This window comes from Misgurnus anguillicaudatus, chromosome 1 (genome assembly GCF_027580225.2).
Source record: "Misgurnus anguillicaudatus chromosome 1, ASM2758022v2, whole genome shotgun sequence".
Lineage (NCBI taxonomy): Eukaryota > Metazoa > Chordata > Actinopteri > Cypriniformes > Cobitidae > Misgurnus > Misgurnus anguillicaudatus.
Window position 1 is genome coordinate 20,571,960 of NC_073337.2, and position 109,353 is coordinate 20,681,312.

General features: G+C 36.9%; 4 protein-coding genes and 1 long non-coding RNA gene across 8 annotated transcripts; 3 read left to right on the top strand and 2 right to left on the bottom strand.

Moving 5' to 3' along the window:
- Positions 1–1,210: 1,210 nt before the first annotated feature.
- slc26a4 (solute carrier family 26 member 4) lies at positions 1,211–15,913 on the bottom strand. Of its 3 annotated transcripts, none has more exons than XM_055190666.2 (22): positions 15,238–15,913; positions 14,787–14,980; positions 13,773–13,971; positions 13,556–13,695; positions 13,355–13,465; positions 11,015–11,214; positions 10,764–10,928; positions 10,511–10,663; positions 10,191–10,273; positions 9,860–10,007; positions 8,796–8,909; positions 8,627–8,704; positions 7,411–7,506; positions 7,015–7,121; positions 6,673–6,742; positions 5,953–6,045; positions 5,600–5,695; positions 5,216–5,446; positions 4,269–4,323; positions 4,051–4,196; positions 3,717–3,800; positions 1,211–1,854 (listed from the first exon to the last, which is right to left on the bottom strand). In XM_055190666.2, the coding sequence occupies exons 3-22, from the start codon at positions 13,895–13,897 to the stop codon at positions 1,831–1,833; spliced, it is 2,319 nt and encodes a 772-aa protein (XP_055046641.2). In that variant the 5' UTR covers positions 13,898–13,971; positions 14,787–14,980; positions 15,238–15,913; the 3' UTR covers positions 1,211–1,830. The 3 variants fall into 3 exon arrangements, with proteins under 3 accessions (XP_055046641.2, XP_055046640.2, XP_055046642.2); XM_055190665.2 differs by having other exon boundaries at positions 14,787–15,011; XM_055190667.2 differs by lacking the exon at positions 14,787–14,980.
- Positions 15,914–18,586: 2,673 nt separating this feature from the next.
- Positions 18,587–31,343, top strand: def6c (DEF6 guanine nucleotide exchange factor c). 2 transcript variants are annotated; one of them, XM_055190670.2, is made up of 13 exons: positions 18,587–19,095; positions 21,264–21,404; positions 21,484–21,666; positions 22,617–22,844; positions 23,053–23,199; positions 23,291–23,399; positions 26,447–26,661; positions 27,848–27,955; positions 28,176–28,342; positions 28,417–28,612; positions 30,111–30,200; positions 30,682–30,772; positions 30,860–31,343. In XM_055190670.2, exons 1-13 carry the CDS (start codon positions 19,000–19,002, stop codon positions 31,009–31,011), a joined length of 1,923 nt encoding a protein of 640 aa, XP_055046645.2. In that variant the 5' UTR covers positions 18,587–18,999; the 3' UTR covers positions 31,012–31,343. The 2 variants fall into 2 exon arrangements, with proteins under 2 accessions (XP_055046645.2, XP_055046646.2); XM_055190671.2 differs by having other exon boundaries at positions 30,685–30,772.
- A 3,789-nt stretch (positions 31,344–35,132) lies between these two features.
- On the top strand, positions 35,133–57,185 carry atxn10 (ataxin 10). Its single transcript, XM_055190375.2, has 11 exons — positions 35,133–35,302; positions 35,653–35,847; positions 42,032–42,117; positions 42,209–42,305; positions 42,436–42,603; positions 42,770–42,850; positions 49,383–49,542; positions 49,624–49,732; positions 50,185–50,369; positions 53,407–53,470; positions 55,719–57,185. Exons 1-11 carry the CDS (start codon positions 35,190–35,192, stop codon positions 55,901–55,903), a joined length of 1,443 nt encoding a protein of 480 aa, XP_055046350.2. The 5' UTR covers positions 35,133–35,189; the 3' UTR covers positions 55,904–57,185.
- Positions 57,186–58,759: 1,574 nt separating this feature from the next.
- wnt7ba (wingless-type MMTV integration site family, member 7Ba) lies at positions 58,760–76,443 on the bottom strand. The gene is made up of 4 exons (XM_055190378.2): positions 65,922–76,443; positions 64,427–64,653; positions 62,132–62,403; positions 58,760–59,679 (listed from the first exon to the last, which is right to left on the bottom strand). Exons 1-4 carry the CDS (start codon positions 66,002–66,004, stop codon positions 59,200–59,202), a joined length of 1,062 nt encoding a protein of 353 aa, XP_055046353.2. The 5' UTR covers positions 66,005–76,443; the 3' UTR covers positions 58,760–59,199.
- Positions 76,444–76,683: 240 nt separating this feature from the next.
- On the top strand, positions 76,684–94,765 carry LOC141363973 (uncharacterized). Its single transcript, XR_012369693.1, has 4 exons — positions 76,684–77,455; positions 78,345–78,416; positions 81,290–81,355; positions 93,282–94,765. It is a non-coding gene; the product is annotated as an uncharacterized lncRNA (long non-coding RNA).
- Positions 94,766–109,353: the final 14,588 nt, after the last annotated feature.

The window sequence follows — 109,353 nt, forward strand, 5'->3', positions numbered from 1 at the left end:
CCTGCAGCTTCTATCATCGAATTAGTTTATGCTTCTGTTTTCTCCGGCTCTTTGATATTTGTGGCACTCAGAAGCATCTGATACGTTGTAAATAGATGAGCTGAGTCCATTATCACAAATGGTTGGTGGGAGAAGATGATACAGTTTCTTGGAATCAACTAGAAGATGATAATAGTTGATATCTCAGGTTATATTGGTGACCTGCTTTCATTTGCATTTAAATAGATAATAAATGAAAATATTGTCATCATTTACTCACCCTCATGTTGTTTTAAACCTGTATGAGTTTCTTTATTTGTTGAACACAAAACTTATATTTTGATAAATGATGATACGCACACAGTTGATGGTACCCACCAACTTAGTTTGCCATAGTTTGTTTTTCCTACTCATACAGGTTAACAACAACATGAGGATGAGTAAATAAAGACAGAAGTTTCATTTTTTGGTGAACTGTCCCTTTAAGGGACTTAGACAAATAACTAGCTAATCAAATAAAACGCGTTCAGTGTTTTTTCTAGTAACCTTGTATGTCTTTAACATTTTTGGAGGAATTAGATTTAAAGTTCCTAGATTTTAAGATCCTAGAGGAAAGACTTAATACTACCTACCTTTGAAAGCCGGAGTCACGCAGTGCATGAGAGGTCAGTGGCGAGTCTATGAATCAGGCACACATTTTCTTGTGTGTTTAATGAACTCAGTTACTGTTGCTAAATGTGTTAAGTACACAAAAGACCTCCAGATAGAGCAACGCAGGAATGTCAACAAAAATTAAACAAGAGCTTTATTGTTTGAGCTCGTAATTTGTTTCATCTTAAGAGAAGGGTCTCTATGTCACATTCTGAAATGTGTGTGTACAGGTTTGGCTATATTTGGGAGTGCCAGATGTTTCCAACAAATATGATGAAAGATGTCAAAAACTGTGACAACATTTTAGGTGGTCTTCGTTATTATAGGGAATGGAAATATTTAATGGGGTCATATGATGCGATTTCGTGTTTTCCTTTGTCTTTGGAGTGTTAAAAGCTGTTTGTGCGTATAGAAGATCCATAAGGTCTTACAAATTAAAGTCTCAAAATCAAAGAGATATTCTTTTTCAAAACGAAGGTTCATCCACGCCTCCCTAAAATGCCTCATTCAAACACGTAAAGTTAAAATTGGCCACCACAATAATAATATGATGGTCTACATGTAATTCATTCATCATGTTTTATAAAAGTATTTGTGTTCTGCTTCTGTTTTATTAAGTTTTCACTTTCTAGTGTTTTCGTTAGGTTTGAGTCACTCAGTTAGCATTTACTTATAATGTGTCACTAACTGAAAATGAGATAACATCCGTTCTGAGTTAGGGTCAGCCAACTCTTAAAAAACAGCAAAAACACTACAACACGTAACTCACATAATTTATTTCCAGATACAAAGACTCCAGTTCCTCATTCATTGAACAGTTTTTCATAAGAAATGTTGTCTCCACCATTGGATTCATCGAAGAGGTCCTCCTTTTAATCCTCATAAAGTATACAGCAAACAAAACTCTCTGTTTGTGGGTCTACTGCTGAACAAACCTCCAGAAGATATCAAATATCCTTGATTTCCTGTAGTGCCTCAAAAATTAGGCTGTACATTTTTTTTAAAATTTATTAAGGATTATTTATTACTGTAAAACGGCTGGATTTTGAGGTTGTGTTAAAATTCTGAACTGGTTTCTTTCTTGTCTCTTTGCTCCACAGTTTAAATTCCTCCGGGACAAAGGTATAGCAACATCGGAAGATGAATAGGAAGTTTTCCAGTGAGTCCAAACTAAAGAAAGAGCATGATTCAAGTTCATCCTCAGTTTGAAAGTCCATGAATAGCCTGGAGATAAACAAAATACTCGTTTGATGGGTTGTTGATTTAAGTTATCTGCTGTCTGATAAGACAGATTACATTCATTAAAGGTGCCATAGAATGGAAAACATAGATAAATAATATGAGTTCTACATGACACAATGACATATCGTGAGCCTCAAACACAATTGTTTCCTCCTTCCTACCTAAACCTTGTGCATGCAAAAGGTGGCTGGAAAACAAACCAATCTCAACATAACACTGACTGTGAAATTACATTCGTGATGTACGCCCCAAAACTTAATTTCACATTAAATTAATTACAATGTTGTTACAGTGCTAAAAACAAAGTTGTGACTGCCGAGTTAGTGTTATATGCTAGTTAATGCTATATGCTAGCGTTTAGGCTGAAGTTCTGCTGTTGATGTAACAGTTAAGTTTTGCAGGTCCATACTGAAAAAACATAAACTTATTACTTAGAAACATCCATTAACAATTTTCAAACAATTGATTATTCCTCATCTTCGTCTGATACAGACTCAAACATCATGGGCTCTATCATACACCCGGCGCAATGAGCGACGCAGGTGTCTTTTGCTAGTTTCAATGCGGCGTAATTATCATTTACTTGTTTAGCGCCATCTTGTTTAAATAGCAAATGCGTTTGCGCCCAATTTTGCGCCCATGGGCGTTCTGGTCTGAAAACGAGGTGTGTTCAGGCGCATTGTTGACATGTTGCTATTTTGAGGCAACTAAAATAGACTGCGCCATTGACCAACTAAAACCTGGTCTAAAGTCTATGGCGCAATATTGTTTTTGTTATTTAATAAGCGCGTTTGAAATATGCACCTATAAACGGGATGACAACGCACATTTGCTTATCACACACGTGGATGCGCAGCAGCACAGAAACGCTTTTAAGTACGAAAAATTAAACGATTAAAATGTAAACGATTATTATTGTGTGTCTTTGACATAAATGAGGACCGATTATTAGACGTTAAAAGGCGTAAAGAGCTGCGTCACCTGTAGCCTGGTAAGTATATAAATGCTTTGCTTTAAACAAATGCATCTATTTTTAAATGTTTTTTTTTTAAATGCTACCTCACAGATTTATTGTATATGATGACTCTGTACCTGTGGATATGGTGAGATGAGAAACATTTTTAAGTAATACTTAAAAAAAAAACAGTGCTTTCTAAGTTCTGAAATGACTCTCCACACATTTGTAAATTCTTTATCTCCTGTTTGTTACAAATAAAGTATTTTTAGAGTACAAACCTTTTGTTGCATATTTGCAAATTATTTTATGAGATTACGATGATTATGTAGGATATCAATACATTTACAGCTATTAAAAGCCTGCTAATTTTACTTCCATGACTGAAAGAAAACGGCTGTAATCTTAAACTGGTGGTCTTCTTCTTCCGCTTAGTTTTTCAGTTTACAAATTCTGCTTTCTAAATAGGGAATAGGCATGGCGCCATGCACAACATGCTTTTAAAGGGGATACGAGCTGAGACTCTCATTGGTTTATTGCACGTTACGCCCAAAACACACCCATTACTCATTATAAGAATAGGAACAACCCTTTTAGACTGTGAGCTTGGCGCACAAACCATTTTTCCTGTCGTTAAATTAGCAAAAGTGGGTTCGGACACACCCATTTAGACCATGCACCATGCGTTTTAGACAATGCACTTAGATTAGGGCCCAAGGTCTATTTACACACACACAAGCTACAGAAAGGAGCAGCTCTGTGAAACAGCCAATCAGTGCAGAGCTCAACATTATTATTCATGTAGATATCAGAGAACAATTTAAGATACTATTTCAATGCATTCTTTGGCATCTTTAATGCAATGAAACAACAGATAATGGGAGCTCACCAAGTGCTGGTTGTCATAGGTCTCAATCAAGTCATCGTCTTCAGTAAATGGAGGTGGTACTTTGTCATCTTGCATCTGGGAAATCTAAACAGAGTAACAATAGGGTATTTTCAGAATGACGTGGTAGCATACTACAATATTTTGCATTAATATGTATAAAGTATTACTTAAGCAAAAGTTTCCATGTGTTATCTATTTAATCTCGTTTAAGTTTAGGAGAAGTTAAAGAGGTCTCATCTGTGATTTTTCCTTCTTATGGGTAGAGATACAATGGATAACATTAATTGTTATGTATTGTCAATTCAAAGGGCGATTAACAAAATCCTATTTTTACCTTGTCAGCTAAATGATCATATGCATTTCCACTGGAGGTTTCCAGCTGGATGAAGAGAATGGCGTCATGGATGGTGATAAAGAGCAGATCTCTGGTGACCTCTTCATCAAAGAAGGACAGGGCTTCCATTCTCCTGACAAGCTCAGCTGTAACATGAGGAGAGTTACCAGAGTTGGGTTGTCCTGAGCACAGTTTATAACATCATAACCAGATCTTACCATCACAGCCTGCGATGTAGACACTAACGCCAATTCGTATAAACTCCTTGATGAGCTATAAAGATGAGAGACAATGGCATGCGTGTTACAACACTTATACAGGACTATTACAATACACAAATAGGACACACAAAACTGATGTAAGACACTGTATTTGTATTTTTACCAAATAAGTGTTAATGAATACACTCTCTGAACCCCTCATCCACCTACCATTGGTCTGATAATGAAGTTGTCCCACCCCAAAATTCTTTCCACTGGGTGAGCCAGCGTTGGTTGATCTCAGCTGTCACTCCATAAGGCAGTACTCTTTAAAAAGTTCCTAATATGTACCATTTAGGTACATATACGCACAAGGGCGTAGGAACCGGGGGGGGACGGAGTCACATTTGCCCCCCCCCCCCAAAAAAAAATTATACTGCGGAGGAGAAAAATATTTGACTCGCATGCTTTTATTTTGAAAGCACATTTTCTTGCGGGGGAGCATGCCCCCAGACCCCCCTAGAGGGGTATCCTTCTCACCATTTTCACACCTAACCCATTTTCATGCCTGAATAAAGTATGTTGGTGAATGTTTTGCACTGTAGTTCATTTATGACATATTTCTGTTCAAGCCATTAATGGATCTGTCAGGTTTCCGATATGTGTCCCCCCCCAATGTTAAACTAATTCCTACGCCCCTGTATATGCATACATTTGACACGATTCGAATATGTACCTTAGAAGTTTTAATATGCAATCTTTGGTACCAATATGTACCTCTGAGGTACTACTATGAACTGTTTAGCTGCAAAGATGTACTTTTTGAAAGGGTACCGCCCCAGTGACAGCTATTATTTTTTCACCATTTTTTCTGACAGTGTAGGTATGCGAATGTTGAAAAATGCTTAGGAGTGACAATTTAATATCTTTGAATGTTCTTCTTAGGTGCAATAAAGATAACTCACCAGCTTAAGGGACTTTGCAGCTACCACATCTATAAATGAGACAGCAGAGAAATCCACCACAAGGCTGTGGATGTGGACCCTCGGTACCGACACTTTAACAGGCAGCTCTGATGTCCAATCTACTTGGACCTTTACATCTGGCTGTATTGTCCCATCTACCAGCTCAGGACCCTGTTCGCTTTCAAAGGCTTTGTTATCTACTCCCATTGAGGCTACCGGTACCAAACCATCCTGTGAAGATATTTGGTGTCAGGTTAGTGATCTAGCAGATATTATGCCATGTGTCAAAGTATTAGTTTTATTTCCGAGAAAAAACGTATACGTAATGCAAACATTTGCATACGCAAATTATAAATACAGCAGTGAATTGTTCAGCATCTCTACCTCTGTAACCTTTAGTTTTCCTTTTTGAATCAGTTTATGGATCTTCTTCAGTGCTTTGTTTCTTTTCTTGAACACACGTACTGCATCAAAACCCACCTGAAAAATTCATTTTATAGTTGTAATTTTGTTAATATTACATATTAATGGGTTGTATATGATGAAACCCTTATATTATCATTATTAATAGTATGTATTGTTACTTGGCAATAAATATTGTTTGTATGTTTACACTGTATACAGTAATACTGCATAATAATATATATTAGTGTTATGTTTTATATATTAACATTTTAGCATTTCAGACTTCATTATTTGATATTTAAAAAATGAGATTTAAAAAAACATAAACTCACCTCATCTCTTAATTTATCTTTGAAGTAGTCAATGTTTGCAAAGTAAATAGGTGAGTTGCATTTGAAAATCTTTATCCCAGGAATTTCTGAAATCTGAAAATAAAAATAGGTCAAGGCAGAGGACTAAATAAACAAATATTGCACATAAATTAGTATATTTAAAATAATTTATGATATACAGTACTGTGCAAAAGTCGTAGGCCACCACCACTTGTTTTAGAAGTTTTAATCCATATTTATTTTTCAATCTATTTTATTAAGATACAAACAGAAAATACAGGAAAAAATAAAAATTTCAGGACTAAATGTCTTCTTTAGGCATTGTCAGTGTTTAATGTGACCTCTCTTGGCACTAAACACATCTTGAGTGTTTTTGAGCAGAATGAAGTAAAAATACTAATTTCTTTAAAATTAGAAATTAGGATTTCCTTTTATTTAGGTTTAAGAGATCCTGCAGTTTCCTGCTATTGCTAAAGTGGAAGGGGAGTTTACCCTTAAAACTTGACACATCAGTTTACATTTTTATACAGTTTTTATTACTATATACACATTTCCTGTATTTTCTGGATGTATTCTATTAAATAGACCGAGAAACAATTATATATGATCACTATAACATTACAAAAACAACTAATCTAAATTTGGCATGATGGCCTAAGACTTTTGCACAGTACTGTTTAAAAGTAATACAATGTAATCAACATTAAGTGCACATCTTACATTTTTGTAGTCTTTCATGTTTTTGTAGATATCCGTGTCTGGCATATTTCCCAGGGTAGAACAGGAAGGGCTGAATGAAATAAAAGGAAACCTTTTGCTATTAAAATGGCCACTAGTTAAGTTATATGATTAGATAGTCACTAATTTATGGTTTCATCATTTTAAAGGCAGAGATAACCGAATAATTGACTGTTATTACACCTTAGTTGACTTAATGGTCATTGAACCCTGTGTGTTTCCGCAAGAAACATCACCACCAGGCCTGCAGCTCGCAAAATCAGGCGACCAAAATGCCAAAATTCTGTCAATTAAAAATAAATCTAATATTCCACTGATACTTACAATTGCGTTCGGACCACCACTGTGCCCATCTCAAATACCAGGCCTGCCAGCAGGCCCACATCTAAACCCAGTACGATAGATGCCAGGCATGTAGCTATCCAGATGAGCTGTAGAAAGAAATGTTTCATAGGTGAACTATCCCTTTAAACCTAACTTGGTATATTTTATTAAACGCAGTGACATTTATTAATAAAGTTTTAGTTGTATTACATTTTTTAATGGCCAAGTATTTTAGATTCATTTTTTTATTTATTACTGCAATGATCTCAAAACAGGTAGCCTACATATTATTACACAATAAGATCACAAACTGTATGTTACATTATTTTCAGTGTTTCTTTTAAATATCTCCTTCATCTCATGTTTGTTGTTTATCAGTCTTTTTATGATACTTACACAGTCTGTCCTATTCTGTTTCCAGAGTACAGCCACATCAGACATCTGCATGAACATTCCCTTCAGGTTAGCTATAACAATACCGGCCAACACTGACTGTGGGACAGCGAAGGAGAATATGAAGATAAGTCTCTGTTCTTTAAAGGAGACATTTCACAAGACTTTGAAGATGTAAAATAAATCGTTGGTGTCCCTAGAGTACGTAAAGTATGTGAAGTTTTAGCTCAAAATACCATATAGATAATGTATTATAACATGTTAAAATTGCCACTTTGTAGGTGTGAGCAAAAATGTTCAGTTTTGGGTGTGTCCTTTTAAATGCAAATGAGCTGATCTCTGCTCTAAATGGCAGTGCTTTGGTTGGATAGTGCAGATTAAGGGGCGGTATTATCCTCTTGTGACATCACAAGGGGAGCCAAATTTCAATGAACTATTTTTTCACATACTTGCAGTTACTGGGTTGATCTTTTTCACATTTTCTAGGTTGATAGAAGCACTGGGGACCCAATTATAGCACGTAACCATGGAAAAAGTCCCCTTTAATGCACAATGAATAGTGACTGTATTTCTGATACATTTTTGCTGTATTAAACCATAATTTTGACCTGTCATCCTGCTGTTATTGACCTAACATGACACAATATTCGTAATTAGAAATAAAGAGGATTTTACCAAATAATAAATAAATGTTTAATAAAGCCCTATTAAACACATAAGGAGGTAATCAGACCTCTGAACTATTAAAGGGATCGTTCACCCAAAAATAAAAAATCTTTCATAATGTACTCACTCTCATGTTGTTACAAACCTGTATAAATGTCTTCTGATGAACACAACAGAAGATATTTTGAGGAATGTTTGTATCCAACCGATCAGAAGTCCCATTGACATCCATAGTAGGAAAAAAGAATACTATGGAAGTCAATGGCGCTTCTGGTCGGTTTTGTTACAAACATTCCTAAAAATGTCTTCCTTTGTGTTCATCAGAACAAATAAATGTATACAGGGTTGTAACAAGAAGAGAATGAGTACATGATGATTTTTTTATGTGGGTGAACAATCCCTTTAAGACCCCCTTTTAAATGCACTGTTCAAATCTTTGCTATTTATACTGCTAAATCAAAATGATGTACCTGCCGAACTATTGTATGGCTATATGCAAAGATTTTACAGATATTTCAATATACATTAATACTCAAGGTTTTTCCTCTCATACCTTCTGCAGAGGCTGAAGATAGGGCCCAAGAGCCAAGATCACTATCAAGACCATCAAAGCCGAGATTATACTAGCAACCTGCAATGATGAAAAAATAACACAGTTAAATATAATTTGTATAAACACAGATGGATGTGAAATAGTTGAAAATGAATACAATGCTTTTCACCTGACTCCGCCCCCCTGTGCTTTCCTGTATCGCGGTCCGTGATAGTGCGGTACTGGCCACAAAGCTCGAGAAACATCCTCCAAAAATGTTGCTGACACCGAAAGCTATCAGCTCCTGATATAAATATAAAAGTGTAGGTAAGATCATTTTTTAATCAGAAATTTTATGATAAATATGTAGCTTATTGTCTTCTATTTACTAGAATCAAACAACATAATTCAGATTTTTGTTGCATATAATCTGCAAATATTTTAAGATTCGTGTAGTTGCATGCAGTTGGTGAATGTGCGCCCCCTGGAGGAAGCAGCTGTGATGTGAATTAATAATTACATAAACACATAGTGTAGAATTCTTTTTATTTTAACATTTGTGATCCTAAAATGCCTGTCAAAACCTGCCTAGATCACATTTTTAAAAAAATATGAACAAAAATATTTAATTGAAGCTCATTTTTGTTCCAGTACATTTTTTTGATATTGTGACATTTTACTACTTTTATGCTTATTCAAATAAAAACGTTTTGCAGTAATAAGAATATAATGAGAATTTTCATAAAATGTCATTATGAATTTTCATTTAAATTAGATTTTTGTGTGAATTATGTTGTTCTGTGCTTTTTTCATAATCTAATTGTTTTTAAAGGAACTACATATTAGATTAATGCACCCAAAGGCCATAGCTCAGACAGTAAACTGGTTGCTGTGGTAAACTCTACAATTTGCTTTGATTTGGCCGGTGAAAGTGACTTCAAAAGGTTACAGAGCTCTTTTAGTATCTCCCTCATGTTTGAGTTATTTTTCCATCTGTGGGAGAGGTTTAGTTTGACCTTTATTTCTCAAAAAGTACTTCACGTGCCCTCAAGCAAGCTTCCTAATTCACCACACATTTTTAAACGGTAGTTACTGATGCTCATACGAAAATGTATGTTACGTTTATGTATTTGGGAGACACTTCGATCTAAAGCAACCTACAGTGCATTCAATCTATAAATTTTTATCAGTACTTAATTGTTTCCTGGGATCAAACCCACAACCTTTGCATTGCTATGCTCTGCCAACACATACCTGGTTGCCATCAAGTGTGTAGTCATGTTTTGCAGCATAGACTTTCGCTACCGAAACTGCAACCGCATAACCAACGACTGCTGTGGAAAAGCTTGAACCCAGAATATTCCCAATTATCGCTAAATTCGGTGGCTGGGGAGGCGCAAACCTGTGGGACACAAATACAAATACTGTGAGTATTAACATTATTGTAGACATGATAACTTTGAAACAGTCTGTCAATATTATGTTTCAGAAATAACAGCTACTCTCTTGTTGTCTTTTCAGTAACTTTACAATGAGAATAATAATACTGTAGTTACTTTTCAGGAAGCAGGAGAAGTGATCTTACCCTCTTGGGATGCTGTGCACAATGCTGGCGCCATATTGGGAATTCAGAACCATGACATGAGAGATTGCAGAAGCAAGCACTGTCTGTCAGAACAGAAAAGTGATGGTAATTTTATAGTATTTTTATTTCCTACTATGGAAGTCAATGGTGCTTCTGTTTCCTGCTTGATTACAAATATGTCTAGCAAAACAAAGAAATGTATACAGGTTTGTAACAACTTCAGGATAAGCAAATAATGAGAGAATTTTCATTTTTGGGTGAACTGTCTTTTAAAGTGAGTAGAATAACACAGGCTTTTTATAAAAAACTAAAGCCCATACCACAATCACTTCAATAGGGATTGCCACTGGGATCTTGTTCTGATATTTTGTGTTGACCTCTTTCACGGTCATAATTACGAAGATTGTTAGTAATCCAGCAACCAGGTCTGCAACATTTGTCTGGTTAATGTTCTTACCCACATCGATGAGAGTCTAGATCATGGGAGAAACAATATATGCATGAAGATTTAATCCAACCATATAATCAGTAAGGAAAAACATGGCGAAGATGCTAAAAATTTAGGATACTTACATAAACAATAGAAAAGAATCCACTATGATTGTGTGTAGGAATAGATAGGATGGTTTTAATCTGGGATATTAAGACATGAATGGCAGCAGCACTCGTGAAACCTCCTACGAGGGGATCTGATAGATACCGTACTAGAAACCCCACTTGCATGAAACCCATGGCCACCTGGAATAAAGTAAAGTTGAAATATTGTAGTTATGAAATATAACATTGATCTATGATGGTTTAAGTTCTGTGTCCTATAGCATTACTTGAAATAATCCAATCAGTACGGTCATGGTGCAAGCCAGCGTGACTCTCTGTGCCTCTCTTGCCTCCACGTCCACCTCCATCAACATGTCTGTCAAGGTCTCGTTCGCACCTGTCACGTTCGCCGGCCGCAGAAAGTGCTCGTCGGGGGCAAAAGTCAAAACTACAGAGCCCACCATCAAACAGGTGACTGGAAATGGACCTTAAAGGAACAGTATGTAAGAAATGTATATCAATTAATCATAAAATGGCCCTGATATGTCACTAAACATTAAGAAATCATTTTCATTTCAAATACTTTTGTCACTGACAACAGTGGTCCGGCCAGGCTATTGTCATTTAAAAAGTGGAGTTGCAGCCCTCAACTGATGTTTATGTTGTCATGTTGTGTATTGGCCACCAGTTGTGTGATTGCAGTACCAGTTTTAGCCACAAGTTTTGTGATTGCAGTACCAGTTTTGGCCACAATCCTACATACATTTCCTTTAAGTGAATAAGGTAAATAAGTCATGCCAGATTATTTTAATCTTGAAAGTTTAGAATTACATTTTTAAACAGGATCACTTATTTAAATAGAGATTTTTAATGGAAATATTAATATTGTTTTTTACTGACAATTTTTTTTATTAGAGTCCTTGTATAAGGTTATTAGTTTACTAAAGCTTAAAAATGTAATGTGTCATTTCTTTTCAATATTACTCTTTAATAAATGCCTTTGTACAATAGAGTGCCGCAGGGATTTTTGTAGGCAAACTCCGGAAGTTAGCGAGACACTGGTTCACTTGCTTTAAAGCCCATTCATTTTTCCCAAAAAGATTTATGGATTATCGCAAAAAAATAAGCTTTAAAGGGGACATATCATGAAAATCTGACTTTTTCTATGTTTAAGTGCTGTAATTGGATCCCCAGTGCTTCTATCAACCTAGACAATGTGGAAAAGGATCAACCCAGTAACTTAGTTTTGGTAAACCATTCTCTGCAAGCGTGTGAAAAAATAGGTCATTGAAATTTGTCTCCCCTTGTGATGTCAGAAGGGGATAATACCGCCCCTTAATCTGCACTATCCAACCACAGCACTGCTTTTTAGTACAGAGATCATAGTAGAGAGACTCATTTGCATTTTAAAGGACACCCCGAAAAACTGCACATTTTTGCTCACACCTACAAAGTGGCAATTTTAACATGCTATAATAAATTATCTATATGGTATTTTGAGCTAAAACTTCACATAATTACTCTGGGGACACCAAATATTTATTTAACATCTTAAAAAAGTCTTGTGAAATGTCCCCTTTAACAAAAGTTAAAAACACTTACACATTTTTTCAAACATGTTAATCTTCACAGATGAATACAAATTTTATTAATATTGTGTAAATGCATTTACTAAAAATATAAAAAGGCAAATTTTGACTTCACAAATCGTGGAAACCAGTGTCCCGCTAACTTCCGGGTTAACCTACAAAAATATGTCATCCTTCGGCACGCTATAAGTTGTTTTTTTCTGAGAATTGTAAACACTGTGACAACAGCCAATTAAACAAGCTTGGGGTGGGACTACTTGTTTTGTGAGACCAATGACAGAGACATAAAACATTAAAAGGACACCCCGTTTTGGAGTCCATTTTGCGATCTCCGGGTCTGGCGGTAACACTTTTAGCATAGCTTAGCATAATCCATTGAATCTGATTAGACCATTAGCATCGCGCTAAAAAATAACCAAAGAGTTTTGATATTTTTCTATTTAAAACTTGACTCTTCTGTAGTTACATCGTGTACTAAGACCGACGGAAAAGTAAAAGTTGTGATTTTCTATGCAGATATGGCTCTCATTCTGGTGTAAATAATCAAGGACTTTGCTGCCGTAACATGGCTGTAGCAGGCGCAATGATATTACGCAGCAGTCGAAAATAGTCCCCTTAGTAACTTTCAATAGCAGGGGACTATTTTCGGGCACTGCGTAATATCATTACACCTCCTGCAGCCATGTTACGGCAGTAAAGTCCTTGATTAGTATGCCAGAATAAGAGTACAGTTCCTCTTTGGTTATTTTTTAGCGTAATGCTAATAGTCTAATCAATTCAATGGATTGTGCTAAGCTATGCTAAAAGTTGTAGTGCCTGACCCGGAGATCGGCTGAATGGATTCTAAAACGGTAAAAATCAAATGTTTAACTCTGGGGGAGCTGAAAAATTAGGATATTTTCAAAAAAATTTGATTGTCCCTTTAAAACTGTTGTTTTTGCAATTTTGTTTAGTACCTCAAAAATCCCACTTTAATGTTCACTCACCTTACAAGAACTAATGTAAGTTTGTGATCAGGTGTGCGTTATAGGGACATACCAACAGAGATGTGTCTCGAGGTGCCCAACACAAAATAAGAAAGAATAGGAAAGAACGCCGAGTAGAGACCATAGACAGGTGCTACAGACACCAGAAGTGCATAGGCCACACCTGTAACACAGCAAAACCATAACAACGTTAAAATGCGATGACACCATAGCGACACTGCTATTATGAGGTGTCATTTACAGTGAATCTTACCTTGTAAAGCGCATACCAGACCTGTGGTGACCCCAGACACGACATCACTGGGTAACCACTGCTTGACTGGGTATTTAGGAAGCCAATCCACAATCGGCAAAAGCCCCTTGATTTTCCGAACGGCCCATTTATCGTTGCATCTATAGCAGTTTCATATCAGAATGCTGAAGTATAAATTCACACTTGATGATATAAAGTCGAGTCTGATCAAACTCACCTGCAGGTTTCGCTTAGTCGTTCTTGTAAGCTTCTTGTCTCTTGGGCTTTTCTCTCATGGACCTCATCGAAGACACGGTTTGAGTAGATGGGTCGCGATATATGATATTGGCACTCATCCATCATGATGAAAATCTCTTTTCCTGATGAAAGTCTGAATCTCAATATCTTAAAATCTCAATGAGTGTGTCGTTGTTTATCTGTAGAATAAAGAAAAGAAAATATATATTTACCCAGATTTTAGACATTAGAATTGAGTGTAATTTTAGATTTCAATGTATAGACGGGTTCATCATACGCACGTGCGGTGACGCGATACGCGTCTGGTCCAAACTTAACTTCCGGTTTCAGTTTTTTTAATGGTCTGACTAGTTGCTAAACTGTACTCTTGAACAATACCTTATCGAAAATAACAAATGTTTTGGTTTCCTATGTAATCTATTTGTTGTTTATTTTGCTTGTTATATAAATAAACTACGTTTAAAGTACTTTGTTGTTATTTGTTCTTAGCGGAGTTTACCGAAAGTTACGTGTTGTTACTGCTAAAACCGTCTATAAGTACCAGCCTGATCTTATGCGAATTTGATCATTTGTATAAATTCGTACGAAGTGAATTAAACGAAAAGGTATGATTATTTAAAAAAACAATAATGAAACCCTGCCTCTAACCCCAAAGTCGCAGGGGTGAAAAACAAGTTGTACAAAAATTTACGAGTGTGGTCGAACAAATGAATACAAATTATTTAACTCGTAAAATGTGTATTCGAATTCAAATGAAATTGCGTTGCAGGTACTAAAGTATTGCTATTGCAATTACTATGCTTTTTTTCCGAAGAGATTTATTTCTTTTTCTTTTTTAATTGTTATATTTTGTTTATATTTAATCTTAAAACACAAACATTTCAAATTTGTATAGATTTTTAGATAGAAAACACCCAAAATAATTAAAAAAATTAATCTTTTAACAGAGTCTGTAAGCATGCAGTGCAAAATAGTACTTAGTAAAAACCGTCACCTTTTCATTCCCCCTCTTTCTTTCTCTATGATGACTGGTCCAGATACACTAAACAAATACTTCAAGGTTCTTGCCTCCCCTGTGTCAGAACAATCTGGTCGACCAGACCAAAAGAGCCCTTCTCCCTTTCTTTGGCAGTACCTCCCTGTTCAATAGACCGGCAATCTCCCAGGTATCCACTAAGATCACTGACCCTATTGACATTAAAAACCCCTCAGAGATCAACTGGAGGTGGGGTGGGCACAAAGTCACACAGTTAATAAGGGAGCTTGTGTCTCCAGCAAAGAGAGGTTTCTGCCTCACAGTTGAACCAGAAAAAGGCCATTAGATCATTATCCTAAATTCTGAGAGCGCAAAGTACCCACAAATGAAATCCTTACAATTAATTAGTGATACTATACTATATAATATATATCTAAAATACTAATTGGCATAAGTTAATAAGTCTTACCTAACAATTTCCGATTTGTGCTCTCTGTCCAATCCCAAAATGTAAATTCAGATTTGAGAAAAGTTGCGCAGATGCATATTGTCCGTTTCAAGGTTGCAGATGGGCCATCACCCGTTTCCTCTTTTCTTAATGGGACCGGCATCCTTCTGTTGTATTTATAAGCAGAGTTGGGATGTGGGAGGACTATCAGTGTTAGGCACCTAAAGGAAGCAGAAGGGAATTACATCAGTGGCCCACCAGCATTCATCCCACAAGGGCCGACCGTCCCTCCCTAGTTATGTTAAAAAGAATTTGTATCTATTTGTCAGTAACAGTGTGTGTGTTGCATGCGAGTGAGTTTGTAAAAGAAAAGGAGGTATGTGGGGGGTTGATAAAATATTCTGTTTCCGTCAAAAGTGGACCGCGTTTGTATCCGTGTCTGAGTGCGTGCTTGCGTATGTACATGTTGACTAGTTCAGGTCCGATTGAACACTCTAGACAGAACAATATGATCTGTGCACTACGTGACCTTATCGTGTCAGTACAGAATGTCTAGATATGGCCAGATTTTTTCCTCAGAACATGAGCCAGCTCTTTAACACAGGAGTAAGCATGAATTGACTCAGACTGATCCGTATGAAATGAGATGGGTGCTTGGTTATGATATTTTTAGCATTATTTTTAAAAAATTGTAAGGTGTTGGCGTAGATAAATTGTTAAAGGCGGGGGGTACATGATCTCTGAAAGCCAATGTTGACATTTGAAATCAGGTAAACAAACACACATCTACCCCACTAGAATCTGGATCTTCTTTTGATAGACCCGCCCCACACATACGCAACCCAGGCAACAATTTCGGTTAGTAGGCACGCACCTTACTGCTGATTGGCTACAAGTGTGTTTTGGTACTCGGCCCCACTCCCTTTTCCAAAGTGTTTTTCAAAAAATCATGCCTTTAAAGTCCTCTGAGACTTCCATTGTGCCCATTTCACAAAGAGTTTACTTTTACTTTTGGTAGATGCTTTTATCTGAAGTGACTTGCGGTGCATTTATGGTAGCCTATACGTTTTTTGTCAGTATGTGCACAACCCACAACCTTTGCATTATTAACACAATGCTATACCAATTGTTTTACAGTAACAGCACACATTTCTTCACAAACAGTATCGAGCTAGGTCAGGTGTCGCAAAAACTAAACAGTCTGCCATTTGTTTAACGCAAATTGGTGGTGTGGTAACTTAAGGGTGAGGTTTGTGTGTGTATTTCGGTCACATAATATTAAATAAGGATGGTCATCTTTGTGTTTTTACTGAGAGTTTTAAAGTGTTTGATTATAAGAAGGAGTTTATGATCAAAGTACTTACTTCTGATCTCAGTACATTTGTTCTACACATTAAGATTTGTTCTTGTAGTCTTTTAAAATTGCTTATTTAAATCTTCAGTTTTGCTGTTTACAAGAATTAACCATTCAATTCAATTCGCCTGCCAGTCGAATTTTCATTTTTGAGGTGAACTATCTCTTTAACTAGCCTGGGTTTCCCCATGCTGCCTTGCGCGCAAATTCATTCAAGCTGCAAGTCTAGCATGGAAACTATGGACCATTTTCCCCCTAAAAGGGAACCAATCACAGAATGGGGTGGGGGCAGCAAGACGATGACGACGTCTTTGCAACACACCGAAGCAGTTTTGTTTATCCAACACGGCAGCAGACGCGAAGTTACTTTTTAATGCAGCCTTAGATAGTGTTCTTCTAAGTAGTTTTTAAACGCAAGTTTATTTAAAAAAAGAGCAACTTTTGGCGTTAAACAATTTCATATCTAAGAAGGATGTTTGGATATGACAAGACATGATTGCCACAGAGTAGGACCTAAGTTGCCACTAAGTTGTGTTGCTTTTCAATATCAATATACAGCTACCGGTTTAGTTCGTTTCAGCTGTGTGCACACGTACCCGATAAAAGTTGTTTATGTCTGAATTTATGTCGCTCTATATAAGTCATCTTGTATAATTGAAACAATTGGCTATGAGCAGACGAATTTGATAGACATTCGTAGCGCCCAATAAACAGCTCTGGGCATTCGTAAACCACGCCTCAAATACGAGAAAATGAGCATGTGGTTCCCTGACCACATATATCTATGCCCAGACTACGTCTCATTCTCTATGAGACTGGTCTGGTGTTAGCCAGTCTACACTTTAACAGCAAAAAGTTATCATTTTAAATGTATTTAAATAAATTAATTTAATGTAAATTTTTTTTTGCTGTTATCGTCATGAAAAAATACAGTAGGCCTAGTATTTTTACACTATACAATAAGATATTGTAGTGTTTACTGTAGTAAACTCTAATACAATTCCTAGATACTGCCGTGTTTTTTAACTATGTTATAGTAAATATCAAAGTACTACACTATTTACTACAGTTTATCAGTTCACTATAGTAATACAAGGTGTAAGAATTACTATCCCTACTGAAGAATCCAGACCAGCATAAGCCTGTAGCTGGTTTTAACCCTTACGAAAATAAACCTAGTTTTAACCAAAAAAAAAAAAAAACATGGTTACTGTAGTGAAACCATGGTAACCACAAAATAACCATGGTTTTGACAATCATGGTTTTCAAAACCATAGTTAAACCATGGTTAGTGTAGTAAAATACACCAACAAAAAAAACCATGCTTAACTTTTATTACAATAAAACCATGGTTAATTTTCGTAAGGGAAGGTAGCTGGTTTAAGTTGGTCCTCCCAACCTGGCAAAGCTGGTGGGTCGTTTGGTCTTCCATCCTGACCAGCTAGACAAACTTAAAAAGTGACCAAAACAAAGCTAGACCAGCTTGCTACACCAGCAAAACCAGTTAAAACTAAGCGGGGAGACCAGCTAAGGCCAGCTTATGCTGTCTTAATTAGCTGTATTTTTCAGTATAATATAGTTTACTATACTATAAATATATACTTATACACACATAACAACATTGTCGTCCAGCATATTATTGTTGTTCAATGTTTTTGGCTAGAATATTCAACTTTTTTTTCTTTTCTTTTTTATTTAACTCTCTCGCTGTCGTTATCAGATGACTGACGTCACGGATGTCATCGTCACCTATGTGACATCAGAGAAAGATTTAACGTCGATTATGCAATTTCTATGTTGTCGTAGCTGATCGTAAAATAGTTTTGTACTTTTTCCTTTCTTTGTCGTGTTCGCTAGGTGTATCAAGAACAATGTGAATATGTATAAAACATAAGGTACATCGCAAGCTGCTAAACAAACATGCATTTAATTACAACCGAGTCTCACTCCCACCTGAGTTGAACCTTGACCAAAGATAAAAGCCTTCCTATTGACAATTTTAACGCCTACAAGTTACCACGCGAGAGCGTTCATGACGCGTCGCGCTGCGTGACGCTTTTGTGGTCCTACTTATCATAATTGCATGGACAAAAGTGTAAACGTGGTCATAAATTGTACTCGTTTTGTTGAAGTGAAAAACGCTGTATTTAAGCTTTACATGCAAGATTTATCTCGATTGGTGTTTACCTTTCTGGCTTTTACTCGACAGTCGGGTTGTGTGTTAAAACACGAGGGGGCGTCCTATCTAGACAGCATTTTGGGCATAGTAGTATAGTAGATTTGTTTCTAAGCTCACATGACTAAAACGGTGTCCTAAAATGCTGTCTAGGTAGGCGGCTCAGGGTTTGAGGCGCTGCCTACATCTCAGTTCCGCAATTTGAAGCTTTATATGTGTAAGTATGTGAGCAGTTTGTGTCATTATTGGCGATATGGATCTAAAAAGCGAGCTGCTGAAGTCCATCTGGTACGCGTTTACATCTCTGGAAGTGGAGCAGTGTGGAAAAGTGTCCAAATCTCAACTTAAGGTCAGATCATTTGTATACAGGTCACGATTTGAATTATGTTATCAGAAGTTTTCTCAGATGTAGATATTGTAACGGTTTCTTTGACAGTCTTTCATTTTATTTTATACACTGAAACTGTGCTTGTGCTTGTTATTGTGTGTCAGATCTGTTCTCAGAGATAAACTGTGAATGTTACTAAGGAACAATATTGTTACAAAAGTCATATAATTACAAATCAATCATTAATTTTGACCATGCAGTCATAAATGATCTGAGATCTGTTTGCATGTGCCAGTGTTGTTTATTAGGTACTGATGGGGGGGGGGGGGGTGTAATGGTTTAAAGGTAAATACCAGAGGACACAGTCGGCATGCAGAAATCTTTGACAATCTTTCTCATGTATAAACTTGTCCCACATCAGCCCTTTGCTTAAATACCCATGCATACACAGACATGGGTCCAGACATGTTAGGTGTAATAAGAATATTTCGCTTTTCTCCAGGGGTTACATGTTTTTATAATCAGTGTGTAAATGGGGGGTTATAATTGCTAGTTTTGATTATTGGAGGGATTTCCTTCCCCCCATGCCTCCCTGAAACTACACCCCTGCACACTGCATTATTTAGGTCAGTCTAAATGCCCACTGCATAACAAAAAACAAAGTCTTGTGATAGCATCCAAAAACCAGCATTTAAATCCGGTTTATGATTGGATTAACAGATGAGGATTAATTTATCATGTGTGTGTGTTATGCATATGCTGTTGCCAAAATGCATCAGCTTTCATGAAAAAAGTTCACTACTTGATGTATGATAACTGGTAGCTTTAACATTTCTGACACAATATGCAACACTTTCTACTTTTACATAGCAAGTTTCACTATAGTTTCATGTAGTTTCATTACACTTTTAAAACGGTTAGCACATTCTGTGTCTAGTTAGCGGCAACACATTTAATGACACATAACGTGTTAAATAGCATAACAAAAATGTTGTAAAAATTAACACATCCTTTCTTGTAGTCCCTTAGTTAGTTAAGGACATTTAAGTAGTTTAAACATACCTTACAAAAAAACAATCTGTGGATCTTGAGACAAAACAATGGCACTGATTTATGTTAAAGGGATACTTCACTTTAAAAAAAAAAAACAAATTTTCCAGCTCCCCTAGAGTTAAACGTTTGATTTGTACAATTTTGGAATCTATTCAGCTGATCTCCGGGTCTGGCGTTACCACTTTTAGCATAGCTTAGCATAATCCATTGAATCTGATTAGACCATTAGCATCGCGCTCAAAAATCACCAAAGAATTTCGACATTTTCCTATTTAAAACTTAAATCTTCTGTAGTTGCATCGTGTACTAAGACAGACAGAAAATTTAAAGATGCGATTTTCTAGGCCGATATGGCTAGGAACTATACTCTCATTCTGGTGTAATAATCAAAGACTTTGCTGCCGTAACATGTGGCTGCAGGAGGCACAATGATATTACGCAGTGCCTGAAAATAGTCCCCTGCTATTGAAAGTTACTAAGGGGACTATTTTTGGCTGCTGTGTATATCAGTGCACCTCCTGCAGCCATGATACAAAAATATCGAAACTCTTTGGTTATTTTTAGCACGATGCTAATGGTCTAATCAGATTCAATGAATTATGCTAAGCTATGCTAAAAGTGGTACCGCCAGATCGGCGATCGGCTGAATGGATTCCAAGAAGGTAGAATTTAGATGTTGAACTCTAGGGGAGCTGAAAAATGTCCCTTTAAGATACCGTACAAGATGTTTTTAAATGAATGCAGCTTAAACATGCATTTTAGTCTGAGACTTGGATAGTAGGAGCCCTAACTGGGAAACCGTCCCATAGACTTTCGTTTTAACCCTTACATTAACTTGGCCAGTTTATGAGCATTTTTCACGTGACTAGCTAAAAAACAGTAGCAATTACTGGAAGGTCCTCAGATATAGTATGACACACATCATGTTCACTTGAATTAAATCACTAAACTAGAAATTAACCACAACTATAACCAATATCTAATCTCTAAGTAGAGAATAAAAAGCATATTTGACATCTAGCTCCTTTCAGTGCTAAATGTTAATATGCTATCAGTAACTGTATTTCTATACAGTACATATATTACACAACCTTCTTGTAGCTTATTGCTTAAATGCATGCGTTTTTCTCCTACAGGTTCTCTCACACAATCTCTATACAGCTCTGAATATTCCTCATGATCCTGTGGCATTGGAGGAGCACTTTAAAGACAATAACAATGGGCCGGTGTCCAGCCAAGGCTACATGCCTTACCTCAACCAATATATTGTGGCAAAGGTGCAAAACGTCTCCAGAATTGCTCATAAATGAATTAAAGTGATCCAAGTAACATTTTTGAAATTTGGATGTTTTTTAGGCCACAGAGGGGACGTTTAACAAGGAAATCTTTGATGAGCTCTGCTGGACGATGACTTCAAAGAAAAACTGCAAACCTAGCAGTTATCAGGGCTTGTGTTCACAGAGAGACTGCTTCAAGTTATTCTGCCTGTTCAACCTGCTTTCTGAAGACCGCTACCCATTAGTCATCATTCAACCGGAGGTGAGTGACAGAAAACGAGAGAGATGAACAGTTAAAAAATAACCGTAACTATATTGTACATACAGCCAGACTCCAGCCGACCCTGATAAACAAAACAATATAGGTACTTTTAAACAAATTAAAGCATTTAGAAGGTTTAATGTGGTTCATGTGTTGAAAACACATCACACGGGTGTAGTTTCCGGAGGGGGTGGGGGGTAACCCCCCAATAATCAAAACTAGGAATTACTATACTGTACAACCCAATGTATGTTTAAACCAAACCCTTAACACCACAAAACACTGGTTAACCTTTATTCAGATTTCTCTTTTGTATGAAAAGGTGCAAGAATCTTATAGTTTATTATTGAAATAGTGTTAGTGTAAAGCAATGATGTTGCTTTTTCACATGCAGTTGTCTTAAGGAAGGAAGTGACATGGCAATTGGAACGTTCCTAAGATAACATCTACCAAAGACAGTTTTTAATCAAGCAGCACATTTGGGGGGTATTTTGTAACTCGCATATTTTTGCTTTTCTACTGTATGTACTGTAATAAGTTTATGTTCTCTCACCAACCAATCTTCACGCAATGCCGTTTTCTTCAACATAAAGCTAGCAACGCTATGATTTAAAATTTGACTTTTGAAAATACATGAGATATTGTGGAAAATGTATGCTGCATCTTTGTATTTGTTGTGTTTGTTGTGCTCTCTAAAAACATGATCAGTAGGTTGAATTGACTTACATAACCAGTTTGATTAGACGTTTCTTACAGCTTTGCAGCTTTTTTCAGCGATAATAACAAATATTTGAAAATATTGCTTGGATGCACAATAAAAATTGTTAAAAAAAGTGGTGGTCCTTAAAATTTCCAATAACATGTGCTTTTCATGAGATTCATCTGCGTGTTGTAACAAAGCTTATTTTTGTATCTGATGTGAAAACTAAATTAATTGTTTTTTAATTTAGTTGGAATACCTGCTGAAGAAAATCCTTTGTGCAATGAACCAAGAGTGGGATGGGACGTTACTAGATGACCTTCTGTCCCAGAATGCAGCTCTTCAGGACGGAATGTCTATATGGGAATTCCTGGAACATCTGAGTGCAGGCCGGCTTTTGCATGTTGAGAATAAAGAGGCTTTCAGTTTGGCTGTGGATGATGTTTTTATGGAGATGTATCACAACATCATCAAAAAGGTGATTATACATTTTCATTCAGCAGTTCAAATGTGTGTATTTCTGTATTCCTGTATCTATTAATCGATTTGTCTGTTGAACGGTGTGACATTCACTTCCTGTATTGTCACAGAAACATTTTATGTCACAATCATTGATAATGTTTTTTTTTTTAAGTTATGTTTTACTCAAGATCTCCCCACTTCAACTTATTTGCCCTGCCTTCCAGGGTTACCTGTTAAAGAAGGGGCACGTTCGCAGGAACTGGCAGGAGCGCTGGTTTGTTTTAAAACCCGGTAGCCTGACATACTATGTCAGTGAGGACCTGAAGGAAAAGAAAGGAGAGATTCCACTGGAGGAGGGCAGTGTTGTGGAGGTAGGTTACAGTAGATCTGCGTTGTCTTAACTACACTCTGAAGTTACATACTGTGTCTCATAACACCAATTTTTTTTCTTTCTGTAATCAGAATCTCCCTGATAAGGAAGGCCGGCGCTGTCTGTTCTGCGTAAAAACTGCATTGAGGACGTACGAGATGAGCGCTTCAAACCTAAAGCAAAGAGTAGACTGGATGCAGGGTGAGTGTAGTACACCTAAAAATGAAAATTCAGTTGTTATGAAAACATGTATGACTTTTATTTCCATGTGGAACACAAAAGGTATATTTTTAAACAATATTATGCAAGGTGTTTCCCCTGTTGTAGTAGTGAATGACTGGGGCTGCCAAGTTGAAAAATTACTTAAAGGTCACCTAATATAAAAAAGTTAACTTTTATATGTTGTTTGAACATTATTTTGTGTCGCCTGTGTATGTACACAACCACTCTGCCCAAAAATCGACCCACTTTTTTATTTAAATCCCAATAAATAAGCTGTTTTTGGGACATGAGTTTTCTAAGCAAACTGTGCAGGCCCCGCCCACAACCGCCCAAAAACTAAAGTTAGGTCATCATTTCTATTTTAAATCTTCTTTACATAATTCATTACTGTACATTCATTATAAACAATGAAGGTAACTGTTTTATTAAAATCAGTGTATATTTTCGGTATAAATAACAGTACACAGGGAGGAAGGCAGCAGCTTTTTAGCATTTAAAGAGACACACACAAAAAAACTGGCCTTTTTTAAAGGAACACACCCACATTTTGGGAATTTAGCTTATTCACTGTATAGAGACAGAGCGCAGCGCGTCATAACCTGAAAACCACGCCCACCGGGGGGGAAAGCAATCCAACAGTCTCCATTGACTTTGTATTGCGAGAAGCCGCCTTCTTGTCATTTCTGGCTTATAACAAAAAACTGAATAATGCCTAAAAGCTGCTGTGTGACAATATGTACAGCTAACAAGCCAAAGAACCCAGAAATAAGTTTTTATAAGCTGTCGAGCCGTAAAACCCAGCTTTTAAGGAGAATAAAGTGGATCGCCGACTACGCTTCCACCTATTGGACGCAGTTTTACTAATAGGAGTACTATGAAAAGTTGCCTGTTTCCATTTCTGTGTCTTTAAACGCTCGTTTTTTTGAAGTTGAAAGCTTATAAAAACGTATTTGGTTTGTTTGGGTTGTTAGATGAACACCTTGTCACACAGCAGCTTTTAGGTATTAATCTGTTTTTAAGTTTAATCTGTAAATAAGTTTTTATTAGCTGTCGACCCCAAACAACGAGCGTTTAAAGACACAGAAATGGATACAGGCAACTTTTCATAGTAATACTATTAGTAGAACTGCGTCCACTAGGGGGAAACGTAATCGGCGATCCACTTTATTCTTCTTAAAGACTGGGTTTTACGGCTCGACAGCTTATAAAAACTTATTTCTGGGTTATTTGGCTTGTTAGCTGTACATATTGTCACACAGCAGCTTTTAGGCATTATAAAGTTTTTTGTTATAAGCCAGAAATGACAAGGAGGCGGCTTCTCGCAATACAAAGTCAATGGAGACTGTTGGATCGCTTTCCCCCCCGGTGGGCGTGGTTTTCAAATTTGCATAACTGCGCTCTGTCTCTATCCCCCAGAGTTAGATAAGTCCAACATACCTTTCTCATCTTCGTGCTACTGTAAATCTGTCTGATGCAGCCCCTGCTAGCTTAGCTTAGCACAAAGACTGAAAGTGAAAGGCTCCAGCCAGCATACTACTCCCAATGTATAAGTGACAAAATAATGCATTTCCTACATTTTCCTGTTTATGTGTTGTGAATTGTATAGTCAAACCGTGTACAAATAACAAGGTCATATGAGACACAGCCATCTTTTAACAGTATACATACTGGGAACTATATTCTCAGGAGGTGAAGCACTGCTACTTGGGCGGAGTGATTTGCTTGCTGAACCGAGAAGCCCCTGGTGAGGAGCAGAGAGTTCGGTCAGAGTTGTGCAAAACCACTCCGCCTAAGTAGCATCACAACACATAAATAGGAAAATGTTCAAGTTATTTTGTCACTTATTGGGAGCAGTATGCTAGCTGGAGCCATTCACTTCCAGTCTTTGTGCTAAGCTAAGCTAGCTGGGGCTGCGTCAGACAGAGTTACAGCACGCACGGAGATGAGAAAGGTATAGAGACAGAGCGCAGTTATGCTAATTTGAAAACCACGCCCACCGGGGGGAAAACAATCCAACTGTGTCCATTGACTTTTTAATGCCAGAGGCCTACTCCTTGTCATTTCTGGCTTGTAACAAAAAACAGAATAATGCCTTAAAGCTGATGTGTGACAAGGTGTACAGCTAACAAGCCAAAAAACCCAGAAATAGGTTTTTATAAGCTGACAAGGAGGCAGCCTCTCGCAATACAAAGTCAATGGAGGCGGATGGATTGTTTTCCCCCCGGTGGGCGTGGTTTTCAGGTTATGATGCGTTGCACTCTGTCTCTATGTATGGACTTATCTAACTCTGGGGGATATGATGAATAAGCTAAATTCCCAAAATGTGGGCATGTTCTTTAACATGGTATAATAAAGGACCTATAGGATATTTGGACCTGAAACTTCACTCTCACATTCTGGGGACACCCAAGACTAATATTACATCTTAAAGGTGCAGTGTGTAATTTTTAGAAGGATCTCTTGACAGAAATGCTAAATAATATACAAAACAATATTATCAGGGGTGTATGAAGACCTTTTTATAATGAACTGTTATGTTTTTACTACCTAAGAATTTGACATTTTTATCTACATCCACAGAGGGTCCCCTTACGTGGAAGTCGCCATTTTGTGCCACCATGTTTCTACAGACGCCCTTAATGACAAAGTTTTTACTAAGTTTTCTCCGTCAATTACATGTTTTTGCAATGGCGGCTACCATAGCTTCTCTATGCGTTTCAAAACGAGGGGTAAGCAGTGGACTGAGCCGTTGGTTGCAATTCGCAACCTCACCACTGGATGCCGCTAAAATGTACACACTGCACCTTTAAAAAATAGCCATTTTAGGTGACCTTTAAAAGCACTAAAAGTGCTCTATACACTTTCTGAATTTCTTTCCAATCATTCTGAAAGTTTATGTGTGGAACAGTCGCTTTTTGTCGGTAATGAGAAAAGTAGTATCTTATTGTAAAGTGTGAGCAGAACCGTCTTTGTAAAATTCATCTTTATTTATTCCTTAAAGACTGATGTCTTGGTCTGTTTTGCAGCTATACAGACGGTTTTCAGACTGAGAGCTGAAAGGAAGAGCTCTCTGCATTATGACTTGAAATTGAACAGACGCAAGCAGAGGGAGACCTTTCAAAGAAGCCAAAGCAACCAGAGCAGCAACAACGAACCAATAGCAGATGAGAAGCAACACTCTGCTCCAGAACATCAGGTGGATACAGAGAGTTTGGATCAGCACATTGAAAGCATCATTCAAGTAAGTTAAAGGGGTACAGGGCGAAGTGATTATGGCTGTGTTGGATGTTCAGAATTGCCTAATTACTATATATGCAAATATAGTTTGTCGATTGTCGATTTGTCACATACTAGAATGACCTAATACATTTGAAATGATATGCTATATGCAACAGATCACACTGCATGTGATATCCCACAATGCAATGCACTTAACTCCATTACCGGTATGATGAATGAACCACAATAATATAAAAATAATATAAGACAAAAATGAATGCTGCATATAAGGGATCATTTCTACCAAAGCTACCTAGCCGGTTGTTATTGCAGAAATAAAATAAATAAAATGGGGAGGGTCTTGTATCACACTGAAGGGGCTTATTTTGCAATAACATTATTAAAATATAATGTTTTATAATTTGTAAATATAATGTCATATATGTTATTAAAAGACATATTTATATTTAATATTTGTGTAATACTAAACTGTACCTGTCAAAATGATTTGCAGCATCCAGGTTGCCGTGTGTTATTAGTTTTGAGTGGTTGTTATCTTGGAATAACAAACCTGGAAATGTCGTGACTGGCCAATCAGAATCAAGGATTTCAACGAGCCGTGTAATAAGCAGTGTTACGCACTTTATAATGTGTTTTAAATTAGTAGGTAATATACAGTATATGACGAGTTTGGTTCCAAAACGCAATAAATCCATTTTGACTAATTTCGGTAAAATTCGTGTTTTCTATACCAAGAAAGTGTCAAGATGAAAACCATTATTTTCTGTTACAAACTTTCACATAGCATCTTTAATACCATTAAAAATTCTAATCCATAATTTGATTTTCAAAGATTTATTATAAAACTAATTATTTTTTCCGCCAAATGCGATAAAAGTTTTTTCTTTTCAAAATGGGATATATAGATGTTGTCGCGTTTCGGGAAGAAAGGGAAAAAAGATAACAAAATAACATTGCAGATATCGGATTTTGCGTAATATTAAGAATTTACTTTTTGATACTGACCTGATACAATACTGATTTTGCTGGTAACAATTTTTTTTAATGGCTTTTATCGCGTTTTTGAACCAAACTCTTCATATACTTCACACTTAGTATGTAAAGTAGAATAACAGTTCGAACACAGCTTGTGTTGTTATATTAGAAAGTGTAAGAATAAGAGCATGTGCGTTTGTTTGTTTGTCCAGAAACAGAGGGAGGTAGAGGCAAAACGTAAAGAGGAAGAAAAGCACGAACGAGAGCAACTTCAAGCAGTACAGAATGATCTGAGGAAACAACTAGAAGAAGCCAATGAGGTGAGAGACATCATCCCCTGTCACCGGTTTACACTTCATCACATAAACTGATTTAATACACATCCACTCATCTATTCCAGGTAAACTCACCCCTAAATGGCACGCAAAAAATTTAACTTTGATATCAGTCAATGCTGTACTGCTGTGAATCATCTTTATGCTGGTTGGTAAAAAGTGGGCACCAGCTGTCACCCGTCATTAACTGTTTGTGATTCTGTAGGCCAGGGAACAAATGGCGGTTACCTTGACTGAGATGGAGAAGGAAGTCCAGCAGCAGAAGAAAAAGATCTCTGAGTTAGAGCTCACGCAAAAAAAACTGGAAGAAGCTCTAGACACTCAGATTCACGCCCGGATGGAGGAAGACAAAGTCCGACATGAACTGGAGAGGTAAAACCTGACTCCTTACTTTTGGGTTAGGACAGTAAATGCGGTCTTATTGCAGTGCTCAATTATACCTGCAGGCAACTCGCAGAAGAGCAAAAGAAACTTGCTGAGCTTTTGCTACTTCAAGGCCAGATGGTTACTCCAGCTGTGAGGATTCAGGAGGAGGTACCACCCCAGGACTCTGCTTCAACCTTAATACCACCTACCAATCAGAAACCAGTGGAGAGTAGCCGATGCGATGCAGGGGTGAAAGGCAATGAAGGAGTGGAGCAGGTTTGTATTTTTATGAATTTTGATTATTTATTTTTTTGATTTTTTCATTATTTAGTTTTACTATATTAGTTTACACTAAAATGAACATTTTCCCATAATTGTCTCCAACAAGTATTAATACAATGTGATAATGGTAGTTATTACAGGTCTTCTTAATCTATACAATACCTCTGTGACAAACAGAGATGTTTGCGTGTGTCATGATGCAATTTAGCAAATCCAGATTTTCAAAAAGTAGAAAATAACTGACAACAAGAAAATGTTTGGTGTTTAGGCTACTGTCAGTATCCTTCAGCTGATTCAAGTTACGCGTTCGTCTCCTGCTGCATCATGGGAAATATGAGTGAACGAGTGTACATCGAATGTACCCTCAAAATCAGAGTGGATTGTGGGTAAAAAGTAGTTAGTGAATGTAGGGAATGAAGTTGTTCACTCAGGTTTCGGACACCACTACAAAATGCCCGACACCCGATATAGTGCACTATATAGTGGATAGGGAGCGGTTTCAGACACAGCTCTTGTCTCAGGCGGCGACATGTTTGTCCTGTGGCGGCTACCTTAGCTTCTCTATGCGTTTCAAAAGGGTGGGGTGAGCTATGGGCTGAGCCATTGTTTGCAATTTGCGATCTCACCGCTAGAGGTCGCTGAAATCTACACAGTGGACCTTTAAAAGAGTATATTCATAAATGTGACCATGGACCACAAAACTAGTCGTAAGCATTGATTTTTTTTAAATTGAAATTTATAGATCATCTGTAAGTTAAATAAATAAGCTTTCCATGGATGTATGGTTTGTTAGGATAGCACAAAACAAACAGAATACTGAGAAAATCAGATTTAAAGTTCAAGTCCAAAATTAAGTCCTTTTAACATATATTAGTGAATATATGAAAAGTTTCGTTGCAAAACGAGATAAATCCATTTTTTTACATTTTTGTCAAAACATGTTTATTATTATGTTATCATGTTATTATTTTGTTTTATGGTGCTACTTAGCTGTATTTTTTAAGTTATGAAGGTTTAAATCAAAACAAACCAACTGCAGTTGCATTGAAATGAATTGGAATACAGAACCAAAAAACGCGATTTCATTAACGAATTAACAAAACGGTGGTTATCTCGTTTTGCAACGAAACTCTTCATATCTTAACATATATCTTAATGGAACTTGATCTTTACATAATATATACTAATGATTTTTGCCATAAAAGAAAATCTATAATTTTGACCCATGAAACGTATTTTTGTCTTTTCTATAAATATACCAGTGCAACCTATGACGCAGGGTCACAAATATTCTGCACAATAAATGTTTATTTAGTTTCACCAATTTTCTGTTTGTCTTACATTTACTATAATTACATTTGTGTTATATCAGTCTCTTATTGGCCAGTGTGCCACATTGCTTTTTTAATTATCAGCCATAAAAAACATATCAGTCGACCACTACTATGTAAGTCATTGTATTTAAATAACAATCACCCATTTGTTGTTAAAGGCACTACCTACCCATGACCCACCCACCACTTTTTCCCCAACACAACCCAACAACCAGCCAGCAGAGGAGAGCAGTCAACAAAGCACAGAGGTGAGAGTTAAGAAAATCGCCTTGGTATGAAAATGTACAGAGGAAAATGTCAGGCTGTTATGCTGCGTTCACACCAGCCGCGATAGAGGCGGCAAAAACGCGCTATTTGCGCGTAGTTAGATGCTTGAACATTTGAGTTTCCTCGAACTAGACGCGCAAATTAGACGGAATCGCGTCTACCGCGCCACGCTAAACGCCTCATTTTCGCCGCGAGACCTCCAGACGCGCGTCAACGCGTCTTCACATTGACTTAACATTGAAATCACTCGCGCTTGACGCATCTACCGCGGCTGGTGTGAACGCAGCATAAAACTCATGGTTGTGACATTATAACCCATTTTTGCAGGATGTTTTTCATTGGTGTGGGTGGACTTGCACAATGTCTAAACAGCACATCCATCGGCACCACAATGTTCACTTTAAATACAGAGTCACATTCTCATAGTGGATCTTAATCTCTTTTCTATCTGTTTTTACAAAGAAGGATCTGGGGACTCAATCTACTGCCACACTGATGCTGAAACAATGGAAAATACAGCTCAACCGTCTCATGAAACCTATCACGCCAGGAGGTGACACCAACACAGTATCTTTATTTCATTTGATCATACTGTATCTACAAAATCATAAACAGCTTTGTTTATGTATTTATTCCTCAGACAAAGTTGAGCATCTTCCAGTGAAGCCCACTTGTCCCAGGCAGGGTCAGGCGCTTACCAGCACAGAGTTCATCACTAAGGTTCAAACAGGCATCACTCAGGAAAAGGGAAATAGTTATAACCCATCACAGCTCCAAGAAGAGGAAGGATAAGGTTTCTATATCTGCCCAGAGCTCACGGAAAGTGCCTATTTTGTACAGCTGGATTTCTTTGCGTTTGATGTTGGCCTACACTGCAGTAGAGCCTTTATATATATGTACAGTACATCTTTCCAGATACATTTCTTTTTATTATATAATAAGTGTTATACATAATACAAACATTAAGAATTATTTTGGGAGACATTGTGCTGTTGATGCCAGCAAGCATAAGTCATGCACAGTAATGCTTTACATGCTCTAAATAATGTATGTGTTTGTATGTAGTGTATTTTTTATTGTGTGTAATTTTATGTACAGTCAATAGAGGGGGCACTTGTTCTGGCTGCAGTTTCACATTTTTGGGTCAAAACTTATTGCATATGTGACCAATGGACAACAAAACTAGTCGTAAGTGGCACGGGTATATTTGTAGCAATAGCCAACAATACATTGTATGGGTCAAAATTATTTAAAAAAATTAAATGCCAAAAATCATTAGGATATTAAGTAAAGATCATGTAAGATATTTTGTAAATGTCCTATACCGTAAATATATCAATAATGTATTAATCATTAGTAATTTGTGTTGCTAATGACTTCATTTGGACAACTTTAAATGAGATTTTTAAAACATTTTCCACCAAATATTATCCTATCCTAAGAAACTATACATCAATGGATGGATGGAAAGCTCATTTATACAGCAAGTTACAGATGATGTATAAATCTCAATTTTAAAAAATTGACCCTTATGACTGGTTTTGTGGTCCAGGGTTGCATATATATTACTGTATTATTTCTTAGGTTTTGTGATTCCTAACACTATGTATCACAGGTGTCCAGGGAATCTGAAAACATGCAATCAACATATTTTTTTCATTTTGCTAAAAATGCATTGACTAATGTAAGTAGCAGAAAAAGTGATGCCCCTTTTTAATGCTAATAAGTGAAAATAATCATACAGGCTATATTTAGATCAGTGGAGACCAGCTAGAAAGCACAGTTCAGTTTGTGGTTTTGAGGCTTCTATTCAGAATGAATAATGATTCGCTCTGTTAGTTTTGGGTGGTAATCAACAGACTGACTGTAAATGATATTTTTAAAGAAAAGTTGTGGCAGTGATTTTCCAGATACAAATCTTTTCTCCTTATGGTTTGGAGTGTTTCTACCTGCGTGTCTAGGGATTCAAGTTTGTGGCAAGAGGAAGTGCATTGCCGGGTCCAGACATCAAATGTGATACATAATAATAAATAAATATATTACAATTTATCTAATAACATATACATGCATATTTTTCCGGCATATTGCTATGTAATCTGCACGTGCACCCATCTAAAGGCATTTTGTGATCTTATATAATGTAAAGAATATTCTGTGGAAAAATAACCTTGATATCTTTAATATACTGAGTACGGCCATGAAAATCAGTAAGAAAAATCAAACTTTGATGCCCTTAATTTCATAAATAGATTGTAAGACTTTACCCTGGATTTCACAGACAGTCACATATTATGTGTTTCATTTACATTTTTTTTTTTTTTTTAAGAAAATATGAATAGCTGAACTAAAGGTCAGTCCATATTAGACAAGCATCACTCCCCATCATACACTGCCAAAAATAAAGGTCAGGGTTCCCACGGGTCCTTGAAATTCTTGAAAGTTTGTGAATCTGGGGGGAAAAAATCCAAGGCCCTGTGAAGTTTTTGAAAATATACATACATAGATACAGGTCATTGTAAGTGCTTGAATCTATTTTATGAAAGAAGTTTTCTGGGAAAAAAATCCATATTATTCCCTGTGTAGTGTAGGATCATAAAAATGTGAGACTTTTTAACCACATGTGCTAAACTGTTCGCTTTAAATGTTTATCTCTTCTGTATGCGTATGATTCATACCAAAATGCTTTTTTGCAGTTGTGTTTGACACATGAAAACGTCTCGGGTTACATATGTAACTGTTGTTTCCTGAGAAGGGAACGAGACGCTGCGTCTCCCTTGCCATACTTCCTGCGTCCATATAACGCCGTCTTTGGCAATATATTTTAGATAGCGATATACTTTCTGGCTCCTGCGTCACCCTGTCTTTGTTGTTAAGCCTCACCATTGGTTGAATTTGATATACACATTCAGACGCACTTGGAGGCGTCCCCAAAGTGTCACCGCAGTGACGCAGCGCGAGTTCCCTCAAAAGGGAACTGTAACAATGAATCTTAAAAGTTAACACGATGTAACCTTGCTCTCACTTGAAATGTGTCTCCACATTTAGTCCTTGAATTTGAGGGTATTGGAGCTGGAAAGTCCATTAAAGGTCCTTGAATTTGAAGTTAACTAAGGTGTGGGAACCCTGAAAGGTACAAAAGCTGTCACTGGGACAGTACCCTTTAAAAAAGGTCCTAATATTTGTGATGCTATTTCTATGTAAAGCGATCTTGGGTTTGAGAAAGGCCCTATATAAAATAAACTTATTATTATTATTTGGGTACAAATATGTGTCTTTGAACTACCAATAAGTACCTTTGAAGTACTAATATGCACTTTGGTACAAAGGAGTACCTTTTTGGAAGGGTACTGTCCCAGTGACAACATTTGTAAATTTATTTCTGCTCTTGCTTGTTTTATGTCAGACTGTCTATATGGAGAATAAAATTGTTACATTAGAAATGTTGTGATCGGTCTAAACGGCTTTGTATATATATACAATACATTTGACAAATATTGTATATTTCTTGTTCGTGCATTATTTTGAACAAAATTTAACACTCAAATAATTTCAGACTTGTAGGAAACCATTGTCTCATCCATAGCCTGATATCCCTTCCTTAGATGGTAACCATAGTGGCGGGATAATATATGCTCTCCTAGATTGTCAGTGTGAAAGCAGTACTTTTTTGTACTCGGTTGCTTCCCATGAGAAAGTATTTAATGAGAACCATATTACAGAAACACATTTACACTTTTTTTGCGAACATTTAACTGCCGTGCAGAAGCGATCATTGATTTAGCACTTATTTATTCCCTTAATCTGGTCAAGGACACCAGATATATTTGGAGCGGAAAGGGGAGTATTTTCAGCCGGCCTTGTAAGCCATGAAGTACACTAGATGCTTTCATTTGGCTTCTGTGTCTCATGATCAATGACTGTTTTTAGGGTTTAGTATAGCAGCATGGCCCCATTTATGTATTAACAGTGGGTCCACCCTTAGCCCGAGGATATATGTCTGATACGAAACCACCTGTAATTATGTTCTGCATGCACAACCAACTTCCTTTAGTGCATTTCCTAGGCCAGAAGAAACACGAGATGAACCACAAAATGGAAAGCCAGCGACCCAAAATACTCATGCATTTATAAGGATTCAAAGGGGAACTCGGGCCTTTTGTTGTTTCAGCTGGAACACTTGTCCCCGCAGCTTGCTTGTTTATGAAAAAATTGCAACGATTGATGTTGAAGTCCTTTGAACGTTTGATTCAGATGAATGGGTGTCAGATGGCCTGGTTTATAATGGTCCGGATGATCTCATTCTCCAACAAGGACATCAGGTTACATCATGTAATGTTTAAGCATTATCACAAACATTTGGTCTGTCCTTAAAGATCTGATTCAGTCAGTGTAACCTTAAAAGTGTCTTTGAGGTGAGAAAAAAATCCCCCTTATTTATTGATATTACGTGCCACAAATGCCTCAGTGAATATTTAATTATGCTGTTTGTTAACACAGCGACAAAGTAAATTTAACAAAGCAGACTGCAATATGTATTACCGTAACTAGTAACTGTAACCAGTTTAATTAGAAAAAAAAAAATATATATATATATATATATATATAATTGTATTTTTGTATTATACAAACAGCACAGCTTTATTTTTCATAAGGCTATATTGAAAACTAACCATAATGTTAGAGATGTTTTTTTTACTGCAATTCCAATAATAAAAAAAAAAAAACATGAACATCAATCACATGAAATCATTTACTGTTGTTACATCACTGCAACAAATATGTTGAAGTTAGGATTATGATTTATATTTAAATATGTTTTTACATACATAGATATTAGGATATGTCTATGTTTACGTGGTTTACATAGTTGGGTTTTTACGGGCTTTTATTTTGAAATCGCGTGTTGCCGATTACCGGAAGTCTGTTGAGCTTTAAGTTGCGCGCGTGTGTTGACAGCGTACTGCGGTGAGATGATGCAGAGCATAAACTCCGCGTTGACTGAAATATCTCGGGAAAAACTAACAAACACGCATCTTACAACTTTACAGGATTTGACAAAAGCTTTGAGGGATGACCAGTTTAGGTACGAAAACGTTTTAAGTCTTAAAGGAAATAAAAGTGGCGCTGTCGTGTGAGTCTGTTTATGCGAGGCACGTGTGAAGATGACAGGAGGATGTGTGTGTGTTTAAAGTGCATTAATGCTCTTGCTAAAGTGATATGCGGTTGCTTATTGCCAACCATTTTTGTCTTATAATAAACAAACATAAAACCCTTCACTCGAGTCCAACACTTAACATTAGTTGTTCCTTTTTTATTTATATTCACGATGGTTTTTAATGCAGTTACTTGCATATGAACTGACACATCCTGACAGAGCGTGCGTGGACTACCATAACAATTCTTCTAACTGAAATGGATTTTGATTTGTTACAGAGCCAGTGCCCATGAAGATGTTATTAAAAATCTTCATTCAGTGCTTTCAAGACTGTCTGTGGAGATTCAGAGCTTGAATGATGTTGTGGATCCACAGGAGGAAAGTGTGTCACTCCTCCTAAAGCTCACCACAGAGTGTTTCAGAGCACAAAGAAATGCCTGTGTGCAGTGCACTCCAATTCAGTGCACACTAAGGTAGTATACAGTGTTACCACATACATAAAACACAGAATAAGTGTCCCATTATGAACATTTCTTCCATAATTTACTCACCCTCATGCTATCCCTGATGTAAATGACTATGTTAAATTGCTGTTATCTTCTTGCGTGGTGAAAGTTGAAAAAGCACGTACATGTATATACAATTGTGGACAAAAATATTGGGCCCCTTGGTAAATGATATGACCAAAGAAAGCTGTGAAAATAAATCTGCATTGTTGTTCAGCTTAGAGTTTTTTTTTATAATGTCTGATGAGGTTGAAGAATTCATGGCAAGTGATCTTCGATTATTCCACCACACAGAATTTCTCCAGACCCTTAATATGTTGCCCATATTTTTTGTTGATTTTGATGTTGGTTTTGAACCAATGTCTTGATGAAATATTTAACCACGGCCCATTATAAGATTTCTAGAAGAGTAAGAAATTGGTATATTTAACTGTAGACATGGAGCACTTTTTAATCCCCTGTGTGCTCAAAATCCATCTTGTGTTCTTGTTGCAAAAAATAATTTTTCGTTTCATATGACCGCAGAACTCAGTCCTGTTTAAAGTTCCAGAATGGCAACTGAATATGCTGGACTTTGTCTTTGGCCATTCAAATGATTCTCCTTGCTGAGTATAGACCCCTTCAAAGTTTGTAAACATTGAATGACTATCGGGTGCGCGCGCAGCATGGGGTCAAACTGTTCATACCATCCAGGCTTTATAATGTAATATAACAGGGCTGAAAAATTATGACTTACCTCAAATGAAGTGAACACAACAAACACAAGCCTCTTTGATACTTGCATTGTCCCAGTCTGCACGTTAATTGCTTGCAGCTGCAGATGTTGTATTTTTTTGTTTTTGAGATTCTGCATGAATCGCGAAAACTTAACGAAAGACCTGGTGCGATTTTCACAGCCCACGACGTAAGTAGGCATTTTTGACGATACCGAATAATACGCAACTCTATCTGCTGTAATGGCTTTTCTGACCCTGACATGCGCAGTGGAAACTGCCTGTGACGTGAACCGTGAAGGGGTCTATTAGGATGATACACGTCCTCTTTCAGCGAGATTTGCAACATCTCCAGTCGATTAAATCGTCTTTATTATTGTGGATATAGATGTGTATATGGTTTAACTATTTCATTAAAGCCACTTTTTATTTTGTACGATTTGTACAACAATCTTTTGCTGCACATCAGAACGATAGTCTTTGGTTTTATCCACTGTGGTGAATGGTTAAGGGGATTTGGGCGTTGTCCTGTGAAACTGGAAGTTATGACTGGGCAACTTCATGTTTCTAGTCACCTTGGTGTGCTAAGAAAATGTTGTAACACTTTACAGTAAGGTTCATTAGTTAACTACATTAGTTAACATGAACTAATAATGAACTGCACTTACACAGCATTTATTAAATGTTAATTTCAACAATAACTAATACTTTATTAAACTCTTGTTAACGTTAGTTAATGCACAGTGAACTAACACAAAATAACAATTATATGCTTCATTTCTATTAATTAACATTAACAAATAATAACAAATACTATAACAAATGTATTGCTCATGGTTTGTTCATTTTAGTTAATTCATTAACTAATGTTAACTAATGAACCTTATTGTAAAGTGTTACTGAAAAAGTTAATATCAATGCTAATATACTTCAGAGATACAGTACTGTGCAAAAGTCTTGCCAGAATTAGAATTGTTATAGTGATCATATATAATTGTTTCGCAGTCTCTAATAGAATATATCCTAATTAAATCCTATTTTTTTTACTTCATTCTGCTCAAAAACGCTCAAGTTGTGTTTAGTGCCAAAAGAGGTCACACTGACACAGACGATGCTTGGGTGATTCTCACGAAAACTTGGTTTTAAAAATGTCAAGCATGAAAATGTAAAAATTGGTTAAATTTACTTTTTTTCCCACCAGACATTGAAAAACAAAGTTTGGAGTAAATGGGAACATTAATTTAAAAACTTTTACTTATCATTTAACACTTTTTGTAACATAATTTAAAAAATTAGTCCTAAAAAAATCTCATTACCGCAACAGTCAGAAAACATCAACACTGACATATTTTCAAAATGACATGACAAACTTGAAAGAACATAATTTGGAGATTCTGCACATGCATTTAAAATCAAAGTATTATGCTTCTATTAATTAAATTAACATTTAATAAGCATCTGTTGCGGTAATGATAATCAAAATGTCGTGTAAGCATTTTGACAAGACAATATTTCAAATTAACTGTAAAAAAATGATCTTACCTGGTAGCCATCTTGAAGTAACTGGTCCATGTGCTTGGTCACTCAAAATCAAACTTTATTAAAATTTTGTATGTGTTTATTAAAATATTCTCAAAAAGTGTTGCGGAGGATGAGAACATCAGGCATGGACACATAATTTTCCTAATTTTTCTTCATTATTATTATACATGAATATTCAGTAAATACTTTTTCTGTCATCTAAAGTAGTCTAGCAAAACATCCATTTATTTTTTTTCTTAATATTTTTGTGTTAATTTGATTAAATTACAACACAACGCATGTTCAAACACAGCCGGACACATTGCGGTAATGAGAATTTCAGCAGAAAATGAGATAAAATTTACAATGATAAATTCTTATGTTGAAATCACACATTGTGCAAGGTAGAACACAGTATTGTGTTAATTCTGATGCTTTTTAATGTTACTATATTATACATTTTAAAGCTAAAATCATTAGTGCCGTGGTGTTTCAATGGTTTCGTGAGAATCACCCGCTTAAAGAAGACATTTAGTCCTGAAATTTTATGTTTTTGTACATATTTCCTGTATTTTCTCTTAAGTTTGTCTCTTAATAAAATAGGTTGAAAAATAAATATTGATGGACATTAAAACTTCTAACACAACAAGTCTGGTTGTGGTGGCCTAAGACTTTTGCACAGTACTGTATTTTACTCATAAACATTTATTGGGGGGGCGGCAATAATTGTGTCCAGTGTGTATTAGAGGAAAAACATTTATTTTATAGTTTAATTACCCCCACACTTTGAATTGTTTTACTTCAATGAAACATCATATTTTTGTGGTGTTTTATTTATTATGTTTTTAAATTTTTTTATTAGGCTCCAAATGAGAAACATTGTGGATTTATTTATTTTCACAGCTTTTTTACTCCTATTTACCAAAGGCGCTAATACATTTGTCCACAAAGGTAATTGAAGAGTTTAAAATGAATAATAAAATCGTGTTTTTTGATTGTGCATTCTAACAATTAATATGAACCAAACTGCAATTGGTTTGTTTTGATTTATAATAAATAAAAAAATACAGCTAAGTAGCACAAAAACCCAATTAAAAACATGTTATCATGTTTTGGAACGAAACTCTTCATATATATCCTATCATCAGGGTCTTACTGTTTAGGTAATGGCAATGAAAATGTTATTAGTCAGTAATTGAAATGCCTTCTTTTTGCAAATGTCACTTTAGTAATTTCTAGGGATGCACGATATATCGGCCGACATATCGTTATCGGCCGATAACTGCTTATTTTTAATATTATCGGTTATCGGTCTGATAGCAAAATTAGACCGATAAATGAAAGCCGATAAATGATGGATTATTTTGGTTTGTTGAACCACTTCACTTGCTCATTGCTGGCCATGTGGAGTTTTAATTGGTGCTTTCTGTGACATAGCACGAAGATGACACGTGTTGCGGGCTTAAGAAGAGTATGCTAGTCTAGTGCAAAGACAAGATGTCCGCTGTCTGGGAGTTTTTCCATTGTGAAAATAATATGAATATTTATCGGCCTATATATATATCGGTTATCGGCCCCCAAATATAAAGAGTTATCGGTATCGGCCAAAATTTCCATATCGGTGCATCCCTAGTCATTTCATTGGTATTTAACACATTTGACTGTCTTGCTGCAAAACCCATGCATGATGCATGCAAGTCGCTCTTCACAGTAAACCTCCTTGAACCGGATAATAAAATTCATTCATGTCTTCTGAATCGAAACAATGTTTGTGAAAGAAAACTATAAATATTTTATGCTTATTTAGTGTGTGATAAACTTTCTTTAGATACATACAGATCAGCTTGGTAAGTTAAAGGAATAGTCTACTCATTTTCAATATTAAAATATGTTATTACCTTAACTAAGAAGAGTTGATACATCCCTCTATCATCTGTGTGCGTGCACGTAAGCGCTGGAGCGCGCTGCGACACTTCGATAGCATTTAGCTTAGCCCCATTCATTCAATGGTACCAATCCGAGATAAAGTTAGAAGTGACCAAACACATCAACATTTTTCCTATTTAAGACGAGTAGTTATATGAGCAAGTTTGATGGTACAAAATAAAACGTAGCGCTTTTCTAAGCGGATTTAAAAGAGGAACTATATTTTATGGCGTAATAGCACTTTTGGGAGTACTTCGACTCGCCTGAAAAGTCTGCTCCCCTTCTCACTCTCATAATGGGAGAGGGAGGGTGTTACTGCGCCGAGTCAAAGTACTCCCAAAAGTGCTATTGTCACACTAGTATTTCTTTTATTTTTTTAACTTCTTCCACCCTGAAGCTATTTTGGGGATTTTCGCCTGGATTTGGCCTACCCAATTTCAAAAGCTTCCCATACCCACATGCAGAGGTTTACATACAAATGTTTGGTATCATTTTACAGGAAACCCTTTGAAATTACATAAAACACTGTTGAAAGTGCTAAACATGGTTGTATGTGATGTCAGTCCTCTAATAAACACAAAAAAATAGGCGCTTTTTGATGTTTTTTTTCTAAAGTCTGTATTTAAAAGTGTATAACTCTGGCCTTGAGTGCCTCAGCTCCCTGCAGACAGTTTTGTTTGATTCCAGCAATTGCCAGCTTACAGAGGAAAAAAGATTTTTTTCTCTATCATAATGTATGCAAAAGTTATTTTACTCCAACTGATTGGAGGAATAATACCCTTTTTGTATACAATTTCTGCCTAAAAACATTTGAAGTGCTCCCATAACCACATACAGTGGAATAAATGCAATTGCTTTATATCATTTTAAAGAAAACCCTTTGAAGTTACATAAAAAGCTGCTGTTTGTGACAAATAGTGTTATTTATGTTGTTTTTCATATGATGAAACACCAAATTTTCTTTTTTTATGTTGTAAATACTGCCTCTGATAGTGTATAACTCTGGTTCTGTGTGCTCTAGCAGACTGCAGACAGTTCTGGTTGTTACCAGCAGCAGACAGTAAACACCCAAAAAAAGAATGATCTCTTTATCATGTCGCATTCAAAAGTTATTTTCATTTTACTGAAGTGTCCGAAAATACATTTTTCATATAAATATTAATTTTTTGTTTTGGACATATAATAAATAACAAGGGATTATTCATGCACACAACCTAAGAAAATGCTGTGAATGGACTCATTTTTTAGAGTAGGACCTAAGAGAAAAGATGGTGTATCATTTGTGGCTATATGTGCTATCTGAGGCAGTCCACACTCAATTTTCCCATATGTTTACAAAAGACGATTTTTTACCTTATTATTCATTCAACTATTGTTGGATATGTGTTGATAATAGAACAAAAGTAACGCTGTAGCCTTATTCCTGAGAATGAGAGCTTTCATTTGATATAAGACTTGCCCATGTTTGTCATACTTGAAAAATATGAAATATGTGAATATTAAATCATATAAAAAATTATGGGGGGGGTGATAGTGTAAATTAAGTGTAAATTACTTTCTTACAGTAAAAGATTTCTCAAAGTGATGCATATCTGGAGAAAGTAGAGAGTCTAAGCTTTCAAACAGTATCTCATATGTGTTACTGGGGTCCATGATGGACCAGTAAAGATTAAAAGAATATTTTATTTGAGTCAAAATACGAAATTTTGTCCCCGGGACTGGGTCCTCAGGGTTTAAGAGGTTAACTTCTCTCTTTATCCAAAATCTTGCTCTCCTAAGAACTGTCATCAACCCTAAACGACCAAAAAGATTGAAAGAATGTTTCTAATTGGTTACAAAAAATGTTGTACTTTTTTATATTTACAGAATCTAGTGCTCTCACAGAGACGGGTGTGAATTCTCAGGACGCTTCTCAGTGATCTCTTTCATAAAAGGAAGGTTTCATGTGTGGTGGTCAAAAAAATTTAAGTTATCTTTTTTTGTCTTAACAGAGATCAAGGATCTATCAAGTTGTCTTTTGAGATTTTGTGTAAACTCATTAAGCTTTCATCAGGAGGGTCAAATAACGTTTATGATGGTGAGTTCCAGAAGTTTCTGTTGAAGGGCACAGCTCCATTAGAGGAATATTCATGTCATATAAATCAGTGCGCTGCTTTCTGAATTGGCAGCCATCCGATGTGGTATTCAGTTTCTTGGTAACATCGCTGTTGGAAACCAGCTCTGTAAAGATGACATCTGGAAGCTCGGTTTTCCGCACATCTTTTGGTGAGCGAATTTATGGTCGGATGACCACAAGTGCATTTTTCATTGTGTCAGTCAAAAATCTGTTCACTTTTTCCTCATTGTGATTTTACAAAAGCTATCGCTCTCTTAAGTATTTCCTTTTTTCTTAAAGGAACCTGTTGGACCTCCCAGATGAGAAAGTTGTCTCGTACACATGCATGGTGCTTCACACTTGTCTCGATGAACACAAGACAGAACGGCTCGCTCAAGATCCCCAGCAGCTTAAAGTGTCTCGGAAGATCATGGACTTGTGCAAGAGTTTGCCTGATGTGGACTGGACGTAAGTCAGTTTTGAAAAAGGGATATGGATCTCTGTTTTGGACCCAAATGTGCAACTGCAATCAGAGCTATATTGATTTAGTTGCTTCCAATGAAACACAGTTTAATGGAGAATATGTCTTTTTTTTAAATCCCAATGAGTCTCAAACACATTACATGTTTTACAGGGTCCTGATTGCCACACAACATTTTCTCAAGTCATCACCGCTCATTATCAAGATGTACACTGAAATGACCAATGAAGAAAGGTAAAGCTAACTCCATAATTTTACTGTTATCCAAGGTATGCAAGGCATATTTCAGCCTGTAGCACAAGCTGTCTAGAGCTAGTAGTGTTGTAACAAATGTTTGATTGAAGTCAGTGTGAATTAGTGATCAAAGTGCCTTATTGACTTCCATAGTATTCTTTTTTCCTACTATGGAAGTCAATGGGGCCTCTGATCGGTTTGGTTACAAACATTCCTCAAAATATTTTCATTTGTGGTCATCAGAACAAAGAAATTTATACAGGTTTGTAACAACATGAGAGTGAGTACATGATGACAGAATTTTAATTTCTGGATAAACTATTTCTTTAAATCTCTGTTGCAAATTCTACCCAAACAGCATTTTAAGGCATCACAGGCGTGCTTTTACTATGAATGATGTTACCCTTTGAAAGGAACCCTAAGCACTTACAAGACTTGATTTTGACCAGATTTTTAGAGAGAAGAACTTTAACTCCCAGCATGCATTACAACAAGCTCATTGAAAATTGAAAAAGTACTAATAAGTATTCATTTATAAACAAGTTGACTTGAAGTTAAACTTAAAAATGTAAAAAAAAAATATTTTTCAAGTTATTAGCATATTTTTAGCAATCTCGACTTGTTCGTCTAGCCTGTCAGTCATAATTGAAATCAGTTGGAGTCTGACCACAAAAATCTACAAGATTTATGCAGAACTAAAATGCTAAAACTCTGGAGATGTTGTCTGGTTGCATTTTGGTTAGGATCCAGACTTAGAATGTAAATAATAAACCTTAGACAAGTAGACAGCTAGCCATGATTTGTACTGTAACGGCACCTTACAGGTCTTTGATAGTAAAACGTTGACACATAAAAATCACTATTACAGTTGCGATCAAAAGTTTACATTAAAAATTCTGAAAGTTTTGGAAAATTAAGGTTTGTTTTTAATTTAGTCTTGCCTTGAACAAGTTAATTCATTTCTAGACTCTATACGCAACTGTTAAAATAGATATTCAATGATGCTCAAGAAGTCACGATTCATGATTATTTTGTCTTCTGGGAAACATGCATGTATTTTTTATAGCTTCTGTAGGACATTACTAAATGAAAAAATAAGATATTTAAATAAAATTTAACAATTTGTCACCCTGTCTAAAAGTTTACATGCACCTGACATTTGGTATGGTATATGTATGGTATTGCCTTCTTGAGCATCACTGAATGTTTGTCTATTGTAATAGTTGCATATGAGTCTCTTGATTGTCTTCATTATGAAAAGATGAATTTAAAACATACAGTCACTGGTGAACAGGGTTCAGATATGCAGAAGATGATGAAAAGCAAAGATTCTGAAGGAGCTTGAGGACTTTTCTGAAGATCAATGAACAGTTTAATGGCTCAGGACATCCAAGAAACCCATAAACAACCATCACAAAAAAATAAAAACTGATTATACAGGTAACATTGTGTAGTATTAAGAATCAGGTGTGTGTAAACTTTTGATTTGGGTTATTTTTAGAAATTATGTTATTCTGTGTCGGTAACTTTCTGTTAACCTTGTGTGAAATAACTTGTCCAGGCAGGACTAAATAAAATAAAAACCTTAATTTTCAAAATGGTGCCACGTTTTTCCCAAACTTTCCCAATATTCCCCAAAGTTTCCCAAACTTTTTCCAAAATTTTCAGCATTTTCCAGATTCTGCAATGTGTATGAAAACACTAGATATGGGTTATTTTTTTTAGAAATTCTGTATGATTCTGTGTCGCAAAAGTTCTGCAAACATTTCTTATGTAAAAATAAATAGTCCAGGACAGGACTAAATCAAAAACAAACCTTAATTTTCTTTTTTTTCAAACCTTAATTTTTAAAATGTTCCCACATTTTCCCCCAAATTCCCAAACTTTTCCAATATTCCCCAAAGTTTCCCAAACTTTTTAAAAAAGTTTCAGCATTTTCCAGATTCTGCAAGGTTTATGTAAACTTTTAATTTGAATTATTTTTAGAAATTCTGTATGATTCTGTGTCGCAAAAGTTCTGCAAACATTTCTTATGTAAAAATAAATAGTCCAGTACAGGACTAAATCAAAAACCTTAATTTTCTTTTTTTCAAACCTTAATTTTTAAAATGTTCCCACATTTTCCCCAAAATTCCCAAACTTTTCCAATATTCCCCAAAGTTTCCCAAACTTTTTAAAAAAGTTTCAGCATTTTCCAGATTCTGCAAGGTTTATGTAAACTTTTAATATGAATTATTTGTAGAAATTCTGTATGATTCTGTGTCGCAAACTTTCTGTAAACATGTCTTGTGTAAAATACATTGTCCAGGGCAGGACTAAATCAAAAACAAACCTTATTTTTCAAAATTCTCCCAATTTTTTCCCAAAATTCCCAACTTTCCCAATATTCCCAAAAGTTTCCCAAAATTTTCAGCATTTTCCAGATTCTGCAATGTGTATGAAAACACTTGATATGGGTTATTTTTTTTAGAAATTCTGTATGATTCTGTGTCGCAAAAGTTCTGCAAACATTTCTTATGTAAAAATAAATAGTCCAGTACAGGACTAAATCAAAAACCTTAATTTTCTTTTTTTCAAACCTTAATTTTTAAAATGTTCCCACATTTTCCCCAAAATTCCCAAACTTTTCCAATATTCCCCAAAGTTTCCCAAACTTTTTAAAAAAGTTTCAGCATTTTCCAGATTCTGCAAGGTTTATGTAAACTTTTAATATGAATTATTTGTAGAAATTCTGTATGATTCTGTGTCGCAAACTTTCTGTAAGCATGTCTTGTGTAAAATACATTGTCCAGGGCAGGACTAAATCAAAAACAAACCTTATTTTTCAAAATTCTCCCAAGTTTTTCCCAAAATTCCCAACTTTCCCAATATTCCCAAAAGTTTCCCAAAATTTTCAGCATTTTCCAGATTCTGCAATGTGTATGAAAACACTTGATATGGGTTATTTTTTTTAGAAATTCTGTATGATTCTGTGTCGCAAAAGTTCTGCAAACATTTCTTATGTAAAAATAAATAGTCCAGTACAGGACTAAATCAAAAACCTTAATTTTCTTTTTTTTCAAACCTTAATTTTTAAAATGTTCCCACATTTTCCCCAAAATTCCCAAACTTTTCCAATATTCCCCAAAGTTTCCCAAACTTTTTAAAAAAGTTTCAGCATTTTCCAGATTCTGCAAGGTTTATGTAAACTTTTAATATGAATTATTTGTAGAAATTCTGTATGATTCTGTGTCGCAAACTTTCTGTAAGCATGTCTTGTGTAAAATACATTGTCCAGGGCAGGACTAAATCAAAAACAAACCTTATTTTTCAAAATTCTCCCAAGTTTTTCCCAAAATTCCCAACTTTCCCAATATTCCCAAAAGTTTCCCAAAATTTTCAGCATTTTCCAGATTCTGCAATGTGTATGAAAACACTTGATATGGGTTATTTTTTTTAGAAATTCTGTATGATTCTGTGTCGCAAAAGTTCTGCAAACATTTCTTATGTAAAAATAAATAGTCCAGTACAGGACTAAAATCAAAAACCTTAATTTTCTTTTTTTTCAAACCTTAATTTTTAAAATGTTCCCACATTTTCCCCAAAATTCCCAAACTTTTCCAATATTCCCCAAAGTTTCCCAAACTTTTTAAAAAAGTTTCAGCATTTTCCAGATTCTGCAAGGTTTATGTAAACTTTTAATATGAATTATTTGTAGAAATTCTGTATGATTCTGTGTCGCAAACTTTCTGTAAACATGTCTTGTGTAAAATACATTGTCCAGGGCAGGACTAAATCAAAAACAAACCTTATTTTTCAAAATTCTCCCAAGTTTTTCCCAAAATTCCCAACTTTCCCAATATTCCCAAAAGTTTCCCAAAATTTTCAGCATTTTCCAGATTCTGCAATGTGTATGAAAACACTTGATATGGGTTATTTTTTTTAGAAATTCTGTATGATTCTGTGTCGCAAAAGTTCTGCAAACATTTCTTATGTAAAAATAAATAGTCCAGTACAGGACTAAATCAAAAACCTTAATTTTCTTTTTTTTCAAACCTTAATTTTTAAAATGTTCCCACATTTTCCCCAAAATTCCCAAACTTTTCCAATATTCCCCAAAGTTTCCCAAACTTTTTAAAAAAGTTTCAGCATTTTCCAGATTCTGCAAGGTTTATGTAAACTTTTAATATGAATTATTTGTAGAAATTCTGTATGATTCTGTGTCGCAAACTTTCTGTAAACATGTCTTGTGTAAAATACATTGTCCAGGGCAGGACTAAATCAAAAACAAACCTTATTTTTCAAAATTCTCCCAAGTTTTTCCCAAAATTCCCAACTTTCCCAATATTCCCAAAAGTTTCCCAAAATTTTCAGCATTTTCCAGATTCTGCAATGTGTATGAAAACACTTGATATGGGTTATTTTTTTTAGAAATTCTGTATGATTCTGTGTCGCAAAAGTTCTGCAAACATTTCTTATGTAAAAATAAATAGTCCAGTACAGGACTAAAATCAAAAACCTTAATTTTCTTTTTTTTCAAACCTTAATTTTTAAAATGTTCCCACATTTTCCCCAAAATTCCCAAACTTTTCCAATATTCCCCAAAGTTTCCCAAACTTTTTAAAAAAGTTTCAGCATTTTCCAGATTCTGCAAGGTTTATGTAAACTTTTAATATGAATTATTTGTAGAAATTCTGTATGATTCTGTGTCGCAAACTTTCTGTAAACATGTCTTGTGTAAAATACATTGTCCAGGGCAGGACTAAATCAAAAACAAACCTTATTTTTCAAAATTCTCCCAAGTTTTTCCCAAAATTCCCAACTTTCCCAATATTCCCAAAAGTTTCCCAAAATTTTCAGCATTTTCCAGATTCTGCAATGTGTATGAAAACACTTGATATGGGTTATTTTTTTTAGAAATTCTGTATGATTCTGTGTCGCAAAAGTTCTGCAAACATTTCTTATGTAAAAATAAATAGTCCAGTACAGGACTAAATCAAAAACCTTAATTTTCTTTTTTTTCAAACCTTAATTTTTAAAATGTTCCCACATTTTCCCCAAAATTCCCAAACTTTTCCAATATTCCCCAAAGTTTCCCAAACTTTTTAAAAAAGTTTCAGCATTTTCCAGATTCTGCAAGGTTTATGTAAACTTTTAATATGAATTATTTGTAGAAATTCTGTATGATTCTGTGTCGCAAACTTTCTGTAAACATGTCTTGTGTAAAATACATTGTCCAGGGCAGGACTAAATCAAAAACAAACCTTATTTTTCAAAATTCTCCCAAGTTTTTCCCAAAATTCCCAACTTTCCCAATATTCCCAAAAGTTTCCCAAAATTTTCAGCATTTTCCAGATTCTGCAATGTGTATGAAAACACTTGATATGGGTTATTTTTTTTAGAAATTCTGTATGATTCTGTGTCGCAAAAGTTCTGCAAACATTTCTTATGTAAAAATAAATAGTCCAGTACAGGACTAAAATCAAAAACCTTAATTTTCTTTTTTTTCAAACCTTAATTTTTAAAATGTTCCCACATTTTCCCCAAAATTCCCAAACTTTTCCAATATTCCCCAAAGTTTCCCAAACTTTTTTAAAAAGTTTCAGCATTTTCCAGATTCTGCAAGGTTTATGTTAACTTTTAATATGAATTATTTGTAGAAATTCTGTATGATTCTGTGTCGCAAACTTTCTGTAAACATGTCTTGTGTAAAATACATTGTCCAGGGCAGGACTAAATCAAAAACAAACCTTATTTTTCAAAATTCTCCCAAATTTTTCCCAAAATTCCCAACTTTCCCAATATTCCCAAAAGTTTCCCAAAATTTTCAGCATTTTCCAGATTCTGCAAGGTGTATGAAAACACTTGATATGGGTTATTTTTTTAGAAATTCTGTATGATTCTGTGTCCCAAAAGTTTTGCAAACATTTCTTATGTAAAAAAAATGGTCCAGGGCAGGACTAAATAAAAAACAAACCTTAATTTTCAAAATGTTCCCACATTTTCCCCAAAATTCCCAAACTTTTCCAATATTCCCCAAAGTTTCCCAAATGTTTTAAAGTTTCAGCATTTTCCAGATTCTGCAAGGTTTATGTAAACTTTTGATCTGGGTTATTTTTAAAAATTCTGTATGATTCTGTATCACAAACTTTCTACATGTCTTATGTATAATAACTTGTCCAGGCAGAACTAAATCAAAAACAAACCTTAATTTTCAAAATTCTCCCAATATTTTCCCCAAATTCTCAAACTTTCCCAATATTCCCAAAGTTTCCCAAAATTTTCAGCATTTTCTAGATTCTGCAAGGTGTATGTAAACTTTTGATCTGTGTTGTTTTTAGAAGTTCTTATTATTCTGTGAACATTTCTTATGTGAAATAACTGTGCAGGGATCAATTAAAAGCAAACCTTAGTTTTTAGAGTTTTTCCTAAAATGTATCCCAAATTTTCAGCATTTTCCAGATTCTGCAAGGTATATGTAAACCTTTAGTTGCGACTGTAGCCAATTCAGATACTTTAATAGAGATTTTATGTGTTTGATTTTTATGAACAGGCTTACACTATTGGAGCTGATGTTAGCACATCTTGATGTGGGTGAGGAGGAGAAAGACTCTTTAATTCCTCTAAGTCTAGCTGAGTTCCTGGCCTCCTGCTTTACTGATCACTGTAAAACTGTTCTTAGCCTGACCTCTGAATCTTCAGCCGATGACCAGGTTTGTTTGCAATATCCGTATGAGACCTCTTATAAAGAGAACATGCTGCTGACCACCTAATCATTTGTATGGCATTTTAAGGCTGTCATGGTCGTGATCAGACTCTTGGACATCCTTTGTGAGATGACCTCGGACCAAAAGAAGTTCATGGCCCTACAGGATCGCTCTGACCTTCTGAGCACAACAGTCGGTAAATGTAGTACATTGGAGTATAATGCTTTTGCTTTTATTGGAGGTAAAAATCTTAATGTGTTCTTAATGTGAATACACAAAAGCCACGGGAAACCATCAAGCCTTTGCCACGAGTTCGAGATGCAAAATATTTGTTTTGGTACAAATGCACGCTCACTCTGTAAAAATTCAACTCATCATCCCTCATACTCTATTTTGCAGACGATTAACCAAACCAAAAAATTTATCACAGGCCCCTATAGCGTTCCCATTTAAGACACAAAGCAGCCGCTCCAATGGGGCGCTGTGTGAAACTGACACCCCAACAGGTCACAGCTCACTGCATAGAGACACCATCTACATTCTTTAAAGACTGTTCTGTCATCTCCCACCGTGATGTCACACCTTAAACACGGTTGTAATGCATATGTTGTAATGTGCAAATTCATGTGTTTTTTCTCTCACCACCAGATCTCTTAAAAGAGGTCCATTTACTGGGCAAAACAAGTAAAAATGTGTTCACAGCAGCACACGATTTCTCCTTGACGAGGACAGAGGGCGCCGAAACCAACACCAACCCTTACCTCAGTTTCAAATCTCATCTCATTCGACTCATCGGGAATCTCTGCCACGGCCACAGTTTCAACCAGGACAAGGTAGTGCACGCGAAAATGCTCACATAAAATGAAGGGCTTAGCATAATTGTGCCTTGGGGGAAAAAATCTCCAATAAAATAGTTGATTGATCGGTAAGTGACACTAAAATAGTCCGTATGTTTGCCAAGGGAAGGAAGTATTTTGTGAATTCCTTGGAATGCCTTGGAAATTTTCCCTTTAATGTGAAGGAATTTTTGGCAATGAATGATGAAACGGACACCATCGAGTTTGCAGCCAACTCTAAATATCTACCGATCGGCAGATGGCACAAACCACCAGTAGTGCTAAACGCATTAACAAGTCTGCGGTTTAGAGTCCTGCTTGCTTGTCTGTCAATCCAGTTCTGGGCTTTTTTGTTTGTGCGAGCTGCCTCCTTGAAAACTAATCAGGGGATTAACAGTGGTCTGACTGTCATGCTTGTATCATCTCATTTCTTGCCCGAATCTTTGTTCCCCTTTAATGAATTCCCTTGTAAGCAGCCTCCTGCGATGGAGGGATTTTCAGCCTTTCAGGTTGGTCCCTTCAATCAGCGGAGAAGAAAATCCAGTAGCAGGTTTCTTAAATAGGGTCAAGGCATGCAACTAAGAGGTCAAAAACAATAGCCAGTCTTCAACAGCCTACAGTCTCACTTAATATAGGCTGTATCTCATACATGTGCAGATGCCTTTAAAGTCAGCATTGTATCTGTTGTATGTGGGACTTTTAGAAGGGTCTCTTGACAGAAATGCAATATAATATAGGGGTGCGCGGGGGAAAAACTAACGCGGGGTTAGTTGTAACACGGACTGTTTACATTGTTGCATAAGGTTGAACATTTTGGTTTTTCGGTATTTTTTTCACACTGCCAAAAGACACTCTCCCACAAATTATTGGAAATGTATAATGTTTTTCCAGAGAGTTATTGATGAACGAGTGTTTATCCATTTTTTATCATATGTTGTTTTCGGTTTCTAAGTTGGGTGTTTAAGATATCAAATCCAATGCTATGTCATAGTAATCAGTGTCTTGTTGACTAAAACATAGCATTGTTTTGAAATATGTCTGCAGCACTTAGCAACTTTTTTGGTGGGCTTGAAAATATTTTCACCCAGCGGGGTTAATTGTAACACTGTGTTACAACTAACCCCTCAGCACTTACGATATGAAAACCGCTAACTTTAGCATAATTCTTGCCGTTGTTTTAAGTAGCCTACACACGAATGATTGCTTGCTGCTAACAAAATAAATGTGCCTGTCTTATCAAAAATTGTGTGTCAAATGTATTTTTGTTCATATCTTTAATATTGATTGAATAAGGTCACGTCAAAGATTGAAATCATAATGAAATGAATGGCTAAAATCAGACTTTAATGCTCATTATCTCCGAATTTGATTTTGAAACTGTAGTATGATTTTTACAGACTGGGTCAGATATAAAAAAAGTTTGTCATAATTGTGCTGCTTTTTCTCTCATAGTTAGTCATTTGTATCCATTTATAATTGAACTATTGTTAGAAAAGGGCTGGATGAATGAATACAGTGTGGATACCTGTCTATTATAGACAGATATATAAACAATATCCACTTCAAGTATATAGACAAAATGGTATTGAAATATTTGCCTGCAAACTCAATTTTTAGCAAGTGTTACAACTAACCCCCTGCCTGTTACAATTAACCCCACCTATGGGGTAAGTTGTAACATTTGCACTTCTGTCACGTTTGGTGTAATTGTCCAAGTACTAGAAACAAACTTCAAATGTTGATTTGTAGCAGAGATGTGTGTGTTGCTTGTGTAAAAATATAAATAATCAAACTCAAATATTTTATAAATGATTGAACCAAAACCAAAAAGCGTTAGGTTGTGCCCCGCTCTCCCCCACCTAACTATATTATCAGTGGTGTGTAAAGACCTTACATAATGAACTGTATTGTTTTTATTAAGTTAGAATGAACCGGTTCTACCCCGCTGGTCCCCGTACATGGAAGTCGCCGACAAACTGTTCTACAGAGCGCACCTCGTCCCTATGTTGTCTCAGACAATAATGTGTTTGTCCTTTTGACGTTACCGTAGCCTCTTAGTGCGCTTCGAAATTAAGGTTGGTTGCAATTTGCAATCTCACCACTAGCTGCCGCTAAAAAACTCACACTGGACCTTAAGATTGGTCGGTAGTTTGTGCAAACCAAAAAGTTTGAGAACCACTGTGCTTTAGCAATAACATCAGTATGTTATTTTAGGAGGCAACATTTTAAATAGCCTTTTCTTAGGAGCATTAAAGGTGCAGTGTGTAAATTTTAGCAGCATCTAGTGGTGAGGTTGCTAATTGCAACCAACGGCTCAGTCCACTGCTCCCCCCTTGCTTTTGAAAGGTATAGAGAAGCTACGGTAGCTGCCACCGGAAAACATGTCATCGTCAGAGACAACTTAGTAAAAAAGTTTGTCCGTTAAGGGCTTCTGTAGAAACATGGCGTCACAAAATGGCGACTTCCATGTAAGGGGACCCTCTCGTTGTATTTAGATATAAACGTCTTATTCTAAGGTAATAAACACATAACGGTTCATTATGTACCCTGATAATTTAGGTTTGTATATTATTTTGCATTTCTGTCAAGAGATCCTTTCAAAAAATTACACACTGCACCTTTAAGATGCACTACAGTTCCCTGGGTTTTAAAGGATGCCAGTTGTCATGCATCTGGCCGTAGCGTGCAGTTACATAAGTCTCCCGTTATATTGCTAGAATGCCGTTTTCAATCAAACTGCATGCTCAAAACTGTCAAGACTCTAAATTGTGGCATGTGTCTTCTTTTTAATATAGTGCTTTAGTACTTAACCAACAGGATTAATGGCTAACCGACACATACTTGGGAAAATGCATAGTTGTTGTGTATGTGACAAAAACCAGTGCAAACCTATGACTGATCCAAACCAAAGCTTAACCACATGGACATGGCTCAATGGAAAGAAATAGTGTTTTTTTTACCAAATTGTCCAGCATATGATTTCTTTCCCTATTTGCTTTGTTTCTCATAATTTTTCTCCATATGTCTCCTATAGGTTCGAGAACTGGATGGTATAGCGCTTATTCTGGACAACTGTAGCATTGATAGCAACAACCCTTGTATCCTTGGCCCGCAGTGCTTTTGCGGCATTCATAATTGCCGCTTTCTGGTACCAGCATGAAATGCAAAGATATTGCTGTTTAAAGTGAGAGTAGCATTGTAATATCATCCATTACTAATCGAGGGTTTACCGCACTTTTGATGTTTATATTATTGGTGGCTTATTCGGAGTTGAAAACTCATTATTAGAGCAAAACCAACATTTCATGTCCGCCCACTTAATAAGGCCATGGCCAAATGAAAGACGTCCCAAGCTGAGCGAAGGGTCCTCTGGGATGACTCGAGATCATTTTCTAACCCTGAGCTATCGGTCTTATTGTGTAAAATATTTTGCTGTAGTCGTTTATAAAACTAAATGTAGGGATCGCTCAAATGAGTAATTATGTGGTTCATTTTATAAATGTATAACAAAGCGTGATTTGAAATACTGGGTGGGAAATTACCACTTCAATGAAATCGAGTGACATTTCGCATTTTTACAGTGTTGTGCAGCCTGCCAAGTCAATTCTGTGCGAAATGGTTCATTGATAATGCGACATTCTGATATTTCAACTATGTTGCCAAAGTGCCCTTAATTGATGCTGGAACTGTTTGATTTAAAAAAAAAAAAATTTCCCCGTTCTCTAGCTAGCAATGCCGGTCTGTATTAGAGGGGGGGGGGGGGTGTTGCCAGCTTCTCTTTCACCAGCGGATGAGCCACTAAGCTGAGCTTGTGTCCACCCGGACGTTGCTTCCTGACCGGTTCAAGGGGCTTTGGTGATCATATGGGAAATATTTTTTTTATAAACTGTCATGTAATTTAGTCACAAAATATACATTTTCGAATTTTTCATAGACTTAGTAGTGATTAGTGTATTGCATGAATTGCATCCCAAATTGTATGAGGTCTTAAACGGGCACTTAACTTTTTTTTTTGAAAATGTGCTCATTTTCCAGCTCCTCTAGAATGAAACATTTGATTTTTACCTTTTTAGAATCCATTCATTCTTCGGGTCTGGCGGTAGCACTTTTAGCATAGCTTAGCATAATCCATTTAATCTGATTAGACCATTAGCATCGCGCTAAAAAATAACCAAAATTTGACTATTCTGTAGTTACATCGTGTACTAAGACAGACAGAAAATTTAAAGTTGTGATTTTCTACGCAGATATGGCTAGGAACTATACTTTCATTCTGGCGTAATAATCAAGGACTTTGCTGCCGTAACATGGCTGCAGCAGGCGCAATGATATTACGCAGTGTCAGAATGAGAGTATAGTTCCTTGCCATATCTGCCTAGAAAATCGCAACTTTTTATTTTCTGTCGGTCTTCGTACACAATGTAACTACAGAAGAGTCAGGTTTTAAATAGGAAAAATATTGAAACTTTGGTTATTTTTTAGCGTAATGCTAATGGTCTAGTCAGATTCAATGGATTATGCTAAGCTATGCAAAAAGTGGTACCGCCAGACCCGGAGATCAGCTGAATAGATTCCAAAACGGTAAAAATCAAATGTTTAACTCTAGGGGAGCTGGAGGGGATTCTGAAAATGAGCATTTTTTTTTTTAAAGTGGAGTGTCCTTTTAAAGAGATATTTCACAAAAAAAAAGAAAATTCTGCTATCCCTTTAAGGGGAGGTGAGCTGTAAATGTTTAAGTCAGGGTTTCTCAAAGTGGGGTCTGGGACCCCTAGTGGTCCCCTAATTTGCTATATATTAATGTGCTGTATTATTACAAAAGGGGGGCATGTGATGATATGTCCATCTGTCTGAAACGTTGTTTCTCAACTTTCAATAAGGCCTTTCAAACAAGTAATCGTATACAAAATAAAATGTGTTTGTGTGCTGTGTAATTATTATGTATATATAAATACACGCATACATGTACACATTTAAGAAAAATATTATTATAATGTGTGTATATATACATTTGTTTTATTTATATATAATATATTAAAATATATACACATACATATACATACATACATACAAACAAACATATCAATTTTTCTTAAATATATACATGAATGTATGTGTATTTTTATATACATAATAATTACACAGCACACACACACATATATATTATGCAAACACAACTTTTATTTTGTATGCGATTAATCGTTTGGCAGCCCTAATTGAAAGTCGAGAAACAATGTTTCCGACAGACGGTGAGAATTTAAAAGTCACACTTAGTTGACAGCCCCACTATGAAAGTAAGTCACATTTGGCTTTTTTTCTCTCAAGACTTTTCCTCAACATTTGCTCCAGTCATAAGCCAATGGGCCGTGTTTGCCATCCGGAACATTTTGGAAAATAACCCCGAGAATCAGAAGCTGATTCAAGGCCTTCGAAGACAAGGTGTGGCAGATGACACAATACTCAGAGAGATGGGCTTCAGAGTGGAGGAAAGGGATGGCAGTCTTCTACTCAGGCCTTTAAAGAAAGACCCATAGTTCCCCATCCCCACGCTCCTCTTTACTGTGTTATAGATGCTACGGAGATGGCTTAAAAACACTCGCAGAACAACACCGGGGTCATTTTAATTATCCAATCAGTGATTGGGAGCACAAGGGGCTGGTCTGAGCTTTTGTGTTGGTCCACGCCAAGAGAAGCTTATCTTAGGAGGAACCATGCTGATATCTGTGATGCATTTAGGGGTCTTTGATTGCAGCCCCCATGTGGGATTCAAATCCAATGAAACGAGCAGAACCATGTCTTCCTGGCTTTTCACACACTTAAGAGACTGGTGACCAACAGGGAGTAAAGGTTAATCCCTAATTCAAACCATGCGCCCTCTGGATCTGTGCACGTAAAGTTCGCCTCTTATACCCACGAGACTTCGCTTTAAATTCTGCACGATTTCCTTGAATCTCTTTACTCGAAATGCAAATTACTCACCCACAAGTCGTTCCAAGCCTGTATGGTTTTCTTGTTTTTTATGGATTTCATTGCATGAATTATATGATCATACGGTTTTGGAACAACACACTTTAAGCAAAGCATCCTGGTAAGTGGCGATTACAGTGTGGAAGCCTACTTCCTGTCCGACCTAATCTGCACAGGAAACTCTCAAAGGCTGAGCAGACACCAGTCATCAGTTTTCTCTCTCTCATTCCCATACCTTTCGATTTCGTACCCATCTAGTTCTCTCGGGGGGGTCGGTTTTTCCCAAGTGAATCAGACCAGAAGTATTAGCTTGCAGAATCGCAAATCGGCCCATCCCTTCCGGGAATGAGCTGAGTGGTCCGCACCCCTTCCATTAATGCCCCTCTTTGGGGGCCTCTGCTTTCCCCGCCACACCCTGTTTTCTCTGTCTCATATTTTTAAATGACAAAATGTTTGCGTGAAACAATCGAGGTTGACTTTACTCTCAATCCGGGGTATAGTGTGGGAGCTTACACGGTTCCGGTACCCAGCAGTTCAGACGGCTAACAAAACAGGTCCCATTTACTTCTGCTTCGATGGCTGCCTGCAATGCTTTTCACACACAGGAAAAAGACCAGAGGGGCATAGTGCATATACAGCGGCCTAATAAATGAGCCAGGTCAAGCCTATTCAAACTTAGGCAGGAGCTCTGCCGTCACTCTGCGTTTCACTATATTCAAAAATTAATCAACTGTTGATGTGCCTTTCATATCCATGCACCTGTACATGTTTAATTGAACGCATGTGCTGTTGTTATTAAATGCGATGTTGTATTAAGATGCATATAAATGTTACAAACTGTTTGATTCATTTATTTCGGTAGTAATTTGCAAGGAAGTACAAATACAAACAGCCTACGAAAAACTGAGTTTGAATCTTGAAGAGTGAATTGTGGTCGGCTTAGGAAAGGACCATTAAAGGGTTAGTTCACCCAAACATGAAAATTTAACAATATTTCACCCTCATGTCGTCATCTTCGGAACACAGTTTGGGATGTTTTGGGTTTGGTCTGGGAGCTTGTTGACCCTTCATTGAAAATCTGGTAACGGTATACTGTCCATGTCCAGAAAGGTAACAAAAACATCACTAAAGAAGTCCATGCGACATCAGTGGGTCAGTTACACTGTGTTGAAGCATCGAAAATACATTTTTATTTAAATACAACTTTATTCAGCTTTGTCTTCTCTTCCGCATCTGCCGTGAAGCGCATGCGCGAGACCAAAGCCACGCGACGGCAGTGACTCGGATGACGTGTTATCCTCAGACATGTTTGTGATGTATTTTTTTTTGTCAAACTTACAGTGTGCGCCTCCCTCAGATAGTAAACGAAGCTTGTGCGCCCAAAAAAACGGGGGCACCAAATAACACGTCAGCCACGTCACTGCAGTCACGTGGCTTTGGTCTCGCGCATGCGCTTCACGGCAGATGCGGAGGAGAAGACAATGCTGAATAAAGTCGTTATTTTTGGACCAAAATGTACACAAACACATTCTAACTGACCCACTGATGTCACATGGACTATTTTGATGATGTTTTTATTACCTTTTTGGACATTGACGGTGTTACTAAATTTTCAATGGAGGGTCGGCAAGCTCTCTGACTAAATGTGGAGCATCTTAAACTGTGTTTTGAAGATGAACGGAGGTCTTACAAGTTTGGAACGACATGAGGGTGAGTCATTAGTGACATTATTTTCATTTTTGAGTGAACTATCCCTTTAAACTGACGAAAATGCAACATAAATTTTGGTTTTATAATTAAATGCTTGAAAGACGACACGATTGACGAGAAAAATTGTATCAGTAATAATTACTCTGTTCTTTTTGAATATACTTGACATAAAGTGCCATATTTTCTAAATAAAAAAATATACTTTTGACAAATTTTCCAGCCATATAAAAATGTTGCTACTGAAAATAGCTCAAATGACCCTGAAATCGATTCAGATATCTGCTCTATGGTTGGGTAAAGTGGAATATAACTAGACGAGGAGATCTCGTGCATGCCGGATCAGTAATGTGGAATTCCGGAATTCGTGGGAATGCAATGTGCACTTGAAAGGGGATTGGTCACATTGGATTTCTACGAGGTACCTAAAAGTTCTTTCACTTTCTCTCCCACACACATTTAGACACAACAAATCTACAAGACAAAACAACACAGCATACCACGCACGGCCAGATAAAACTAACCAAGATTTTGGCCCTATAAAACTTATTGACCAAAATAGTTTTTTCTTGATTTACTGTAAATTTTCTGTTTTGGGTAAAATAAAAAAAGAAGCACTTGCATATGCATTGTGCTGTAGCGTATTGTTTAAAGTCAAAACATTATCAGTAGCAATGCCATTAGACGTTGTAAAGAGAGACCGTCACACCTCTGTGTACAATACAGAGGACTTTTACAGTACAGTTGTTAGCATTTTTCTCCAAAGAGAAGGAAAAGTCTGTTCTTTTCAGTGTTCAAACAAATACAGTGTGACTGAACAAAGCTTTCCAGCATTTCCAGAGTTTATGCAGCACGTCTTTCCTCTTGAACTCCCATAGGGGCTCAGAAATTTTTAGTCAGTACCCTCAATAGCGGCCTTCCTTAAGTATTCGAGAATCTGAGAACTATAAAGTCCGTGCGCTGCATTTGTAGCGTCCGCATATATGCATGTAATCATATAATACAACCCAGACTGCGGTCAGTGCATTTTCCTCTGAAGTTCCGGCATCTTCTGCACGCGTAAAGACTGCCCGATGTGCAAAGTGAAGCCGTGTAGAAATGCGACCCTGTAGATCAACACTTCCATCTTGCTATTTCCATCGACTCCTTGTCTTGCTCATTTGCAGGTGAAAACCTCTGTGTTTTCGCTGCAGGTGTTGCATTTGACGAAGCAGCACCACTGGAATTTGCAGTTGCATTGCCAAACCCGCGTGTACTGGTGGGTGTCGTGGCCACGGCCGCAGCACATCAGGTTGCAGCCATCCGCGTGAGGGGACGTATGGTTACAGAGGCGTCCCCGAGTTCCTGGGCTCCCCGTCAAAGCGTCCTCCTCGCAGTAGTTGGGTGAGCGCTCCAAATACACCAAGTCCGTGTCCGTGGGCTTTATGTAACCGCGAGACTGCTTTAGCCGCAGGAAAGAGGGCTGTCGAAAACGCGTGGCTCGCACGGCCTCCACCTCCACAGCGGAGGCGTAGCGCTCCTTCAGCACGTAACCTATCTCCCGAAATTTCGGCAGAGTTGTCCAGCAGGTCTTTGTGGTGCATGAGCCGGAAACACCGTGGCATTTACATTCCAGCTTCATGCTTTCTTCTAGAACCTGCACACAAAGGAAATAACCTAGTGTTACTAAAAAGCGCATTTGGCACAAAGTTGGTTTGCGTTACAATTGAAACAGATACTGTTCTTACTTAACTTTCGAAAATATTTCCAGATGGAAATATCTGTGAACTTTAAAATGGAGATTAACATGGAAAAGTCAAAGAAATTAGTATTTAAAATGGTCCCTAGCTGTCACTGGGACTGTACTCTTTTAAAAACTCCTAATATGTATCATTTAGGTACAGATATGTGTACATTTGGTACCAGTATGTACCCCTGAGGTACCAATATATGCATTTTGAGTTACTAATATGCCCTCTTTGGTACCAATATATACATTTTGAGTTACTAATATGCGCTCTGGTACCAATTTGTACCTGTGAGGTACCAATAAATACATTTGAGTTATTAATATGCGCACTTTGGTACCAATATATACACATTTGAGGTACTAATATGCGCACTTTGGTACCAATATATACATTTTGAGTTACTAATATGCGCTCTTTGGTACCAATATATACATTTGAGTTACTAATATGCCCACTTTGGTACCAATATATACATTTGAGTTACTAATATGCCCTCTTTGGTACCAATATAGACATTTGAGTTACTAATATGCGCTCTTTGCTACCAATATAGACATTTGAGATACTAATATGCGCTCTTTGGTACCAATATAGACATTTGAGGTACTTATATGCGCTCTTTGGTACCAATATACATTTGAGGTAGTAATATGTGCTCTTTGGTACCAATTTGTACCTCTTTGATACCCAATATTTATATTTGAGGTACTAATATGCGCTATTTTGTACTAATATATACATTTGAGGTGCTAATTTGCACTCTTTGGAACCAATATGTACCTGTTTGGTACTAATACATTTGAGGTACTAATATGCGCTCTTTAGTACCAATACATACATTTTTGGTACCAATATAGACATTTGAGGTACTAATATGCGCTCTTTGATACCAATATGTACCTCTTTGGTACCCAATATATACATTTTAGGTACTAATATGCACTCTTTGGTACGAATATAGACATTTGAGGTACTAATATGTATATTTGAGGTGCTAATTTGTGCTCTTTGGTACCAATATATACATTTGATGTACTAATATGCGCTCTTTGGTACCAATACCTCTTTGGTACCAATATAGACATTTGATGTACTAATATGCGCTCTTTGGTACCAATATAGACATTTGAGGTACCAATATGCACTCTTTGGTACCAATATGTACCTCTGAGGTACTAATATGAGCTTTTTGGGGCCAATATAGAAATTTTGAGGTACTATTATGAACTCTTTTTTTTGAAAGGGTATTGCCCCAGTGACATCTAGGTACAAGGTGATTGAAATATCTATATAAATGATAGAAATTTTACTATATGTTCTCTGTGCTAACTCTTAAATCTCTTTTTTTATGGAAAGTAATGGAATTTCATTGCCCAGTGTGGCTGCCGACCCTGATTTGCACATTTAAATGATCTTAAATCTATGATCAGCCCTTGCATTTTATTTTACTAAAACATCAAAACACAAAAATTTGACTTTACATGTAACAATTTATTTTGGCTGTTATTTCTGTATTTAATATGCTCTATCCGCTTTGTATTTTTGGTCAGTACCCCAGAGAGCTACTCTGTAAGAGATGTCTTCATCAGTGGCCTCGAATTTTGTGGTTGTGAATTCATGCAGCTGATGTGCAAGGGAAATACTTGACATTTTAGCCTGACTCTTTTCAGCTATTTGAACCAAAACCCATTATTCAATGCATCCTGAGAGCTGTCGCAATACGTAATGCCAGATATCTGTCAAAACCGAGAGGAAAAATATGTTGTAGCCAAATCGTACCCTGTAATTTTCTCTACCTTCCGAAGGGCCACATCAAAGACCGAGAGAAATGTCCTTAACTCTCAAGTACCCATTTGTGTATATGGTTACACTCGAGTTAAAAGCAGTTTTCTATTTGGCTGTTTGATGTGTTACTGATACATTCAACAGACAGATGTACTTGATAGTTGACTTTTACCCATTTAGTTCAGTGTTAATATTACCCTTTAATGAGAAGGATTTGAGATTCAAATTGTAAGTGGTAATATGCCAGAGTTATTCTTTTTATATAAAGTCTTCAGTCTCTTAGTATTAAAACAGTTCATGGCCAGGGTGAACTAAATCACATAGTGACGATCATTTCATTTACATGTAGGGCTGTAAACTTCAGCATAACTCTACATTTAACTGGAAAACATGAATACAGTAAGTTTGATTATATCGTGAGATGGAGATGAGCTATGACATACTGTATTTAAAGTTAATGCTTAATGAATGAATGAATGGATTAAAAGATTTGGAAATAGGGAGTGTGGGGGTTTCACTTGCAGCACCTCTGTGCCAATTATTAGAAATCATTTTAGATATTTAAATCTATACCTTTCTGCCAGCCTCATTGTTGTGCAGGTTCATCAATCTTCTAGCATTTTTTTTAATCTCTCGGGCGTCCACAAAGCGCCTGGAGAACTCCACTCCGTATTTGACGTCCGCTGAACAGCCGCCCCATTTCCAGCCCTCTTCCTGGTCATGATAGCCCTGCTTTTCTCTGTCGCAGCCACAGTGGCTCATGTTGCCCTGACTGCAGGCTGCTGTCACGGCATGGGCGACACCAGCAGCGGTGATGGCGTAGGTAAACGCAGCCTCCTTGCTGCCTAGGGAGAAAAGACGTGATTGTGTTGTCAATGACTTGAAGTGGATCTATGAATATGCAAATTAGACCCTGCCAAAACTCTATTCAGACCATATATATATATATATATATATATATATATAATGTATACTGTTAAAAGATGGCTTTCTCATATGACCTTGTTATTAGTACAAGGTGTGACTATACAAATCACAACATATAAATAGGAAAATGTTATTTTGTCACTTATTGGGAGCAGTATGCTAGCTGGAGCCATTCCCTTCCAGTCTTTGTGCTAAGCTAAGCTAGCGGGGCTGCGTCAGACAGTAACAGCACGCACGGAGATGAGAAAGGTATGTATATGGACTTATCTAACTCTGGGAGAAACGGTGAATAAGCTAAATTCCCAAAATGTGGGCGTGTTCCTTTAAATATGGAATGTGAGATTTTATGATGTCCCCTTTAAATGGCGGGAATGAGGCGGTCTCCAATTTTATTGAGAAAACACTCTGCAATTGTGTTGAATAATGAATTTGCACATCTTATAAACATGTTAATATGGCACATAGACATATAAACAACAATAAAAACCTGATTGTCCCAACAGTGGGACTTTAAAATGTTACTTTAACTGTAATTTTCTATTTAACCCCAAGAACTTGATTAGGATTTCTTACAGGATTTTTTGAATAGTGATGGAGCTAAACTGTATAAAGGTAAAACTCCAGGAGGAAGGAGTCTTGATCTCAAGAATAATATAAGGAGACTAAACTGACCCCTGCTGGTGGACCTTTATAGAAAGACCACTGAGGTTAGTATGAATGGACGGACTGCCACAAAGATCTCTGTATACTCTTTACTGTTGTCTATTTTTATGGAGACAAAACAGTTCATGCATTATAAAATACCAAGTAACTTTTTTTGTTTTAAGTCCTTAAACCTTTTGGTTGCATGTCAAACCTTTCTTTTTACATGACCAATCAGGTGTTCATATTTTACAATATTGCAACAGCATTTTTGTATATACTGACTTGCATTAACTCTATGAACAGGAAATATCAAATTGCTGTTCTTAAATAAGCTATTATCTTCTGTCAAGATACTATATGCTGACGATCCACACTGGCAAAGCATTAAGGCGCAAAATTTTGAAAAAACAACTGCGGTCTGTCCTCAAAGCAAACATTGTGGTCGAATCACTGATTATCTGGTTATACTAAGCTTGGAAATTTTCCCTTATCCAGCTAAGATCTAGTCTTTATACTATTGGACACGTAATGCATGTCTGGATTTATTGATGAGCTTTTCCTACCATTTATCCCCATGGATTTTGTGGGCATACTCGGTGCCTTTTAGTAAAGTCCAAAATGGCTATAAAATAACATTTTATCCTGAAATGACCATCCAAGCATGTTCACGGAATCTGAGAAATCCAGAAAACCTTGAGATTTATTTTTCCATTTGTTGCAAAGCGGTTAGGAATACCGTTCTCTTTAGGTATACAGTAACTCATTGGATGTCCGCATATGAGAGGGTGCAAACTCATAATGTCTTGCTACGATTACCAGTTATAGTTGTCTAATCATAATGATGTTCAGACCAGCGTTAAGACCCCATTCACATCCCAAGAGAACACAAGAGCGGTTCACGCACACTATAATCTAAAAAAATGCACCTTCTTTAGCTTTCCTAAGAAATAGGAGCATGTTGTGTTGATTCAACATCCCCAAAAGAGTGATTGTTACCAGGACTATTGGATTAAACACAGCCCGAAACAAAATATTTTTGACTGAAAGGGCAATTTATATGGAATACTATATATTAAAGCCATATTACTGCATGTTCCCTCATTTGAGGTTTATACAAGATCACTAAATGTAAAAGAACTCAAAGACAGGGCTTGGTTACTCAATGCAACTGCGTGTGCTGTTAACCTTTACCGTTTCTTATTTTACAGGACTAATCCGTTCCCACCCAAACTCAACTCTGTTCAACACTCACATCCAAAACACCAAAGCACAGCTCGTCGGGCTGCACCTACTGACCTACTCTCAGCTCTTGCCCAAAGACCGTCCTCTCGCCAAGGGCAAAGCAGTTCCATCGCCCGTAACGAAACTGATACTGGCACTCGTTGATGCCCAACTGAGCGCCCTCCCCGATGATGATGATGGCATCTGGGCGGCTCTGACAGATGGCACGCTGTCGGGGAGCCAGTCCGGGAATCTTGTTGCAGATGATGTTCGCACCCAAAGCCACCACTGAAGACAGAGCCCTTTGGAGGAGACCAGACACACTGACATCAGGAGCAGATGTAGATCAGGTATACAGGAAGTTGCACAAAACATTTGCAGTTTTTAAATCTAAGAGCTCAGACCTATGTAGTGCCTGTAAATGTTTTGTATGGAAATTGCCAGACTTCGCCCATGCTAAAAAGAAAATGTAAGTATCTCAAACAGAACAACAAACATCTTATAAAGCTTCTACGTGCAAGCATAGACCTGAACTTGATTTAAAAGAGATGTGGGTCCTCTGCAACGTCTAAACAGATTAGCCAACCAAACGTGTGCTATACTACAGATAAATACACTATACAATGTGATCAGAGGATATTTGGCCCTATTTAAAATGAAACCACACATAAAATACGAATTAATCTTACAAAAGCTGTCAATTTTTCATTATACTATAGGTCATTTTAATTCCAGAAACCAATCTGCTGCATATTAATGTAATCCTGCCATAATGGGAGGTGCTAGTACCACTGATGACAAACGAAGTCCCATTTTAGGGTACAGCATGCAGCTAAAAGTCATGTTTGAGCCGTATATTAAAATCCATAACACGTGTTTATACTTTAAAGACTTAACCAAATTGGAAAAAAAGGAATTAAATCAGACAAATGTGTACATCTGTCAAAACTGTTCCTCAAAGCATGACTAAAGCATGTTTATGATTCCCACTTAATGCTTTTTCTCAATATAAATACAAATTTTACTTCTTTGCACCCACTTAAAACACAATTCGTCCTCACTTTTAACCTGGATACTATGCTACATGCCTAAATGTAAATCTGCATATGCAATCATTTATTATAGCCTGCATACATTTTTTTTTTTTAATTTTCGGTGCATCTGAAAAATGCTTGTTTCAGTGCATGGTTGGGTAAAACATGGACTAACATGTGTTAAATTATCTGTTGATATAGGCCATGCCCATATATGACCCATCCAGCATTTTTATAGTGTATGAATATGAGTTAAAAACCTTTTATACACGTGACTCTTTGTGTAATGCATTCAGTCTATACATTTTATCAGCATGTGTTACCTGTAAAAGGTCTCTCTCTCTCTCTCTACAATGCTCAGTCTTCACAGGTGCATTAAAAAAATAATACTTTTTTAAACATTTGAAAATGACTCTTAAATACATGCCTGTCCAAATTACTATAGTAAAAACTTGCTTAAATTGACCACAGCAGCCGATGTACCCATGCGCCCCATCTCAAAGCTCAGGAATAAATAAGGAAAGTTTCAAACCTACAGGTAGCTGCCGCTGGTGAGGATGAGGAAGATCTGGGGGTAGTAGATGGAAAGCAGTGCACCGCAGGATGAGATGCTGCGCATGGTGACATTGAAGAGAAAGCGAATGAGCGAGTAAATTCCCAGCGCGCGCTGAAGTCTCCTCGTGGCGTTCACGCTGCTGCTCGGCGCGCCGCGGACCGTGCGTGAGCTGCGGGCGCGGGGACACGATCCGTCATCTCCTGCATGCGCGATACGGGCTGATTCACAAACTGATGGGTGATTTTAGGGATTTTGGGTCTTGTGTCTGCGCTTTGCCATTGGCAGAGGGGGGACACTCCAGTCCGCCCACCTTTACGGGCACGCTTGAGTGACATCTCCGCCTTTTGTGCGTTATGTATCGAGGTTGGTGAGAAACGGACGTGATTTGTTTAACTTTTTGTAACGTTTTATAAACGCGCAATAATAGCAACATTTATTAAGTAGCCTAGTCTGGGTCAGGTGCGCAAAAACGTTTTTTAATAGATTGTAAATGAAGTAAATGCCAAGAATCTATAAAGTGTTGCATGTGGGCAAACCATAATTCCTCTGTGTAAATGATGCATGCAACTTCTATCATCACTTTTAAAGGCAGGCATGGGTCACCAATACAATTTGCAAACTAAACTAAAAAATCCTCTGGAAAATACAGAAGCATCACGTATGCAACTAAAAGCACATTGCAATGCATCTCGTGCCATTTAATCATTTATCATTTTCACAGTGCACGGTTTTTCAAGTAAGATCTTACAAATAAAAGTTGTCTATTTATTTACATCCATAAATAAAACTTTAGATGCGCATCTATACGCTTTACTGAATTACAGCTCCCTCTAGTGGCAAAAGTTGGAAGTGTGCTATGCTGTCATGTGTTATGCACTTTAGAGATGTACCCGCACTCGGCCCTGTGTTAAAAACAGGCAAAGAAACAAATAGAGGACATGTTAAATCATATGCACTTGTTTTGGGATGCATGAATAAATTCCCTGCAGTCTAAGCAGGCCAACGTGCAAACAAATTTACTGTCACTCGTAAAGATGCTCTATGCAAACAGCAGCTTGTTTGCCCTAAGGCACGGCAGCTTGGACAGGGCAGAAGGTGGAGACGTAGTTGTACAACATCATAAAGCTTCAAAGGATGAACGTGTTTATGAGCCGGTGTCCCTCAGTAGTGCAGAGATCAAAGTGCACAATTTCTGATTCTGTTTGTATATAATAGTTGCAGGGGAGTACAGGGTTTACTTGGAAAAATAGGCTATTGCAATCAAACAAATTCTAGTTGATAACTTTGTATCTGTCTACTGGCATTGTGATGGCTGTCATTATAGTTGGGTGGTTAAGGCTGATGGATGCTCGCCGTTATTGTTTTGCGATTCTTAGTTGTAAAGAAAAGTTTTGTTTCCTTTATGCTGGGTTGCACTTTATTTTAAGGAGTCATTGTTACTGTGTAAGTACCAGGTAATATTAATTGCATGTATTGTACTTACTATAATGTTAGGGTTTGTTTTGGGGCCAATTATGCATGATTTATTATTATAATTACTATGCATGTAAGACTCTAAAATAAAGTGTTACTTGAGGCTGTAAATAATCTGACTTAATGCTATTATAAAACTACTAATATATAATAATAGATGATATTCGGTCAGGCTGAAAGATGGAGAGAAATGCAAAAAGGGGAAAATCCCATCAAATGGCTTTGTTAGTGTTTCTGACCACAGAGCTTTCCAGCCAAAACTGCATTTTTTTTTAGCTGTGCTCGCCTCTTATTCTTTGGAAGGTACACAAAATGGATTCTTTTACATCGCAGAGGGGAAAAATAGAAAAATTTTCCTAAAAGTCTGGAGGGAATATCTTGTCTCATTGCATTTTGTCTATGACCCATTTGCAGATAAGCCAGCTTGTTTAGTACTCTTGTTCTGTGCTACACTGAATGGAAAGTGGTTGTGAATAACCCCCCACCCCTCCATCAATTCTATTGGCTTTAGTTCTTCATCTGCAGTTAGTTTCTGAATATGCACCCTGTGACATCTACAGTACGAGTCCAACTGCCTGCACGATCAACAAGCTGGTAAATCATAGTTTGATTTGTTCACGATTATGATGTTCTGTACATATGGATGCAATTTTCTTTCACCAGCTCTGGGGATTTTTTTAAGAACATGTCCTCTCAATTACTGTCTATATATTTTGCAAATAGATGCGATCAAATACGAAGAAATTAAACTGCATACTTGCATTATAGTATTGCTTATAAATGTCTGTGTAAATCACATATTTCCTATAAGTTCTTCCAGAATTGATTCTTTTTCTCTCCCTCCCACTCGAAACATAAAACAGATGCTGGTACAGCTACCCACAAACAGACACAGAAACAGCTGGAGACATGCAAGCAGTGACAGTGTAATTTAATATTTAAAAAGACCCACATGACATTCTACCACATGCTAATAATCCTAAAACTGTCCAAATGCTATATTATATTATAGACTGTGCACATCTTTGAAATTGATGTGCAGAAACATAATGAGTTGCACATTTATTAATAACATTGCTGCAACATGCTTGTAGAAATAAATGAAAAGTGAAAAATGAATAAAATCTTACGTTTTCGCAAGGTTGCTTTTAAAAAGTGCAATATTCAGTCTTTCCAATAGAGGGAGACAGAGCTCCACAAAAGTTATCCCCCAATGTTCTGACCAGGCTTTCACCCCTCACTGGTGTAAGGATATCCACCCTATCTGTCCCTCCATCAAAATAACCTCCCCATGTCTGGTTTAGCATATGCGTAACCTTCCCAGCTCACTTTACGCCTGTCAGAGCAGTTGGTTTAAGCCTCCACAAGGGGGCTCTACTTGACAGCCTATCCTGCAGAAGATTAAGAACTGTGCTGCTGCCCCAAATGGGATCTGTACCTCACTGCACCCGCCATCTTGTTTCCCGCCCTCTCAAGTATAAACTTATCCACTGTCGATTAAAGCTGAATCAGGACTGTTAGGGTCAGACCCAAAGCATTCCTTATACCAAAAATCATATTGAATGGGCTGTTAAAACCCATTTACTGTCCATAAATGTGACAGTGTCTTGTAATATGATGCATATAGGGATTTTTTATTTAGGTTTTGCAAAACATGTACAAACGTTGCACTTACAGGATTATGGGGACATTCGATAAGACTCAAAGTGTAACGGAAGTATGAAGTTATTGCAATTTTTTGTTAATAACTACAAAAGAATGCAAACCTTGAATTATTGTATTCTCGAAAAGACAAACGTATACTTTATAACAACAGCATCCGCCTCACTGTATTAGCCGTAACCCAGCTAAGGGGGTCTGTATGCAATGGTTTCTACCAATGGTAGCTATTTACTATTTTTCCAATGCATGTGACTGTATATCTAGGATGAATCAGAAACTGACAGGAGTTTAGACTACAGCATGTGCAGACACAGGTCGAGAGAGAAAGATGGAGAGTTGAACGCGAGATAAAAAGGTTGAGAGATGGGTAGAAAAGAGAGGCTTGTCGTTTTGTTGCCCATGTGATGAATGCCTGTTGGGACAACAGATGTGTGGTGATGTCATTTAGTGTGTGTGTGTGTGTGTGTGTTTGTGTGAGTGCATGGGGAGGAGCAATCGGAAAGTGCACTCATTCCAGCAATGAGAGAGAGGGAAGATGGAGGGTGGGGTGCAACGGGGCTCTTGACTCTTGACAGGCCTCTGAGCCCTTATTAGCTTCTCTGGTCTGTCGTGTAAATTGAAACTTTCGTTGTACAGTATCGGTGCCGTTTAATAAATGACCCCTTTGGATTTTAGGTGGTTAAAAATATATTTTATCTCAAACAAAGTGTGAAAGTAAGAAACATTAAGCATATACAGTACTGTGCAAAAGTCTTAGACCACCATGCCATAATAAGATTACTTGTTTTTGCAATGTTATAGTGATCATATATAATTATATCTCAGTCTCTTTATTAGAACACAACCAGAAAATACAGGAAACTTGTATGTAGTATTAAAAACAGTATAAAAGTATAAGCTGAAGTGTCAAGTATTTAGGGTAAACTCCCCTTCCACTTGAGCACTAGCAGCATCTGCAGAATCTCCTTAACCTATATACAGGGTTCCCACACCTTAGTTAACTTCAAATTCAAGGACTAAATGTGGGAACACATTTAAGTGAGAGCAAGGTTGCATTGTGTTATCTTTAAAGATACATTGTTACCGTTCCCTTTCAAGGGAACTCGCGCTGCGTCACTGCGTCGACACTTTGGGGACGCCTCCAGGGGTAAGTGGGTCTGAATGTGTATATCAAATTCAACCAATGGTGAGGCTTAACGACAAAGACAGGGTGACGTGGGAGCCAGGAAGTATTTCGCTATCTGAAATATTGCCAAAGACGGCGTTACAGGGATGCAGGAAGTATGGCAAGGGAGACGCAGCGCCTTGTTCCTTTCTCGGGGAAGAACAGTTACAAACGTAACCCGAGACATTTTCATGTGTCAAACACAACTGTGCAAAAAAGCATTTTGGTATGAATCAACATTTGCATACAGAAGATATAAGCGTTTAGCACGTGTGCTTAATAAGTCTAGAATTTTTATGATATTATCCTACACTACACAGGGAATAATATGGATTTTTTCCAGAAAACTTCTTGCATAAAATAGATTCAAGCACTTTCAATGTCTGGTGGTGGTGGCCTAAGACTTGCACAGTACTGTACATAAATTGTGTTAAATAATTGTAAGAGTAAGCCCGTAAAAAGTGTTGCTGTTTGCCACAAAAAGTGGCTATAGTAAACTGGAAAAAATGATCTGGCCAATATTTGTTTTTGGATACTTTAAACTTAAAGCGGCGGTTTCCCAGACATAGTGTACAGTAATCCAGGACTAGGCCTTTTATTGGGATATAAAAAAAACACTGTTGTGCATCTTAAGACAAAAAATGGCACTGATATATGTTAAGATATGTCAGTGCAAGGTGTTTTTAAATTAAGGCAGCTCAAACATGCATTTTAATCTGGGACTAGGAAAGCCCTGTCTGGGAAACCGCCCCATAGTATTTTTATTAAGAACATGCATGTTTGTCCATAGGATTACTCTTTCAAAGAGGGCATCTACCTTTCTATACCCTGTTGTCACCGACCATCCACGTTGCACACCGCTATCTCTCAATAACAGACCACTGAAGGTTTTTGATTTAATTGTGGTTGTAATGTTAAACTTTTGCCTCTGTCTTCTGCCTCTTTCCGAGAGGCATAACAAGTCAATTGTTCTTGTGGTATGGCGTGACAATAGCTGTTTGTCATCATGTGGAGCCAGAAAGAGACAGGCCAGCACACACAGTAACTGCACTTCAGCACTGCCAGCACTAGACTCTCCCAGCAGGGTCACACCAAGGCCAAAGTACTCCTTGTCACACCATGTATTCCCTTGTCTTTTCTTGTGCGTGTATGTGAGCGAGATTGTGCCAATTACTACAATATGAGAACCTTTACGATTTTAACTTCACACAGAGACACGCATTCAGTTCACCCCATTTGATATTTCAAGTGAATATGACGTAGGAAGGCAATTTGTATGAGTTGGGCCAGAAATTAAAATTCGGTCATCATTCACTCATCCTCAAGTTGTTCCAAAAGTCATTTTGAAAAATTTAATAACCAAACAGATCTGGGGCTCCATTCACTTCCATAGTATTATTTTTTTCATACTATGGAAGTCAATGGTGCCCCTTGGCTACAAACGTTCTTCAAAATGTCTCTAATCGTATTAAGCAGAACAAAAATGTATACAGAACAAAGTTATTTTGAAAATTTTTTGTAACCAAGCAGGTCTGGGGCACCATTGACTTTCATAGTATGAAAAAAATAATACTATGGAAGTGAATGGAGCCCCAGATCTGTTTGGTTAATAGACATTTTTTAAATAAAATTAATTACATGTTTGGAGCAACTTCAGTAAATTATGACAGAATTTTCATTATTGGCATCCAATAAAAATGGCAAAAACACAAAAGTATCATTAAATGAGTCTATGGGGTGGTTTCCCGGACAGGGATTAGATTAAGCCAGGAATAGGCTTTAGTTTAATTATGAAATATAGCTAGTTTTAACAAGCATACCTTACCAAAAACATTACTTGTGTGCATTTTGAAACAAAACAAAGTGCACTAATGTATTTTAAGGTATGTCAGTGCAAGTGGTTTTCAGTTTGGACACCTCTTACATTTATTTTAGTCTAGGATTAGTCTAATCCCTGTCTGGGAAACCGCCCCTATATGACTTATATCCAAGCTGTAGCTTTTTGTGAAGAACAGACATATTTTAGTATTTTTTGCTCTGGAGTGTTATTAACTGCTGTTTGAATCGAGTCAGTGATTTCAAATGATTTGTAAATGAATCACTCAGATTATGCTTTGTGATCCGGTTTAAACGATTCATTGAACTTAGAAGTGTCATTCCAAGAACTGTATTATAATAAGACTGAAACCAAAGTCATACTGCCGGGCTTACTGTGAGAACTTGATGTAGTCTGCATCTTAGTGTTTTCACACCTAGTTTGTTTGAGCCCTCCAAACGCTCTCAGATCAGTTCAGGGTGTATATGTGAACAAACCAAGTGATCTCAGACCCCCCTAAAAGGACCCAGAAGTGAACCGAACTCAGACCATGTCAGGAGGTGGTCTGAGTACGGTTCGCTTTTGGGTTCTTTTGTGGTTCGATTTCTTTTTGATACGTGAAATCAATGAGGTCCCGGTCCGCTTTGCGTGTCATTTGGACATTGTATCAAATCAACTGCTGCACAGAAAGCTGGGATCTGAGTTCTTATAAGTTGTAATGTGAACAAGAAAAGGTCTGAGATCAATTCAGTTCTGAAGAGGACCAAAAAAGAACTGGGTCCTCTTTTGAGTCCATTTTATTGTGAACACCAAAAGGACTGAGGTCACATTCAGCTAGTTCCTTTTCTGGTTCACTTTAAGTGAACTGGGTTTGGTTCTTTTAAAATGAACTATATGTGAAAACACCCTTAATGTGAATATTTTAACCATGTCCATGTTTTCACTTTTGTAGCATATAGATTTTGAGTTTTTTTGAGTATAAAATATATATATATATATAAAATGTCCTAAACGTTTAATTTCTTGGCCACAGATTAGGTTTAATCTCGGAATAAAATGGATTTTCCACGGAGAATCACTGTTGATAATGCACTTTAGTGCACGACTAAGGTTAATCTGTTTCTGGGAACCAAACCAAGCTGATGCAAATATGAACTCATTCTGCACAGCACACCAACCAATGTAATCACATGAAATAAACGATTGGAAAAAAGACATCTTTTTAGCGCTTGTCAAGTCAAAGAGAGATTTAGGAATTTTAAGAGCCTAACAGACAACATATCAAAGCACCAGAACCAGGAGAAATCACCTTTTAATGTAAAGTGATACACACAGCTGTCCGGGTAAGCCGGGCTCACCGTTTTTCACCTCACCTCAAACAAAGAGGCCATACAGAGCCAATACTCAGATTTTTTTGCTCCGGGCACTTGATTTACTATGAAGAAATGGGCATCGCCATTCAGAATGTGTCATGGATGTTATCTGGCTTTGTGATAAAGTAATAGGTGTATTGTACCTTCAGCTGCGCTCTGGGTTTTATCATACGGTAGTTACCTTGAGATTGTAACCCCGTCTGAGGACATGGCATGTTTTTGAGTAATCATTCACTAGTAGCCTTGGGCCGTAAGAATGTGACCGGCATTGTCTTGACTTTTGAAAGCGTAATGATATCTCGTATAATAGACCTGAATCACTAAATCCCAGCCATGTGCGAGTGCTTTATTCCAAAACCAATGACTTGGCAACGTTTTAATACTCAGTAGGTAAGATAAAAAATATATAGATAAAGATATTAGTAATGTTACAAACAGAAAGAGAGAGGAGAAACATCAGCCTCCCTATACACGTGTTAAATTTTATATCGTCATTGTAGACATCATGACTATATTTCTTAGTAGAAACGCAATAGTTCGATCAAATGTTGTTTGTTCTCATAATGGTGAGACACCATCAGAGTGCAAGACTTGTGGGTGTGGTACTGCAGCGTGCCCATGGACGCCGGTCGCAGAAGGAGGGGGCTGTTGCAGGGTGTCTTTCTCTCCCGAAATCCCGCCCCCTTTGCCACTGCCATCTCTTGGCTTTCCCAGAATGCCCTCTGTCTGAGAGCACTGGCCTGAAATGAAACTACGAGGGCCTGCGCAGAGAGAATGGGAGCTTTGTCTCAGCTGCCATTTACACTGTCTGGGGGCATAGAGAGAGAACTCAAAGAGAGTGTCTGATTGCAAATTAGCACAGCCCAGGGCTCAATGCTCTGTACGCTCACATACGCTCGCTCTGGCGGTGCGAGGCGTGGAGAAAGTTCGGCATTAAACACCGCTGAAGATCATTACGCCCTTTAGTTCTATTGAATAGTGCCACATTTCAGTCGGGGACGGAAAAAATAATTAGCAGCAGGCTTCTTCTTTGCTGACTTGTGTATGACTGAGGCATTTGAGGTTGTTTAGTATGCAAGCGACGACGAGTCTGAATTTGTGATTAGCTGAAAGACAAAGGGTGCAGCCGATGCACTGCAGGGGTGACGTCTCTACTTCAGTGGGCCTCTCGACGCGTTTTGGGTTGATTGACACGCGTCAGAAAATCGCACGCAACTTGTATGTGATGACTCTATTTGGACGTTTTTCTGTTGTGACTGCGAGCGAAATCATGAGACCATTTGACCTAAATCTGCTCTGGCCAAATGTAATTTCGAAGCATGTGGTACAAGGCCATAAATGCTGTATTAAATGTCATATAATTACATCTTCCCTTCACTTGCTTCTCTATGTAGCCCCTGCAGGCATAAATGTTTGCCCTAGTTTTTATTTTTTAATGTATGTATGTGTTTGTTTATCCGTAATGCTAGGGATAAAATGGTTCACATTAAGCATCATGCAAACATGTGATGCCATGTGAACTCAATAACCTTTCCGTAATAATCTGCTTGCCACCAACTCCCGGTAATTCCCATGAGGCCGCTTTGTGTAGGACCTAAACACACGCGCGTTCACACATAGGACCCAATTCGGCCCTTTAATCTGATTAGCTGTGTCTGTATGGATGAACCTATGGGTTTTACCAGGCAGGTTTTCCTTTTCAAAATGTCACCCACCAACATTCCCTAAGTGCTGAAGCAATGATTTAATATTTTAAGTATAATCTGCTAAATCTGACTTTTGCTTGTACTAAAATACATTTTAGCAGGTATAGCCAATCCTATATATTTTCTCTTGATGTTAAGAAGATATTAATTGTTCTACACTGATGTTATTTAATTATTGCATTACAAATTACATTACATTAAATAACATTCCTATAAAAGTTTTATGAGGGTGTGGTTAAATGTGGTAAAACAGATTTTTCCCCACTTACATTTTTTTTTTAGATACTGTTATATATCTTATTTTGTTTTATGTACTTTTTACCAGAAAATTATTGCCTGCTAAAAAAACTAAACTTTTAATCGGTCTGCAGGGGTTGTGTAAAATATTTTTTTCTCTCTTTGTAAGCATTGCTTTTAAACTCATCTTTGGGACTTTGTATTTGTCTGTAAACAACTGAAACAATTCCCACTAATGAGACTGCGAGTGCATACTTAGGATAAAATAAAATATTTACCAGTATTTAAACAGTCATTCTTAAAACATAGAGTTAACAGTAATCTTAGTTAAAGGTATTTCCCTATGTACATATTAACACTAACTCACTACAGTTCTGTCACTGCAAACATTCCCAACATTAATGGAGCAATTTATAGGCTGAAAATCAAATATTGTTAACCGAGTACAAATAAAAATGCCCTTTAAAATAACAGCAGTTTTAAGACTTAAAATCGATGCAAAATGATATATAGTTAAGCTACTTTAACCTCCTAACACCCGAGCTTTGGTTTGTCTTGTTTTTTTTTTTCCAGCTATTTGGGGTTAGGAAGAACCAATAAATATAATAACCAAATCTTTTTCTTTAAACATGAAGCAGTGTAATTGTCCATGTTTGTGTACAACAAGTTACACAGAATTAAGTATTATGGTGCAAACAACAAAAAAATGTGATGTGCACGTATGTGGACATCCAGGTCTTAGGAAATGTATACAAAAATTATATATCCAAGTATCTTAGAGATGCTGCAACAGTTCTTATGTATTTAAGATGTCTAAGTTATAATTACATTTTTTATGTAATCCCAAACTAGCTTAATAATACTGACATAAGATCTCAGTATTGTCCATACTTCGGGGACTCCTTGTTCATACACACATCTCACTAGAATTTACAACAAAGAATATCTTTGCAATCTATATTGAAACTTCACCGATGCAAAAAATATATAGCAAAAATGACCTTAAAAATCTTATATTTTTGTGGAGCATTTAATATGCACAACATTTGCATGCACACTTTATATTTAATATACTTACTGTACATTGCTGTAACTCCCGGCGAGGCAACAGGTAGGCTAGCCTGTTTGTTTCATCTTTATTTTATAGCTAATATTATATTGCGAAATATTACTTAAAACACCACGTATCTCTTTCAAAAAAATATTTATTTAAAGCATCAAGGTTGTTTTTAAAACCACCTCATCGTTTACACTGGCTTTAATTTACTGTGGTTTTTACACACGGTGCCCTGAATCAATTCAGCCAGACCAAACTTCTCAAATCGAAACTATCACTTGTTATTTTAAAATTATACCGACACCAATATCTTAGAAATCCCCAAGCGGCGCGGCGAATCGTTCGTTTGAAACGCATTATAAATATATGACTAAGTTAACTCTCATAAGCCTGAGGTAAAATCTGCCGAACGGGTCGAGCTCGACGGGCCTGCGAATAAAAAATACTTTAAGCCGTCAACGTTATATAATCTAAATATTATATATCCTGTAAATCGGCAAGCTGTGTGTAATTTAGCTCTGATATTAGATAGGTCAACGGCTGCTGTCTGGCTCTTTTGTAACGGTCGCTGTGTGTCAGTGTGTGTGTGAATCACAGTTCACCTTAGTTGAACTTGTGTGATCTAGTTCACGGTAGTGAGAGGCTGTCGGTCCGGTCCAGTGGCTGCATGTGGGGAGGACGAACAGCTATTCTTGATCCTAAAAAAACCCGAAACTACCCTAAAAAGACGCGGTCGTCGTGTTACTGTGTATAAATTGGAACGTTGTGATTGTTTGCTCGTCTGTGCGCGTGAAGCGGATGGACGTAACGGTCGTTCGTGTTTTAAGTATCCGCGCGACAGGAATCCACCGTGAAGAATGACATCTCTCCACTACAACCTCAACTTGAATTACAAAAACGGTCGTAACGGCGTACTCACCGGGTAGAAGTTTCTTTTCTTTGTTTGTTTGGTTCTCTTTGGCTTTTTCCGAACTAAGGAGCATGATAAATCCAGTCAGATGAAGCGGAGACGGAGCGGTGTTTATGTAAGTTTGCCTTTGTCGTATTCAAGTGGGTTAAAGTGGCGAGCGTTCTCACGTATTTTTTTATTAGGCTTTGCGTACACTTGAAATTAAACGCGATACACATGTGCAGCTGGCTTATGAGACGTTTTTGAGCCTGGTAGAGATAGTCTAGTTTTCACGAGTTATTTTCCTGGCATTAGATATAAAATGAATGTCGCGCACGTAGTCGAGGTCATTGAGTTAAACGAGCACTAGCTCTTTTTGTTAGCGCAGGTTTAGGAGAAAGAGAGTAATAGGCACGTTAGAGGTAGAAAAAAAGGTCAGTTTCTCATGGCCAGGGGTTTTTGTTCACGCTTTTCTAATAATCGACCGTGTTGCTCTCTGTTGGTTTTTATAGTTGCAGCCAGACTGAAAGCACCGCGAGACATATCTGGCCTTATCTTCTCATCTAAATTAGAAATAAATCGAGTATGTATATTTTATAACTGGAATTTCTCACAAAAAAATTTCTGCAAGGCATGAATGTCCTTTTAAAGCTGCACTGGCCGTTTCCTCATTTTATTAACGAATTAAGGTTCTCTAAACCTGCTATGCAACTTAATGAATTGTAAGCTGATATTGTCATAATATTTTGTTTTCTTTTTTGTGTCGTATTTAAAATGCATGCACTATTATCTTAGTTTATGGATTTCCTGATTTGTATCATACACGAAGATATCCTTTGAAGACGACAATATGACATTTTTAGTTAGAGGGTGTTTTCAAGAGTTTATAATGCAGTTTTTTAAGTACATGCCATGAAGAAACTAGTAATTTGAACAGGATTGTCTACTTTAAATGCATATTGCTTTTGTTGTGTAGTAAATGAGAATAGAGCTTTTTCTGAAATTGCTGTCTCTCTGTGTTGCAGTGTTTGGTTGAAATGGTGAAATTTCTCTCGGACTCAGCCCAGAGATGGAATGCACTTCCACCTTTTTATCGGGTAGGATTTTGTCTTTAAATAAACAGTTTATCATTCTTTCAGGGTGAGCCACTGAAAATATTTTATGTGATAAAAATATGCCGTTTTATGATAGAAATGAGATTTATACAGTATGTACAATAAACTTTTTGTACATAAACATCAAACCAAACTTAATACTATAATTCAGAAATATGAATGATGCGTAAACTGCATGTATTTCTTTTATGTATCAGTTTCTAGACGGAAGGAATTGTTTTGTAGTGCATTACAACTAGAATTAAAGTGCATAGTTTTATATAAAACCTTATTGCGAGGGTTTACTTCTGGTTGTTGACCAGGCAAACACTTTTGCATGTTGCGCACACATGCTATAACATGTTAACCCATGTCCTTAGAGATTTATTATGCTGATTGTGCAATTACCAAGTCGAGTTGTGCTGGCTGCTCGCTTACATTCAAACTTCCTTTTTTGAATCGGAAAAAGAATAAAAAGCTTTCCAGCTTTTTCACATAAAAAGAACATAACTTTTAACATAGTTTAAAACGGTATTTTTTCACTGCCAGATTTATTTGCCCATGGTTATTTGTAAAATGTGTGTTTTGAATTCCTTGTCAGTCTGTTTGGTGGTATTTTTTGGCAGGCATGGTGGATTGTTGAGGGTTGTGATTTAGTAGTGTACTTTGTGCGTCACCGTGGTAAATAAGTAAAAGACTCATAACTAGGTACCAATAACGTGACCACAGACGAAATTCAGAAGCGTGGCTTTAGTCATCCTAAATGTGGTGTAAACTCTCGAATGCAAAAAAAGAAGAATATGGAAATTGCAAGGTTTTTAGATTTTACATAAAAGCTTTCTCAGCTGTTTTACATGATGTTTAACCCTTTTAACATGACCCCACGCTCATGATAACCTAAGGCAAATCTAAATATCATAATCAGTTTTCTTAACATACACCTGACAGAAGATTACAACACCTATGATGTCATCATTTTTTCTAAACAATTTAAAAAAGGACACCAGTCATTTTGGCAAACTGTTTCCACTTGTCTTAATGTTGTCACTCAGCACAGGACTTATCTTGCCAAAAATATATTTCAATTTTGGGAAAAACAACCGAACCGCCATTGAACATAAAGCTACATAACCCGCACAAACTCTCGAGCCAGGCCGAGAGCATAGAGCGAGACCAGATCCCGCATGCGGCACGTCTGGCTGGGTTCGTACGGTGTGTGTGCACACTGTAAGTGTCTTTCCATGACTGGCCCCTGACGCTATAGCCACGCCAAACTGTCAATCCCACAGGAATGTCTCCCCAAACTCTCTGCAACAGATGACAGAAATTTGGCGTATGGTATTGTCATATGCTCTCTTTCGTCCTTTCTTTTCTTTATAACTTTTTTTGCTTCATCCCTCCTCTGCTTTTGTGCTTGCTCTCCACTTTTTTCCATGTGCTGTTCCCTGCTGCATTTCAGCAAAGACCTAAAGCCAAGCTTGTAATGTGTCAACATGACCTAGCCTAAGTTCTGTAATCTGAGCGTTTCACTCGGCCTTTTTGAAACTGTGTGGTAATAATGACAGGCGCTCGCTTACGGCCATCTTTGGCTAGAAACCCTTTGAAGAGCGCAAGATAATTGAGCAAAGCATACCAGATTACAATAAGGCAAACAGTCCTATGTCTTCACGCTGGCCCGCACCCAGCCAGGTTTACCTCAGCTAACCTTACAAAAAAGCATGCGTAATTTAAAATGAAAATCCTTGGGGAGGGGAAGCGCCTCCTCTAACCTGACACATTCGCACAATCAGTCGCTCGCTGTTGTGTATTTCTTTCGAACAGAAGCACCACAATGATTTCAGGGGCCGATGGTATCAGCTGAGGTCAGGGGCGTGTCCCGAGCTTTTAGCCTGAAGCCTGTCTGAAACTGGCACTAAAAGGTTTCACAGATGTGAATAAGAGCCGCTAGAAGATGCTTGGCCGACGAGAGCATTACAGCGAGTTAGATGACGGGGGGATGCGGTTAATCTTTTCTGATTCAGGTGTAGCAAAGGACCACCAGACTAACACGTATTCTGCAGTCTGGTGGTTGTGGTTACCTGTGATGCATGAAGACATCAGGTGACACGTCCTGTGTGCATCTTAGTTAGTTAGTTGTCTTGTGCGAGTGTGTACGGGAGATCCGAGGTTATGCACGTTTTTATTTGTTTGTGTGTAAGTATGTCAGTGTGTGTGTGCATTAGTTTTAGAGAGAGAGATCTTGTGGGTATAAGCAGGGAGCTCTTAAGTACTTGACCTAATTTCGCAGGCAGAGAAGAATTCAGTAGTGAAGGCCTTCCTCTGTTAGTGTGAGGTTGCTGTGCTGGGTGTTTCCTCCCAGGGTCTAACAGGAAGCTCATGTTTGAGTTCACTTGAGGACAGGGAAAAGGCTTTTCTTTCCACTGTAGATCATTTCGGAGAGAGGGAGAAAAGCCAAGGCCTCAGTTCTGAATCGCCCTTCTGCATTCTGGCATGTGTTTTAGCTTCTTATACTGCCGTATTGTCTGTTTTGGCTGAACTTGCAGGGTTTTTTCTCTGTGAGGAAAACATCTATTTGTCAGGCTACGGTTTGCAGGATTTAAGATCCCAAATCAGAAATTAGTTAATCCAGCAAGCAAACGAAACGATCCTCAACAGGTTTCTGTTTTATTATCTCTGGTTTTACATTTCAGATTCAAGTGACCCGGGTTATGACCTCAAAAAATGCTGCAGGGTGAAATGGTTTATGGGCAGTAGAAATGACTCAGCAGTTATTGACACTGAAATAGCTTTGTGTTGCTTGCTGTTATGAGGAATCTTACTTATGGTTTTTCATTAAGTTTGAGAAAGTCATAATTGTTGTAATTTGTTATTCACAGCTTTGAGGAGCGCGCATAGAGACTTCGAAAGGCGCTGTGAGACTCAAGTTTTGCAGGACTATGCAGGTGAGAGACAATTTCAAAGACTGTTAACACACATTCATCAGTGCAAATCGATGCAAAAATTGTTTCAATTGATATCACAGGGCTAAAATTAATAAGTTGTACATTTACATTTAGCAGAGGGTTTTTTCTAAAGCAGCCTATGAATGAGAAAAGCTGCTGCAAAAGTGATTTATACACAATGAAAATCTCAGTTTGTCACTTAATGTGCTGCCATAATGTAACATAATCTGAAATTTTTTTTTTCATTTTATCTATTATGATTTGACTGTCTTGTAAAATGTGTGGGCATTGCATACCAGAATGGCGACGAACCTAAATGTAAGATCTCAATTTTTAGTTTTTAACTGAATTGAATATTTAAGTTCGACTAAACTTAACTTAAATTGAGTTTATATTTTAAACTATGGGTGTGTGATATGTTATTCTGCTTATTTTACTATTTTTAAATAGCTCATTTTGCATGAATTTTACTGTTGTCGAAGTCTAGCACCATAAAAAGTTACAGCTGATTGGCCCTAACATTTTATGGCGACACGCGTCTTTGACACGTTGCCGCATCGTTGGACATTGCCAGTGTAGACAGTCACGACTAATTATTTGCAGAATTAAAGTTCTTGTTTACATAATTTATGTGTATAATAATTTTGTATTTAAAAATACACATGCATGTATCATTTTAAAGGATTTGTCAATTTTCTTAAAAAAATATCTAGATAATTTACTCACCACTATGTCATCCAAAATGTTGATGTCTTTCTTTGTTCAGTCGAGAAGAAATTATGTTTTTTTGAGGAAAACATTCCAGGATTTTTCTTATTTTAATGGACCCCAACACATAACAGTTTAAAATTGCAGTTTCAACAGAGTTTACAAGGACACTAAACGATCCCAAACGAGGCATAAGGGTCTTATATAGCGAAACTTTTTATTTTTGACAAGAAAAATAAAAAATATGCACTTTTAAACTACAACTACTCGTCCATTTTTGACAATAAAAATAAAAATATGCACTTTTAAACTACAACTTCTCGTCCATTTCCAGTCCTGTAATGCGCGAGCGCAACCTCACGTAATAACATAATGCAGTGGAAAGGTCACGTGTTACATATATGAAACGCACATTTGCGGACATTTTAAAACAATAAACTGACATAAAGACATTTTCATTAGACAAACAACAACGTCGGAACGGTCCTCTTTCTCCACACTTGTAAACACTGGGGCGTAGGTTCGCATACATCATCCATGACCTTTCGGCGTGATGACGTATTTCGTGAGGTTGCGCTGGTGAGTCACAGGACCGGAGATAGATGAGAAGTTGTAGTTTAAAAGTGCATATTTTTTATTTTTCTTGTCAAAAATGACAATCGTTTCGCTTGATAAGACCCTTATGCCTAGTTTGGGATCGTTTAGTGTCCTTTGAAACTCTGTTGAAACGGCAATTTTAAACTGTTAAGTGTTGGGGTCCATTAAAGCCCATTAAAATGAGAAAAATCCTGGAATGTTTTCCTCAAAAAACATAATTTCTTCTCGACTGAGCAAAGAGGGACATCAACATTTTGGATGACATGGAGGTTAGTAAATTATCTGGATTTTTTTAAAAGAAAATTGACTAATCCTTTAAGAAAATAATTTGATGAATAAATAAAAAAAAAAATTCATATACATATATACATATATATATATATATATATATATATATATATATATATATATATATATATATATATATATATATATATGTGCGCATGTATAGGTATTTTTGAGTGTGTGGTTGGTGTGGTGTGTGAATTAACTGTATATGTGTTCATTCCAATTATACATACATACATAAATACATACATGAGATTTATTATGTAATCCCACATGTTCTGATACATAGTCACATAATCAGAACATCAGACAGAGATCAATCCTTTCATCAGACTGTGAGGTTGTTCAGAATCTAGGCCATCCCTTTGAGAGCTTGTTTCTATGGTGGGCAGAGCAAAAAAAATGATGAGAATCAACCTGTTAGTCTCTCATTTCATCATCTTGACTGAAATTAGAGACAGATTTAGGAAGATTTGCAGTATACCGGTTGTCTGAAAATGATGGCTGTGCTCATAACCACGCAGATCAAACATAATTGGTACTTCAGTGGTAAAGTTGTTCATCTGCAGACTTGGTTTCTGGCTTCTTTGTGATCTAAATCAGTTCATCAACGTGTATGATGACATATTGGTTGTTAAATGGCTTTTTGTGTGCATGAAATCAGCATGACAAAAGCAAAAATATTTTGCTCTTGGTTTTGAAAAGTAGCCCAGTACCTCCCAGCAGGTTTTATTTATGTGGATTCAGCATTACCAAACTTTCTGAACAATCCGATATGTTTAACATTATCTTTATTGCATATTGCATACTGTACATTGTGTAGCAGAGGAAAATAAAGAAACAGATGACACTTGTCTTTATCACTCCATCATCTAACAGTCTCTTTCACACATTAGACCCATTTCATCTTGACTGAAATTAGAGACAGATTTAGGAAGATTTGCAGTATACCGGTTGTCTGAAAATGATGGCTGTGCTCATAACCACGCAGATCAAACATAATTGGTACTTCAGTGGTAAAGTTGTTCATCTGCAGACTTGGTTTCTGGCTTCTTTGTGATCTAAATCAGTTCATCAACGTGTATGATGACATATTGGTTGTTAAATGGCTTTTTGTGTGCATGAAATCAGCATGACAAAAGCAAAAATATTTTGCTCTTGGTTTTGAAAAGTAGCCCAGTACCTCCCAGCAGGTTTTATTTATGTGGATTCAGCATTACCAAACTTTCTGAACAATCCGATATGTTTAACATTATCTTTATTGCATATTGCATACTGTACATTGTGTAGCAGAGGAAAATAAAGAAACAGATGACACTTGTCTTTATCACTCCATCATCTAACAGTCTCTTTCACACATTAGACCCATTTCATCTTGACTGAAATTAGAGACAGATTTAGGAAGATTTGCAGTATACCGGTTGTCTGAAAATGATGGCTGTGCTCATAACCACGCAGATCAAACATAATTGGTACTTCAGTGGTAAAGTTGTTCATCTGCAGACTTGGTTTCTGGCTTCTTTGTGATCTAAATCAGTTCATCAACGTGTATGATGACATATTGGTTGTTAAATGGCTTTTTGTGTGCATGAAATCAGCATGACAAAAGCAAAAATATTTTGCTCTTGGTTTTGAAAAGTAGCCCAGTACCTCCCAGCAGGTTTTATTTATGTGGATTCAGCATTACCAAACTTTCTGAACAATCCGATATGTTTAACATTATCTTTATTGCATATTGCATACTGTACATTGTGTAGCAGAGGAAAATAAAGAAACAGATGACACTTGTCTTTATCACTCCATCATCTAACAGTCTCTTTCACACATTAGACCCATTTCCTTGTCTCCTGCAGTGTGGATGTGTTCTCAGGTCATGTGCCGTTTGCAGGTGTCATCCAGATGTTTTCTTGCATGTTCTGATGCGCCCTCTGTTAGCACTTAATGTCTTTTTTTTGCAGATAAAGCAAAAAACAGACATTTTCCTTGTGTCTAGAAAAACTATCATGCTCACAAACGCTTAATAAAAAGTGAAGCATGAGTTCTCACATTTTATTTATTTGGAAAGTAGCTGTGCCATTTATGGGATATTGTAGAGAATCACAGTATTCCAGAGCACCAAATAAATACATTTGGAAATTGGAAAGATAAAAAACAGAATATCTGTGGAAGAACATGCAGAAATATTCTCTGTCTTCCAATAGATCAAGCCATAGTTTATTTAGCTGTAATATATAGAATATGATTAAAACATCATTGTCATGCAGTAGTCAAAGAGAAAAGCTTAAACGTGTCATGTGTATGTAAAGACATTTCAAGTTCTGTATTTGTTAAAAAAAACATTGACACACTCTCAAGTGACTATTGTCTTGTTGTCTTGGCCTTAAGCAGTTCCTTTTGGTTTCCTTTGATGGATTGCCATATATGTTTCCTTCACAGCGCATTCAAGACAAAACACTTTGAAAAGCCTGCATCTAGTACTGTTTCAAATAAGGTTGTAACGGTATACCAGTATGGCAGGAAAGATCTCTGTCCACAATCTACACGACCGTAAACACATGAAATGAGACTATTCATGCACACTGGGCATGCGTGTACAACTGTAAAAGCTGAGGTGTAAAGAGTAGCTGAAAACCATACTTGAGTAAAAGTACAAGTCACAAGTAAAAGTCACTTATTAAAAAAAATCATATTCTAACAGTACTTGAGTATTTTACTCCTACTTAATGTAGGTTTAAAGATGATTTGGGAGGGTTTATTTCCTAAAATAGAAATTAAATTAAATATTAGCTCAATATTAAATCAATATAATCACAATAGTCTCTTAAACATGGCAGAACGAAACAATCAATCTTTTACACTTGTATGCGCATGCCCAGTCTTTCTTTTCTTCATTTCTCCTGTCACCCACGTCAAGCACCACGCAAACATAGACATAATAAATGTCTAGAGGGGTCATTGAGTGCTTTGGTCTGTTGACACAATGCCTGTTGTGCTGTTTCGCAGTGCAACCGCACCTTTCCAATTCACTTGGATATGTTTATGGTGCGCTCATGCACGGACCAATGTCAATGCATGCGTTGTTATGCTTTCGTGAATGTGCATCAGAGACTGACAAGAGAGAGAAGACAATGTGGAATAAGGTCGCTCTTTTTTTTTTAAGCACCATATAAAAGTTGTTTATATGTTTTAAACTCTGTACAAACTAGCCAAAAAAAATGATGTACTGAAATTTATACCTTTATACCTCTTTTTAACAGAGCTTATTGCTGTAATAATAGCTTACCTCTTGTGCTTGTAGGCAGGCACATTTTTCTAACTGTTTTAACCTTTTCAGTCGTTTGTATTGAATTTCATAACTTGAGTGTGAGTTTTTACTGCATGAGATGAAAGTGGACGCTGCATGCTGCTACTGGCATTTAAAAACAGAATGCATATAACACTACAGTATATATCTATAAGGATACATGTTAAATACAAGATGGTACATGGTTGGTGGCAATGCTTGAAGTGGGGGAAAAATTTTCAGTACTTTCATGTGCCCTGTTGGTACAACGTGTGTGTGTGCGCGGTAGAAGTAGTTGATTACTAAGCAGTGCGAGGATACATTTATCACATTTAATGGTAATTTTTTTTCTTGTAATCTAATACAGGGTTCCCACGGGTCCTTGAAATCCTTAAAAGTTTGTAAATTTAGGGGGGAAAAAATCTGGGAAGTTTTTGAAAATATACATAGATTCAGGTCATTGAAAGTGCTTGAATCTATTTTATGCAAAAAGTTTTGTGGAAAAAAATCCATATTATTCCGTGTGTAGTGTAGGATAATATAAAAATTCTAGACTTTTTAACCACAAATGCTAAACTGTTCGTTTAAATGCTTATATCTTCTGTATGCGAATGTTGATTCATCCCAAAATGCTTTTTTGCATAGTTGTGTTTGACACATGAAAACGTCTCGGGTTACGATGTTACTGTTGTTCCCTGAGAGGGAACCAAGACGCTGCGTCTCCCTTGCCATACTTCTTGCGTCCCTGTAACGCTGTCTTTGGCTATATTTCAGATGGTGATATACTTCCTGGCGCTTGCGTCACCCTGTCTTTGTCGTTAACCCTCACCATTGGTTGAATTTGATATACACATTCAGACTCATTTACCCCTGGAGGCGTCCCCAAAGTGTCACTGCAGTGGCGCAGCGTGAGTTCCATCGAAAGGGAACTGTAACGATGTATCTTTAAAGGTAACACAATTTAACCTTGCATGTCCCCACATTTAGTCCTTGAATTTTATGGTATTGGACCTGGAAAGTCCTTGAAAGGTCCTTGATTTTGAAGTTAATTAAGGTGTGGGAACCCTGTAACTCACTGAAACATATACTCTACCAAAAAGATAGAGAATAAAACAAAAAATCTAAATTAAAAGATGTTTACCTTATGAAGCAGGCTTGTGAAGGTATTAGGGTCAGCTGGTACTGGCCACTCATGTTTACGTTATTGTTAACATCACTATCTGAGGTAATAGCAATGTTAACGTTGCTTGTGCTGCTCCTATGGCAGACTACCTGTTAGAACCACAGGTGCAGTTTGCTCACGGACAGTGTTTACTTTATCTGAAGTTCTGACTCACGCAACCGTTTGCTCCCCCTCTAAACCTAAGCTCATATACTGTAATTATCACTTAATATTTAGATTAGGAAAGAAAACTTCCGATAGATGTCTTATATTTACGTGATTTGTTGAGATAAGAGATAAACCAAATAATTCACTTAGTGCCCCCTCCCTCTATTGTGATGTTATTACTATACACCACCCATTCACTGGTGCTTTGACTCGGAGAGGCACAGTATCGGCAATGTAAGAAGTGCTGGAACGCAAGAAAAAAGTAAAGGTACACCGCTAAAGATTAAATAGAAAAGTGGCGATACTGTGTACCAGTGAGTACCGGCCCACTTCAACCACTGCACTGTAAAAAGTAATACCTAAATCTAACTTATAAAAATTGAGGCAAGTGGCTGCATATGATGTTTTAAGTTGAGTCAACTTGTAGCCTTTTTTAAGTATAACAAACACTGTAATATTACTTAAAGGCGGAGTCCACAATGTTTGAAAAACGCTTTGGAAAAGGAGACGGGCCGACTACCAAAACACACTTATAGCCAATCAGCAATAAGGAGCGTGTCTTCTAACCGACATCCTTGCCGGGTTGCGTATGTGTGGGGCGGGCCTATCAACAGAAGGTCCAGATTCTATTGGGGTAGGGGTGTGTTTGTTTAGGTGATTTCAAATATCAACATTGGCTTTCAAACATCGTGGACTCCGCCTTTAATACAAACGCAACAAAATTAAGTTGAGTTAACTAATAGTTCTAGTATTACTCAGTTTAATTTACTTTTCTTGGTACAGGTAACTTTTTTATGGTTTGTTGTTGTTTTCACAAACATTGATTTAGACTTTATCTTTCTGTGAGATGAGGGCACAAGTTGTTTATGCAATCAACGCGTCCACCCAGTTTAGTTTTGGAATTACTGAAATTATTCATCTTTTTATGTTTTCTGAGTTTTATATTTCAACTCAAATTTTGGTTAAAAAAACAAGAATTAAAATTTTTAAGTACAGTTTACTTGTTTAATCTTTGTTTAATCTACCAAGGAACAGAAACACTTTTTACAGTGTGGTTTGTGGGACTAAGAGCATTATTTAGGGCAAAACCTTTGTTGCAAACCTTGTTTATCGGAATAAAATCACTTTAACTTTAAAAACGATGCACTGCATTACAGCCGACTGTTATGTTATCATTAGTGGCAAAAAAAGTTTATCATAGGACTTATGTGCTTATTTTGGGTGTTTGCATCATGAATGAACACATAATGCATAGTGCCTAAAAACAGCTGAAAGTCAGTAAAGCCTGCAGTTCCAGCTCCATGTTATTGTTGTTACACACAATCGTTGCGATTGGTCATTGTCATCATTCGGTAGTGTTTCGGTAAAGGCTTGATGAATTACAGAAGGATATGCAATAATTCAATACGCCCTTCAATTGGTACTAAGGCCACCCACACCTTCCTTTACATAAGACTCCGGGCTTGGTCCGTCTACACTGGAGTGCAACCCCAGTTTTCAAACTTATAAGGGTCGAAAACTCCAGAGTAAAGTGCATGCCAGACACAACCGTAGCAAAAGTAATGCATTTTGAAAGGAAAACGCACTTATATATAGTTAGTCTATGTTGCACTAGCTGTTCATCTTATATTTATACTGACACCCAGTGGGTTGAATACAGCATAATGATGATGTCTTCCATGATTCTGTGAGTTAAAGGTGGGGTGCATGATCTCTGAAAGCCAATGTTGATATTTGAAATTACCTAAACAAACACGCCCCTACCCCAATAGAATCTGGACCGTCTTTTGATAGACCCGCCACACACATACGCAACCCAGGCAACGATGTCGGTTAGTAGGCACGCCTCTTACTGCTGATTGGCTACAAGTGTTTTGTTAATCGGCCCGACTCTCTTTCCCAAAGTGTTTTTCAAAAATCATGCACCCCTCCTTTAAACCGTTCAATAGCAGAAATGATAAAAGATGTAATATCTGGTTGGTCATAGGATCTCATCACATCGGCCCCCATACAGTAACTCAAATAAATCAGCTCTTGTTAGGGCACTGATATAATGGAAAATTGAGCTTATGTGATTTTAAAATAAATTGTAAACTAATTTTTTTATTACTAAAACTTTAATGTGAGAAAAAGCTTTTTTCAATAAATGTTTTCAGAGATATTTTGCATTAATTCAGTTACATGAATCTTTCAGTCAGCAGTAAAATAAAGAGAATTTTGTAAATTCAATGTTTTGAAAACAATGACATACTTTTTACTAAAACTAAATACTGTACATTTGCTATCATAAGTTTATTATTAGCATTTATTTTAAAGGCCAAAGCTAAGGACTTTGGCTCTCAATACCAGACGAGAGCTGCTCCATGGGTAGGCCACTGTTGCATTGTTGACAGTGGCTCATTTGAATAGCCCTTTAGTATTTTGTGTGAGCAAGTCAGCGCCATTTGCATTTGTTCCAGTCACAAAGGTTTACAGGTCAATAGAGACCAAGCTAACATGCAGAGGAACCCTCTTTGCTCTTATTCTCTATTCTGTCCTCTTTCTCAACCTTCTTTTGCCCTTCCTTGGTTGTCATGATAAACTCTGGTCGTCTCCCCGGGAATGTGTTTGTGCATGCATGTGTGCATGCGTGTGTACGTAGCAACACCTCAGACGTCTGCTGAGTGATTAATTCTAAGCTGGGAATAAGACAAAAGTGAGGCCCTTGGTAGCACTCGAGCAAACTCCAACAATAATTTGATTATCACACTCGAACATGCTTATTTAGCCCGTGCGTGGTCGTGCATGCATACGTCTGCGTAGGTCCGTGCAGTAAGTATAAGACTTAGCTGTCTACCTACTTAAATAGAGCCCATTCAGGACCATTGTTTGTGAGAAGTTTGAATGGCTACACTGCTGACACCATAGTTTCTGAGACACGCACACATAGACAAAATCGCAAGCACCAGGTCTTCATAAATAATCCAAGAGTGAGCCCAGAGCTTTAACTCGGTACTCTCCATATGTCCTCGGTCACCCTGCTGCATACATGCACACGTGCAGGGTGGAACGGTTACCCTGTGACCCCAGGCTGAGCTCAGAGTTTCTCGGGCATCTCTGTGGGCTTCTTACCAACTTAAAGGTGTAGTCCACTTTAAAGATCTGGCCCATTGACTTACCATAGTATTTTTTTCCTACTATGAAATGTCAATGGACCCCATCTTTAAAGTGTACTTTATATATATATATATATATATATTATTCAGTATAAATGTGTACTTACCATAATACAGACAAATGTAGTCATTTAAAATCAAACAAAAATGTATATTAATTGCAGTTACAAGGTAAAACATAATAGATTTTCACGTGTGTAACCTAATGTAGATTGAATCATTCATATTCAATAAAAATGGCGCTTCAAATTTACCTGGTTTTACTAAAGTCAAAAATATTAAGTTTCTTGACATAATTTTTTTTAGCTTATTTTGCTTTCTAATGCAGAATGGATTTACTTTATACATATGAAATATCTTCAATAATTGTTTTCAGCATGTGCATTTTAAATGTTTTAGATTTTTTGGTACATTTTTGAGATTGGACTAAAAGTTTTGTCTTAAAACTTTTATATGTTTTAATTAAATGTTGCTTGTTAGAGACAAATTGGTCACATGGGACCACTTAAGAACAGCTGATCTAATGCATACACTGTAAAAAAATGCAGCATGAAGTTAAAACAACTTGATTTTTTTATGTTAATTCACCCCACTATTTGAAGTTTTTTTTTTCAAATTATTTGACCTGTGATAATTTGACATACTTATAAAAACAAGTTAAAATTGTTCAACTTAATTCGTGAGCATAAGACTATATGTTTTTTTCACATCATTTTTAATTTTCAATTATTCACATTGAAATTGTAATTGTGATAATAATTGTCGATTGATAGACTTTACATTGAAGTTTTGAAGTGCTTTATATATGCATGGTAAACTATACACATCCAAAACTAAAAAATATAACGTAAATAACAAATAATAATGGAAGTTATGTAAAAATTAGGGCTGTCAATACATTAAAAAAAGTAATCTAGAATAATCGCATGATTTCATGAGTTAACTCGCGATTAATCGCAAATTAATCTCACATTTTTATTCGTTCAAAATTTACCCTAATTTAACACTTTTCAGGTTTTTAATACTCTAATCATATATACATATATAGATGCTTTATTCAAATGTATGTTAACAACAGCCTGTTTACATTTTTAACAGAATCATCAGCCATTGTTTTGTATTTGAATTTTCCTTTCAGAAGAATTTTCTTTCTCCATTTTTGTTTGCTGCTGCATCATTTGTGACCTGTGCTAGCAAGTTGAGTCGGAATTAGCAAATTAAAAAAAAAATGTTGTTCATATTTTGACATTCTCTTTTAAAACATAGAACAATGCATGATTTGTTGAAATATAACAAAATATGACAGAACTACAAAGTTAAATTAACACAAAAATTACCACATCCATACATTAAATTACCACATCAATACCTTAAAATCACTGGTAAAACTAATAGATTTAGCACACACAAAGCAAAAACATCATCAATGTATGTTCAACTTTTTTCTTTAGTTTGATTGACATAGAGACAGACTGCTTAAAATCTAAGTGATCTAAAATAATGTTACACATCAGATATTTTTACCCAACAGTTAACCAAACATTTACTTAAGACATAACAGATTATAGATCCTACCTGCGTGAATTCTTATCAAAACAGATATTTTTAAAACTGTAATTTTGTGTAGATGTTTATATATCCGGGTTGCGCGACTGTGTGCACACGCTTCAGATGTCAGTCAGTCAGCGTGAGGAAGATAGCTTTTGAGTCTTGTCGCTCTTAATAACTCTTTAACATTAATCAGGTACCGAACTTTATCTCTCTTAATGACTCTTTTAACATCAAGCAAGTCCTGCAGTCTATTTTCTAAGTCATGCATAAAAGCGAAACCAAAATGAATTGAGACGCATCTTTGTATTAGATTAAGCATTAGGAGGACGGTAACGTTACACTTCTCAGACGTATAAATAAAGATAATTTCAGATGTCCAACAAGCAATTAGAGCATTGGATTTGCTAGACGATTTGCTTAATGTTCTTATTTCTATGAAAACCTTTGACTCATTTAGACAGGTTCACATTTGTCTGTGTTTTTGTTAATTCAACTATGGGCTGGACCAAGGTTCAAACAGAAATTGCGTGTTGCGTTAATCGCCGTTAATAAAATTAGTGGCGTTAAAATGAATTTGCGTTAACGCGTTATTAACGCGTTAATTTTGACAGCCCTAGTAAAAATCCAAAAACGAATGGCTGAAGGACACGTCAACTTATCAATTTTAAAATGTCAAACTCACCACTTGGTTTGGTGCCCAAACATACTAAAAACGCACAGAAATGAGCACAAATGGACACCTGTAATTGAGGCTTTTGGCGATTATGTAATTGTTTGACCCGTAATTGTAATCCTGATTAGTTTTTCGATTAATTGTGCTACATGTGTCTTTAAAAGCCAACACATGCAATTTTACCATTTGATTTTTTAAAGTTATTTTGGTTTTACCACACTTAGTCGGGTTACATAATATTCATAACACTTAATTTAGATATTACATCATAATGCACGTTTTGTGGGCTATTTAACATTTTAACATTGTATGCATTTGCGAGTGTGTTTTTGTGGCCGCAGGAAGGCGGTAGTCAACCTCTGCATCTCTCCTGCGACCTGTTCTCTTTCCCTCTGCGCTTGACGTGTGAAACGCAGCACAAAGCGTAGGCTGCTGGATCAGCATGCATACGACATAAAGACTGCTTTTGTTACGGCCTGCACGCTCATCATGACATCTATAGCCCCCCCAACCAACCTAAACTATACCGGACTGTAAAGAAACCCCCCTACGGGGAGAACGGACGGTCCATTTTAATCTCCAATGCTGACAACCATAAACTTTTTACCAAAATAAATGAACCTTAAAAGATGTTTTCCGTCCTCATTTACCCTTGGGGGTCAATAAAGTCTTATCTTGTTCCATTCTGGATCACATTTTAGTGAATTTGTCTTGCTGCAGATTCATTATTCCATTCTTATCTAAAGTTCTACCTAAAGGAGGATCAGATTAAGTTCTTCAAATGCGTAATGCAGTTTAAGCTGAAACAGATCTTTAGAAATGTAGTTATTCCAAGTAAAACTAGAAATTTGAAATGCCTCTGCTGTCTGATGGGCAGGCGTGCGCACATCTATCATGCTTCAATAGATGCAGGCCTTAGATCCTACAGCAAGCAGACGTCGCTTTGCAGCCACCGGGTTGATATTGCACCATGTTCACCTCAGCCTATTAAAGGTTGGGATTCCCATCAGGGGAACACTCAAGCTCAGACAATTAATGGAAAAGAAAAATAAGAAGAGAAAACTATGACAAGATAATACGTTTGTGATAATGAGCGTCGACTGACCTATAATCATCCTTTTAAAAATTAATTTTAACCAGGATAATGTCCTTGGACAGCAGCAATGACAAGTGGCACATTCAATGCATTTTATCTAGAAAAGTCTGTTATTATAGATTTAAGCCATATAGGGGCGGTTTCCCGGACAGGGATTAGACTAATCCTAGACTAAAATAAATGTAAGAGCGGTCCAAACGGAAAACAACTTGCACTGACATATCTTTAAATACATTAGTGCACTTTGTTTTGTCTTAAAATTCACACCAGTAATGTTTTTAGTAAGGCATGTTTGTTAAAACTAGTTATATTACCCAATTAAACTAATCCTGGTCCTAGTCCTGGCTTAAGATAATCCCCATCCAGGAAACCACCCCTTAGTGTTGTGGTGATTACTTAGGCATGAGATTCACATTCTCAGAGAATTAACCTCTGTGTTATTTTTAATAGAAAATAGGATTAATAGAAAAAACATTGTTGCAAAATAATGAATTAGTTTTTTAACATGCAAACAGTGACATTTTTTATTAAAACTTGTTTAAAGTATATGTAACCAAGACCAAGACGCTAATCTGGCCTAAATTATTTGTAACAAAGACTGCCAACAGATGCTGCAAAATCTAGCAGCTACAGTACATACTTTCTGAATTTAGTCAGAAGATGTGCCCAGTTCGTGTTCAGGAAACTACACTGAAGTTTATTTCATGGTCTTCAAATCCCATCACTAAAAACCCTTTTAACGTCTTAATAATGATAATATATATATATATATATATTAGAAAATCGGGATAATTTCTATGTAAATAATTTAAGCTTCTAGTTCATGTCAGAGCGTTTCCTGTGCACCCAATAGACTACGCCCAGCACATCCCTCGCTCCCGCAGTTAAAGGTTGCAGGACAGAGGGTTGACTTGGGTGTAGAAGGCTCAGCTGGGGCAGATCCTGGAGGTCTCGTATATTCGGAGGCAAAATGACGTGGCACTTGCAAAAGCAGGCTGCACCGGATTTTAAAAGCCAGAACCCTTTTAAGTGCCAGAACTGTTCTTGTTCCCCTCTCTCTCCCTCTCTCTCACACACACACACACACACACACAATGCACCTTCTGAACTTGGGAAAGAAACACTAGCTCAGATTGGACATTTACTAAAGCTATTTGGAGTGATAAGAAATAGTTAACATTGATGGTTATACTTAGGATGAAGTAATCAGCACTGAATGATATTTGGATACTCAGCTAATTTGTGATGTATGCAGAGGTCAAAGTCTTGTTTTATATTTTAAGGACTAAAACAAATTAATTTCTATTTTCCACTAATTGCCCCCTGTAAAATGTTAATGCAATCTAAAGAATTTATATAATTTAACACTGTTGAAAACTTTTCGGGCTGGAGTTCATTTTGATAGTCATCTGCTTAAATTATAACTCATTTGGTTTGTGTTTTTGTTCTCTCCTGCCCCACCGCGCGCTTTGTTTGTTTTCACAAACTGCTTGTATTCTTTAATAAATGATCCACCTGTTGATTTTCGTTTGTCGCATCGCACTTGTATCATGTTTAAATTTTGATCCAAACCACTGTTTGTCCAGTAGTGTTTGGAAGTTTCAGAGTTAATCGAATTGTGGGATAATGCCACAGAACCAAATACAAAGTGCACAGCAGAAAGGTTTGGAGATTCCAGCATGCGGCAGCTAGCAGCCGTGCGAGTGAGCTCTGGTCAAGTGGACACGTAGAAAGTTTTTCCTTTTTAAATCCTTGTTAACTTTTTTCACAAGACAATATTTAAGGTGAGTTACTTTAAGAGGAGTAGTTTTTAAAAGTAAAATTTTTAGCTGTCTGGTACAGACATATTAAACTACATCAAACATAATCTAATTTAAAACTAAGATCTTTGTAAGAATTCATTTAGGTTACTGTAGTATGTAACTGCTGGCTGTTGTACCTGATTAGTGTAAAAAATGTGAAAGCATGGCACTCACGAACTGTATAATAAAAATATGTACAGTATCCTGGTTTTGTAACTTTTTTTAATTCTGACTTTTCGTAACCATAAGAAAGAATTAAAATATATCAAGGTCTAAAATCATAATAGCAGTGATTTGAAGAAATAAACACTTTTGTAATGTGAGTTTTAGTATGTAGGTCAGGAACAGATTTTATCAGTTTTAAATCGAAGTTTGAGATACATATTTATTAATTTAAAAAAAGTTTATTTAACAATGCAATACTAAGGGAAGAACTAAATATAACAAATATTTAATAACAAAGATGTTTTATTAACAATTAAATTGATTAGCTAATTGATTATTCCTGTTAAATCCTTTTCTGTTACTCTTTTATACAGTTTATTATGCTTTCAAGTGGAATAAACAGCTATTAAATGTTTTATTTATATTGCAGACATGGAGATCAGGGACAGATGGGATAGATATTCTCAGATATTTTACACAAGCAAATTGCACTAAACTTGTAATTTTTTTCTTTAAACTTAATTTTTTCACATTCAAAAGTGCAATTTTTTAAAAGCTGCTTCCAATTTTTTTTTAAACCTTTTCTTTAAACGCTAATAGGAACAAGCTTCTGGCTTTGTTTAGTCTCTGTGTACTGCCAAGGAAAGAAAAATGAGGACAAATGAAGTTTACAGGCTTTCGTTAAAGTATTTAAGCAAAGACATAAATTGTACAATTTTTCTATCATTTAGTCAAAGTGCAGAAAAGGAAGAAATAAACAAAAAAGAAAAAAATCATTACTGATTGTGTTTTGGACAATGCAGATGTTTCCTCTTATTTTAAATAATAAATGCAAAAGCACGTTTAATAAAAATATATTTTCATTTTTAATTTTGCACATTTATATGTCATTTACCCTGTTACACTGTGTTCGCTTTTTGTCTTTTGCTCTGTTGGACATGCATATTACTTATTTTACACACTTAATGTAATTTGCTCTCTATTTGTGCTGTTTGTAATATTTAACAGGGACAATGATTAACACAAGATATTAAACTATCTATAAATAAGTGTAAGGCCAAACACTACTTCTCAATAAAAATGACAGACAACAGTTGCTCAGTATATTTACTGTTATAAATAGAATGCAAAATTGCTGTGTCAAAATATAAAAAATGTTTCTGTCCAAAGTTTTAAATAATTAATGTTAAAAAAGTTATTCTTGAAAAATGCCATTTAAATGTATTTCATTTTTCATTATAACAGTTATTAGAATAAAAAAATTATGTAAAATTCATACCTTTATTTTTTCTAAGTTGTGAATTTTTTTTAGAATGTTAATCAAAAACTTAGCACTGGCTAGACCCAAACTGTAGGTCAAATAGAAAATACATAGCATATAGAACATAACATGATATTTCTTATCTATTTTATAAGCAGTTATGTTTTTTGCTGTATTGTATTAATGTGTTTTAAACTGAATTTCCATGTTGCCTTTTTTTCTGTAATCAATGCATGAGCTGGCCATCAGTGTAATGCTCTGGCTCTCTGAACACGCATTCGGTGTTACACCCGCTCTCTGACCATGCCGCATCAATCGTAACACACTGGATTTTTTCATTATAAAACATAACGACGCTACTTTTATTTGTTATATCAGTATCTACACAATTAAAAGCAGTATGGCCCATCTTGCCTGCACTTACATAGATTCCTTCTCATATCAGAGATGACCGCCATGTTGTGTAACTGTCCACCATTTTGTGATTTCAGACCTTTACTGTAGCACAGCTGCCCCACCCTTGCAAAATCGCGCAGCCCTATCCCGGCAGATCCAAAATGTTGACGCTAATCCTAACTGCTTTCTTCTGCAATAATCGAGCTCACAAACTTTTTCTCGTCGACAGAGACGTTATTTGCTACCCTTTGAAATGTTGCTTGCATTTCTTGTAAAGAAGGTGTGATCGAAACATTTCAGAGAATTGCAGGTATTGTTTTAAAAATTGGGGGAATATGGTATTATTTCGTTTGCTAATAATTGGTATAGATGATGTGCTTACATTAACTGACAGGACAACAGGAAAGATTACCGTAGTACACATGGCATATATTGTCTGTTAAATGGCATCAAACAAGGTATGTGTGTTTGTTTAAAATTATGCAACCGGTTAAACGTTACTTTATGGCCAATGAATCGGTTCAAACATGTTGTGGATTTAATTATTGTCTTTGTACATAGATTTATACGGTGTAATTCATCATAATCAGTAAAGCTTAAGTAATTGTAGCCAGTGAATTCTTAGCTTTTAACTAAGACTATTAACAAAAAAACAATTAATTTCTTATTTAAAATAAACTTAAACACACTTAAAAGTGGAGGAATTTATACATTTCTTATTAAATTATACATTTAAATGTATTATTGTGCTTAATATGTTTTTTTGTAGTAGTTGCTTTTAATATTCAATTAATACATTTTCCCCAAACTCTAAATTCATCATAAGACCTTACTCTTGTCCACAAATATTTTTATATTATACATATTTGATTTTATGAATATTATATTGTGTATGAATCATAATTGTTGTCATTCATTCACCGGCGCTCTTTTCTGTCATGGCCACGCCGAGGCGTAAAGGTCATTTAACGTCTCATAATGGCAGGCGGAGGTCAGGGGAGTTAATCGGGGTTGATGGAGGGGCCCTGTGAGTGACAGACCTAAGGGGCTCACCTCTTAATCTCTGTTTGTCTGTTTTAGTGCTCTTTACCTATACAAAGCAAACAGCACACTCCCTCTCAATGAACACCAGCCCGCTCCCAGCCTAACACTTTTGACCTGTGGGTCGTGCCCTTTGTTCCTCTCTCTTCAGAGTCTGACCTCAGATTTCACCTCTGTAATTGAGGAGTCCTGTAGACACGTGCCCACAGGGGCCTGGGAGAGACCACCACCGCTGCAAACACACAGCTACCTCTGAGCCGGCCAGAAAAAAGCATTTAAAATGCCTTTTTAAAATGCTTTTTTATGTCTTATGGGTGACATAAAAAATAAGGTTGAACAGATCTTGATTTGTTACTCACTTTCCAAGGTGTAAAAAAAGTAAATGCTGTGTTATACAGAAATGTTAGCACTCAAATTGGCAGTTTTAAATCTGTGGTGTCTGTTTAATTGTAATTTTATATGCACATGTTGAGGAATGGAAGTCATTTATTTCTTGAAAATGAATTTCTTTATCTGTATAAACTTGAAGCTGTTATGGCCTGATGATGATGATCTTTAGTAAATGAGGAATCTAAATTGATGAACCAGGCCAGGTCTGGACCTTTTGAGATCTTTTAATCTCAGCTTGGTTTGTGTTTATGTGTCATAATTTATTTTATTGTTTATTGGAGTGTCATGTTGCCTTTTTGAGCAGTTGGCACTTGGTGCTTTCCCATAACACGAATGAAAATGTGTTGGTTAAAAGCTCATGTTATTCGTTTTTACTGATTCCCCTCTCGACAAAAGCAAAATTATGGGCGGAAAATTGGGGCTTGGTAATGGGCGTGTGCAACACATGGCTGCAGATTCCTTTCGATGCTTGAAGTTATTCTAGTCGATTTTGCCCTGCTGATCATTTTGGTGATACAATGCTGAATGCGCTAAACAAACATTAGCTTTTGCTATTTTTGCTAATACACATCTGATGTTCAGGGTTGAAATAGTTAATACGCATACTTTATTTTCTGTATTTCCCTAAGGATGTCGTGGTAAGTGGAATAACACATGCCGTAATGTATGCTGCCGTGCAAAGCATTTTATTCTAATAGTGTATTATTTAAATATCTCTAAACTGTGTCAGATGTGCAGCACTAACATAATTTTGGATTTGGGAAGGTATAATTATTAACTGCTGACATTTGCAAAAGCGACCAGGCGCGCCATGCAAATTGCCCAATGTCGTATTTGCGCCTCTGCCTTTTTAACCTTTCAATGACGGTAACCCAAAACGCACTGTAGTCATTATTGCTCTTTTGTAACTTTAACCCTAGAACACATACAAGCTTTCCAAATCACATGAGAGTCTTTTAAAAATGATCTCAGCGATGGTGCATTAAAGTGCTCTGAGGTTGAGCCCTGAAAAGTACCATAAAGAGTTTGTTTTGATTGGCGTTTGATCATTTGGCGTTTGTCTCAGAGCCTTGTGAAGGATGGGGCCTTACAGAACAGCTCGCTGTTTGGGAGTTGGCAGCCGACCCAAAACCAAAATTGTATCCTCAAATGAACTTTAATGCAATGTACAACGCTGCACACGTGCCAAGTCCCGACTTCCCGCGTACACGTTCTTTAGTTAACACGCAGAAAAATTAACACAGAATCGGACCGCCTGACATGTAAAGACAGAGAACAGAACTTGAGAAGGAATAAAACTTATTGTGTTTTAATGGGAAGAACAGATCTCTTTGCACAGTCGACCGTGTGCTGCTGTTTCTCATGTAAAACGTACCGCCTTTGCGCTCGGCGTTCGTGATTGGCTAACATACATGGCGCAATGTGACGTGGACGCTTCGCACCTTGTGCCAGAGTGTGACCTGTTGTCATTAGCGAATCAGACTTGAAAAAGTAAGAAGGGTGAGCGCTTAAAATTCGATTAAGCTGGAACGGTTTTATACGGATGCAACTCAACCCAGATTTGGTGTTGGATTGAGGGTGTGGTGTGTGGGTTGCTACAAACCAAGTGTGTGTGTGTGTGTAATGAGAGGTCAATGCCATGAGAGAAGAGACCAGAAAGAGGAGGCCGTGAGTGTGGCGGGGAGATCTGGGCGGACCGGGGCTTTCGGTCCCTCCTCCACATTTGTGTGTGTGTGTGTGTGTGTGTGAATGCCTGATGAGCAGCAGGAGCCTTCATGCAGTCGTGTTCGTTGTACGTCGTGCATGCTTTTATCAACTTTGTAGTTCGCTAAATATGGAAAACAACAGCCATAAAAACAACAACCGGGTCGTGATACAACACCTGCAGTCCAGGGAACACAGAGACAGAACGCAGACCTCACACTAGCATGTTTTGGTATGTGGTTTTGCATTCATTTGAGCTGTTTTGTAGTAAGATCATCTGTTTGAACTATTTTATCGTTGAAATGATTGTCCAAAAAAACAACAACAACAGCTGTACAGGTCTAAAATAGTTTCGGAAAAATGCACGGAACAGTACTGGCGTGTACGTGAATGTGTAAATAGGTTTATTGGTAAAAATAAGCCACAAAATAAGTCAGTTTTCTGCGTCATTACCACAATAAAGTGGATCACAAGTGCTTGTAATTCTAAACATGCTGCTCATCGAGGCATGGTCAAAACCTCAATCGGTTGTAGGAGGGAGGTGCGAGGGAGGTATGCCCTGAATGATTTAAAACATGATTGACAGCGCGCTCGGCTAATTATAAACGCAACCTCTCCCCACCTAAACCCAGGCAGGATCTCAGGTGCCCGGGCACGGCTGCACTGTGTGTACTTGTTTTTGTGTATGTGGTCACTGCAGATGAAATCTCATTGCAAATTGTGACAGATGTTTTACCTCCAAAGACTATTCCTGTCAGTTCTTGACTCCCACTCAGGGCAGCGGGAGAAGGTCCCGCTAATGTTTGCACACTTTATTTTCCCAGAATTCCCCATGCTCGATGGTCATCTCTCACCCAGTTTAAGGGTTTAGTGGTTGAGAATTTTTATTTAACCTCCTAAGACCAAACACCACATTTTTTGTTGCTTGCACCTTAATACTTAATTCCGTATGCCTGGAACCATTACACTGCTTCATGTTCAAAGAAAAATATTTGGTTATTATATTTATTAGTTCTTCCTAACCGAAAAATAGCTGGAAGATATCTGAAAAAAGTGCGGGTCTTAGGAGGTTAATTTTACTTTGCTATGTACTACTAAGGCTGTGCAATTAATTGCATTTTTTTATTTTTTATTAAAACTATTATTGTGCGATTAAAATATAAAATGCGTGCTGCTTCGTGGCACCACTGCTTTGACACGTGTAGCCTATTACTTTAAAAGGTTTGAAAAAAATACATGTTTTCAAAGTCATTAAGTAATCGTAATTACGATTTTGCCTATAATTAAGCACCCCTACTTTTTACTTGTTTCAGGGTTGCCTAAGTCACGGAAATCAATGAAATTCTAAAAAATCAAGGAATATTCGGTAGTAAATAGAAATACATCGAATTATGCTCGGCTCTAAAACTTGTAATTGAATACAAAAAAAGCTTTTTGTAAGTCTTTTCAAATAATCATAACCAAATGGAAAATCGCGAAATGTTCTTATTGTGTTGGTTTAGTTGTTAAATGCATTAAAGCCCAAGGAAAGCTTTAAAGATTGAGTTTTGTCCTGGCATTCGAGTGAGCATGCTCATTGTAAATGGTGTTTGAATGGTTAGTAACTGGTGTAAGCGTATGTTTGTGTGCACTCTCCGGGTGAACCGAAGTCTGTGTCATGGTTCTCTCCTCACAACAGCCCTCCCTTCCCACTCAAGCCCACTCTTACTGGCTGAAGCGATGTTTAAAAAAAAAAGATTTGCTCACGTACTCCACTGCCTCTCGGTTTCATCATCAACTTTTTTCCCTCCACTTTAGTTTTCCCTCTTCTCTAATTCCCCCCCTTCTCTCTCTCTCTCTGTGCAGATAGAAGCAAAAAAAGCTGTTTCCACAGTACAGTCTCCGCCCCATTACCCAGGCTGTGCCAAGAGAGGGCGGGATTTCTGTTACTCTCTGAATTTTAACCCTGTAGCACAACCGATTGGCTCTAGCCAGTAGTTGCTTTTTGTGGCACAGCTAAGACTTCCTTTAAATGGCCTCGAAATGTGCATCTGTGGTTTGGTCCCCTTGACACTTTCAAACAGCGACCAGAGGTAGTTTAGGTAGGTACATTGGTAGTTGGCGTCCTCGCCAGGGTTAAAGGATCCTTTCTGTCGGCCAGCATTTGAAAATGGCCGTGTTCTCCTGCTTGTTGCGTATCTTGGTGAAGGGAGGTGCCGAGAGTTCTATCACTTTAGCACCACCCTCTCTCTCTCTCTCTCTTCTCTCTCGCCCTCCCTCTCTCATACAGTGCTTCTTTCTCCTGCTCGCTCTTTCCCTCGCTCTAAAAGGAGTGCAGGAGGGCGGTGTTGGAGCTTTTTCTGGGACAGGTGCCAATTCCAAACAAAAGACATAAAAAGGCAATGAGTGAGAGATGCCTCGAACGAAAGCAAGAAATATGTTGCATGATTCAAACGAAAGAGCAAGTTTGTTGGTGACCATGTGCACGGCCGTGTGCACATCCGCGCGTTCGTCTGCATGGAAATGTGGAGCGAACGAGTGCCAGAGCTGCGATTTTGAATACTTTTCGTAGGTCTGTCTCTCTCGCGCGCACTCTCTCCTCTAGAGCTGTTCATCCACTGAAGGCATTTCAGTCATGGGGGGTGAGGGGAGGGGGCTCAGTTTTCAAGCTCCTGAATTATTCATAGGCCTGGGCCAACGCTGCGATCGGACTGGCTGGGACATTAACATGCAGCGGACATTCTGTTTGTCTGTTTGCTAACATTCCTCATTCAAAGACTAGTTAACTGCTAGACGGGCCGACACACGTGTCTCTCAGACTGCTATTGTGGCATGGGCCTGGTCGTCCCAGACGAGGGGACTGCGGGCATACGTGTAACCCGGTGCTGGGGACCTGCAGCTTGGGTGGGAGGGTTGGCTTGGCCCCCCGGCCTACCTCCTTCAATCCTTATGTGACTGCTGTGGAAAGCTCACTGCCTGCTCTCTCTTTTTCTTCCTCTGTCTCTCTTCTTCAACACAGGGCTGGTGAAGTGAGAAGAAAAGGCCTTCAGCACTTGCCTGGAATGTTTCTATGTACCGACGCCTGTTTATATATATATGGTAAGTTGCATTTTTGCGCATTTTATTTGCTGTTTGGTTTCGCGACAAATGTGCATTTATTTCTAGATTAAAACAAATCTGTACGTTAAGAACGCGCGCAATGCGTGTTCTCTTTTATTTGGCTGGGCTTTACGGTGAAATTTGTTTTGCGCAAAATTTCGTTTATAAAATTCCTCACGCAAATGGCGCTCAGGAATACGTAAAGGGAATAACTAGAGGCACCTAAAAGGATTGATGACTGAGGTAGTCAGTAATCCACATGGCAAAGTTTGGGGGTTAATGTTTCATTTTCTCAACCTTTCGGCGTGCTAGCCCTTTATCATAGCGAGTGGATATTGCCCTGTAGGATCTCGTAATGTGGTTCATCTAACGAACGGTCGATTAATTACGATTATTATTGTTACTTTTTTACTCCTACATCATTTGTACTCGTATACAAGTGCGTGCAGTTATTTGTTAAAATAAAAAGGTTCGTCATTGCATTTTGTATTCGTTTTAAAGACGTCTCGCTTAACGTATTTTTCTTTTTATATATACATATATAATTTGGTGCATTTACTATAATTTAGTGGCCGCTTTTTACGGGTCTCTTAAATAATTTTTGTAACGTAAACATATTTATTTTTTTCAAAGAACTTCTTAGCAACACACATTTTTGTATTGATATTAAATATACTGTATATTGTAACTGCGCTCATAACGAAACCATTTGACGATTTAGAAATAAAACAATGTAATATTTGTAGACCTGTTTCAAAAACACGCATTTCATAAAGATTTCTTGTTTTGGGTATGCTTACGTGGTTAGAAAAGAAATTACCATTACAGTACCCTCTCTCTCTCTCTCTCTCTCTCTCTCTCTCTCTCTCTCTCTCTCTCTCTCTCTCTCTCTCTAAAACACACACACACACACACACAAAAAACCCTCTCAAGATCCTTTCAAAATTGAGTAATTGATAAGTAAAATCAAGTTTAGTGACTACTTGAGAATTTCACAGTGAACTGCAGGGTGATATTCGAGTATAATTTAATAAGATCCTGTGTGATCAATACATAACGTCTTGTGCTACTAGGATTGACGTTAAACAGTTTTGTTACTTCTTTCATAAAAATGATTTTGGCTCATAACAGGCTGTTTAGTAGCGAGAGTGAGAAAGTCAGCGGCAGTGCTGCTGATGAAGTGCATTGGCACAAAAATGACACGTTGGGTTGGCAGTGCCCTCTCTCCACCCCCCTTTTTGGATGTGAATGGAGTGTTCCAGAGATGATGTATAGTGTAAAGAACAGAGCAGGTGGCATCATGTAAGAATTGGAGGGGGTTGGGAGGAAGATTTCATTTCTCTTTTAGTTTTATGCACTTAAGATTGATCTTCATTGTTGTGTGGATATGTATATGCTTTTAACACAATAAGGATTATTTTACCTTACAGGTTAAGATGCGATATTTACTTTTAAAGACGACCTAAAAGTTATCGTAGTAAGAATTACGATTGTCATTAATGTGCTTGTGTGTGTGTTTTAAAATTTAATGGCCAAAATAGAAATGCATGTGTGAAAAATTCCCAGACATGCCAAAGAACAGCCAGCATGCGTGCACTAACAGAGACACCCACCCTCGCTGTCACGTACAGACGTACATGCACACACACTCTCTCACACACACCCAGACACACTTGCAGCCATGTGCTCCATAAAAGACCCCTGATTCAGCCCTGAATAGAGTTCCCACGCCTCAGTGTGTGTGTGTCTATAATAGCTAAGGGTGTAGACCCTCCACCCCCCCACCCTTTTCAAAAGATACTTGTGTACTCACACATACACAGACACACACAGTCTAGACTAAAGATGTCTCCATTCTGTTTATGTGTTTTTTAGCAGCTACACACTTTGAATTGATAATTAGTTCATTTTAGACAAAGTTACATTCGATGCAGGAACAATTTCGAAAGCGTTATAATTCAGTAAGTAATAAGTACATTTTTAGATCGCAATAAAAAATCAGTTTTAAATTTTAAAATCAACTTACACTTAATGCTTAATCAGTTTTCTTGATTACTTATTATATTAAACTTATGGCAGTTTAATTGCACTACAGTTTTGCATTAAGAACATTAATGATGTGTACCTGCAAATTCGGTACCAATTACCTCACGATTTACTTAAAACAAAATTAGTGTGAGCTGCCTCAAGCATCTTGTGTTCACCGTTGAATATTAAGGGGTGTGTTTTGAAAGATATTAATTGGGTTAATCAGAATGTAGTAATGATGTGTAATTATTTAATTTCAGGGTTTCAAAATGTTAGGAGATTAAAAGTGTGTGTGTGTGTGTGTGTGTGTGTGTGTCCGTGTGTGTGCACGCTGTTACTTTATAAAATGTTATTTTAAGTTTTTTTGTGATGTACGTGATGTGTTTTGTATGATATTTATTTTTAATACCTAGAGGGTAAAAGCAGAAAAAGCTAGCAGACATTTGCATACAAGTATGTATGCATGTTTGTCCCAAATTTTGTAAAATATTGTCACTGCTTAAAATTAGGAACAGATGTGATTTTTTTATTTGAGTGCAGAGTATTTTTCATTATTTCTGGTTTGTAAAAAATTATTAATACAAATATTAAATACATATTTTATATTATTAATATTGACGCAACCGTAAATAATTTATTTCATGCTATTTATTTGACAATTCAAAAAAATCCTTAAAACTGAAATTTTTACGAAAAATAATAATTTAATCAGGTATGTTTTGCATATATAGATGTGTCTTCTGCGCTGTTTCTGTCTTTCAAACTTTCTTTCAAACTTTAAACCCTTGTTTGCACATTTGGATAAAATGTATTTTACATTTTTCAGATATAGAAAAAAATTGTCTGTTTGATTTATCTAAATGGTTTATCAATTTTTTGTCTTAAAAAATATAATGTTTTATTTTTATTGATGAATTAAAAACCTCACCTAAATATGGTAGTCCCACAGCAAGTGTAGTGGAAAACCTAATTTATAGAGCAAATAAATATTATAGATTAAGTGCATCCAGGAAAAACAGTTTTATTATTCTTATTATTATTTTCATGTTATTTTATTGATTAATTCCTGTTATAAATTATTATACTTCTGTAAGTACTGTGAGTTTAAAATAACTCTAAACAATTATTTGAATAATTTTAGGTGGATATAAGTGGCAGAAATCAACACCCGAAATAGAAACAAGACAGGCGTGTTCTCATACATTCCATTACAATCAAGATCCCTAACCAGTAAACTTCACTCAACACTCTATAGTGACTGAGGGCATTTAAGGATAACATTTCTCAACCAACTTGTTTCCCATGGGCACAACAGGAGCCAGACTTGATTGGCAGGTGACAAAAGGTGGGGCGGAGCCGAGTAATTGTTAATCTTTAGGATGATGCCACGACAGAGAGGCGCTTGCGATTTAGGAGAAATAGCTTGCATTCTTGCTGCGTAGTTTGGATGGTTTATCATGCACTAAAATGTATATTTAATAGATAAACAGTTTGTTTCATATATAACTAACAGAAATATTAATCATAAGCTCTAGAAAATATGTGCAAATAATCAGCCGAAGCGGCAAAGACAAAGCAGAATAATATTATCAGTCGTGTAATATAGGGTTCAAAGTTTACACTCAAAGTCCATAAAAGCCATTCATGTCCTGTCAGCCTGCGATATCTTTAACCTCGAGCAAGTCATCAGGTCTTTTTGACAGATATAAACACAACCGACAGATTTACCTTACGAACAATAACCAGCTTAAGTGTCAGTCAACAGTTCCTGAATCTACTGAATCAACTAAATGAATTCTTGCATCAAAGATTGTGCCATCTCTTTGCCTTTACATGTTTGTACCTGTAATGTTGACTCTACGCAATCAGCAATATAAACAAATTAAAAGTTAGCTGTTAGATTTCTCTATAATGGGCACTAAAACATTCTTACTAATAGTAAAAATCGCTCTAGTCTCTGGTGGACACCGCCACCTTCTGGCTATAACTAAGCTACTCGATTACCTTTCTAAGCTTTGTGGAAGAAAAGTTTCAAGGTCGTCATGAGCACTAAAGTGTAATACTGTAACATGACAAATATTTATTGCTAAGAATGTTATAATGTGCCTGAGTTGTTAGTGTACAGTAAATTGCTTATATATTAGACATCCGGTGCCTTTCTTTATTAATTGCTGCCTAAGGGAGGATTTTAAGAAGTCTTTGTGTATAAATAAAGACATAATATGTGTTGTAAAGTGTGCCAAGGGATGATGAGATTTTCAGACTAGTTTTGACACGATGACATGATAATAGTAAACGTTTTGCTGGAAAAAGATTTTCTTTTCTGTCACAGTGCTCTGTTCTGTATGGTTAGTTTCTGATCTGTTTTTCTCTTTAACAGAGGACGATCCAACTTCCATTATAAGCTTATATTCAAGCGTTGTATATATATATATATTAGAAAAACAAAATAATCGTTTTATTCAGATACAGTAAACCTGTCATTTTGTCAAATTAGTCTTGGTTACATAAAAATGTTAAAGGATTTGTCAATTTTCTTAAAAAAAAATCCAGATCATTTACTCACCACCATGTCATCAAAATGTTGGTGTCTTTCTTTGTTCAGTTGAGAAGAAATTAATTTTTTTGAGGAAAACATTCCAGGATTTTTGTAATTCTAATGGACTTTAATGGGCCCCAACACTTAACAGTTTTAATGCAGTTTAAAATTGCAGTTTCAAAGGACTCTAAACGATCCCAAACAAGGCATAAGGGTCTTATCTAGGGAAACGATTGTCGTTTTTGGCAGGAGAGGTGAAAAAGATGCACTTTTAAACCACAACGGTCCTGTGACGCGCCAGTGCAACCTCACTTTATACGTCATCACGTCAAGAGGTCACGGATGACGTATCGAAACTACGCCCCAGTGTTTACAAGTGTGGAGAAAGTTGACCGTTCCGACATTGTTGTATGAGGAATGATACTAATTAATGTCTTTGTGTCAGTGTATTGTTTAAAATGGTCTGCAAATGTGTGTTCCATATATATAACACGTGACCTTTCGACGTCATTACGCAATTACGTTAGGTCGCGCTGGCTCGTCACACAGCCAGAGGAAGACGAGAAGTTGCGGTTAAAAAGTGCATATTTTTTATTTTTCTTGCCAAAAATGAGAATCGTTTCACTAGACAAGCCACTTATGCCTCATTTGGGACCGCCCAGAGTCCTTTGAAACTGCAATTTTAAACTGCATTAAAACTGTTAAGTGTTGGGGTCCATTAAAATGAGAAAAATCCTGGAATGTCCTCCTCAAAAAACACAACTTCTTCTCGACCGAACAAAGAAAGACATCAACACCCTGGATGACATGGTGGTGAGCAAACTACCTGGATTTTTTTTAAGAAAATGGACTAATCCTTTAACCATGAAACTTTTAGCACGACGAAAAATAAAAAAACGGTAATTTCCTGTAC

Coding starts and splice junctions, on each gene's coding strand:
- slc26a4 (XM_055190667.2), bottom strand. CDS start 13,897: ATGATGGATGAGTGCCAATATCATATATCGCGACCCATCTACTCAAAC. Junction 13,696..13,772: donor CGACTAAGCGAAACCTGCAG/GTGAGTTTGATC, acceptor AAACTGCTATAG/ATGCAACGATAAATGGGCCG. Junction 8,910..9,859: donor ACACACTTGATGGCAACCAG/GTATGTGTTGGC, acceptor TATTTATATCAG/GAGCTGATAGCTTTCGGTGT.
- def6c (XM_055190670.2), top strand. CDS start 19,000: ATGGATCTAAAAAGCGAGCTGCTGAAGTCCATCTGGTACGCGTTTACA. Junction 23,200..23,290: donor AGGAGGGCAGTGTTGTGGAG/GTAGGTTACAGT, acceptor TTCTGTAATCAG/AATCTCCCTGATAAGGAAGG. Junction 27,956..28,175: donor AACTAGAAGAAGCCAATGAG/GTGAGAGACATC, acceptor GTGATTCTGTAG/GCCAGGGAACAAATGGCGGT.
- atxn10 (XM_055190375.2), top strand. CDS start 35,190: ATGATGCAGAGCATAAACTCCGCGTTGACTGAAATATCTCGGGAAAAA. Junction 35,303..35,652: donor TTGAGGGATGACCAGTTTAG/GTACGAAAACGT, acceptor GATTTGTTACAG/AGCCAGTGCCCATGAAGATG. Junction 42,851..49,382: donor GAAATGACCAATGAAGAAAG/GTAAAGCTAACT, acceptor TTTTATGAACAG/GCTTACACTATTGGAGCTGA.
- wnt7ba (XM_055190378.2), bottom strand. CDS start 66,004: ATGCGCAGCATCTCATCCTGCGGTGCACTGCTTTCCATCTACTACCCC. Junction 62,404..64,426: donor TGGGCAAGAGCTGAGAGTAG/GTCAGTAGGTGC, acceptor TTTTCTCCCTAG/GCAGCAAGGAGGCTGCGTTT. Junction 59,680..62,131: donor ACAATGAGGCTGGCAGAAAG/GTATAGATTTAA, acceptor CTTTGTGTGCAG/GTTCTAGAAGAAAGCATGAA.